Source organism: Mesocricetus auratus, unplaced genomic scaffold (assembly GCF_017639785.1).
Source record: "Mesocricetus auratus isolate SY011 unplaced genomic scaffold, BCM_Maur_2.0 Super-Scaffold_100009, whole genome shotgun sequence".
In the NCBI taxonomy this organism is placed as follows: Eukaryota; Metazoa; Chordata; class Mammalia; order Rodentia; family Cricetidae; genus Mesocricetus; species Mesocricetus auratus.
Window position 1 is genome coordinate 53,192,993 of NW_024429193.1, and position 144,179 is coordinate 53,337,171.

General features: G+C 40.6%; 1 protein-coding gene across 2 annotated transcripts; it reads right to left on the reverse strand.

The window, feature by feature from the left end:
• Positions 1 to 10,349: 10,349 nt before the first annotated feature.
• Trim33 (tripartite motif containing 33) lies at positions 10,350 to 86,295 on the reverse strand. Of its 2 annotated transcripts, XM_040752129.1 has the most exons (20): positions 85,699 to 86,295; positions 58,626 to 58,744; positions 58,107 to 58,251; positions 57,638 to 57,770; positions 46,533 to 46,649; positions 42,781 to 42,895; positions 39,968 to 40,114; positions 39,576 to 39,693; positions 35,739 to 36,013; positions 34,839 to 35,003; positions 31,698 to 31,895; positions 26,631 to 26,763; positions 24,746 to 24,809; positions 21,910 to 22,069; positions 20,453 to 20,802; positions 18,454 to 18,577; positions 16,833 to 16,907; positions 13,932 to 14,084; positions 12,245 to 12,295; positions 10,350 to 12,165 (listed from the first exon to the last, which is right to left on the reverse strand). In XM_040752129.1, exons 1-20 carry the CDS (start codon positions 86,228 to 86,230, stop codon positions 11,953 to 11,955), a joined length of 3,387 nt encoding a protein of 1,128 aa, XP_040608063.1. In that variant the 5' UTR covers positions 86,231 to 86,295; the 3' UTR covers positions 10,350 to 11,952. The 2 variants fall into 2 exon arrangements, with proteins under 2 accessions (XP_040608063.1, XP_040608064.1); XM_040752130.1 differs by lacking the exon at positions 12,245 to 12,295.
• Between the last annotated feature and the right edge of the window lie 57,884 nt (positions 86,296 to 144,179).

Here is a 144,179-nt window from a genome sequence, read left to right on the forward strand (position 1 = left end):
GTTGCACTTTCTGGGCACCTCTCTGTCTCTCTGCCCTCCTCATCCCCCCCCCCCGTGCCTTTTTTTGATACAGGGTTTCTGTGTTCTGTGTAGCTCAGGCTATCCTGGAACTTGCTCTGTAGATAAGGCTGGCCACACTCAGGAACCTCTTTTTTTTTTTTTTTTTTTTTTGTCCTTTACCCTTACATCTGAGTCTATATTAAAATTTCTTTATTAAACCACAACAATGCCAGGCATGATGGCACATACCTTTAATCCCAGCACTTGAGAGGCAGAGGCATTGGGATCTACATATCAAGTTTCAGGACAGTCAGGACTACACAGACAGATCTTGCCTCAAAATTAATTAATTAATTAATGACAGACCCCACCATGACAAAAGGCAAGGAGGAGTCTGAGGCATGGGCATCAAACTCCCCAAGGATGAAGGTCTATTTCAGGGCCATGGTTGCTCCAGTCTTCCTCCTGTTCTCTGAAACAGATACAAGGTAACCAGTAGCACAGTCATCCAATGTCAGTTGCTTACTAGGGTGCTTACCAGGGTATTACCATTGTAGTAGCCTCTTGTAACAGTCCCCCAATCTTATTAAAATTTTTATAGTATATCCATGAATGTTTTGCCTGGTGCCTACAGAATAGAGAAGAGGGTGCTGGATCCTCTGGAACTGGAGTTACAGATTGGAGCTGCCGTGTAGATGCTGGGAACTGAACCTGGGTCCTCTACAAGAGCAGCAAGCTTTCTTAACCACTGAACGGCATCTGCAGCCCCGCAGCTGGCTCTTACCCAGAACTTCTGTGGGTTCAGACTGTGAAACCATTTCCTTGAGCACATACTTTGTCAAGAAATCGTCCCCATTTTATAGGCAAGCACACTAAGACGAGGTGGTTGTTATATGCGCCTTTTGGTCAGTCTTAGAAGTCCTCTCCATACTAGGAGACAGATGTTCATTTCTCTATTAAATGAAGATCTAGCCTTAAAATAGGGAAATGAATGCCTAGATCCTCAAACCAAGCAAGATAGAATCATTGCTATACCACAAGGAATTATGAAAAGAGGATGCAACCCCCATGGCTGAAAGGAGCCAGCAATAAACTTTTATGGACTTGAAAGACATATTGGAGTGAGTTAATCTGGGCTGCACAATAGGAAGGCCACATTGGACTGGTTCAGTTCTTGGGGTAACTATTTCTTCCCACCTTGTTGGAATGCTTGGAGGAACAAAAGTCACAGTAGGACTGTGTGCACCCGCGTAAGGCCAGCGGCCGGCACAGCACATCAGAAGTCACACCCCATGCCAGATCAAGCTGTGGAGAGCCTGCAGCAGTAGTAGCCAGTGGCCACTAACCGAGGTCAGAAGAACTGGAGTGTGTAACTCCGTCTCAACCCCATAAAGACCTACACTCGTTTTGGAGTGTTATTGCAATCCCAGGATATGTTAAGTTTCCATGAGTGCTCAGAAAAGTGTATTCCTACCAAGTTAATAGTGATTCAGTGTGCCAAACGCAGGGTAGCACAATGGATGAAGGTACAGACTCAAAGCCAAACTAGCCAGATTCAAACCCACTAAGACTAAGACCTAGAGCAAATTAAGCCGGCAGATCTCATTTCTTTGTAACATGGCACTGGTAACAGAAACTCCCTTATGTTTATTTGGGAAGATGGAAACGCTCACGGTGTTTGCCTGCTGTGGTAGTGCATCCTTGTGAAGCCAGCATCTGGGAGACACCAGCATCTGGGAGATAGCCGCTTCAGTATTCAGAGTTGAAGGTTCTCCTCAGCTCTATATCGAGTTCCCAGCCAGCTAGAGCTACATATTAAGATCTTATTGAGAGGGAGGGAGGAGGATGGCTATGTTCTTCAAATAGTGCCTAGCACAAACCATTTAATAAAAGTTGGCTAATATCATCTAGAGGCTTATGAACTTAAATAAATGATAATGACAACATGTATGGCTGACTACTTGCTTCCTCGGTTCATAAAAGTGTGAGGGTGTGCAGCTTGGGTGCTGAAAAAGCTGAGGTTGTCCATAGGAAACTGTCTTAGTGCCTCTGTGAAGTCGAGACCCTAAGTCAGAATGAGTCCGTCGTTAACACTTTAAGCTGGCAGACTGTAAACTAGGCATTTCCTAGAAAAGTTATGTACGAGATATACTGGCATCATCTTTCTCAAGAAGTCTTCCCCCCCCCCAGGAGGGCTAACAGTGACCACATATAATGACTTCAATCATTCCTTTCTACTGTAATCATAATCATATTATAATCAATAAACACAGATATTTTCTCAAATATTTCTAAAAGACAAAGTATTGTGAAGAATTGTTATTAACCCTTGTGTTTGATGGACTTGAGCAGTGAAGCTGGGCTCAGGGGTACAGCTTGGTGGTAGAGCGGTCCTCTAGTGCATGCAAAGCCCCCATTCTACCCTAGCACTTAGGGAAAAGAGCATGCCAGGTGTGGTGGCGCACGCCTTTAATCCTGGCACTTTGGAAACAGAGGCAGGAGGATCTCTGTGAGTTCCTGACAAGGCTATATATAATGAGATTCTGTGTAAAACAAAACAAAAACAGCAAAGAGTAAAGTCAACTGGGCCTGCACATTGTGTGTTTATGTGCATATATATGTGTGCATGTTTGTATGTATATTTGCATGTTCATGCATATGTATTATGTGTATGGTTTACATTCATTGAGGTTTGTTTTATGGGGCAATACAGTCTCTTGAAGCATGTTTAGCCCTTGAAAAGTAAGTATATTCTATTGTTTCTGGAATTGACACCATCCTAAAGCTATCTGTTGGACTAGGTGATGTGCAGCTATTTTCTATCCAACTAACTGAGATCGTGCTGATTAATTTTTATGTCAACTTGATGCAATCTGTAGTGATCTGAGAGGAGGGAACTTCAATCGAGAAAATGCCTCTGTAAAATCAATAGGTGGAGGTGAGGAGGGGTTCAGACATAGCAAGTTGGAGGCCAGAGAGGTACCTGCTAGTCCATCTTCACTGTTTTAATAAGTTTTCTCTCGCCATTCTTTTTACATGACCCATCCGTTTGTGGGTCTGTGCTTATGTCCCACTTGGGGTTCATACAGGCTCCTGGAAATGTTACTGTTTTCCAGTAAATTTGGGGACTTATCACCCATTGTTTCTTTGAATATATTTTCATTTCCTTTCTTGATGTACTAGTGCCCTTAAAGTTGTCACCCAAGTTAAGAGTTTCTATTTAGTACTTTCTAGTGTGCCTCTCTGTCCATTTGATACAGCAGTGTCATTATATCTGTGCTAACCCCTTTTTGGTGGTTTTGTTTTGAGACAGGGTTAACTATGTTGCCCAAGCTGACTTACAACTCGTGCCCAACAGACATTTTCTTCCTCAGACTGTTTCTCCTTCACATGTGACCATGCTATTATACACAGCAAGTTATGAGTTTGTTGCTTTTTTGCATGCCTTGCAAGCAAGCAAGCTACAACTGAGGGGTATGCCCAGTAACCAGAGTACAGGGTGGGGGGGAGGCCCCCCTGCACGGGACACAAGGACACAACTGTTCTCAAAGGTTCTTGTTATTCACTAGCTTTCCATTTGGGTTAGTTAGTTGTTTTTTTAAGTCTACCTGACACATTTGTGGAACATTTTCTTGATTAGTGATTGATAACATGAGAAGGCCCAGCTACCTCTGGGCAGATGATCCATGAGCAAGCCCATGAGCTGTTAAAATATTTTTCAAACAGTGTCTTATGAACAAAGTAGCCAGGATGACCAACTTCTGATGCTCCTGTCTCTACTTCCTAGCCTAGGGTTACAGGTATATACCACCACACCATTTGTGTGCTACTAAGGATTGATCTCAGGCCACCACGGCAGGCATTAAAATATCTTAATCGTACCTAGCAGTAGACTCTAAATGCTATGTAACCATCTGCCAGGTAAGATGTGCCTACTAGGACAGCCTCCAAAACAATACAGAGAAACCATGTCTCGAAAAACCAAAAAAAAAAAAAAAAAAAAAAAAAAGTGCTTACTATGCAACAGTGGCATGACTGTTATGGGGACAACTGTCATCGTTAGCCCTGCCTGTATCAGTTTATAGATTGTCTTGATGCAGGAGGGCCCAGCCCAAGGTGGCTCTAGGCTATGTAAGAAAGCTAGCTAAGCATGCACCTGTGAATGAGCCGGCAGAGTTCCTCCACGGTCTCTGCTTCAAGATCCTGCTTGAACTCCTGCCAGACTCCCTTTAATGGCATGGGATCTGTTCCTTAGAAGGAAATGCATATCTGGTACTACAAAAATGGTCAAAGTCCCATGGCTGAAGAGGTTATGGGCCTTAGAGAGGAACCCATTACTACTACTGTTGTTTTGCTAAAAGGACATGCTGTCAAATCCTTGTAAATATTTATGCTTATACTGAAGCTTACTTAGTACTGCTCTCATTCTTAACCAGAGCAGCTTTCCTCACAATTAAATTAATGCTCACAGCTGGTCAAAGGTGATGAGATTTGACTGCCGAATGAATGCTCAGTCCTAAATGGGACGTCTTTAACAACTCCTCCAAAGTTTGGGGGACACTGAAAGATGGCAGAAAGAATGATAAGAGCCGGAAGATGACCTGTGAAATACTAGCTCCAGGATGTGCCACGGCTCACACTCATGAACTCAGTCATCTACCATAACCTGCACAAGAACTAGCTAGTTGACATTCTTGACTGGATGGGAGGACGCATGAGGATTTACCCATGTCTACTTGAGGAGCTAGGGGCAACTGATGGCCCCTGGGTGGGCAGGGTGGCGAGAGCAATCTCTCTTCAGGTAGACTATCCATGCTCTGGTGGTGGCCCCTGGGTGGGCAGGGTGGCGAGAGCAATCTCTCTTCAGGTAGACTATCCATGCTCTGGTGGTGGCCCCTGGGTGGGCAGGGTGGCGAGAGCAATGTCTCTTCAGGTAGACTATCCATGCTCTGGTGGTGGTCCCTGGGTGGGCAGGGTGGCGAGAGCAATCTCTCTTCAGGTAGACTATCCATGCTCTGGTGGTGGTCCCAAGCTGAAGCACACGCAGGAAGCACTAACTGGAATCAGTGTGGTGTTTAACAAGTTAAAATGAAGGAGGCAGGTGATGGAGTGGAGGAGAGTGGATGGTTGAGTTGAATATGATCCAGATAATCATGTATCATATTGCCAAGGAATATTCTCAAAAAACACAGATTTTCAAGGCTATGAGGGTGCTGAGCTACAATATTCACCTGGCTTCCACCAAGACTCACAAATGTGATCTACTACTTCTGCATCAAGTACCATAGTCAGTACACACAAGACCACTTAACTAAAATGAGCAAAAAGACATCATAGTTCCAGTACTTTTCTAACATGCTTCTCCAAAGGAAAAGATATTCTGTCATATCTTAGAAAATCGAACATTATTCCATATCATGTAACAGTCCGTACAAAAATCTTCTGAAATGTCCCTCAAATGTCTTTAGTGGCCATGCTGAAGTAATTAAAAAATCAATCCAAGCTGGATCCAGCATATAGGCTGATAGTCCCAGCTACTCTGGTGTCAAAGGTGAGAGAATTATTTGCCCCTAGGAGTTAAATTCTAGCTTAAGGACTCAAAACACACACACACACACCCCAAAACCAAAATAAACAAGCAAAAAAACCCACCCACCAAACCAAAACCAAAGAAAGATGGTTCAGAGGTTAAGAGCACTAGTTGTTCTTCCAGAGGTCCTGAGTTCAATTCCAAGCAACCACATGGTGGCTCACAACTGTCCGTAATGAGATCTGGTGCTCTCAGCTGGTGTGCAAGTAGAATACTGTATACGTAGTTTTTGATATATATATATATCAAAATTCTTATAGATGCTCCTACATTCCAGTTTCGTTTTACTATAGACAGAGATCAAATGCTACACCAATGGTGTGGTAGAACTTTGAGTGTATTTACAACTTATCTAAATATTTTAAAAATAAAGTTGGCTTTTTAAAAATCAGTCTTACCCAACATTTGAGGCATTTTACACCATAAGGGTTCCTTCCTTGGGATACTGTCAGAAATAAATGTCCCTAAGTATAACTGTCTTTTCAGATCACGAACAGTAACATCTTTACAAGTGAGAAACACATACACCCCACACAGTAGTGGTTTATCGCCATCTGAGACTATGTAATATGAAAAAGGGAAAACTAGACAAAAACTTCCATTACATTTTTATTGATATGTTCTTAGTCTCTAAGATTGTTAGCTGTACTCTCAAAGTCAACAGATAACTAAATTAATATTAATTTTTATCAATTTATAAGAGCTGAGGAAAGATTTAGAGTATGTCTAGTGTGGAAGGCTTTTTTCATCACTAAAAGAGAATTTTTTTCTCTCTCAAAAAAATGTTTTTGAGATAGGATCTCACTATGTGGGCCAGGCTGGTCCCAAACTAAAACTCTCCTTGGTATTGAAATTAACAAGAGAATAAAATCTCAAGGAGTTACTTGATTTCCCAAGTGTAAGCACCATGAGCTAAACATGCTCATTCTCTATCTTACCAATGAGCCCAGTGACTAGGAAAGGTCCACAAAAGCAAAATGGCAAAACTGGGGCAATGCATGACCAAAACCCATTTTAATCTACTACATAAAGTCCATCTACAGAGGGTAACAATGACAACTTCCAGTTTGGTCATTCATGTGCTTACGCTTTGTATCACCTGAAGAAAGGCCAGGGTGACAATTTTGAACAGCTCATGCAGAGTTCTCTATGGCTTCCTTACTGCTAAACCCAACTTATCCTACCTCTTGCCAAAACACCACCACTATCTCTCCCTTTCTTGAGAACTATTTATGCCCCGTGATTCACTCATAGGTCTTGTGCAACAACCCTGATTACAATACCATTATTCGAACAATCTAAAACCTTCACAGTTGAAGGTAGGGGTGGTAAGTATCTCTCTAGTGTCTAGCAGAGTATAAACTTTAATGAATTGCAATTAAGTCTCAAAAAGAAAGGAAATTCAATTTAAAACTTTTGCAACTTTCTAATTTAATAGAAATAACCAAAACAATGTGGTTTTTAAACAAGGCTTCGAACTAATCTAATACAACTTCTACAACACATTTCAGAGCATTGTAACAGGAATTATTTACAGGCAGCTAATGTATTAAATAACCATGAAAAGAAAAAGCTTGCTTTTATTACACGGCAGCAAAAAACACAGGAACAGAACAAATAGAAATTGTTACTTTGTTTAAAAAATTAAATATGATCATTTAGAGAATACCACAGAAACAGCACGCTTTAAGAATCATTCTGAAGGGTAGTTAACTATGTGCAAAAATAGTAGTAGTAATAACGAGGAGGAGACCAGTTGAAATACTGGAAGCAAGGAATTAGTAAGGCTGTGACTTTAACCCTTTAGTGTGTGCATTTGTCTACACAGAAAAATTAACAGGCTTTCCAGTTGCGCACACCTTGCGTTACAGGTTTACACCCAAGTTTCACTGCTCTAAAACACAGTAAAATGCCTACATTTCTCAGATCAGGAGCAGACATGCATTTCATTCTTAAGAATGAAATTTAGGCCACAACTGAATGGAGTATTGTGGCACTTAAAAATCATTTTGGTGCCTTCATAGGAATTTGTTGAATGAAACAGTTATCATTTTCAGTTTTTAAATAACATTTGCTAGAAAAGGGTTAACCTTGATTCTATACATTCTGTAGTTTAACAAATATACCCAAGTTACTTTTGAAGATAATTTAGCTTCTAGATACAATAAAAATATATAAAGGATCATGTAAAGAAATGGAAGTAACTAAGACGGGATAGATGCACTTCTGATCAAGTAAAACATGCATTTAGCCAAGTAAAGAAGTCGTTATACCTAAGAGTAAATGCTGACATTGGAAATGTCTATGTAAACTGTGGCATATAAACTTTTTTCTTTAAAAAAGTACCTTCAGTTTTTTTTTCTCAAACAGCTACTTTTAAAAAAATATGCAACTTTCCCCAATTTTTTTAAAATAAAATGCCACAATATATTGTCATTACTTCCAGCATACATTTAAATTTCTTAATTCTTTAAAAGATAGATTGGGTGATATGCATACAAACTTTCCTATAAAATCACCATCCAGGAGAGGATTATGACATGCTATTAGGCAACAGACTGAAAGCAGCATTATTGCTTTATCAAGGAAGCATTAACTGGAAGAAGTAAGTTAATCCAGGTAAGGTGTACAATCTAACTGCAATACACCTTGAAAATCTTAATCTCCTTCAGCAGATAATTAGTAAAGAGGCAAGAATGGTGTGTACACTTGAATATTGAGTATGAGACATGTGTGGAGGTGTGTATGCTTGCATGTTGTATGAAAGCATATGTGGAGATGTGTGTGAGGGCATGTGTGCTAGTGTGCATGTGTGAAGGTCAGAGGACAACTTCAGATGTCAGTCCTAGCCTTCCATCTTCAAGAGAGGGTCTCAGCACTGGATCCTTCAGGTTAGCTGGCCAATGGGCTTCCAGAGCTCTACCTCTATCTCCTTCCCATCTTGCTGTAGGAGCACTGGACTTCCAGATGCACACTACTGCACCCACCGTTACTTAGGTGCCTGGGATCCAAACCCAGATCATCATGCTTATGAAACAGTGCTTTTCACCCACGAACCATCTCCCCAGTCCAAAGAAGCTGTTTTAATTCAGGGAGTTAGCATAGGTAATTTTTATTTTCTTAAAGTTCTATTAACAAAGCTACTTACTGATCCGACCCAAGCTGGCTACAAGAAATGGAATTGTACTTCATGTGTTGTATGTGAATGAGGCTGGGTACCAGATGTAAAGACCAAGGGAGGAGGACTACAGCATCTACTCCCCATTTTGGGTAGAACAGGCTGTTTCGTAACACATGGTAAGCCACAATGCCAGGGCACAATCGGATGACCTCTAAATCTGGTGACTTACTAACACTACTCACTAAAACTTACATGGCAGGATACCTGCTGAGGTAATTGATAAATCTATAATTTGAACACTTTAAAGCATTATGTCTTTGGATTAACTAAAAAATCTCAAAACCTGTTATAAGAATGAGAACTGTCTTTTAATAACCTAAAATTCCCTCATAAGAAACAAAAAGGGAGGGGGAATCAAAAAACCCACAACCTGTTGATTTCAAAGGGGGCAATTTCAGCAGGGGATCTAGTGCTTCACCATAGCTCCATGGTAACAGTTTGATGTTTGCTTGTTAGGGTCACAATCTAACCAGATTATAGAGCCCTCACACATCAGTGGCATCTGAGAAAGCAGTTCATTCCCTCAGTCAAGCAGTGGAAGGGCTAAGATAGGTAAATTAAGGCCAACAGAACAGGGTGAGGACCACATATTCTTAGTTCTCTGATGCAAAAAAATAAAGTTTCCATTTGAAGGGATCATCATGTGGACTCTTCTCCATATCTGAGATAGAGGCTCTAAAAAGGGATGCAAACATTCAGGACTTAAGAGACATTCTGAATTTGTCTTCTGAACATACAAACAGGGAAATGCAAGATAACTTGAATAAAAATGTAAGTTTCTATACTTTTTTTTTTTTTTTACCATGCTCATGTTAAAGCTGAGCAGCCTGGAAACACAATGATCAGCATGCAAACAGGGTTTTATGAAAGCTCAAGTGAGTCTAACTTAAGAGTGGCTTGTCGATGGCAATTACATTAATTCCTCAGCAGTAGGGTATCTTTGCTAACAGAAATGGAGCCTATTTTATACACTGACCATAAAGAAGCTGCTAAACTGACAGTCTTAAACTAAAAGAAACAAAGGGAAAATAAAAATCCCAAGTAACATGAGAATGACTTTAGGAAACATATTCTCTCTTAGGAATTCAAAGATTGAGAAACTTAAAATCTGTGTTTGCCTCACTTGACAGAGCTTATTTATACCTTATTACTAAGAATTTGTAAAGGATTAATATGAGAAGTGAATATAAAACACCAGCCCAGAAGCTTCACAAAATGAAGTTAATCTCCTACTCCCCCACTTGCCAGAAATGTGCCCTTAGACATACAACTACTTACAAATTAGAATCATGGATATAAAAGAAAAGAGAAATAGGTACAAATAAAACATCTTAAAATAATTTTTCTTCCCCTCATAAAAAACAGAATGTGAAACTTCAATAAAATGATAAAAACAGTTTGGAGCATTTTTTCAGTAAATGCTTAATTTATAAGGAAAGAGAAGCTAGAAGGAAGCCAGAAGATGAAGCAGTGATATGATCAATACTGTTTTGAGTGTAGCTTAAATGAGAAGGCCTAAATAATACTCCTCTATACCCACATCCCTTGTTAAGAAAAAACCCAAAAGAATCTGTATAATAATTTCTTTAGAGCACTTTATTTGATTCAATGCACACTAAAAATATTCACTTCTTCGACAATTACGTCAAATTTTTCTGAGGAAGTCTACAGTCTGAACTGCTTAAACTGATTTTAAGAGGCAAATGATTTGCCACACATCTGCTGACACCTGAAACATTTCTGATGTTGAATTCTACTTTGGTCACTTTATAATTCTACTGTGTCCATACAGAAGTAGGACTACAACTTTTAATCCAACGGAGATGCGCACACAGTCTAGAGCACACTTGATTTGAGCATCACAACAAAGAGGAGAAAATAAACCAGATCAAGTTGGTCTTTCTGCTTCAGGTACTACTCCTGTCATCAGGTAGTAAATAAAGTTGGGTTTACTCCAATTAGCATTCAAGTGGGGATTGGCTCGTTTTCAGGATTTACTTACAGGTCTCTCTTCTAAGTCATTTAAAGCCCCCAGTCCATGCACATGTCCCACTTGGTGGACAGATGAGTAATCTAACCCCACCGGGTTTATTTCAATATTTTGATATTTCAATAATAAGCTGCTTCTGAAGATTTTTTTGAGAAGTCTGTTCTCTATTAAAATAAGATAGAACCTCAAAATATGAATGTGAACATTAGAAATAGACAGCATATATTACAAATCCATTCTTGATAGGAACATTAGTAAGAATACACATTAGCTTAAAAAACAGGCTCAGCAAATGTTGCCGATCTGCCAGAAGTCTGAGCTCACTATTTACAAATAAGACAAAGTGAAATACAGAAAATTGTACACATTTGGTAGCTGACAGATTTCTGTTTACCAATAATGGTCTACTGGAAACTGGTACAAAGAAAGACTGGGCGAGAGTCAGTTGTTACCTTTTCAATCTAATTTACAAATACAGAAAGTTCTGAAATAAATGTTCTGCCTTGAGGGAGTAACTAACTGTATGATCGGGTGATGTTTAGAAGGGTTTCCTGGAAATGACTTTCTATCAATCTGTGTGATCCACTACTCAAAGTTGTAATCACATTCATTTCAGTACACCATTGAAGCTGACTAGATGTTCAATGGTTATGTTCCTAGACCCTACATCTAAGTAGAAAATAAAACTAAACCAAGGCCCAATAGATCAAAATGAGACAAAATACAGTGGCATGATTCAATGCATTTTTCTGGCATTCAAGTGGAAACCGATCTACTCCATTTTCAACCAGAAAACAACTCATTGGTGTCTATGTAGGAGGAGGCTTAGAAGTTGTCTGAGTAACTGTGTGTTCTAGTAGAGACACATGATAGGATTGCCTGACTCAGTATCCTGCACCAATTAACACACATGATCATGTAGGTTTCTAACAGCCAGAAAACCATTTTCAAACTCTTTCACGTCTGAATTTGCTCTTACTTTAAAGTTGCAGAGCTCTCCCCGTTTCTTGACAACAATGTTTTCTGTGTCCATTATTTCAATCTAATACTGTATGAAAGCTACCAGCTTCTTTAAGGAGGTACCCACTGTACACAGGATATTCCAGTAACACTTAAATAAAAGAGCGTTTTGTTTTGTTTCCTTCTTCTGTTCTTTCTTCTTAAAAACAACTGATTTAAATCCACGTCACTTTATTTTATGTGCACCGGTCTCTCGTCTGACTTTAGGCGCTTTCTGCGAGGCTGTATAAAGTCTTCATCAGAGTCTTCTGTCACTTCGCCATCATCCTCTTCCTGCTCAAACTCTGGCAAAGGAGCGAAGGTCCTGTCTGAGTAGATCTCTGAGAGTTTATCTTCAAAGTACAATGCAACTGCTTTCCCTGCCTGAGCTACTTCTGAATCAGCCTGCAAGCAAAAGACAGGAATATTCACCTATTGATAATGCATATTCCTTCACCAAGTGTGCATGGTCTGAAAAGCTTACCTTCAAATTAATCTCTTGTGTGTCTGCATAAACTTGAACAACTTTCATCATCTAAAAAGGATACCAGAGTCAAAAAAAAAAAGGGAAATTATAATCCTTTCTAAAGTTAAGAAACTGTATAGGATTGGTGACGAAAGTCAGCCATACTAGGGAGAACAAATAGCTAAAACCAGACTAAGTGCTATCTAAAATTCTATAGAACATGGAACCACTTTCTTTATGAAACTGTTAATAAAGTTACTTTGAACCTCAATAACAGTCTCATTCCAGATTATTGAGGTAAATCTTAGGAAATGGTCTGAAGACATCAATCTACTTAAGAGAAAAATACTCGTAAAACAAATAAAAGAAATGCTATTTTAAAAACGGTCAAACTTTCCACAAGATAATCAGAATTCTATCTTTATGGCAATACATTAATCACAAATTAATTTTTTTCCGTTTTGTTTTTGAGACAGGATTTCCCTACACAGCCCTGGCTCTCCTGGAACTATTCACTATATAGACCAGGCTGGCCTAGAACTAGCAAAGATCTGCCTGCCTCTGTCTCCCCAAGTGCTAGAATTAAAGGTGTGTGCCATTGCCTGGTTTACAAATTAATATTTGTAATAATTTATTTAGTATGTATGTAGGTATGTATGTATATACGTACACATACAGTGTGCTGCCTGCATATATGCCTTAGACACCAGAAGAGGGCACCAGATCTCAGTATAGATGGTTCTGAGCCATCATGTGGGTGCTGTGAATTGAACTCAGGTCCTCTGGAAGAACAGCCAGTGTTCTAAAACACTGAGCCATCTCTCCAGGCCTGAACTAACTCATAATAAAACAAGCAAAATGTGTCTTTTTGGCAATAACAGTATACAATACCATATCCATTTGAAAGTAATTTTTTTTAAAGAAACCAAAAGAAAATCTGGATTTTTATAGTTTGTAAATTTGAAGTAAGATTTTACTGATTCTGTGGCAAATCCTAAGATTTTGGTTTGGGTATTAAAGCCTTGAGAGACAGCTATCAGGACTTGGGTTCTTATATAAGACATTTTCTTCTCTTATAACAGAAATCATCCACAATAACAAACTTGACTTTATTCCAAAGATAACAATAGTAATTCCCCTAACCAGAGATTATCTGTCAAATTTTTCTTTAAGGCTATTTCTTTAGCCTCCAAGAAATAGTTAAGTTAATGAAAGTCTCATTGTAGAAACTAATCCCTCACCCCTCACCATTACATATTGGGGCTACTATCCAATGGTTTAGTCTTATGTTTATGTGGCCAGAGACAGAACTAAACATGGGCACTGTTAGGTTTCCCATAAGTGCCCCAAATGTGGGCACACATAATCAAATTACTTCAGATTACTGTCTATATTCAACCACAATTCCTTTAGGAAAGGATATTCAAGAACACTCTTAGTGTCTTATTAACTAAGAATATATTCCAAATTATAAATAATAAACTTTCTTCTCTGTAGCTGAGAATAAAATCAAATTTCACTTTTATAGAATGAAGCTTTGCTTTTTATAAAATGAAAAAGAATAACAAAATAAACAATAACAACAATAAAAAAACCAAAATTAAGAAATTCTATCATCAGGAGAAAAAAATAAAAAAACAAAACCAAAGAACTAAGCAAAGGAACACTAACAAGCCAATACTCTATAGGTTGGAAGCTAACATACTTCATTAAACCTTTCACAGTTCTTGAAGATCAAACGGACATCAGCCACAAAATCATCTGGGATTTGGTAATGCTGGGAATGTTTTTTCTGAAGCTTCTTTTTCACCGTCGATAAATCCATTGGTTTCTTTATAATTTTATAGTAGTTTGGTATCTAAAAAATAAATCATGGCAGATCAGAATCCTCTAAATATCAAGGTAATTAAATTCTAAAGTATTTAACTTGAAAATAAGTAAAGCACATTAATTACATTTGAGGTATGTATTTCAAGTTTCCTATCCCAATCATGTCTTGAATCCCAAATCTCACTGCAAAATATGTGTTGGTTTCCATAGCTACTGGAAGTTCCCAAGGTCCTATCATTGATAAATATGAACAGAAAACAGCAACCAGCAGAAAGTTGCCTCGCTCAAAACTTAGATATATCCAGCTCATCTGGTACTTGATGACTCTTAAGAGCTCTTATAAAAAATGTTTAAAGAAGAAAGAAAAAACTTTTTAAAGCATATTAATGTTATGGTTAAAGCACAGTGTTGTACAAGACATCACCATCTCACAAAGAAATCTCAGTAACACTGGAAGAAAAGTTTGCATTTAGTGTTCTGACTTCACCTTTGGCCAAAAGTTTTTGACCCATAAGTGAACACGGTAAAGCTGCTTCAGAGTTTCGGGTACTGTTCTGAGACAGAGTCTAGTATACAGATCTCAGACTGGCCTCGAAGATCCTCCTGCCTCAGCCTCCCAAGTAGCTACCACATTGGAAGTGCTACCATACTGAGCTACAGGCTATCTGAATAGGGCATGAAAAGAAAACACTAGGAAGTTATTTTCTAGTGAAATCCCTGAACTTAAGAGGGTTTCTAGAATCAATGACTAGTACTTGTACAAGACACTTTCCGTCTGTTAAATCTTTTACATTTAAAATTAATTTCTTAGCTTACTTAACAAATAGGTCAGCTACCAATTAATAGTCCGTTAACATGTTGACATAAAACGACAAATAGCTAACAAGTACATATAGCACATTTACTATACTAATTAGGCAGTAGAAGCTCTAGTCATTTTTTTATTATAGCATTTTAAAGCCTTTATTCCAAGCCTCCAGTAGGATCAATAAAAAGCCACTAAAACACAAGGTTTCCTATGTGTCTATGTGCATTAAGAGGACTTTCAAATGGCAAAGTCGTTGTGAAAAATTCATCCATGCACTTTGTTTTTTCTATGAGCAGCACTGGAACAGGGCTGACACAGACTCATAAATAATTTGGTTTTTCTACTATAAAATTAGAAATAAAACGAAAGGCAGAAAAACACATTGTGCTGTTATAGCTAGTTGACATGAAATGTTGTAGTTCACACTTGTAATCATAGTTCTCTAGTATTACAGGCACGCTTTTGTAGAGAAAAAAACAGAGGTAGAGAGGAGGGGAAGGAACTAAAAGAACAAGCTTTTTGCTCCCAGTTCAATGTTCTCATTAAAACTATTTCCCTTACGTCAACATTAAAAGGAGAATGCAGAAATAAAACACAGCTTCTACCAGAGCAACATACACACACACACACACACACACACATTTTTTTTTTAAGACAGGATTTCTCTGTGGCTTTGGAGGCTGTCCTGGAACTAGCACTTGTAGACCAGGCTGGTCTCACAGAGACTCACCTGCCTCTGACACCAAAGGACCACCACCTCCCGGCTCAATTTTTTTATTTTTATTAAAAAAAAAAAGACAGGATACAGTGTCTTGTATAATCTTGTACTAGCAATTCCATGCCCAGCTAACTAACTGTAATTTCAACAAAATAAAATCTTATATTCATTTAGCTCTAAAAAGGCTTCTGCTTTTGGAATGAGGATATGGCTCAGTCATGGAACACTTGCCTCACACAAAGTCCAGATTCAATTTCCTAAACCAATGCACACATACATATTAATTAAACAATAGACTCTTAGCAATATTATATACTATACATATACACATTTTACACTGATTATTTTACATGATCTTCAAAATATTTCAATGAGATTAAGAACAGTAGTAGCGAACATCTTTAATTCCAGCAGAGGCCATTGGATCTCATACATATAAATTTTTTTTGATTGCAAAAACAGTATTTTAGGAGCTGGAGAGATGGCTCAGCAGTTAAGAACACTGGCTACTCTTCCAGAGAACCTGAGCTCCATTCCAAGCACCCACAACAGTTCATAACTGTTGCTAACTATAGACCTATGGAATCCAATGCCCTCTTCTGGCCTCCATAAGCACAAGGCATGCATATGATACACAAATATACATGCAGACAAAATATCCATATATATATATATATATATAAAATCTAACAAAATAATAATTAGTATTTTATTTTTAAAAGGGTGCTTATAGAGCATTTAATCCAAGCAGTGGGGAGGTAGAGAAGGGCAGATCTCTGTGAGTTCTAGGACAGCCAACTTCAATATAGCCCCCACCCCCCATATACCCCCAAAAAGGAAAAAGGTATTTAGAAGACCCAGCCCAGAGAATATAAAACTTCAATTAGAATAGTGTAAAAGTTCTATTGATCTGTCTTATTTACATGTAAATCATGTTTAATGATACATTGTACATTTCAAAATTCTTTAAAGGAATTTTGACATACCATTCTCATCAGAAAAAAGATAGTGATGGGCATGTTAGAGTGATTAAATTTTTCAATTTGTATGTAGATCAAAATATCATGTAACCTACAAATATAAAGAATTTATCAATTAAGTTCTAAAAGATGATGGGGAGGAAGTTAGCAGAAAATACTGAGTCACAAAGCAGTTAAGCAACTTACTGAAGGAGGTCCGTCTAAGTCTCAGTCCATACTCTTAAAGTATTACATTTCTTTACCAGGGTAATACTAAAGCATGTAACTCACCGAAACAGGAACAGGCTCCTGGAATTCAATACTTAATTCATGGCAATAGAGGTAAAGCAGGAGACGTTCACATTTCTGGCCCCCAAAAGAAAAAAGAGACAATGATTGTTTTTTCCTGGTAAGGTATTTTGGAGAATATAGCTACAAAGTATTATTACAACAGGTATCAAACAAAATATTTTGTTTTTCATTAAATTTTGAAACTATATTCTATTCTACTTTAATTAAATGTACCTTTATTCAAATAGAACTAAAGTAATTTACATATCAATAATTCTTATTTGCAGAAATATTAGTCATAAAAACTTAAAGTAAATGAGAAAGAAATTTTTACCATTAGTATCTAATATAATTCCCTAAGGCAGGCAAAACAAATATTCCTCTGTTTTTCAATGACTCCACTCAGATTCAAATGAACAAGAATCATCTCTCTTCAATTCAATTTTTTAAAAATCTAATCTTTTCATTCTTTATCCTTTTTGAGACATGGTTTTACTAATGTAGCTCTAGCTGGTTTAGAACATTTATGTAGACCAGACTTGAACTAAAATTTGTGACCACTCCCTTGCCCTCTGTTAACTGAGTATTGGGCTTACAATATATATTTTTATAAGATTAACTATCACACCAAAATTTATTTTCCATTAGTAGATTATATTACACTCTGTTTAACATTAGTTTAGACATCCTAAACACACTGCTTCTCTTCACAGAAGAATTTTTCAAGTATACATGTTAGATTAGAGCTAGACCTAATTGTAATGAGCACATCAGGCTGAGGTGAGATCAGCAAAAAATTGAGATAAATGAAAAGACTGAGCTTCATTTTTAACATGTGAAGCAATTAAAGAATTGTAAGGAAGTGATAAGTTTATTTACATTTTTAAGAGAAAAAGAACATTGTTTAAATATAGAAAAAAAGACTAGCAGGGCAAGAAGAAACAAGGAAATCATCACAAAATTGTCACAATAGTCCACATAACAAATTATGGATATGTTAGGGAGGTAATGGTAAGGAGCTACAGGAAAATGGCATATAATCACGTTTGACTTTTTATATCAAAGGATTCTGGTTCCAACAACAGAGGTGAACAGTGGTACCATACAGTGATAGGGAATACTGAGAAAGCAATTATTTGCCTGGTGTTTGCTATCATTTTGGAGGGAGAGGATCAGAAATCCGAATCTGGCCAGGTGGCACATGACTGTAATCTCAGCACTCAGAAAGGAGCACTGCTGCAAATTCAAGCCCAGCCAGGGCAGTATAGCAAGACTATTACACCTTGCTCTATTAAAACTAAAAATAGCTGGGCGGTGGTGGCGCACGCCTTTAATCCCAGCACTCAGAAGGCAGAGGCAGGCGGATCTCTGTGAGTTCGAGGCTAAGCTGGACCGACAGCCTCCAAAATAATACAGAGAAACCCTGTCTTGTAAAACAAAATAAAAAAAAAAAAAAAAAACAAACTAAAAATAAAGACACCAAATGACACAAAACTTACCAGGTAATATATACCCACAGGGGTGGGATGGTACAAAGCATGGGTGAGGGAGGGAACACAAGATGCATAGGCTGACAACCATAAAAGCTCTATAACATAAACAAGTCAGCTCTGATGCTTACCCTTTGGTCCACGGGGCTTAAGCCCTGTGCAGTTTTCCCCTTCTTACTGTGTTGCATATTATCACAATCGTATTCAACTTCTGGCTTCCCAATATCTCTGCAAAATGTGCATATCCAGTCTCCACTGCACAGCAAAAACAGGCAATTAGTCCACAAATCACAACAAAGCCTATCCTGGAGAAGATAAATCCTTAGATGTAGGTCTCTAGTTTGTTTTCTTTTGTTTCCAATATTTGGTGAAAAGGAGTTTCTGTACTTATTAAATATCTTCAGTTGTACAGTAAGTTCTCCAAAACTTTTCTCAATCGCACATCAAGTGATAACCTTCTAGAAATCGATAAAATGAAATCCCTACATTAAACACTAGTCTGTTCATGACACAAATCAATGACCACCTCCTGCATCAAAATACCTGACAACTGGGCTGGAGAGATCGCTCAGCCATTAAAGGCTAGGTCACAACCAAACTACCTGACAACTTCTCTCAAGTCCCCATATCAGCATCCCAAGGTTCTAATTCTGCGACAGGAAAACAACCTGTCAGTCATTTACTTTCTAGCAAGCACAGAGATCGAGTTGGCACCTGTAACTCAGGACAGAGAAACCGTAGGGCATCCTGGCTAGTAAGCATAGCTATTGGAGTAGTAAAGTAGACACCTGAGAAACAACACCCAAGGCCTATATAAGCACCTCCCCATACATCGTGCATACATACAAAGAAAATAGTAGGGACTGTGTTTTATAGTGTTCTGAAGCTTATTAAATACATATACTAACAACAAATCAAGTCTTTTTCACAGCCACTCAAAACACTGCATATACAAACACATACTTGTAAGCACAAGCAAATATACTCCCTTAACTTTTAAGTCACATAAAATACAGTTTTTTAAAATCAGGATTTCTATTAAATTATAATTTAGAGAATTATTTGTTCATATTTTTCTTTATTCCCTGTCTATACATAAATATACAGAGATAAACAGAGGCATATTAATATAGATAGATGAACAAATCCAAGTATCAAGAGGTTTTTTTGTTTTGTTTTCAAGACAGGGTTTCTCTGTAGCTTTGGAACCTGTCCTGGAACTCACTCTGTAGACCAGGCTGGCCTCAAAAATCAGAGATCCAGCCATCTCTGCCTCCCAAGTGCTGGGATTAAAGGCACATGCTACCACCACCCAGCAATTTTAGGAGTTTTATATAGAACCCATGTCAATAGTTTATATTCCTCCCCAAGTGTCTGTCTTTGAAAACAGGCAAAATCTTAGTCATGTGCGGTGGTACATGTCTCTAATGCCAGCACCAAGGAGGCAGAGAGAGGTAAATCCCTGTGAGTTCAAGGTCAGCCTGTTCTATATAGTGAGTTCCAAGACAACCAGGGGGTGCATTAAGAAATCCTCCCTCCCTCCCTCCCTCCTTCTCTCTCTCTCTCACACACACACACAAAGAGAGAAAACTGGCAAAGTCCTAATATACCAAGATACTGCCAAGAAAAGAGGGTCTGGCAAGTTGGTGGCAAGGAAGTAAGGACACCTGCCACCAAGCCTGACAATGAGTTCCGTTCTCCAGAACCCACATAGTGGAAAGATTGACTCCTGTTAAGTTGTTCTCTGATACAAGCAACACCTGGCAACACATGAACAAGCGGTGTACACAGACATACACATAAATATGCAATAAAAACCCTACTTTCTTATTAACCACTAGCAAATCATACCTGATAAGACTTAGGCAGGTAATACAATTAAAAAAACAACACAAGAATAACTAAAACAAATGTTGGTACTTTTTACACATCTATCTTTCTTTTTGTATTTCAGTGCTTGAGAATGAACCCAGGGGCCTTATGTATGCTAGGCACATGCTCCACCACTGGGCTACATATTCACAGCTCATTATCTGCTGCGTTTTGCAGTGAAAAAGCTCATAACAAATCTTCTGTTACACATTTAGATCTGAGGATAACAGGTCTAAAAAGCAATTACTTCACTGGTACCTTGGAAAGCTGAGAAGTGTTGGAACATGACAAGTAAGATGAAAGACCTTTGGACATTTTTCACAGCATAAGAGATCGCCTCCATTCTGGCAGACGGCACACCAGTCTTCATTTGGGTCATCATCTTTGCTATTACCATCTCCTCCGATCCTTGCCGACCTGTGCATGAGGTTTCGAACTGGAGACTTTCCATTAACTAGGTTACTGAGTCCTGACTGTTTGCAGCTTTCATTCATATCTGTAGGCTCGGTTTTCACATGGTTCTCCAGGCCTGCTAATGTATCCAGCTCACTCTCTAGATGAAGGTTAGTTGAAAGAGGTGGTGTCAAACTACTCTCAGGACTGCTCAACTACAAGAAAACAAAGCCAAGTTTTAAAAAAACTATTTAGTTCTTTCTTGTACACAGTGTGTATGCAGATACATACATTACTATATACATACATTAACTAAAATTATTCTATAAATCACATTAGTGAAATAAAAGAACACAAATAACCTAACCATTTGCATATACTAACTTGGTTTTTCAGAGTTTTGTCCCTCTAATATTTAATATTGGTTCACTCAGATAATCCAGAAATTTAAACCATGATACACAATGATTTGAGAAATGAACTAACAACCATACTTTTCTTACAAAGAGCTTCCTACAGTACACTATTTTTCCAATTAAAATCAGTTAGATAGCATTTGTGAAGTATTTTGTACTATCTTTTGGCACACATATATCATTCAACTAATGAAAGACTACAGCAATGTAAAACACATCATTCACCACACCACCTTTGCACTGGGCACTTTCTAAACTAAGAGTTTCAGACAAAGAGATGACATTGTCATAAACATTCAGCTAAAGTTGTAGGTCTTTAATCCACACACTGCACTGAATATAGTAATAATGTTGAAATTCCTATGTGCCAATAACATAGATTGAAAACTAAAAAGCCTGGGCAGAAGAATAACAAAGCATGAGATAAATGAAGATGGGTTTGGACACTCTTTTATTCAGTTTTATAATTGTATAAACATTTTCACCTAAGAAACTCTAGAATGGTTATTATAAGACAAAAAGGAAATTTTTCTATTACAAAGTCTTCGATCAACAATCTTCTTTCATATTAACTACCTTAGAGTTGAGCTCCTAGGTTAGAGAACATAGTTAAGGTTCTGTTGTGGCATTGAGATCCTATGTGTACACTGAGAACATTAATAGAACATAATTTAGCAGCATGGCAGTAGCATTAATTAAATTTAAATTTTAAGATAATATAAAGTATGTACTTAATGCAATCAAGTCTTTTCTGATTAATTATAGGTGACTCTTAAGAGCAGAATCAGAAAGAGATACTTAGTTTATGTCAGACATAAAAACTTAAAGACAAATAAATATGCCTACTATGATAGACGATCAGTGATGTGACCTCCTTATGTCCTGTCAAATACTGGGGGAGCTTACCATACAGGCACTCCTCCTGCCATCCTCTGTCTTCTCTTGTTTCACAGCTCCTGAAAAGCTGCATATCTCTTCTTCAGTCCCAGGCTCTTGCTTGACCTTCACTTGATCGGATTTGAAACTATGACCACTTTTCTCAGTAGTTCTTCCTGATGACCCACAGCTAATAAGAAAAAAAAGTCACGTTTCATTGTATAGAATGAAGTGAAAGTACTATTATTTAAGATAGTAAACAATTACCCCAAATAGGAATGTAACAGACAAAAGGCCAAACCTTAAAATTACATTTCACGATCCAAAATACTTAAGAGTAAACTACAGATTCTAGTAAACAACCGCATATCTATCTCCATGCCACAACAAGCTGAGTATCCTTATCTAAAACACTTGAGATTAGAGTTTTGAGATGTATTTAGCTATTTTGAAACATTTACATGTACAGGGTGGAGTGACTTGGGATAGAACTCAAGTATAATTATGAAATTCATTTCATACAATATTTTAAGTGCACCCAGAGAATTGATTGCAACCCATTGTAACGTGAGATTAGGTATGGAATTTTCCACTTGGGGCATCGTACTAGTGCTTATATTTTAGAGTATTCAAATTTCAGGTTAGGGATGTCCAACTTGCAGCAAAAAATGTCAGTGATTGTATCTCTTTATAGAAACAGTTTCAACACTACCATCTCAAATCTTTAAAGAATACAACATCAGCACAAGTGATAAGTCTCACAAAGATTGTAGTGGGACTAGAAGAAAAGAACAGTAAGTAGCAAATAACCTAGTCCAAATTAATTAGGAAAGTGGAGAGTACTTTCATGGCTAAAGGTTCTTTATAAAGCACAAAGAACAACAATAACAATTCACCACTGAGCAAAGTAATTAAGACTAGTATAGCTAGGGGCTGGAGAGATGGATCAGATAAAAGCACTGGCTGCTCTTTCAGTGGACTTGGCTTCAATTCCTAGCAGCCACAATTGTCTGTAACTCCAGTTCCAGGTAGTCCAACACCCTCACACAAACATATATGCAGGCAAAACATCAATGCATATAAAATCAATTAAAAAAAAGACTAGTCTAACTACTCAGAATGAAGTTTTCACTGTTCATTTTTCTTCTGAAAGCACTGGTTATTTAAATTACTCTCCCTTTATTTTTTATAATTTATTTGTATTTTATGCATGTCGGCATTTTATCTGCATGTATGTCTGTATAAGGGTGTCACATCCCCTGGAACAGGAATTACAGACAGTTGTTAGCTGCCATGTTGTCGCTGAGAATAAAACCCAGGTCCTCTGGAAGAACAGCCAGTGCTCTTAACTGCTAAACCATCTCTCCAGTCCCCTATTATTTAAAGTACGAAAAATAAGGCAATCAAGTACTTTAAATAGGGACAGCTTTCATAATATATATACACATGTGAAGTCCCAATTGTCTAATTCCTTAGTTAAAATGTCATATTGTATTAAATCATACAAAGTACAGAACAGTAAAAAGAATGTATTTACTATATTTAATCTTAGCAACTATTTCTTAGTCATATCCACTGAAAAGTCTGAAGGAGGGGGAAAACCCAATAATTTAAAAGTAATGAGTGTCCTTAATACCTAGAAGAACATTTAAAATGTGTTGGAATAAATAGAATCATAAAAGTATAACAGTCAAACTCCTAAGCACTACTGAGGGGAACTGGAAATAAATTAATCACAAAAGTCATACTCTGCTGCCCCTTAACTCAGTAATTGACAAAGTTTCTTTATAGAAGTATTCTAAAATAATAATTATCAAAATAACATTTTTGAACCAGTAAAGGCACTTGCCATGAAGCCTAACAACCTCAATTTGATCTCCAGGACCCATATGGTGGAAGAAGTCATTCCCATAAGCTGCCCTGACACCCCCTTCCACACACACACACACACCAGGCAAATATGAGGAGCTTGTTAGTCAGGAAGCTGGCCAAATCTGAGCTTTAGGTGCAGTGATCTTCAAAAAGTAAGGTAGAGGAGTGAACAAGATTATCTTACATAACCTCTGGCCTCCACACACATACACTACCCACATGGACACAAACCACACATACAAAAACAAAAATATGTATTCCAATGGAAGCACACAATACTACATTTGAAGTATTCTCCTATATAACCTGAATTCCATCAAATCTCTTATTTCTAAGGTTTATTTTTAAGTGTGTGTGTGTGTGTGTGTGTGTGTGTGTGTGTGTGTGTGTGTGTGTGTGTGTGCATGCCCTCACCCACAACTGACTTAGGTGCCCTCAAAAGCTAAAAGTGGTAGATAGACCTCACTAGAGCTGGAGTTACAGGCAATTTGTGAGTCACCTGACATGGATGCAAGAGACATATAGCTCTGAGTTACCTCTCCAGGAACCCCCTGCCAAACCTATTGCTCTAAATTGCCCAAATTAAATAACAATGAGAGAAATAAAAGTCTACAAGAGAAATCTCTACATTTGCAAACAACAAAAATGATGTTTATACAAATCCATCTGTTGATGACAGTACATAGGGCTCATTAAATGTGGTTCGAAGAAATTAATTTGTTTATAAAAGCACTTACGTAAATAAATTGGGAACTTAACTGGGTCTAAACAATACTGAGTAGCTACAAGTAAAATGACATAATTGCTGAGATTTGTTTCAAATAATCTAGACAAGGAAATAGAAGAGTACAAAGAAAAGAAGACTGGGTATAATTAATGTACTTAATGTTGAAACTGTGTATATGAAAGTTAGTTTACTTTCATTAACTATATTTGAAATTTTTCTTAATAAAAAAGTTGTAAGTAATATAATACCAGGAAAAAAAATACTCACCTGCCTCGACTGCCAGTGCTAGATGTACTAGGGGGTCTCACAGGTGTGTGAGAATTGGGTAAGCCTAAAAAACAGTAGTCAGACTGAGGATCAGAATGTTCAGACAAAGCAGCCTAACTCAGAGACTCTTGTAAATCACAAACAGCTGTGAAGTTGTACATGGCAAATGTGTTTAGCAAGCACGACCAGCTTCTTCCAGCTGAATCCAGAATCATTTTAGCATCTTGTATTACCCATTAGGATCAGCAGATTAAGAAAGTTGTCATTTCCTCACATCACAAGAGTCTAATAGTCCCTTATTCTTTTTAAAAAATTAAGACAGCATTTCATTATATAGTCCAGATTGGCCTTAAACCCTTGATTATCTACTGCTTCCATCTAAGTGGTGACACTATGATGGCCCCCCCAAAAAAACTTACTAAAACTCAATGAGATATTTAAAAAACTGTTAATAATGTAACTCATGTAAAAATTTATGCCTCGACCAGAAGGTGGTAGCACACACCTTTAATCCCAGCACTCAGGAGGTAGAGGTAGGCGAATCTCTCTGAGTTCGAGGCCAGCAAGGTTTACAAAGAGTTCCAGAAGAGCCAGAGCTTCACACAGAAAACTCATTTAAAAAATCCATCTTTACAACTGTACTATTTTTCCTCCAGAAATGAGATGCTCCTTTTTTAGTTTAAAAGAAAAGCAACACTAAGTTTAAGCTGGATGTGGAATCCTAGCACTCAAGAGCCTGGGGTTCACCAACCTCAGCTATATAGTAAGTATCAAGCCACCCTAAGCTACAATCCCATACCTTGTTTCAAAAATCCAACAGAAAAAAAAAGGGGGGTGATATATGTATAATGACTTGTTAATCTGTTTGGCATTACTTCAATCACGAATTTTTAATGTCTCAGCTAAAACCACATGACACTAGGAACAGTAAAACTGAGGTTTGAGGAGAGAGCCACACTTTATATACTTTTAATTGTTTAAGGCAAATTTAAGCTTTTTACTTTAAAATTACAACTTGAACATTCAGATGGTTTTCTTCAACTTTATTGAACAATTTTTCATTATTTTAAAACTGTTTTGAGTTGAAATGAAATAACTCAATTCATCATCCACACTATAAAACATAGGAGATATAAAAAGTTAATACACTCTAAACCCACCAAAGAATGAGAAACGTAGAGTTGGATGCTTTAGTGTTGCCAAAAGACAGGATATAGGTATGCTTTGTACCATTCTAGTCAGCTACAGACAATCAACCTTATTTAAACATACATGAATATGCCGTGGTTGTGGCAGCACAAGCCTTTAATCCCAGCACTTGGGAGGCTGAGGCAGGTGGATCTCAGAGTTAGAAGCCAGCCTAGTCAATGAGGGACCTCCAGGACACCCAGGGCTGCACAAAGAAACCCTGTCTCAAAAAACAAAAACAAACAAAACCACCATATATGCATGTATTTGAAAAACCATCTAGAAAAGCCAACAGACGTTAAGAAAAGCAAGTTATCCATCACAATCCAAGTGAGCTTCATTTAACCAGATGAATCACTTGAAAGGTGGAGCTATTGCTTTCAGTCCATTACTGCCTTTTACTCTGGACACTAGACTGCAAAGTAACTCTTCCTGAGTTTCCAGCTTGCTAAAATGCTCTGCAGATTTTGAATTTGCCATTACCCAGAAAAATAATCAGGAGAGCCAATTTCTTAAGATTCCTTATCTTCTTCCATCCTCCCTACCATATCACGTGTGTAATGTGTATACTTATGCGCTATCTCCACACATGCCTCCCTCTTGTAGCTGTTTTTACCTGATACAGATACCAGGAGACAGCCCTCACTCCTCCACCCTTGCCTGAAGGTGCTAGAGCAAAAATCCCTGTTTGTTTTACCTGAAGATCCAGGTGATAACGCAGAGGGTCCTGGGGAAGGATTCATGGTACTTGTAGGCTGTGGGGGTAGATGACTGCCTGAGATATATCTACTCAGTAGATTATCTAAACTACTTGAGCCAGCATCTTCCAACTAAAAAGAGATAAAAATAAAATTGCTTTGATTAAACTGAGTAACTTAATGTCACTGTTTATACTCACTTTACTATAACAGATTATGCAATATCAAGTTCTACCTAACTGTTGCTTCCTTAGGCTTTTCTGAGAGGAAAGACAGTATAAAGTTTATGTTACTGATGCTATAATTTATTCAACAGATACCCAGCTGCTAAGACAACCTTAATAATCCATTAAGCCCTATATAACAACAAAAATAGTCATGACATACTAACAGCTCACTTTCATTTTTCAAAATTGCTGGAGTGCCCTTGACCTCAGACTCCCTTCCTCTACTTTAGTGTTGCATCAGAATCATTCACACAAAGACTTTCATCTCTGACAGGTTCTTCTTACATCAGGTTCCAGCCTGACCAAGGTACATCACTGCATACAGAAGAAAGTAAAAGCAGGGAAACTGAACTCATTTCTACTTAGAGGTAGTAGGATAAAGGTCAGAGAATAAAGCGTTACAATTTTGGGGCAGTTCTCCAAAAAAGCATCAGTTTTCTGTTTTAAAATAGGCCATCTATTATGCAGAACTAGATGCTTCAGTGAGAAAAGTAAAAAGACACTATTGAAAGTACCTGAAAAGCCACATTATTGCTAAAAACCTGTCAAATTATTATTACTTGTTAATCTTCTTGCTTATTCTATTTATTCCCAACACTTCAATCTGTTCTCTAGACAAAGGTCAAATTATGTCTTATGCCAATCTATCTCTGGCTTAAGACAAAACTATGTACTTACGGCCTGTTCTCTTTTCTTCCTGAAAGTGAACTAATTTTCATAGGAATAAAACAGATGCCAGGTAGTGGTGGCTCCTAGCACTTGGGAGGCAGAGACAAGAGGATCTCTGTGAGGCCAGTCAGGTGTATAGAAGGAGTTCCAGGACAGTCAGGGCTAGACAGAGAAACTGTGTCTCAAAAAAAAAAAAAAAAAAAAGTGACAAACAAACAAACCAAAGCAGAACTGGAAACTAATAACGGAACAGGACATAATACAAATACAGGCAAGGGAGGATCCTCCTAAAAACAAAACAAACAAACAAAAAATCACAATTTCCCAAATCCCTTAATAAATCGCAAGCCAGGCTGAAATGAAGAGACAGAACAAAAAGTAATAGTTCTGTCTGTCTATTGGCTATTCGTTAAACACCATATGTAACCTATAACTATAGAATTCCTTGCTGCAACTCAAGTTAACTAGATATAATCACTAAAGGGAGCTCTTTTGTTGCCTATTTACTATAAAATTCATTATTATTATTTTAATATGCATGAGTGTTTTGCCTACATTTACATACAGCATGTTTGTGTCTGCAGAGGTCAGATGATGGCACTGTATCTCTGGAACTAGAGTTATAGGTGGTGGTGAACCACCATGTATGTACTGAAAATTGAACTTGAGTACTCTGTGAGAGCAGCTAGTACTCTGAGCCATCTATCAAGGCCCAGACAGAGTGATGCATACCACATAAAAACAAATTGGGAAAAATGACAACCCTTTCTACTCCTTTAATATTTTCTACGTACAATTTTTATCTCTAGATATATAGGTGACTCTAAAGTTGACGGAGTCAACAGGTAAGGAAGAAGTGGACATGAATACAATCATCATGAATACAGTTAAGTCATCTCATGGACTGGATGTTAGGCAAGCAGAGGTGGGAAGACTGTCTCTGAATTCAAAACCAGCCTGGCCCACATACTAAATTCCAATGCAGTCAAAGTGACACAGTGAGACCCAATCTCAAAATAAATAAATGAAAATAAAATAATTTAACACCCGTCTAACTGGAAACATAATTGCATGGGTATGATATAAGTTCTATAAATAATTTATGGTATAAAAGCAAAGGCAATATAAAAGAAAAATGCAGACCTCTCACAGAAATAAAATGAACATATTAAGAGATGAAAATCAAGCAGTGTAATGGTGCACAATATAACCTCGCACCCATTCCTGACCAGGAGGATCACAAATTTGAGGCCAGTCAAGGTTACTTGGTCTCAAAAACAACAATGGAAGGAGAAAAGAAGAAAAATGGAGGGGAGAGGTAATTAAATCACAGTGATGTCATCTTACCTACCAGACTGGCAAAAATGAAGACTGATCTTAAACCAGTATCGGGGAAAATCAGAACAGAAATGGATACTCTGATGTGTAAGCTGGTAGGTTAAGGATTAATGTGCCTGGGACTTGCCAACCATGCCTACCACCCTACCTCAGTTTAATCTCTAGCACCATCAAATGGACAAATGAACAAACAAAAGAACGAGCTGGTCCAAAGGTAGTGTATATTTGACTTGTCCTGAAACTACTCAACTCTTTTTCCAAGTGGTCATTGTATTTTATACTTCCACCAACAATGTGTGAGGAATCTAATTCCTCTACTTTCTCACCAACAGCATAGCTCCAGTCATTATTTCCTTAGTGACTGGTAATGGTTTTTCAAACAAACAGCTGTTATGTTTTTTAATTTAATGTGTTTTTTTTTTAAGATTTGTTTGCTACATATATGTATGGCACGACATACATGCCTGGAGCCCAACAAAATGAAGAATCATGTAGTTTAAAAGCAAGAAAGCTATAGGAAGTGACCATAAAGGGGAGGGAGTAATTTTCATTTTTTTCTGATTAACTTAGAAAAAAAACATCACCACCACCTATAATGGGTTACTTTTATAAAGTCTACAGAGGTCTTTTAAACTAAAAAAAAAAAAAAAAAAAAAATCAGAATGTTCTTCTCAGTCCTCTTTACCTATCATGAAGCCCTTCAAATACAAGGCCCTTATTGAACATAGGATGAAATTAAAACTCCTTTATGCATCTTACAAAGGTCCATGCACCCACTTTCTATCGTCTCTAGACTCCTTTCATGCCATTCCTGCCTTCTTTTCCTTTCCTCACTGGCCTTATTTCTGCTCTTCAAAAACTCCTCTTTCTACCTTATTGGGCTTTGAAATTGTGTGCCATTTACCTTATACAATTTATTGCCAACAATTTCTTTCTTAATTCTTACTCAGTCCACAGGTTTCAAAAAAAGTTTCACATCTTACTATATTTACCTTGTACTTTCCCCTTTAAGGAACAATTGGGGCTACTCAGGGAATCCCTGTCTCAAAAACCAGAAACTCTTAAGCTCACTTTACTATACTGCCTGCTGTATTACAACCAAGTGATCTGCCTGGAGTTGCTGCCTCAAACACCCTTTAAATCCACCTCAGGCACAACTGCGTGCACACACACATACACACTAACTTATTCTTTCAAAATATCTGTTTGTTTATTAGATGTGCACTGCTCAGCCTGCATGCCAGAAGAGGGCACCATATCTCATTATAGATGGTTGTAATATACCATAGATGATTGCCAGGAATTGAATTCAGGAACTCTGAGCCATCTTTCCACTCTATAATTCAATTTTAAGTACTTACTTCATCATTTTCTAATTATCTAATTGTCAAAATTATAACATCTTAGGGAAAGGGCTATATGTTAGTAATTCCTAACCAATTCCATTTCATCTATCTCTCCAGTATTTTATTATTTCTCAGTAGTACTTTAGCCATGCTAATAGTATTTTTATACCTAAAACAAAATCCTTATGCTGGCAACCAGATCACACGGTATATTCAGTTGTTTTCTGAACTGTGCAAAATAGGCAAATCTACGGCTTCTCTATATATTTAATATTAAGCTTGCTATTTGTAATATTCATTTACTATGAATATTAATGCTGGATTTTCTCGATATAAATTCTTAATTTAGCCTAAGATCAGTTCCATTACATAATATATGCGATTGTCACAGATCAAATCACTGTTTTGGAACACATGACTATACTGTGCTTTAAACTAGTCTTCTAAATTCCTGTTGGTTAATGATACCATTTACAGTACAAAGCCATTATTCATGCCTGTGATGTTGCTGATGCAAACAAACCTGCCACGTGACAAATTATGTATTTACTACACTTTTTTTTTCCAAATAACTTAAAAACCCGTACATAGCCAGGCATTGTTGGCTAATGCCTTCAATCCTAGCTCAGGAATCAGAAGAAGCAAATGATCTCAGTGACTTTGAGGAAAGCCAGGAATACATAGTAAGAACCTGTCTCCAAAAAAAAAAAAAAAAAATCAAAATGGTCCTACTATTTCAGTAACTTCACTGCTCCTTGATGTCATGGAAACCCCCAACTCTAAAAGTCATACAACAAGGAAATAACAGTATAATCCTCAAAGACTATTTATAAAGGCTGAAAGAAATGAGAAACCTCAGAGAGCACGATGTGATTCATCGTCCCCTTTTGATCACCACTTCCTCCCTTTTACTATGTCGTCAAAGTGCTTGATATCTAACCTTTCAACAGAAGCCCTTCTCTGCTCAACTGACTTGCATGAGTGATGAAATGGAATTGGTTAGGAATTACTAACACATAGCCTTTTCCCTAAGATGTTATAATTTTGACAATTAGATAATTAGAAAATGATAATAAAGTGAGTACTTAAAATTGAAATATAGAGTGGAGAGGTGACTCAGAGGTCCTGATGTAAAAGAAGAGTAACAAAAGATGAGACTCCATTTTGGTACTGGATTTCTTCTAGGTTCCAAATTCATATCCTAAGCATATTATTTGATTGAGGTTTTGCCCTTATAAAGTGGCTAAAAAGTATGAAGAATTAGCAATATAAACAAAGTTAGTATTGTTTAGATAGACTCTTAACACAGAGTATACTTTAAAACATGGAAGAAACAAGTTTCAGGCAGTAACATTAAAATTTATGTATGTACCCTCTAATCTTCAGGTTTAAGAAATTACTGGTCCTGAAATTAAATAAAATCTGAAATACCATCTTCTTCAGTAAGCACAAGATTTCAAATGATTCACTTAACATAAATACAAACCTGTATAGGCGGAATATCTGGCAATGATGGAAGGTTTTCTGGATTGGTGACTGAGGGAATTAGTTCTATTGCTGTAACAGATGGGCTGGTGGGACCTCGATTGGCATTTGCCATAGTTGCTGTGGTAGGACTTGTTGGGTTGATTGGGTTGTGTGCTGATACAACAGGAAAGGGTCCAGCATGCCCTGGGTTTGAGTGCTGTTTAAGAAAGGTATTATTATTATTATTATTATTATTATTATTATTATTATTATTATTATGTACTCTGCCATGATCTCTGAACCATACCTTAGAATAACTATAATTTTCATGTATCCTTTCCAAACTAAAAGTATCTGAGCTGGCAAAGAAGTGGGGCCTCTCAAAGAGAATAGTTTGAACTAGTCTTTTCATTTTTCATTCATTTATATAGTAAAACAGATTTGCAAATAAATATCAACCTGTCACCCTGTATGATCTTCAGAATAAGGATAGTTGAGATGATGTGGACAGCAAAGGTCTGCAAATAGCCTGCCATGAAGGCAGAGTTCTGAAGATACTCTTCACTGATCTTTTAGTCTTCTATCTAATGAAAAAGTACTACAAAATGTAACAATATGATAAAAAGAATGATGAATTTCAGAAAGAAACTATGACAATGATTCCTGGCTCTAATACTAGGAAGTCTTCATTGTATTATAAAGTCACATAATCTCAGTAATTGTGATATACAGATAAAGGATCCCTCAATGGTTTCATTAAGGATTATATTTTAAATTTTTTAACTTATTTTTATGTATTATGAGTGTTTTCCTAGCATGTATGTCCGTGCACCACATGCACTGTGAGATGAAAGCCAGAAACTGTCAGAAACTGAAGTTACAATGGGTATGACTCATTATGTGGGTGCTGGAATTGAATCTGGAAGGGCAGCCAGTGGTCTAACCACTGAACTCTCTCCAGCCCCTCTTACTCATTATGTGCATGGGTGTATGTGTATGTGTCAATGTGGAGGTCAGAATGTGGTTCTTTCCTCCACCCTGAAGTTTCTGAAGAACAAGTTCAGGTTATCAGGATTGGTGGCAAGTGACTTTATCTACTGAGTCATCTTACATCCCGCTTTCAGTTTTCAAGTCAATATTTACAATATGCTAGAATATTTCTGCCACAACTTACAAATGCATGAAAGTTTTCAATACAAAGTAAGTAAACATTTTTTGCCGGGCGTTGGTGGCGCACGCCTTTAATCCCAGCACTCGGGAGGCAGAGGCAGGCGGATCTCTGTGAGTTCGAGGCCAGCCTGGTCTACAAGAGCAAGTTCCAGGACATCCTCCAAAGCCACAGAGAAACCCTGTCTCGAAAAAAACAAACAAACAAAAAAACAACAACAACAACAAAAAAAGTAAGTAAACATTTTTCACAAATCTTTTTGGGTGTAATTTTGGTCAAAAAGCTGGGGAATCACTATTCTAAGTGTTTAACATATAGACTGAAAAAGTAAACTTAGTGGAAGTTTACCCTAGTCTTTCCTTGTGAAATTATCTGATTCTATTTAAGATGTATTAGTTTCTGTGTATGTGAGTATGCCTGACCAAATTTAAACGCACCACATGTATACAAGAGGGTACTGGATCCCTGGAACTTGAGGTTACCGTTAACTGTAAGCTGCCATGTCCTCTGCAAGAGGAGTAAGAAAGTGCTCATAGCCTGTGCCATCAACAGTTACCCCTCCCAAAATTCTAGCCCAGCGATTATGACTCAAATCTGTTATAGTAAGACCCCACTGCACTTTAACTTAACCAGTGATTCCTTTCTTTTACTTGTATTTTATATTCATGGTGTTTTATCTGTGTGAGGATGTCAGATTCCCTGGAACAGATGTTACATGCAGTTGTGGGTGCTGGGAATTGAACCCAGGTCCTCTAGAAGAACAGTCAGTGCTCTTAACTGATGAGCCATCTCTCCAGCCCCTAACCAGTGATTCTAAGAGCATTTACAGCATGATTGTTTAATTTTTGAGACAAGATCTCTATAGACAAATGTGGCTTCCCACTCATGCTACTTCCACTCTATCTTGAGTCCCATGATTACGTGTGTGCACTACTATACTCACCCCAAAGCATGTTCATGTTTTGAACATGTTTTAAACCACTTCATTTTATAATCATTACTCATGAATAGCTCATACTGCATTTATGTAATATATAATTTATTTAAAAATTATAAACTTGCCTCTAAATCACTGGTTTTGTATTTCATTTTCACTTTTACTTATTCGTCTGTCTGTCTGTCTGTCTGTCTGTCTGTCTGTCTGTCTATCTATCTATCTATCTATCTATCTATCTCCATGTGTGCTGCCTCCACGAGTTTCTGTGCAACATGTGTTGCCAGGTGTTGTTGGATCTACTGGAACTGGAGTTATAGATAGTTTTGAGCTGCCAGGTTGAGTCCTAAGAACCCAACATATGTCCTCTGTAAGCGTAGTGTCTCTAACCACTGTGCTTTTCTCCATCTCTATCTAAGACAATTAGTCTTTTGAGAAAAGGTCTAATGAAGCAAAAGCTGGCCTTGAATTCTCTATGAAGTCACGGGTAACTTAGAACTTCTGATCTTTCTACCTCTGTATCTCCAGCTTGGGATTACAGTCATAGATACCAATCTGGCATAATTTACTTTATTGTTATCGTAGAGATTTTTAGCAGTAACAGATCAAGTGCAGGGCTTCAAGCAATCTACAACTGAGCTAACCCACACTAATTTTCAAGATTAAGCATATCTATTCTCTATAGAAAAAAGTATATAAACACATACCTACATACAACTAATCCTACTACTTACAGATTTCTTTATGCCATCAGTATTAAAAAGCACAATAAAAATACCAGAAAATTAAAGCTTGATTTTCAGAATTATCATTTGCAACTAAAAGTAAATCAAAAGTTCCTTGTTTTGCACTCTAGATAATGAGTTTAGTTACACAAGATAGCATGTGATAAGCTTAAAGAAGACAAATTTTCATGTGTATGTATATTTTTCTGGGACAAACAGATATAAAACAAATTATCAGAAGTATCAAAGACCAACACCAATCACTAATTATGAAAAATAATGTCTTTTAGTTTTAAAAGTGTATGATTCTTACAAATGTAACTCTAGGCATACTTGTCTTTGAAGGTGTGGCTGCATCATGGAATACTGAGGGCCGCTGTGCCTGGGTATCCCTGGTATTCTGGCAGCATTCTGAGCCAGTCTCATCTGATGGGCTTGAAATGCTCCACAGTTCATGTTGCCTCTTTGCATTGTTTGCACACTGATCAATCTTGGAGGCTATAAAAAGCAGAAAATGCAATTCATATTTTCTTTTTTTGGTTTCTTTTCAAGGCAGAGTTTCTCTGTGTAGTTCTGGTTGCCCTAGATTCGCTCAGGAGACCAGGCTCAGAGATTCACCTGTCTCTACCTTCCAGGCACTGGGATTAAAGGTGTGCACCACCACACCTAGTACATATATATCTACAAATTTATTTTTCAATCATAAAATGTTAAAGTAAAGCAATTCAATTAGGCCAGAATAGTATAAATAGAACACGCAGTATATTCTTTTCCAACCTCAACATTTATAGGACCAGTAATTACTATAAAAAGTTGGTCACTCCAAAATTTATCTACCCTAAGGGAGGGAGGGAGGGAGGGAGGGAGGGAGGGAGGGAGGGAGGGAAAATTAATTCATCTCAATTATGAAAGTAACACTATTGCTTGTGAAGTAGTAAAGAACAAAGATAAGAATAATTTGAGCAAATACCTAAAGAATACAACAGATCATAGAAACAATCTGGTTCTTTGACTCACAATTTTGTATGTGTGTGGGAGGGAGTGTACAATATATAGGGGCAAAAATGTCGCCGCTTCCCATGTCCTTATGTAACACCTATAATCTTTAAAGTTTCCCATCTCTGAACTTTGAACTCCATCTAGTAACTGAATGTATAATTCAGATACACAAAATGAAGTGTAGTTCTATGATCTTTTTAATTTCTATCAATAACGGAGGGACACAATGCTTACCTGTTGTTGCAACATCTGTGGGGCTGTTTGTCTCGGATGCTGCTGTGTTGTTGTTGATGTTGTTGGTATAGGAGCTGGCGGTTGCTGCATTCTCATTTGTTGTAACTGCTGATGTTTTTGTGCATACACTTGTTGCTGCATGTGCTGGAGTCGAAGCTGTGCTAAGTTAATCTGTCCAGGGGTTTTACTAATGTGGTTTGTACCTGGAGGAACTTGCCCAACTACAACATTAGGAGTATAACCGGAAGATGGCTTACTCTCTATTACTAGATTACCTGAGGGTTTAAAAAAATAAGAATTTACAAATAATTAACTATATTGCCCACTTTAAAGATGAATCAATATCTTTTCCACCTCCTGACAATTACCACCTCAGAGCATCCAACAGCAAAGCACAGATAAGCGCTAGGTCTAAAGATGGTTAGTTAGAAACTAAATAGCTTCCAAAGCCCCTCGAACCCTCCCCAAAATAAGCTCATTATTGAATATACACTGTCTGTTCTTACACCTGTGTGGGTGTGACATATGTGTGTGCATGTGCATTCTTGTGTGTGGATGGTTGTGCACAAGCACAACAGTGCACATGTAGAGGTCAGAGGACAACCTTTGGACGTCAGTCCTCACCTTTCCAGCTAGTTTGAGGCACGGTGTCTTTTGCTGCTGCATAACCCAGGCTAGCTGGCTGGAGACTGAAAGAGACATTATTAGAGGAAGGATCCAGTCAGTCTGAATCAATTCTTCCATGACAAAGACTCCAGGATACTCATGGTGGTTGCTATACTGATTCTATATGCTTTCTTCTTCTTTTTTTATATGAGTGTTTTGATTGAATATGTCTGTACACCAGAAGAGGGTGTCAGATTCCTTGGAACTGGAGTTACAGACAGCGAGCTACCATGTGGGAGCCTGGAATCAAACCTGTGTCCTCTGAAAGGACAGTCAGTGCTCTTAACCACTGAGCAATCTCTCCATCTTCTGATCTGGTTTCCAAATGCCAATGTTAAAAGTAATATAAAACCCTGCTAAGCAAATAATTTTCTATGGAAATTCTGAATGCTTTAAGCCATTTATGCCCTTAAAGCAGTCATTTCTTTACCTTTTTAAACAGACATTGCTTTCTGAGACTAGAGGCTAAGTTCTAAAAAGGCATGATTTAAGGTAGATGTTGGCAGGCCACAAAAAAAAAATCTGCTACAGTCAATAATTTTTTAAACTTTTTGAAAATGTAGAACACACACTCACACACAAATTCGTGGCTAGTGAGTCAGATGATAGTGATTTTCTGATACTGCCTCGAAGGTCAAAAATGAGTGTTTTCTTGTTGTGGGAACTCATTCTGCCTATAGCCTTGGGGTAACAGCCCTTAAGGCGTAGGGCATGGTCTTGTCTGCTACTTGACAACTGATAAGCTAGAGATAGTATCTACTTGAAAACTATTTTAGCAATTATTAGTTTTAGAAAATTTATATTGGCATAGATTCTTAGTATACTGATTCATATGTAAAATTATTTTTGTCATACTATATGTATGTTTCTGCTTCTGCTTAAGATACTTTGTATACTGATACAAGTTAAGGATATTTTTTCTCATATTGCATTATACATTTCTATCTCTAAGATATTTTATCTATTACAATTGCTAGGTCATTGTCCTCATACTTTACATCTTTTTAAAGACTTTATTTTTATTATGTAAAATAATAGTCTTTAAGCTATACAGGTTATTAAGAACTACAGGTGACAGAGAAACCCTGTCTCGAAAAAAAAAAAAAAAAGAACTACAGGTGAACAGTACCCATGTTTGTAATACTTATGGTAATTAGGTTCTCTAGATGCAGAGAGATGTACTCTGCATAGATAGGTGATCTTCAAGCACTTCAAAGACCTACAGAATATGGCATTTAAATGTTTTAATAATTTAGAATTCACGAGTGCTCATGGCAGCATTGAGCTATTCCGGGGAGAATGGCAGGCACCAGAGATACTCCATACAGAGCTTGTTATCTTCTTGGTAAAACTGACCTGTCCGGCAAATAACTGTCCTTGCCTCAACTGCATGTTGTCCAATCTGGACAAGCGGGATACAAGGAAAAAGAGACTGGTGAGTCTTGCCAAGACAGAGTAGGATAGTATTTCAAATTTTCTACTTCTGAAATTGGTCTGTCAGATATACTAGGCCTACAGATTGCCCCAATGTTTCAGAGAAACTTTGGGTGACTGTCCAGGTAGTCAGCTGTTTCTGTCATTTCTTGCATGTAGTGCAAGGTGCTTGATTGCACATCCTGCTTACTCAGGTAATATTGTTTTCCTTCTAAGGTCTTTGATGGGATTGAAGACTAGACAGTCATAATACTATCTTTTCATATCTTAGCTGAGGTTATTAGGTACATGACTTAGATTCTTCAGGTTAGGACAGCTATTGGAATAGTCTATTATTTGCCAATTACCTATAGCCAGGACATTTAGTATGTTTCTTGCTTGATGTTGTTTTTCTTGGCTGTAGTTCCATTTTTGTTACTACAATTTCTTTTACCTGGACAATACTGATAATTGTTCTTATTGTATATAATTTTGTATTAGGTTTAGAATCTTATTTAGACAAAAGAGACAAGTGTTGTGAGAACTCATTCCGCCTATAGCCTTGGGATACCAGCCCTAGAGTGTTGTCTTGTCTGCTACAAGACAACTGATAAGCTGGAGGGGAAGACTCTTACTCTTATTTGGCATGGTCTGAGACCAAGTGGCCAAGAGGTGTCATGGTTGGTGCTTTTGACCCCTGGGCAGAAAGGCTGGACGAAGGCAGTGGGATCAGCAGTGACATCTGCTTTGCTCGGTATCTGTGAAGTTGTCTTTTCTTTTTCTTTAAGATTTATTTATTTATTTATTTATTTATTTATTACATATACATCAGATTGAATTGTAGATGGTTGTGAGCCACCATGTGGTTGCTGGGAATTGAACTAAAGAACCCTGGAAGAGCAGTCAGTGCTCTTAGTTGTCTTTTCATTGTACCCTTTAATAAACTGGTTATTCTAATTCTGTAGTTCTCATACCATCTTCTTTTCTTTCAGTTACCCAAAGAATGCCTCATTTCAAATAGTGCAGTTCAAATGATTACTCTGGAAGTGAAAAAAATTCAATGCATGGCAGATTTCATTTTGAGTCATTCTGCTCCATTTTATTTTATTTGAAGAGACAGGATCTTACTATGTCACCTACACTGACCTTAAAATCCTAGGCTCAAGTGATCCTCCTGCCTCAGTATCCTTAGTAGCTAAAATTGCAACATGTACCATTTGGTTGGCTTTTTAGTTCCCAAGTTTCTATGTTTGCTTTGCTTGTTTTTATTGCCTACCCACACTACTTTCACCCATGGTCTTTAGGCTAAAAATGTGGAGCAATAGAAGCCAACTTTATGTCTTTATCAAGGTAAAGATTTCCCTTTTGTCTGAACTCCTTGGGAAGTGACTATAGAACACTTTAGTCTTCTTCCTCCACTGCACCTCTTGTCATAAACTACTAACCATCTAAGAGTCATGCAGAGAACAATCATCTCTATATGAAACCATCACTGTTAATTTTGAAAATGAAAGGCTACAAATGGACCACACTCTACAATGTCTGAAGAGTGGACAGGATACTCAGCATACAAGAGGCCAGCCTTCAAGTCCAGCTCCAAAAGCAAAAATCAGCCTACAACTAAAGTTCCTTTTCCAACACAGCACATTTCTTATGTCATTCACATCTCAAAGTTTAAAAGTTTTATCTAGAATTTGCTTAGATGGCTTCTTTTCTCAACTTAATAATCTAAATCATATCCATGAAATGATTTCTCACCTAAATTCACTACATTTTTGGCCCAGAAGGTAGGATCACAATGGAAACGAATTGCTCCATTGGCAGCAGGAACAGGATCACATCGTGCTTTCAAAATATGACGTAACTGAAAAGTAATCTTCAAGGAAAAAAATTCACATTAGTCTTAAAATTAAATGTAGTTCAGGCTAGCCTTGAACTCACAATTCTCTTGCCTCAATTTCCCAAGTGCTGACTGGAATTACAGTTATATGCCACCAAGCTGAGCTACTCTGTATCTTTATATACAGATGGTTACAATAGTCAAAATGCATGTTTATACTTAAAACAGGTTCTTATAATTACAATACAAACATTCTACACTTGTAAATAATAGGTCTATTAGGTAAAAATAAAAATACTATGTTTCTCACCAGACGCTTGCTATACAGTAGTGCTGTGCTGCTGCCACTTGCAATGGCCCAGTTTGTAAAGTTCATAACATGCTTCACCTGCCGGGAAAGGCCTGTGATATCATTCTGCTGCTGCAGTAGCTTCATTTGTCTTTCTTTTGTGACATTCTGAAATAGAACAAGAACTTCACTGAAGCATTTAAAAGGTGACATATAGAAATACCTATATTTCCTTCAAAAAATAGTGGAAGGGAAGCTTATAATTATTTGGTGAGTCCATCAACAATCAGAAGTAACAAAAAGTGGGACTAACCATTCCTGTTCTAAGTGAATCCACTCATTCAGGACATCAGCAAAAGTTCATGGCTTTTCTTTCATCAAATAACTGTGTAAAGTGGTGTCTTCCTACTTTTAAGTTAATCCAACACAATGAGCTGCTTTTGAAGAATCATTTTTATATAATCTTAGCAATACTTTCTGGGTTAAAGAAAATACTGAGTTACTAATGCCACTTTCTAGTATAGTTTGAGGACAAGGTTAAAATTTCTCAAAACAAAGAGAAAATCAAAAATTCCATAGGTTTACAAGTACAATTAGTTAAACTTACATAACAAGGTTCACAAAGAGAAGCCAGTTTCAAGAAAATACTGCAAAGAAGAATAAACTGCTCAAAAGAAACCACTACCCAAGAAGTGGTGGGCAATGTCCTATATCTCACCAAAAATAATCTATCTACTTCTTTGTTAACCATTTTCTCTCTCCAAATTATACAACTTCCATTACTAAGGAATATTTTTCAAAAGGGAACAAGTTCATTTATATTATAAATAAATGGATGAAAGTATTCAACAGACAGAAAGTTGAGCTATAGCCTCACTAGGATATCATAAATTCTGCCAGGCTGTGGTGGCACACAACCTTTTTCAAGTACTCTATGGATTCTAGGTCTACACAGAGGAAAAAAAACTTCAATTCCTTAGCAAAGCTTAGGAAAACTCTCTTTTACAATTTATAAAAGTATTATACAAGAAATAGCAATTTTAAAACTTAACATGTTGCTGGGCAGTGATGGTGCACGCCTTTAATCTCAGCACTCGGGGAGCAGAGGGAGGTGGATCTCTGTGAGTTCCAGGACAGTTTCAAAAAAAATGCTAATAGCATATGGAATATTTATCAGAATTATTTTTATATACACATTAGTCTTGAGGTAGTTTTAAATTCAAAAGCTCTTGAAATGAATTTGCAATGACCACTTTCAGATATATGGGTAAAATGTATTTATGATAAATTAAAATGTATCAAAGATAGCCAGGCAGTGGTGGCATAAACTAATCCCAGCACCCAGGAGACAGAGGCAAACTCTGTGAGTTTGAGGCCAGCCTGTTCTACTGAGCAAGTGCCAGGACAGGCTCCAAAACTGCAGAGAAACCCTGTCTCGAAAAACCAAGAGGAAAAAAAAAAAAGTATCAAAAATAGCTACTATTAACTGCTTTGAATTCATATGGTTATTCTAAAGGAAAAAGCTATTAAGGTTAAAACTCACTGACTACAAGTATAGTAAGGAAGAGACTCCAAACTTTAATGACATGTTCAAGATTTTTAATATCAATATTGTTCAATGGGAAATGTATTTGAAAGACAAAAATTCAGATATTTTATTCACAAGACTTCTTTATATGCATATCTTTAACGGAGTCTATGGATCAATGAAATACAAACAACCCTCTAAAAATAATCTAATGTTTATCCTTTAACTCAACTTCTTTAAAATTCACATTTGGACAGGGAGTGATGGCACATGCCTTTAATCTCAGCACTTAGAAGGGGGATTTCTGTGAGTTCCAGGCCAGTCTGGTCACAGAGTGAGTTCCAGGACAGCCAGGAACACATAAAGAAACTCAGCCTAAATAATCACTTACTTAACTTGCATGCACACACGCACGCACACACGCAAACAATGGACATTTCAGATTTTCTGAGAACACATCAACTTTGGGCAGTAAAGATTTAGATTAATTAAAACTTAATTAAGTTGGGGCCAGACAGTAGTGGTACGTGTCTTTAACCCCAGCACTCAGGAAGCAGAGGCAGGCAGATCTGTGAGTTCCTGGCCAGTCTGATCTACAGAGCAAGTTCCAGGTCAGCCAAGGCTACACAGAGAAACCCATTCGGGGGGGGGGGACTTAATTTGGATTTCAAAACTGTACTAGATTCTCAGAAAATTTGTAACTACATATTAACCTCAAAATATGAAACACAGAGACCTAATAGTATAAAATTAGTAATTAAGTTCAAATGTGGAACACTTTTGGCAAATTACAAAAATACTAAGTGGCTCAAACATAAGCCCAACTGCATTTATATAAAGAAGCTAAATGAAAGTCTCTTACATAAAGGAAGAAAAGAAATTCAAAGGGCTTGCTTTGTCTTCATTTACATCATGCTTTAGTAATTTGTTCCTAAGACAGTGTCACTATTACCTAGCTAGTTACATGGCTTTAAAAAATAAAAAAAAAGATGTTTTATGCCAGGCACGCCAGTACATGCCATTAATACCAGCACTCGGAAACAGACATAGGCTATAGGTTCAAGACTATCACCGTGATTTCCAAGTGGACCAAAAAGGGGGAAAAAAATAAAAGTGCTATTAAAATTAACTACAAAGCAGCTAAACATAAAAAGTTCACTTTACCAGTAGTACCAATCCTGGATCTTCGGGAAAATGCTGCAAGGAAGAATATCCCCCAACCCATTTAAAAGAGCTTTCAATAAACATTGGGAACAGCTGAAGAGCAAGAGAAGCAGTTTTTGTTTTATTTTGGCTTTAACCATACCTCTAGCTGCTGTAAGAGAGATTTTCCTTTCTTATTAATTTCATTGATAAGGGTAAAAATGGCCACTTTAATTTCCTGCTCTACTCGTTTGTTCGTCTCGTTTACTTCTTTAATCCTGAATAAGAGAAATAAAATATATCATTAGGTTATCAACTTGACCTGTGTCTGAATCATCCAACTAAGGCATTTTTCCAAGCAATTAAAGTTAAATATTTGTCAACATGTACAACTTATGTTGCAGCATCCCTAACCACTTAGATCCAAACAAAGAATGAATTCAGTATTTAGTAATTTAAATTAAGCTCATAAAGGCCAGTTTATTCATCTGTAGACCACTATCAAATTATTATGTCATGAATGTGATACACAAATATCTAACAATACTGTCAATCAAATTTGCTACATATATTGTCTAATCCTTATTAAAAATTCCATGTAAGATGCTTTCTGCAAAAAAAATGCAAAAGAATAATACCACAATGAATAGTTACAACCCTTTGAAAGAACAGCAATTTAACTTATAAGCAGTTATTTTCAATTCAAACTTTATCACTTTAAATGTGGGTTTAATTAAGATTGTTCCATAGTTTCCTCTCAAATTTGCTTCACACTATAGGTAGAAAAAAAATTCATATTAAATCATTAGGGGTAGGGAGTACACCTGTTAGCAGTAACCCAGGACCTCTTTTATTGCTAAGAATGTGTTTTATCCCCAAAGATTAAGAAACAATCCATTTTTAAAAATAGCTACCACATATTTTATAAATGAATATATTCACCTATTACAATTGAATTTTAAAGTTCTGGTTACAACTATTAAGTGCTGGATTGCTTTCATATTTATAAAATGAAAGCAAACAATATCATTAATAAGTAAAATGTCAATACCCAACCATAATATCTAGTCTTTATGTATTCTGCTTTTGTATACTTTCATTAGCCAAATACATATACAATTTAAACACACTCTCAGAAACATAATGCAATTTTTCTCCTTTTCCTGCATATCACCGCTTGTTTATTTACCTGCAAATTTTGTTTAATTCTGTTCTTACTAAAGTAAATGGAAACAGTAAATAAAAAATAAAGTTCCTTCCAGGCAGTGAGTTCCTGCAAGTTCGAGGCCATCCTGGTCTACAACGTGAGTTCCAGGACAGTCAGGACTATTACACAGAGAAAGCCTGTCTTGAACTCCCCCAAGAGTGAGAGAGAGTGAGAGAGAGAGAGAGAGAGAGAGAGAGAGAGACAGAGAGAGACAGAGAGAGACAGAGAGAGACAGAGAGACAGACAGAGACAGAGAGAGACAGAGAGAGACAGAGACAGAGAGAGAGACAGAGAGAGACAGAGAGAGACAGAGAGAGAGAGAGGACTGTTACACAGAGAAAGCCTGTCTTGAACTCCCCCAAGAGTGAGTGAGTGTGTGTGTGTGTCCGTATACATACATACAAATCATTGGTAATATGACATACAGTCCTCCAACAGAAAACAACTAAACCAAAATACAGAAGTCATGAAGCAGACTGGAAGCAGAAACAGCCTCAGATAGACTTATTGTACTGATAAACAAGTCCACTAAAAACTAAGTTTTTAAAATAATGTGGGCTGGAGATGACTCTGTGATTAAAAAGCAAAAAGCACTTGCTACTCTTGCAGAGTTCATTTCCAGTAGCTACACCTGGAGGTTCATAACCACCTCTAACTCCAGTTCAAGAGATTCTAATCCCTTCTTCTGGCCTCTGTGGGCACAAATTCGTTCTTGTACAGATAAACAGGAGAACACACACAGAGATAGGTATTTTTAAAATATGTTGGCTTTTTTTGTTGTTGTTTTTGTTTTTTTATTGTTTTTCAAAGCAGGGTTTCTCTCTGTCTTTGGAGGCTGTCCTGAAACTAGCTCTTATAGACCAGGCTGGTCTCCAACTCACAGAGATCCACATGCCTCTGCGTCCCAAGTGCTGGGATCAAAAGTGTACCACCACCACCCCGCTTAAAGTATTTTTTTTATGTAATAAAATTTTTAAAATAGGGAGGGGAGTTGTGCAGAGAAGACTGATTAACAGAATTTTGCTGCAGAGTTAAAGACTGAAGTTCAGATCCCAGCACCCACACATCAGACTCATGGATACTGGGTACCAATCCTGGATCCTCTTTTGGTCTCACTGAAGATGAAAAGTTGCATCATACATGAACCATCACTTTTAGTTGTTCAAATATTTAATACTTGTACATCTTATATGTCATTTTACCATCACAAACTAATGATTTTAATATTCAAGGCAAAGCTTCAATATCACTGAGTCTATACAATTAGCTACAATCCTATTCATACTTTCAGGAATTTAAAGGTTTAAAGTGTTTCAGTTCTAAGCATGTCTTTCCAGTAACAAAAGTCCTAAGCTTACTAATTTATCCTGTTTAGAATGTATTACCACTTTCCCTTATAAATAGCCTATCTTGTTTATAAATATAACTAAGCTAGCCCTGTAGATCCAAAGCTGCAGGATCGCCATGACACAGGGCAACAACAGGCTATCAAAGAGGAGTCCCAGTGAAGGCCTCAAAACAGACCAATGACTTCTTTTTTTTCCATAGCTGAGGACCAAACCCAGGGCCTTGCACTTGCTAAGCAAGCTAAATCCCAACCCTGACCAACGACTCTTTACAGTGAACACTTGCAAGTAAAGACATACGGACAAAAGGGTTTACTGCATGCCTCACTGTGTCACGCTACAGCTTCCATGACAAGATTGATTTTTCCATTTTTTACTTCTCACTTATATTTTATTTAATTTGGGGGGATGTTGAAGGGACAGGGAAATGAAAGGGATTGACCCACTATGATGTGAAAGACACAAAGAAACAAAAAAAGATATAGAATAATTAGAAAATAATCAGGATGATGGTTATGGCAATGATATACTGGGTGCTTAGGATGCCAAAATCTGTATTGCAGATTCACCTTATAATGCTGCTAGTAAGATAAGTCATTGTGTGTGTGTGTGGGGGGTGTGACAGGGTTTCTCTGTAGCTTTGGACACTGTCCTTGAACTCACTTTGTAAATCAGTGTGGCCTTGAACTCAGAGATCCGCCTGCTTCTGCCCCCAAGTGCTGGGATTAAAGGCAGGTGTCACCAGTAGTTTTGAATGCTTGTTTCACAGGAAAATAAATTTGTTCACTACTGCGGATTTTGTGTAAGCTGTGTTGCGTTTGCATACATACGTGTAGGTGAGAGCAGCATGTAAAGGCTGAGAGGTGCTGGATGCCCTGCTCTACCACTGTCACCCTAATTTCCTGGAGAAGGTCTTCACTGAGCGTGGGGCTTGGCTAGTGGGCAGCAAGCCCCAGTCATGCTCCTGTTTCTAACTCTCACTGCTCTGTATTATGGTGGGTGTACAGCCTCGCTCAGCTTTCTTTGCGATGTTGGGTTATTAGCTAATCATGCTTACACATCAAAAATTTCTACCCTCTAAAGCCTTTGTCTACTGTCAATATTCTCTTTGTATCTTTCATACTAACTTGCTTTTCAAAGTTCAAAGCTTATATACATTGAAGTCTTATTAATTAATTATAAAAATTTAAAGATGTATCCTAAAATGTTTTAATGTTTTTGGTAAACTTTAATTAAGAAATGCATAACGCTCAACTTATTTTACTATTAAAAATGTTTAATGTAGTAGGAAAATAAATTAAATCTGGATAAACTCTTCCTTAACAATCCTTACAGCAAATTATTTTTATGCAACAGACTTACCTATTCTGCACTTGTGTAGCTGCAAAATGAACATAATTCTTCTTTTCAAGAAGCTTAGCCAACAGATTTTCAATTGCACCTTTCTGATTCTGAAAAGCTTCTTCCAAAAACTGATACCTTGAAACAAACAAAAACTATATTCAAATCAGAAAATTTATAATTTATAATTAACATTTGGGAAATAGCAGTTACATGAGTGTTGAAGTAATTCTATTTGCGGCTGGTCAGTCACTACAATAGCAACTTTTAATGGCAATCCAATACTATCTGTCTGAAAAAGCCACTATGAAAGAAAAAAACTTTCCTCAGCAAGTACTCTTACTTACATCAGAGTTTTAATTGAGGGTTCTATTTTTTAATCCAAATATCTGAATAAGGTACATACAATTTAAATCATAAAATACAAAACACTATACAAATACTATCAAAATCACTATAAGTTCCAAAATAGCTGCTATCAGTCTGTGTTTATCTACTCGGTGACTGAGTTCTGTTAGTCAAAGTCAGATGCTAGGCAAGTACTCTAAAATTGATCTATACCCACAGACCTAATTAAGCATTTTAAAATAGAACTGAATAAAAAAATTCAACTGTAGTCACAATACACATTCAACTTTGCATCTGCTTTTTACTATCTACTATGTTTTATGAGGCTTTTCAAAGAAATTCTATCAAATAAAGTCAATGTAATTTTACTCTAAAAATACCAACATTGATTGATATATATCCTTAAATTTTCTAATTTTAACACGAGAAATATAGATGTAATGTTCAAGTCCAAAACCCTTGGCTAAAAGGATACTACAATAGTTTTACTGCAATTTTACAAATTATTCATTAAATCAACAAATTGATTTTTATATGCTTCTGTCTCTGTTGTTCAGTGTACTTTCTGTGTAAAATTCACATAACTCACAGAAGAGTTATAAGCAGGCACAAATATGCACTGATACCACACTGGTAAGATATAATCTGTACTAAAAATCCAGTATCTAAAAATGGTTTCAAGACCTAGGGAAGCTTCACAGAGAAGTTCTGCACTTAGCAGAGAAATGCTTAGTACATTACTTACTGCATTTTCAACAGGGTCAAAGAATATACAATGTTAGAATATAAAAATGTAATTTAAAATAAACTAATTTAAAATCCAGGGCCAGGCATAGTATGTCATTTCTTTGTTTTGTTCTCTATGCAATAAGAAGCCCTTGAAGAATTCTAAACAGAATATGAAAATCCAGGCCACTCTAGAAAGATCATCCAACAGAAATAGAAAAATAAAAACAGCATAAAACCTAAAAGAAACAGCATTATGAGTAGTTCAAACAGAAGTGTGGGCAAGAGATCAGGGTACGTTTGCTGGCTTACTTGCCAAACCAGCTAAAAACTATTGATTTTTATGAGATCAGATGTTTTAGTGATATGAGAGGTCAATTAAGGCAATGTTAAGACTAAAACAACAAAATCAGATGAGCTCATTGGTATGTGCAATACTGGCATGAAAGTTACAGGGGTAACCAACTTCTTTGGAGGTCATATTTAAGGTCTGCTCCACAGAATGGAATTTGAGTCCCCTACTGTAAATCTGGCCAAAAGCTAAGCAAGTTGTCTAACTGCCTTCTAAATATGGTCAGATCCATAGATTAGGCCTATTCTCAGCCCTAACCAGAGAAGCTTTTTCTCTGCAATACCCAGCAAATTGGTCTAAGTACTGAAAATGAGTCTCTACTGAGTGGTCAGCCCTGAATGGGACACCTATATTAACACCACCATCCCACTACCCCACTCCTGCCTTAGCTGAGATAGAATCACCGAAGGGCTTAGGAATATAGGCAGACGACAGGAAGGAGAGCTGTGAACTGTTGTCTTCAGTATACACGCAACATGGTCAGTGGACCTATGAACTAAGAACTATCAAAGAATGAATACAAGATATTCTACTGGGGAGAGAAAGAGTGTTGAGTGCCTAACCAAAACAGAGCCAGACTTTTTTTCCCTACAATCTTAACACTTATGAGACTCATGAAGAACTCCCATCAACACTCTGGCAAGTTCTGAGGTCAGTCTGGACTACAAAGTGAGGTCCATACCAGCTTGAGATAAGGTGGGACCCTGTCTCCAAAAAAAAAAGAGAGAGAAAGAAAAATTACAGTTTTGTTTCTGAATACTAAAATCACAAATGGAAAGGCAAGAACTGAAATTAGTAAGAAAACTATGAACTTAGAGGTATTTGTCTTCAGTGAGAATCTGAGCTAAAACATTTAAATGCTATACAATTAACATAAAAGAACACTTGTTACCAAAAAGGGAAGCTTTTTAATAGGGGGATTAAAAAAGGAAGAATGGAGAACAATATAAGGGAAAATGAATCCTAGCCCCCCTTGAGAGGCAGAGGCAGGAGGCAAAGCTTGGCTTCAGGAGACCACTTCAAAAACAAATAAAACAAAGTATGGCTATCTGTATTACAGAAAACAACCGATAAGGTGCTAACTTAAACTTTTTAATGTGGTAAAATATACATAAATATACAGTAAATCTATATAATAAAATATACTGGCTTAAACAATTTTTAAGAGTTCAATGTTCATATGGCATGTTAATTCCAACAATTGACTACTATTTCTCAATAAAAAGAATAGGTTAAATAGAGCTGTGGGGGGGAGGGGAGGAGAGGGGAGAAGAGGAATGCCACTTAACATGGTGCAAAAAAATAGAATAGTACTTTTCTTGGATGAGGTAAGAGGAATTTTTTTGAGTAAAGGCCGGGCGTTGGTGGCGCATGCCTTTAATCCCAGCACTTGGGAGACAGAGGCAGGCAGATCTCTGTGAGTTCAAGGCCAGCCTGGTCTAAGGGAGTTCCAGGACAGGCTCCAAGACAATATAGAGAAACCCTGTCTCGAAAAACCAAAAAAAAAAAAAAAAAAAAAAAAGGATGTTATGAACCTTCCCATTCAGTTTATCAGAATCTAATGGACTGATTGAATCTATACTTTCCCCCTTGATAGCCACTGTACATGAAAAAAATTTGTCATAGATATTTCTATTAGACATCTTAAGCATACAGTGGAAGTAGCCTCAAAACTCAATTCACAGATAGCATGAAAAAACAAAGGATTAGAAATTACTCTATGTCTAGCCTTAAACTCTTAACATCCTAGAAGTTTCTCTTCTGTACTCCCCACTCCACCACAGGGTTTCTCTGTGTAATAGCTCTGGTTGTCCTGGAACTCACTCTGTAGACCAAGCTGACCTCGAACTCACAGAAATCCGCCTGCCTCTGCCTCCGGAGTGCTAGGATTAAAGGCCCAGGTATAATGAATTATTCTGTAAAGTTACAAAACTCGTAAAGTGAACAATAGAAAACAATACTCCAAAGCTACAAAGAAACCCTGTCTGGGGGGGAAAAAGTAGAAGTATTTAAATAGACATTAACTCTATAGAGTTACATATCATTCAAAAGTCATCAGAAAGACAAAAGAATAAAGAAATAAAGCTTAATGGGCCAAAAGTAAAGAAAAAGGATTTACAGATCCAACAAGAAAAAATAACAAGAGAACAAAACAAAAAAGAGAAAATTAAAAAAAAACAAACAGCAAGGCTAGAGATGTGTAGTTAAATGGTGGAGTACATATTTAGCATGTCTACGATCCTAACTTCAATAAGCAGGACCACAAAAGACAAACAGTATGCTTAGACATGTAACATAAGGAAGTATTTCAATTAAAGAGAATGGGAACAAGGAGACGACTCCACTGGTAAAGTACTTGCTATGTAAACCTGAGGCCCTGAGTTCAGGTGCCCAGCACCCACATACAAAGCCACCTAGGTGTGTGGTGCATGACTGTAACCCCCAGGGTACAAAGATTCTGGAGGCTTGCTGACCAGCTAGTCTAGCCAATCTGAAAGCCCAAATTTTAGCAAAGGAATTGTCTGAAAAAAGTAAAGCAAAGGCCCGGTGGCGGTGGCGTCGGTGGTGGCGGTGGCGGTAGCGGTGGCGGTGGCGGTGGTGGTGGTGGTGGTGGTGGTGGTGGTGGTGGCGGCGGCGGCGGCTGCACACCTTTAATCCCAGCACTCAGGAGGCAGAGTCAGGCAGATCTCTGTGAGTTCGAGGCCAGCTGGATCTACAGAATGAGTTCTAGGACAGGCCCCAAAGCTATAGAGAAACCGTGTCTGGGAAAACATACATGGATGGATGGACAGACGGACGGACGGACAGAAAATATTTTAAACTTTAGTGCAGCCTGAGTATACAGTGCTTATGAGCACCAAATAATTCGAGATCCTAGGCCTTCAAATTGACTTACCTCTTAATAGCTCATCTAGAACAAATTTCAGGCCTGCATTTTCTATTTGTGGTGTCTTACAGAGTTTTACTATCAAATATTTGCTGAATTGGGGAACTATACAGTGACTTCCAGGCCAGCATGAGCTATAGAGTCCTATCTTAGAAAAAGGAAAAACAGACAAACAAAAAACTAACAGAACAAAACACAACAGAAAACCTATAAAAACTAAGGGGGTCTGAGAGACCAACTGCTGTACTATAATTGTCAGACATGAAGGTATTCTACAGTTAGCCATTCAGTCAAGAACTAAAATCTTTAAGAGATTCTCTAAGCTTTTAGAGAATGTCAACAATAATTGGTTATAGATGATAACAAGATTTTAAAATCTGGAGATCAGGAGGGAAGAGAAAGAAAGAATGGCCTAAACAACAGCAAGGAACTGTCTCATACCTCCAGGTCCAATGACAGGTAAACATAAAAAGGTCAGTTAAGAGGAGCACAAGGGAAGCAGTGCCTAATTTTAAGGGGAAAAGACCTATAAATTGATAGAAGTTGAGATACAATCTACTGATGGCAAACCATAATTAATTAGTAAGCAAAGAAAAGGAGCTAGGCACATTATGAGTCTTATGGGAATTAATATATAATGGAGGATTCCTGGAAATGTAATACTATCTTGGGGTGTCAAGAATAAAGGATAATGTTAATCTCAGCAGACTGAAGGCTAAGGGTGATAGCGAAATTTTAAAAGGTAATAGTGAATAGAGTTAAAGTCTGGGGCTTTTCTTTGTAACCTATCAATGGAAAAGAAACTCTAGTTTTACACTAAGTCAAACCCATCTTCACCCTAGATAAGGGCTTAGAAGTAAACAGAATGTGACTTTTAAGTGAGTATTCATTTCAAAAGAAAAAGCCTCACTCTAGATTTGTACATTCCATTTTATAGCATGCTGACATTCACTAATAGCTTCCCATCAATATCATTATACATGAGATGTATTTATTTTTATTTTATGTGTAAGAGTGACAAAAGTGCACATATGCAGGTGTCTATAGAAGCCAGAAAGGAACAATAGATCCCCTGGAACTGAGGTTACTGACACCTAGCTGCAAGCTCTCATATGAATGCTAGGAACTGAACCCAGGTTCTCTGTAAGAGTAATGAGTATTCTTGTTTGTTTTGTTTTTGAGAGCCAGCAACTCTTCACTGTGTAGACCACCAGACCCCAAATTCATAGAAATCCACCTACCTCTGTCTCGGAGTGCTTGGATTAAAAGCATGTGCCACCACACCTAGCTAATACCAGTTATTCTTAACTGTCACACCATATCTCCAACATCAGTATCGTTTAGTTTTTTAAATGACTCAATATAAGCAGTTAAAATCTGTAATTTTCATTATCAGTCTAATAACTGCACCTCTACAGTTCAGAGTATTCCTCTTTTTTCTACTCTCTTGCTATACAAATTTGATTTGATTGAACACATCCTCTAGAGATGAACTGGTGCTGCAAAGCACTCTGAAGAGGTATTTCCAACATGTGACCTCACTGCCAATATAAACATATTACTACAACTGAATCTTTGTGATTATGATTCAATGCTGCATCTTTATGTTTGTTTATATCTCTCTTAACTCAAAAACCACCATGCAACGGTGCATAAGTTTTGATTAACTTTTGTAAATAGACTGAGGTGTATTTCATGGTAATAAATGAAAAGGGAAACCACTACATATATATATACATACATACACACATACATACATACATATTCTAATTCAGAAGTAATGTCAAGTCATCTTATTTTATTCTATACTTCACTACACACATTATCTAAAGAGTTGTTTCAGAACGTCACTAATCTGAAAAGATAAAAATAAAAAATATGTGTAAGTGGGTCCACATTATTTCAAACCTATATGATCACAGGCCACCTATATAAACACGAGTGGGTAAAAAAGTCAGGTAGTTCATAAAAGACATTGAACTATTTCACAGGGAAACCCAAAGCACCAGTACCCTAACAGCTATTAAAGTTAAGTCCTAACACACAGTAAAATTAGACTAAGAATTAGCAATGTGTAATAAAATTAAGATTATAAATAAATGACTTTAATAGACTCAATATGAAGCTATAGTTCCTTTACCTGGGCATTACTACAAAGATGAATATCATATCTAACTGGTGAACGCTCTACCTACTGAATATTATAAAACAGATAGCCAGATGGTAATACCTTACACCTTTAATCCCAGCACCCAGGAGATGATTAAGGCAGGCGTCTCAGAGTTTGAGACTCATCGTGATCTACACAGAGAAACCCTATCTTGAAAAAAATCAAGTAAATAAAGCAGAAGCATAGAAGTACATCTGAAAGACAATCTTGACATACTAAACAGAAACCACTATAACTACTCGAAATTCAGAGGTAATTATTAAGGCATAATATACTTAACAGATTACTAATCTTTTTTTTTTTTGGTAAAGGAAGCTAGCGGCAATAAATCTCTGCACAATAACCCCAGTATGGTCTATTTAAAAAGTGGATGGGTCAGAGAAACTAACAAACAGTAAGATTTGAAAGAAGTAATGCCACCACCTCAATTTATAGTCTTAGCCCAAACAGTCATGCTTAAGTGACTGATCTTCCTTATGGTTTCCCACTCCCACTATAGTTCCCCATCACAAATTTCTATCTAGAAAAAGAGTCAACTGTAATTTGCCTTCACATAAAAAAAGATCTAATTAATAGTTAATATATTCATTATGTACTAGGTAATTTCAAATCTTATGTCATGATTTGGCTAAGAGATGCAGGTCAAGTATAATAATATACTATATTAACATATAATATTATCAGAGACCAAGCTAAAAATGATTTAAAAGATGTGTTTAATATATGTGTTCAATAGTGGTTCACTGAAAAAATCCAGCAAAAGTTTCTAAAGGCCTGCCCAAATGGCTGGAAATCTTAGAAATAACCTAGAAGATTGGTATTTTACAAAAGAAAATTTATTTTTCTCACCTATTCTAAAAACTAACCAAAAAATCCCAGGATTTATTTGATACCTTTTGATTTTGAAAAATGTCTGTTTGACATATGGGACTATCATTAGCACCTATCATTAAAACTTCCAGCAAGCTAGGGAGTTTGCCATACAAACTCAACAACTTTATTTCAGTGCCCAGAACCCATGTAAAAGCTGGGGGGGGGGGGTGATGCCAGGAGGTGGTGGCGCACGCCTTTAATCCCAGCACTTGGGAGGCAGAGGCAGGAGGATCTCTGTAAGTTCGAGACCAGCCTGATCTACTAGAGTTCCAGGATAGGCTCCAAAACTATACAAGGAAACCCTGTCTTGAAATACAAAAACAAAACAAACCCCCCCAAAAAATTAAAAAAAAAAAAAAAAAAGCTGGGTTTGAGCCTGGCGGTGGTGGCAATTACATTTAATCTCAGCACTCAGGAGACACATCTGAGTCTACAAAACAAGGCTGCCTGGTCTACAAAGCAAATTCCAGGATGGCCAGGATATACAGAGAACCCATCTTGAAAAGCAAATAAATAGCCTTTAAAAAAATAAACAAAATAGAAGGCGGTTGTGGTGGCACTCTTCTACAATCCCAACACTCCTACCCTGAGATAGGCAGAGACAGAAATGACAACAGACCTCCAGGCCAACAGCACAGAAGATGCGGTGCAGCGGCAAAGCAAGAGGCCTTGTCTCCAACACCAGGTGGACAGAGAGCAGCCGTGAAACATCACCCTCTGACTGTTCACACACAAGCCCTCTCACACACAAGCAACAAAATTTTAAACTTAAAAATTACTCATTAAAAACTAATAGAAAATAGAGCTCCTTGCAATTGCCTACTACAGAGAGTATCATACCATCCATTACATATCACATATTATCCTGGAAAAGAATCCCAATTCAAAATTCAAAGTATTACTTCTCCTGAGTGCAAACTGCTTTTAAAATATTCTAAGCCAGTCCATTTGTAAATCAGAACCACATATACTGGGTCATTTAGAAAAATAACATAAAAACTAACATAACACACAGCCTCTAGCCCATCTTGTAGTACACATCACATTCCTGATGTCTGGGATATCCTCATAAAAAAACCAGGACAAGAAAAGAGGTATAAGGAATACACAAAAAATACTTGCCCAAGGTGGTACACATCTAGAATTGTAGCATTTCAAAAACTAACATAGAAGAATCTTAAGTTCAAAGCCAGCATGGGCTACATACTCTGTTCTAGGCCATCCCAGACGATATATATACAAGACCTGTCTCAAGAAACAAAATGAACAAACAACTTTACCCTTCTTCAAACACTCTTGAAGCTACATGCTAGAGATTAGGCTCACTGATAGTATTTTACTTTAGTATAAGAACTTAGAGCCAGGCGTTGGTGGCACACGCCTTTAATCCCAGCACTCGGGAGGCAGAGGCAGGTGGATCTCTATGAGTTTGAGACCAGCCTGGTCTACAGAGAGAGTTCCAGGACAGACTCCAAAACAATACGAAGAAACGCTGTCTCGAAAAGCCAAAAAAGAAAAAAAAATTAGGAGGAAGACATAAAAATTAAACCAAACTAAAAAAAAAAAGGGGGGCAATAATAGTTGAAACAACCCATACTTTAATGAAGCCTGAGGAAATCAAACTATGTCTGAAATACAAAAAAGTGAAGTCTCTCAATACTCTTGGGCCACACTTTAATATATGATACACACTTACATGTAATTTCTGAAAATACCTGGCAACACTTTTATACAGACTAGCTTATGGCAAAGGCTGTTAAGTGGCACCCAATAGTAAGCATTAGAATTTTGGAGCAGGAGCTGGGCAGTGGTGGAGCACGCCTTTGATCCCAGCACTTGGGAGGCTGAGGCAGGCGGATCTCTGTGAGTCTGAGACCAAACCTGGTCTACAAGAGCTAGTTCCAGGACAGTCTCCAAAGCCACAGAGAAACCCTGTCTCGGAAAAAGATTTAAAAAAAAAAAAAAAAAAGAATTTGGAGAAGGAAATTACTAGATAGTGAGAGACAACATAGAACATTTGAGGGGGATTCGGGGTGAGGGATGGGAGGGAGAACAGTGGTTAGAATGTAAAATGAAATGTAAAAGAATAAAGATTTAAAGATATCAAAAAAATATATAGATCTTTTGATAAAAAGTTAGCTGGTAATGGATATTAGTCAACACTGTGTGGCTGAGGGACATAAATTAATCCTGAAACCAGGAATAACTATCACATGCTCAAGTATTGAGAGAAACTCTAATGTGGAAAAAAGCATCCAGTAAGAGTTTCCTATAAAATGGAAGTATTTTTTACAGGAATGCGCAAGCAGTACTCATCATACCTGACTTCCACACTGAGCTTTGGCATTCCCCTCCCCCAAATAATTAAATATAATAAAAATTTAAATACTATGAAAGAAGTCTGAGAAATCAAAGCATCTGGCTGAGGCTGTGACAAAGATAATTTAATATCTGGGAAAATTAGAGGACAAGACAATACTGTGATGTGGCCCTAAACGTGAAACCTTCCAGAAGATCAGTCACTTCAGGTAACACACCAGCCACATTGCAGATGGAGGAATGAAACATTTCTGAATATAATGAACTATGGTTATTTGTAAAGATTTAGAAAATGCTCTGTAACACTGAGAGTTCTCTTTTAAAAAAACATTATTTCTGTATAATCAAATGTAAGCTGTCTTCTATATTATACACTATGTTCTATAGTATCTACGCTATATGGGAAGAAGTAAACAAGAGATTTAGAGTATAAACACTGGTATTCAAATCCTGGCTCTACTTCTTGTACAAATTACTTCAGCCTCCAGCCAGGCGGTGGTGGCGCACGCCTTTAATCCTAGCACTCGGGAGGCAGAGGCAGGTGGATCCCTGTGAGTTCGAGGCCTTGCTGGACCAACAGCCTCCAAAACAATACAGAAAAACCCTGTCTCGTAAAAAAACAAAAAACAAAAAAACAAAAAAACAAAAAAAAACACAAAAACAAAAACAAATTACTTCAGCCTCCTGAGAGCAGGTTCTTCCACCTTTCAAACAGTTATAGCATGAACAATATAGGTTAGTTGAGGTTTGGGGCAGAAACTCCTTTCTTGATAGTAAACGGATAAAACTTACTTTCTCTTTTTTAAAAAAAACCCTAGATAATTCTAGTTTGTAGATGTGCCTAATTTTTCTAATAAATAGATGCCATGATAAGTGAGAAAGCTTATAAAAATTTTGCTATATGCCTAACTAAAACTTCTATTACAGTTCTAAAACAGTTTAGATGAAACAGACAAGTGTGAGTATTGCTGATTCAATTAAATAAGGTTAATAAAAAGTTATATATTAAAACTATACTAAGTATAACAGTATTTACTTGTTTATAGCCCTAGTTTTCCTGCAAGTTATACATCTAACGTGAAACCAATGTATGTATGCTTAGATATTAAAACATGGTTATCAGTCATATATGTGAGAATATTTGTCAGTCACCTCCATACAACCTAAATATATTACATTTGGAAAAAGCTTATTTGAACCATAGGAACAAGGAAGTAACATTAACTCCAATCTTATAAACCCAAATGCACATTAATGATACACCTAACAAATATTCATAATGTAATTGATATGAACATGAAAGACATTATATTATCAAGTATAGATCACTTCAGGAAATAAAATCTGGGCTTAAATACTGCAAGACAAAATTATGGAACCAATATTTGTTTAAAAACAAACTATCAGTACTATTTCTAATATTTTTCAGTAAACAATTAAGACTTCTGTACCTATGTTCTTTGTGCTCCAATAGCTGGCAGTCTCTACATGTCAGCCTATCACATGTTTCACAAAACAGTTTCAGCTGTTCTTGTTTATGTACAGGACAAAATACAGGGCGCTGACCAGATGCTCCAACAGACTCTGTAACAAAATAAAACATTTTTAAACAGTAAAACTTTTGACTAACTTTCCCTATTTTTATTCAAACATCATAAATAAGTCGACCATTCTATTTTTTACCCAAGGGTTAAATCTGAACATTAAAACTACATGTATAAGGACAAGCAAGACAGCTCAGTGATAAAAGCATATGCTGAAACCTGATACCAAAATTCAATACCTGGGACTCAAATGCTATAGAAAATTAACTCCTCAAAGTTGTCCTCTGACTTCCACAAATAAAGACTGTGGCATGGATGTATATACGTATACACACACACACTTTTTTTTAAAAAACAGCAACTATATGTATCATACCTGAGACATCTTCTTTTTTCCTGATTAGATGATCTTTAGTGAATTTTACTCTTTGATGTGCTTCAATGCATGTCTTACATAGCCACTCTCCACATTCTACACAAAAACCAACTGCACTTGCATTGTCTTCACAACTAGTACAAACCTAAAAGAGAAATAAACACTGATCTACGTGACATTTGCCAAATGTATAGCCACAAAATAAAGTGAAAACTTTATAACTTGCTCTCTAAGACACTAATTCTTTATATAAAGAATAAAACCATCTTGTTATCCATTTATCTTCAACAAAATTCCCTTATAAATAAAACATTTAGATAGGAAAAACCTAATACTCAGAACATCAAAGTCTATGTAAAATCTTAATAACTTACTTTACCAAGTCTAAGGGTGTGGAAGAGTTATCATTTATTTCTAACTGGAAATATAGCCTAAGTGCCTAAATGACTTAACCAAATACTTTCTATAATTTACATTTTGGTAACAAGGAAAATATTCAGAAAAAATTGAGGAACATACCTGTTCTGACTTCTCATCAGAACTGCTAGGAGCTTCAGATGTGTCTTTTACAAAATAATTATCCACAAGATCTATCTGTCTGCATTCCTGACGACAAACTGGACACCGTATTACACCAACTAAAAAAAGAAATGGGGGTTAATACTGAATAATGTTGTATAAAATGGAAAGAAGGAAATTCTGAGCCAGGTGGCGGCAGCACATGCCTTTAATCCCTGCACTAGGGAAACAGGAGGATCTCTTGTGAGTTCAAGGCCAGACTGGTCTGCAAAGTGAGTTCCAGGACAGTCAGGACTATGTAGAAAGAACCTGTATCAAAAGGAGGTCAGGGGAGGAAGATGTCATCAAGGTACTTGAGATGTAAATTATTTCTGAATTTTTCAGAGGGACCCTCTTAAGAAGAGTGAGTCAGAGGCAGGCGTGTGCGTGTGTGTGTGCGCGTGCGTGCGTGCGTGCGTGCGTGTGTGTGTGTGTGTGTGTGTGTGTGTGTTTCGAGACAGGGTTTCTCTGTGGCTTTGGAGGCTATCCTGGAACTAGCTCTTGTAGACCAGGCTGGTCTCCAACTCAGAGAGATCTGCCTGCCTCTGCCTCCCGAGTGCTGGAATCAAAGGTGTGCACCACCACCTCCTGGCTGAGCAGCAAGCAATGTTAACCACTGAACCACCTCTCTAGCTCAGATGCATATTAGACAACAAAGCAGCTAAAGACAATCAGAAGACTGGAGTGAGTGATGTGCCAAGAAAGGTGGATACTAAAAGTAAAAACGATAATAATGGATTCTCCCCCCAACGTCTGTAGAATCAGTCCTGTCAACATTGCCTTTCAACCAGTGAAACTGATTTCTAGATTCCTGCCTCTAGAGCTTTAAACTTATAAGGCATATGTGTTCTAAATCAAATTCTTAGTGATTTTATTATAGCAAGAAATAAATAATCATTCTATAAATTTTAGTTTGGTGCTTAATATAATTTATGCAACTGTGGGAGAAAAAGCACCCATGCTTTTACCTATTAGTGTTTCGATGTCTATTAGGAAAGGATAAACTGTTGGTGTAATATGGAAGCTAAAGAATTAAAAACACAGAAGTCAATAAAACAAACTTCTGACATGTCAGCCATGGAATTGGAGATACATATACATCACAAATGATATGATCTGGGCTGGAGAGATGGCTCAGCAGTTATAAACACAGACTACACTTCCAGAGAACCTGCGTATAATTTCCAGCACCCATATCAAGGGAAACATGCAAATGCCTGTAACTCCAGTTCCAAGGGTAATAAAATACTTCTAGCTCCCAAAGCTCCTTCACTCATAAACACATATTCACACAGAGAAATACATATAAAAATAAAATCTTTTTTGAAAACAAAAGATCTTTAAAAATAAATGACACGATTTATGCTGGACACGATGGCAGATATTGGAAGTCCTAAAACTTGAGAGGCAGAAGGATCCAAAGTTCATAGCCAGACTGAACCACATAGCAAGACCCTATCACCAAACTGACAAACAAAATCAAAACAAATCCTTAAAGGCTCAAATTGGTGTATACTTATGATTTATAACACACAAATTCCAGGAAACACCATATGCAAAGACCAAGGTGTAACCGTCCCCAAGAACTATGTAGTGCACAAACCACATTATCTATACAATCATTCTGACAGAAAATGAAAATGTAAACAAATTTTCTCATTCTAGCTAGACATGGTGGGAAAGCACATGTAAACCCAGCTAATAAGGAAGCTGATGCAGGAGAATAACTTGAATCTGAGAGTTCAATAATAACCTGAGCAACCTAATTAAAAACTGACTCCACCCCATCTTTCTTACCTTACACACGTGTACACTTGCACAAATGCTAGTGTACACACACACTCACACAGCCACATTGTAAAGCAGTGGTTCTCAATCTTCCTAATGCTGTGACCCTTTAATAAGCTCCTCATGCTGTGGTGACTCCCAACCATAAAATTATTTTTGTTGCTACTTCATAACTGTTAATTTTGCCACTGTTATGAAATGGTCTTAGGTGGCCCCTGTGAAAGGGTCATATGACACCCCTCACCAAGGAGTCGAGACCTAAGGTTGAGAACAACTGTACTAAAAAATTATCAGAACTTCCCAAGAGACATACATAAGCTTTGAAAACAAGCCAACAAGATGGAGTTGCTTGTGTCAGCCTTTTCAAAAATAACTAAAAATCCAAGAGATTATGAAAATACATTTTTGTTTCCTTGAGACAGTTTATCTAGCACTAATTGTCTTTTAACCTTGGCCCATACTTAAATTCTATTTATTACTTGTTTCAGACATAGAATATTCTACCTCAAAATTTAGACATTAAAACAGCAAATGTGGAAATGGAACCAGGCCTGGCAGAAAATACTCTTGTTCTTTACTTTCTCTAAGTTTGTGTAATAATGGAGTTTGTGTTAACTGGGAAAATGTCATATAACTTTGTTTACTACCAGTAAAAATTGTTTGTTCGTTTATTTTATTTACTAAGAGTTCTTAAGACTTAAAAAGGTTAACATTTGAAAACTGAACAATGCTGTATGGGTTTAAACTTTCTTAAAGCATGTTCATTCCATACTATATGAATGTATATTTGTAAAAATCACATTAGATTTTTTAAAAGATATTCCCTTTTCAAATTGGTGCAGAGCTAAGACTATTTCCGGAATCAAGGAGTCAATCAAGGAAGAGAGAAAGGGAAGGAGAAAAGAACTGAAAAGAGAAAAAAAAAGTAAGTAAAACCTAGTTTTTTTGTTTGGTTGGTTTTTCAAGATAGTGTTTCTCTGTGTAGCCCTGGCTGTCCTGGAACTCTGTGGATCAGGCTGGCCTTGAACTCAAGAGATCCACCTGCCTCTGCCTCCCCTGTGCTGGGATTAAAAGCATGTGCTACCAGCACCTAATATAAAATCTTGTCTTAATAGATTAACTGAGAACCTTTAAAAAAAAAATCAAATGATACAAACTAGCCCAGTTGCTGGAAAGTCAAATAATCTGTACAGGCCAGCTCACCCAGTAACTACTTTCAGGAGTTAACAGTTAGATATCACACCAAAGGTGCAGCTCTGAAGACCACACTCCACATTTGAGAACAGCTATTCTAAACTATGGGCATGGATTTCAATAATCTCTATTGGTACCATTTATTTTTTCATAGCTTGATTCACAGAAACAAACAAAAATGCCTGTAAAAGCAGTGAAGACATAGGAAAAACTCTCCACTCCCAGTCTGTCTAATACAACCCTCACTTTCTCTCACTCAACAATTTTTTTTTTTTTGGTTTTTTTTTACGAGACAGGGTTTCTCTGTATTCTTTTGGAGGCTGTCGGTCCAGCCCGGCCTCAAACTCACAGTGATCCGCCTGCCTCCCGAGTGCTAGGATTAAAGGCGTGTGCCACCACCGCCCGGCTCACTCAACATTTCTTAAACTTACCCATTTAAAAAACCAGGGCTATAATGGAGATGAGTCAATAATGTCCCAGTAATATTTAAATTTTCACTAATACAAAGGTCTTTGCTTTTTTAGATTTATGTTATGTGTATGAGTGTTTTGTCTGTATGCATGTCTGTGCGTTACAGACAGTTGTGCATCATGTGTATGCGAGGAATGGAACCCAGGTCCTCTTACGAATAGCCAATACTCTTAACAGCTGAGCAATTTTCCCTCTTTTCCTTTTTTGAGACAGGTTCTCACTATGCAGCCTTAGCAGAACTAGAACTCACTTTGTAAACTCTTAAGAGATCCACCAGCCTGCCTCCTTTCTTGGATTGAAAGAATGTATCACCAAGTGACAACATTCTAAAGTTTTACTGTAAATATATATGATTGTTTCACTCAGTCTTTTTAACATAAGTAGCTTCAATGACTCCCCCATTTTTTAAAAGATTTATTTATTTATTTATTATGAATACAACATCCTGCCTCCATGTATGTTTGCATGCCAGAAAAGGGCACCATTATGAATGGTTGTAAGCCACCATGTGGTTACTGGGACTCTGGAAGAGCAGTCAGTGCTCTTAACCTCTGAGCTATCTCTCCATTTTAAAGATGGAAAAAAAAAAACCACACCGATATTCAGGGACAAAAAACTTGCTCAAGGACAAACAGAGTTATAAATGGGTCAGATGGCACACAGGATCTACAACACGTGCTCTTAAAAACTGTTAAGCCCTCGGGGGCAGGAAAACACAAATTAAAATTACCTAGAGATTCCAATTCACTCCAGTTAGAATGAACAATAGCTGGAAAGAATTCGAAGAAAGGAGAATGTTGGGGAATGTGTCCATGATAAATGGGTAATGAAAATGTGATTCATATACACAATGGAATTTTATTAAGTCACAAAGAAAAAGGAAACTATTAATTAGATTTGCAGGAAAGTGGAAAATATATTAACAGAGGTAGCCCAGGCTCAGAAAGACAAATACTGCAGGTTCTCTCTGAGATACATATCCTAGTTTCTAAATTTTATGGTATATTTAAACATAGCACATAAGTTTTAAATTAAATTGATGCAGGAAAAGTTAATTGTAAATGATTAATGAAAAAGTAGTTGTGTGTGTGTGTGTGTGTGTGTGTGTGTGTGTGTGTGTGTGTGTGTGTTTACATGGGAGTGTATGTAGAGGCCAGGTAACTAAAAAGCAGTCCACAGGAGACAGGTTTGGCAGAATCGTATAACATATATACAATACAGGTAGAAAAGAGAATAGTGGGCATGTAAATTTAAGCAAGGATGGGGGAGCGAAGGTGAGAAAGGGTTAGCCAAAACCATGGATGTATGAAAAGAGTCCCATGCACTTACATACACATATGCAACCAAAATACTCCTACACAAAAAAATAAATAAATCTAAGAAGTTATTGAGCATAGTGCACACTCCTTTAATCCTAGCAGTCAAGAGACAGAAGCAGAAGGATCTCTGTAAATTCAATTCGAAGTTAAAAGCTCTTGCTACTCTTGGAAAGGACAGAACTCTGCAGAGGACAAGAATTTGGTTCCTAAACTTCAGATCCAAAGATATAATGCCCTATTCTGGCTTCGACAAGGCAGGCACCTATGTACATGTACAAACACATAGAAACACATACACCTAAATAGATGCTTCTGAAAATTAAATTACATTAAGGGGTTGAGAAGATGGATCAGTGGTTAAGAATACTTGTTGCTCTTACAGAGGACCTGAATTTGGTTGCCAGCACATGTCAGGTGGCTCACTACCACATGTAACTAGTTCTGAGAAGTCCAATGCCTTTGGTTTCCTCAGGTACCTGCACACACTTACACATACCCACATACATATGCTCATAGTTTAAAAAGTAAAATAAATGTTTAAAGATAAATTAACTAGTTAAATTAAAAAGAACTGTGCTAGGGCCAGATGGCCCAGAGTTAAAAGCACTGGTTTGTCTCTGATAGGACCTGTGTTCAACTCACTCACAGGGCATTTTACAACCACCATAATTCTAGTTTCAGGTAATTTGATTCCCTGTTCTGGCCTTGCAAGCACATCATGCATGTGTTGCACAGACAAAACACCCACATACTTTAAATAATATTTTTTTATAAAGAAAAATGAAGCAGAATCAAATGAACTTAAATGACTGGCAAGAGCTAGAGAGAGAATTCAGTCAGTAAAATGCTTGCTTGAGAACTGATCCCAACGCACAGTCAAAAGGCCAGGCCTGGTGGTGACTTGGTGGGAAGGTAGAGAGGAAGGATCCCTGGGGTTTGCTGGCTAGCAGCTTGGCCTGCCTACCTGGTGAGTTTCAGGAAAAACCACCATTCTCTTAACATCTGTTTGCTGTTATCTCCAGCTTAAAAATTTCTGCAGAAAACAGCAGTGGTCTCTTGTTTCAGGATCTAGTTATTATCGTTATGTCTTCCCCCATCTCAACAGATAAATAGTTTTTTCTGGATCACACATGTTTGAGCACACACTTTTCTTTAAAAAAAAAAAAAAAAAAAAGGCCGGGCGTTGGTGGTGCACACCTTTAATCCCAGCACTTGGGAGGCAGAGGCAGGCGGATCTCTGTGAGTTCGAGGCCAGCCTGGTCTACAAAGTGAGTTCCAGGACAGCCTCCAAAGCCAGAGAAACCCTGTCTCGAAATACCAAAAAAAAAAAAAAGGCAAAGTATACAGCTCCTGAAGGAACCACATGATGTTCACATACACACAAAAACATAAATGACTTCATCATGATGATGCCGTATTTTTTAGATGTTTTTTGAGTTTTTAAGAGGCTAATTTTAATGGAAAACTACACAATTATTCAAAATGAGGGAAAGGTGTTTTAGTCAAATGTAACAAGTATGTTTTAAGTAAATATTGTTTAACTAGCTTCAACTGAACCACCAGGATGTAAGCAAGTCAAACCTAAAATGCAACTTTGGTTATTTAAGAAGCAAATGACTGAACTTGGGCTGGGCAAGGATGTAGCTCAGCAGTAGAAAGCTTAACTAGCATACATAAGGACTTAAGTTAGAGACCCAGGTTAGATACAGTACCCTTTAATATGTTAGGACTTACATGTCTAAGAGAAGAAAAGGAGTTCTGAGATACAGAAAGCAGCTCTCCAGCATTTTCATACTGAAGTATATAAACATATAACTTAAACTACTTTCTCGTTAGTCATTTATAATTAGCTTCTCATCACTACAGCAATTTACTTTTAAATAGCTACTATACTTACCAGTAGTTCTTTGCATTACCTTACAACCTTTTTCTTAAACCCTAGATTTTCCTTCTGATATCTTTGAGTAATCATTCACATCTTCCAATTATAAACAAGCTTCTTCAGAAAATATGTAAAGATTTTAAAAAACACAAGTATTTTCAGTTGAAGAAGTTGTTGACAAAACACATATGGTACCTATTGCTTAAGTCCAGGCAATGAGAGGATCTGTACATTTAATTGTACATTTAATTGTAGGAAGACTGAAATAATCCAGGGAAGGGCTGGGACTATTGTTCAGTGGTAAAGCATTCATTGCCTCTACACTTGTAAACCCTGTGTTTAACTGCCTGTCCTGCAAAATAACAGAAGATAACAGCAAACAGATTTTAACAATCGTATGGAGAGTTGGAGATGAGAAGTGTCGAAAACTATGACAACACAATTGGCAAAAAAGTAAAGAGATAGAATGGCCAAGAGAAGCCAAATTTAAAAACCATATTAATGCAGGTGAAACTGGATGAGGGCTGGAGAGATGACTCAATGGTTAAAGATCACTGGCTGCTCTTCCATCAAACAAAGAAGAATCTAATATTTGGTACCAATGTTTAAAATTCTTTTAACATATATCCTTATAAAAATCTACTTCTCTTTACTTCCTAGTACTCTTTTGGTCCCAATTCACTTAAACCAATGCTGGCTTTAGAGTTGGATCTGGTTCTCCTACTCTAAATCCAAACATGTTATTAAAATAATTCAGAATTTCTGTATTATATCAATTGATGTAACACAGAAGAAAACAAAAATCTAGGGACTGTCATTTGTGTATACTCTGTTCTTTCTCTGAAAGTCTAATTTCCCTCATAGTTGCCTTTCCCGGTATGCATACATATAAAAGTTGAAATTTCTTTGTTGACATTAACGTTTAAGTCCTCCACAGAGAACAAAGAATTTCCTAACAGCAATCTTAGAACACTCCGGAAAGAAAATAGGGCCCTACTTCATCACTTCCACCTGATCCGACTTGATGCATCTGAACTGAAAATTACCACCCTGAAACCAGTTTGGGACTACATGGCTCTAGACAACAAGACTAATTAGCTGATATGGTGCACCTTTTTAATACACTCTGGCCATAGCCTCAGACAAGAACTTCAATCAAGGTAAAAACTTCAATCAAGAACGTCAATCATCTCTCACCAGAGATTGGGTACAAATGTTACAGCTAGTCCACTTGACACTTTCATTACACTCATTTTCTTCCTACGGGATCCTATGAGGTTATCATAGTACCATTTCAGCAGGAAGTAATTCTGAGAATACTACGCCCCCTTCGTCTGCTATTGATGTTACAGGATAATTTACACCTGTTTAGAGTTAGTTTTCAATTGTTTAGGGTTGGGATTGGAAGGAGGTGTTCAGACTTGAGCATCTCTTTCAGGTAAGTTTAGGTTTAGATGGACTAGATATGCTTAGGATGGGATATAGGTAGATTATTATATCTTCTGGTGATTTATAATTTGTTTTATCATACTGTGTAAAGTCTTATTTCTATTCATGATGTTTGATGCGTAAATATCCTCATCATCTTTTATGTATATATGTGCTTTATATATGTTTAAGACATTTTGTATATTGGCATAATTTAGTTTTGTTTTAAGTCTAAATCTTTTCTTTAGACTAAAAGGGGAATTGTAGGGAGAGATCTTAGATATTTGTACCGCTGACCATGCCCAAACAGGCGTGGTCACAGGTCCGTTGAAGGGACGATATAAAGAGCTGAGGGAAAGGAGATGTGCTCTCTTGGGGTTTCGGTCAGGTCTGGGAAAGCAACAAGCGCTAACCTTGGGTTCAAGGCTTCTCATGTAAGTGACTTCTCCCTAAATAAATGCCATATGACATCCCTATTCTGTGTAGGCTAATCTACCTCAATACTCATCCCTAAAGTAATACCATATATCAACATATGTTTAGATTATGCTCATAAATATCGTACAAGCAAGCTCCTATAAGTCAGGTTTAGCGCTATGCATGAAAATATTTATTGAAATTAGTTATATATGTGCACACATGATCATATTAGACCCAATTCTGATATCAAGCATAATGAACTATATTTAGATATTACAGTAAATAATTACCGATATTCTTAGTTTCGTGTGGGGGGTTGTTTTTTTTCAAGACAGAGTTTCTCTGTATGTTTCTTAGCTGTTTGTGGAGCTCACTTTGTAGACCAGACTAGCCTCAAGATCTCCCTGCCTCAAGCCTTCCAAGTGCTGGAATTAAAGTTTCCATATTTCCTCAAAAATCTATGTAATTACCAATTAAAATTTTTAAATCTTATGTAACAAGAAAACAATGAATCAATATAGCAATACAATATTCAGCATCTTTTAAAATGAACTACAAGTTTTTTCAACATGGCAGAAGCATATATAAAAAACATACTTTTCAAACAGTGATACATATAATTAAGATAATTATTGCTTGTTAGCCATGTTTTTTAATGCAAGTTTAAAAAGTAAAATAAGGCCAACAAAACATTATTCCGAGTCAGGCACTGGTGGTTCACACCTTTAAAACCAGTGCTCAAGAGGCAAAGGCAGGCAGATCTCTGTGAATTCAAGGCCAGCCTGGTCTACAAAGCAAGTTCTAGGACAGCCAGGACTGTTATGCAGAGAAAATCTGTCTTGAAAAACCAAAAGCATCAGCCTCTAAAACAATACAGAGAAACCCTGTCTCGTAAAAAAAAAAAAAAAAAAAAAAAAAAAAGCATCATTCCAAACACTAGAATTCACAAGTTGGAGGGAGAAAACTGACTCCTACAAACTTATCCTGACCTCAAGAATGCCATGGTATGATGGGAAAGATGTTTCAGCAGTTAAGAGAACTGGCTGCTCTTCCAAAGGGCCCAGGCTCAATTCCCAGCACCTACATGATGGTCACGACTGTCTGAAGCTTCAGTTCCAAGAGATCCAATGCCCTCTTCGGGTCTCCATGGGCACTAGGCACACATGTGGTACAGAGACATACATACAAGTAAAACAGCCATATATATAAAATAATAAAATTTCTAAAGAATGCCATGATGTGAACATACTCAAATGCATATAAACATGCACTACACAAATGAACAAATACATTTTTTTAATGTTTAAGTAAAATAAAGTCTTAATTTTAGTATTTTGGGAGTGAGGCAGGAAGACTGCTGTCAGTTTAAGGCAAGCCTTGGTTATGGAGTAGGATTCTATCTCAGCCCCAAAGCAAAATCAATAGTAAAATATTTCAGCTACTAACCTGAGAATGACTTTTAAGTAGGAGGATTGTGTAGTGTTCAGTGGAAGAGGGTATAAGTATAATGGAGGAAATTCCATTGAAATATATTATATATGTAAGAAATTGTATAATGTTAATGTTTTTAAATGACTTGTATTTCTACAGAAACATATACTATATAGTCCTTCACATAGTTTACTGTGTGATTTTTTTTTTCACTGAAGTAGACAACCTGTACCTCATAACCAAAAATTTCAAGATAGCTCTTAAAATATTCAATTCCAAAGTATGGAAATTCTGAATCTAAAGATACATTCACAGGACACAGGGCTTTTGTCTGCAGGCATACAAAGATGTAATGTTGCATATGTAAACTTACATACAACTAGATTTTTTCCTCTTTACGCAGGAAAGAGGTATTAAACTATACAGACCCAAGGAACTGTGGAGCTGCAGTCATAGAGACTGCAGAGTCTATGGCCTCCAGGATCCAATGCATCTGCTTACTCACTGACTCCGTTAGGTCATCTGCATTCAGAACTGAGACTCACTTATGAGAAGATCAAGAGGGGGTTGGAGAAATGGCTCAGGGGTTAAGAGCACTGGCTACTCTTCCAAAGGACCCGGGTTCAATTCCCAGCACCCATATGGCAGCTCACAACTGTCTGTGACTCCTGTTCCAGGAGATCTAATACGCTCACACTCAGGCATACATGCAGACAAAGCACCAGTATATATGAAATACAAATAAATATTTAAAAAGGAGAGAGGACTATTCCAACCCCATTTGTATTAGCCAACCAAGAACAGTGAGGATCAGTTATTCTTGGGATACAACATTTAATTTGAAAATATAGTCAGTATAAGGTAACTGAAACAAAGGGCTCACCACTGCCCAGTAACTACAAAGTCATGCACCAACTTCATCCTGTAAAGGGAGTCACGCTCTTGAATAAACAAGTATCTCCATTTAAGAAGATTCGGTAATTTGAAGGAAACAAAGCTGAACAAGCTAGGAAATTCCTACTGAGGCACAGCTAATGGAAGAAACAAAAGAAACCTAAGTTGAAGAAAAAAAAAGATTCTATTATGTTCAAGTCGGGCGTTGGTAGCACACGCCTTTAGTCCTAGTACACAGGAGGCAGGCGTATCTCTGTGAGTTTGAGGCCAGCCTGGTCTACCAAGCGAGTTCCAGGACAACCTCCAAAACAATAGAGAAACCCTGTCTCAAAAAAACAAAATGAAGAAAGGAGGGAGGGAGGGAGCGAGGGAGGGAGGGAGCGAGGAGGGAGCGAGGGAGGGAGGGAGGGAGGGAGGGAGGGAGGGAGGGAAGGAAGGAAGGAAAAATGGAGGAGACAGAAGGAAAAGGAGCTGTTTTAAAATCGAAAAAGGAGGGGAAACTACAATTGTGGTGGCAGCGGCACAATTAAAAACTCTCAATGAAATTGAATTAAAAGGAAATAGCTCTGCTAGAATGAAATAAATGATTTCTACATTTTAAAACCTGGAAGTTACTAAAATAGAAAGGCAACAAAAGTGAATTATTCAAGGTCAAATTACAAAATATAACTATTGAAGATTCAAAAGTAAAGGCAACAAAAACAGAAAAAAGAAGCTATGTAATTAAGGAAACAAAGTAAACAAATCTTCAGGATGGGAAGAATATTTGCAAATTAGTCATCTGCATAGGATTTAATACTCAGAATATATGTAAAACAACAGCAAACACCAGTAATGCTTATAATCCAAACTAGTAATAGGAGAACAGATAAGATGAAGCTCAGAAACAGAGTGACAGCCTAGTGTGTAATCAGTCTCCACTACAATAAATGAAATGGAAAAGTGATCTGGATACTTCAAAACATACAGATGGTCAGCAACTATATAAAAACTGTTCAAGAATGGGCAAGATGGCTCAGAATGTAAAAATACTTGCTGCAAGCCCAAAGGCCTAAATTCAATCCCCATGACCCACATTTGTACACATGTGCAAGTATGCGCCTGCACAGGCACACTCACACACAGTGTCATGAAAAATTTACATCACTGATAACAAAGAAATGCAAACCAATAACGCTACAATGAGTTATGTTTTTACTCCAATTGGAATGTCTATTATCAAGAAAACAATAGAATATAAATGCTGTTGGGGAAGCAAAAGAGAAAGTCTTACGAATTGTTGGTGAAAATGTGGAATTAGCACAGCAATTATACAAAGCAGTATGGGGGATTCTGAAAAACTAAAATAACAATTCCTTCTAATTCAGATATCCCATTATTGGGTATATAGTCAAAGGGAACGAAATCAGCATGCTCTAGAGATACCTGAAAATTCTCCTTGTCTACTGTAGCAGTAGTAACCAACATATGAAATAAAGCAAGGTGTCCATCAATAGGTGAAGATCAATAGGTGAATACATTTTTTAAGCGTGATAAACACATATCATGCACACACAAGCACAGCAGCAAACATATAAAATTTATCCATATAAAATTAATTAAATTCTAGCTCAGCTGGAAAAGACACTTGTGCAAACCAAACCTAAATTTGACCCACTGAACCCACACTTACACTAAATGTAAGCATTTTTTAAAATACCAGTATATATAAAGAACTCAGAAAATTAAATACCCAAAATAAAATCACAATAAGCAAATGTATTAAACAGACAGCTCTCAAAAAGCAAAAATGGCCCATAATATACTTAAAATAAATTTTTCAGCATCCCTAACCATCAGAGAAATCCAAATCAAATTATATCAAAGGGCCAGAGCCGTGGTGGTGCACACCTTTATTCCCAGCACTCAGATCTCTGAGTTAGAAGCCAGCCTGTTCTACAGAGCAAGTTCCAGGACAGTCAGAGCTACATAAGAAATTAAAAAAGTAAATAAAATTATATAGAAGGGCTGGAGAGACAGTTCAATGACTGAAGTACTTGCCTGTAGTGTTGAGTACTGAAATTCAAATCCCCTGAACCCGTGTAAATGCCAGGCCATGAGGTAGACACTAAAGCAGTCTGTAATCCCAGCCTCTGAAGGAGAAACTGAGTGTAGCTCACTGGCCAAGCACTTGCTTTTTATGTGCAAAACCCTGGGTTCAATAAACATCACAGTAGCAGCACCATTTTATGTTCCCACCAACATTGTATAAGTGATGTAATTTCCCTTCATTCTAGTCAACACTTCCTGTTCATACACAGTCTTATGTTTCATGTGCTTTACCACTGAGCTGCATCTTCAGCCCACATATTTCTCTAAATATCAACGAGTTCTGAACATCTTTTCACGTGTTTATTAGCTATGACTTTCTGCATACTATATACAATGTATTACTTTAAAAATATTGTCTTATATTCTATAGGCTTTCTTTCCACTTCCTTTTTAAAATACAGTCATTTAGTTTGTGTGTGTATTTGTTAAAAGACAACTTATGGGTATAAATTCTGTTCTTCCACAATGCAGGTTCCAGGGAATCAAACGAGTCAACAAGCTTGGCAGCAAGAGCCCCCATCTGCTAAGGTACCTCAATAATATTCTACACGTTCTTATAATACCCTTTGTTTTCTTTCTTTCTTTCTTTCTTTCTTTCGTTCGTTCTTTTGTTCTTCAGGGTTTCTCTCTGTATAGCCCTGGTTATCCTGGAACTCACTTTGTGGACCAGGCTGGCCTTGAACTCAAAGAGATCCGCCTGACTCTGCCACCTGGTGCTGAGATTAAAGGTGTGCACCTCGCTGTCCAGTTTACCACTTCTGTCTTTTGCTGCTCACACTTTTAGTGTCATATATGAAAATCCACTATCAAACCCAAGATCACGAAGACTTACTACTATTTACTTCAAAGAGTTTTATGATTTTAGCATTTATACTTAGGCTGTTTGTCCATCTGAGTTCATTTCTGCATATGGTATGTGCTTGAAAATCCAGTTTTCCCAATATTATCTTCCTGAAGAGACTATCTTTTCCACCATTGAACTTGACACCCTAGTAGAAGATAACCTGGATACACTGATAGTCAAAACAAATTTAACACAAACTATGAGTCAGGAGTCAGAAACCTCACAAAGAAATGTTAAGAAAAGAACCTTTTCCTTGTATAGCTTTGTGTATATTTAATGTTTGAACAAAAAAAAACTTAATGAAAAGTTTTTAAAACTGAAAGTATGGGACAGCAAAGTAGCTAGTGCTACACCTGCCACGCAAGTCTCATGACCTGAGTTTTATTCCCAGAACCCATTTAAATAGGAAAGGTGAAGACCAACATCACTGGCCTCCATTCATGTGCTGTGACACACATGCATCACCTCCCTACATCATATACACACAATGAACAAAAATTATTTTTAAAGATCTATTTATTACATATACAGTGTTCTGTCTGCATATATCCTTGAGGGCCAGAAGAGGGCACCAGATCTCATTACAGATGTGAGTCATTATGTGGTTGCTAGGAATTGAACCCAGGACCTCTGGAAGACCAACTAGTGTTCTTAACCAATGAGCCATCTCTCCTGCCCACAAAAACTAATTTAAATCATAAAATGCAAGTATAAGGCAAGTCACAAACCAGGCTATACATCTGGAAAAAATATATATAGAAGCACTGAAAAAAGGACAGATAATTCACTAAGAAAAATGTGGGTGCCAGGGGTTAGTGGCACATGCCTTTAATCCCAGCACTGGGAGACAGAGGCAGGCAGATCTGTGAGTTCAAGGCCAGTCTGGTCTACAGAGCGAGTTCCAGGACAGCCTCCAAAACAATACAGAGAAACCCTGTCTCAAAATCAAAGTACCTAGTATCAAGAGATGATTCCGCAGACAAAGAAGCCTAATGACCTGAGTTCAATACCCAGAACCTATGTGTGAAAAGGAGAGAAGATTCCCACAAACTGCCTGCCATCTGACCACACACATATATATTACATTTTCAAATACTAATATTCTACACTAACTATCACATACCCAACACAAAGATTTAGTGTCATTCTGAAGACATCTATATCATAATTTAAAGGGTTATGTGAATTCTGGGACCTAAATAACACTTATGTGGCATTCCAATCACTTTCCAAATATAACTACAAGATTCGAATATTAATTTGAAAACACATTTGTATTTTTCTGTGAATAATGATGCTTGTTGTTAATAACATATTATAGTGTGAGGGAGAAGGCTCACTGGGTAAAGTGCTTATGACCAAGCTGGAGAACCTAAATTCAATTTCCAGCACCCACATAAAAAAGATGGCTACACACTGTGATGCCATCTGGGGTTTGGGTGACAGCCAGTCTAACTCAATCAGGTTCAATAAGAAACCCTTTCTCGCCGGGCGGTGGTGGCGCACGCCTTTAATCCCAGCACTCAGGAGGCAGAGGCAGGCGGATCGCTGTGAGTTCAAGGCTGGGCTGGACCGACAGCCAGCCTCGAAAACAATACAGAGAAACCCTGTTTCATAAAAATAAAAAATAAAAAAAAAAAAAACCAAGAAACCCTTTCTCAAAAATAAAGTCTAGAAATCAATTTAGGAAGAAGGCCTGATGTCAACCTCTGGCTTCTAGGCACCCTGCAGACACACACGCCGGGCGTCGGTGGCACACACCTTTAATCCCAGCACTCGGAAGGCAGAGGCAGGCGGATCTCTGTGAGTTTGAGGCCAGCCTGGTCTACAGAGTGAGTTCCAGGACAGCCTCCAAAGCCACAGAGAAACCCTGTCTCAAAAAACCAAAAAAAAAAAAAAAAAAAAAAAAAAAGAATAGACACACACATACAAATAATATTAGTATATTACAATACAGCTACTGAAAAATCCCTCTAAAGGGAAAATTTTACTTAAGTTCTTAAACTTCAAAGTTAGAAAATCAAACTGAGGGGCTGGAGATGGCTAAGTGAGTAAGAGCACTACTGGCTGCTGTTCCAGAGGAACTGGATTCAATCCCCACTCATACGGCAGCTCACAATCGTCTGCAACTTCAGTCCATGGGCTCCAACACCCACTTCTCAATTTCAGGTTGGATTTCTTCATTACTCCCTGTATCTTATAGGCTGGTCTCTCCAACATGGAAGAGCCATATGTAAGTATGATTTTATCAATCTATCAGTGGCCTTGTTTGTTAAAATGAGTGGACTTATAGTGAGAACTGACTTTTTTTCCCCAAGGGGGAATGAATGAATATGGAAAGATGGTTCACTGACATGGATGATAAGTCCTGACTTTGATTCTATGCTTTGCTTTTTTTTTTTTTTTTTTTTTTTTGAGACAGGGTTCTCTGTGCTTTGGAGGCTGTCCTGGAACCAGCTCTTGTAGACCAGGCTGGTCTCGAACTCACTAAGATCCTCCTGCCTCTGCCTCCTAAGTCCTGGGATCAAAGGTGTGCGCTACCAACGCCCGACTCTGACTTCAATTGTTAGCACTAGAAAAGTAACTTACTGTACCACTGAGATCTTAATAAATAACATGAATGGGCTGGAGAGACGGCTCAGAGGTTAAGAGCGCTGATTGCTCTTCCAGGGGTCCTGAGTTCAATTCCCAGCAACCACATGGTGGCTCACAACCATCTACAATTCAATCTGGTGCCCACTTCTGGCATGTAGAACAGTGTATATGTAATAAAATAAACTTTAAAAAAAATAAGTAACATGAAAATAACTTTACAGCTGGGCAGTGGTGGCACATGCCTTTGATCCCAGTATTTGGGAGGCAGAGGCAGGTGGATCTCTGTGCGTTTAAGGCCAGCCTGTTCTACAGTGTGAATGCCAGGAGAGGCTCCAAAGCTTCAGAGAAACCCTGTCTCAAAAAAGATTTTACATTGAGACTGCTCATTTTCTTGTTTTGTTTTCAGTGGGACTTGCAATATATAACCCAAGCTAGCTTCAAATTCAAAATTCCAATTGCTAGGATTATAGACAAGCAATATCTGGCTTGGATTTCATGTTATTTTACAAAGTGATCTAGACAAATTTAAGGGAAGTATTCAAATAATTCACTGATTGTCCACAGCTAATTTTTCCTGCCATTGTTAATTCAAACAATCTAAGCATACAATATTAAATGAGGAACAAGCAAGAGAAAATGTTGGGTATATGTAAGAACAGTCTAAGCTGCAAGTGAAAAGATAAGGACCAAATCAATCATATATAATATACATGAGAAAAGGGATCACTACAAGTCAACATATGGGCAGAAGGCAGCAAATTTTAGTCACAACTAACCTGTTTTTGAACATTTCAATGAGTATTTATTTAATTAACTGTTAAAAAATACCTTATACCATTTTTAAATAATTTGATCATTAATCACTTCCGCTAGTTCCCATGGGCTCAAGGTTTATTACGCACATATTGCCTATAAAATGCTTCACAATACACAAAAGCAATACTGAGTAGAAAACAGAAAACTTAATATCCTGAGACACTGAAGATGAAGTGCTTTTGTTACTTTTGATTCCTCAGACTTACAAGTACAAGCACAGTGAAATAATTCTAAGCACCCTACCTCATATTGAACTATTGTATGAGGCTTGTTTCTAAAAAAATATGTTGTTGTATAGTTTGAATATTAGCATTCTATTAATAAACCACAAATGGGTAACAAGCCAAAGTGCTCCAAAAATTTTATTCCAGCAGTCATTTGTAATGCTTCAAGTAAAAATCTGAGTGATATCTTTCAAATCCTGCGTAACACACTACAAACACACTTCTTGAAACCTGACTTAACTGTAACCTAATACTTCCCACCTAATCCAAATATGGATATGTGGTATCAGACAGTACAGTAAATGTTTTAGGCTTTAGGACAATATCAAGCCAGGCATTGGTGGCATATGCCTTTAATGCCAGCACTTGGGACGCAGGTGGATCTCTGCGAGTTCGAGGCCAGCCTGGTCTACCAAGCGAGTTCCAGAACAGGCTCCAAAGCAATATAGAGAAACCCTAACTCCAAAAAACAAAAACAAAAAAAAAAAAAAAAAAAATCAAGTATATGAAAGGAACTTATATAGCAAAAGAAAACTAATTCCCATAATCTTTATTGACAAAAATTTTAAAATAACTTAGTAGAATTATTTGTAATACTCTATAAATAAGAATGGATTACATGCCTTTAATCTTAGCACTCAAGAGACAGAGGCAGATGGATCTTGGAGTTCGGTCAGCCTGGTCTACAAAGTGAGTTCCAGGACAGCCTGGGCTACACAGAGAAACCCATATCAAAAAACCAAAACCAAACAATAAAGGAAGAGGAAAGAGAAACATTTTTTGAATAATTTGGAACATTTTGCTCAAGTGAGGAAGATTTAATATAACTCTCACAAGTAGAGGACTTTCCTTGCTTGGATTAAAAATAAGACACTCAAGAAATTTACCTTATTATTTTGAGCCTATGTATTTTGGTATGGTAGCCGGCCTCTAACGTAGACCTTAAGGTCCTTTTCAATTTTTTATTTTTAAGAAATTCAGCTGTGACTCAGGTCAGGTCATGTAAGGCACACAACTATTTTCCTTATACTTTGGATCTCTGGTTCTTGGGGGAAAGTTGTTGTGCTGTGAGAATACTTTTATAGTACGCTGAAAGGGGCCCATACAGAAAAGAAGTTGTCTGCCATGAGTGAGCAACTTTGGAGGTAGTACATCTTCTAGCCTAATCAATTTCAGATTAACTGTAGCCTAGTGATTCTGACTACAACCTCATTAGAAGCACTGAGCCAAAACTATCAAATTCTTGGGGTACTTGGGGGATTTGCTTTTTTTGAGACAAGGTCTCATATAGCTCATGCTGTCCTTGAATGTGCTATGTACTTGGGGGATGATGTTGAGCACTTATCTTGCCACTAACAAACAAAACACTGATGATTACAGGCATCACACCATCACAGCTGGCTCTATTCTTTTTTATTTGTTTCCTTTTCATTCCCTGCAACCCTATCTGATCACAATTCTGCCCTCCCCCACCTCACACACACACATCCTTGAGCACTCTATTCAAGCCTCATTTTCCTTCTTCACTAAATGGCCACTGCTTTATGCAGGTGACTTGTCGCCCACTTGGTTGGTGTGATATTGAACACCTGGGGTCCAGCTGGTGATGCTGTTTAGGAAGTCATTGTCAATTGTGTTCTCTTGGTCATAGAGATCATCAGCCTTGAGAAACTGTGGACACAAACCATAAAAAGTTAAGAGACAAGGAACAGAGTTAGGTCTATGTTAGAGGCTGGTTACCATACCAAAATAATCTTCAGAATAATCTTCAGTTTACATATTCAGCAAAAAAAATGTACAGAAACCACTGAGAATTGTTGCAAAAACAAAAGTAAGCAGTCTGAAGAAAAATAAAAAGCATACAATTCATAAAAGGGACATAAATCATACATATGCATTCAAAAAGAATTACTGGAGCATTTGTCTAACACACTAACACATAAAAGTCATAGGCTGGATCCCCAAATATGGGTTTGGGGGGTTATTCATTAGTACCATGTAGTGCATGCTTTTTCATCACTATGCCACAGACTAACCATTTTCTACAAAGGATGCATCTGTATTCATTCATTCTTGCAGTCTTTCTCACTGTCCCTTGGGCCTAATGACTAGGGACAGAAGGGCACTTTGTGGCTCACAGAAGAGACAGAGGTTAGTTTATCCATCACCCTGAGCCTAATCTCTGAACATAGCATGAGGAAAATACAGTGATGGACAAGTCATAACCATAAACAAAACAAGATCAGTAGGTCTATGGTGAACTATTTATGAAAAGGCTAACTCCAGTTAAGAAGCACTTACTTCATTTTTGCATTCTGTTAGGGACACACTGATGGATACATCTAACCTCAAGACTGTAAGTGAATATATTTATCATCTTCTATTCTTTATCACTGTTCCAATGACTGTAAACTATCATTTTATTACTGTCCTTTAGGAAAAAAAGGTCTTAACTTTGATCTCAGAACCTTTATATTCTAGTTCTTAAAAGACTCAAAGCACTTTTGCCTACATAATAGCTACTTATACATAGAATATAAAAATTTTTAAATGTTTATCAATTCATTAGGAAATGGGGAGATGGCTCAATGGATACGAAGTACTTGCTGAACAAGCACGAGGACTAGAGTTCAGATCCCCAGAATCCACATGTTAAAAACCAGGGCAGTTCAGTGCTGAGCATGGGAGTTCTTTACATCTTTAATCCAAACACTTGGGAGATAGGGGCTAGAGGGGCTTGGCGGACAGACGGAATTCAAGGCAGCCTGGTCTACATAGAAAGATCCAGCCAGGTGGCAGTGACACATGCTTTTAATCCCAGCCCTCAGGAGGCAGAGGCAGGAGGATCTCAGTGAGTTCGAGACCAGCCTGGTCTACAAGAGCTAGTTCCAGGACAGCCTCCAAAGCCACAGAGAAACCCTGTCTCGAAAAACCAAAAAAAAAAAAAAAAAAAAAAGTTCCACAAGGCTGAAACCAGGCTGGCCCTGTACTTGTACACTTAGGCAATCTTTTTTTCTTTGACGCACATAAAAACCTGACCTCATATAACTACATACTTAAGAAAAGGGAAGATTACATTTAGTAGTCTTTTCAAATAATTGTAGGAAAACTGACGGTCCTTTCACATAACAGAAAAACTTCAAAAGTACATTTAAGTGTCTATAGTAATGGGATCCCCAAACCTCACAGGTATACTTTTACTTCTTTCATATTCAAATGTATGTACTTCTAGCCTATTGTGCTTTGAATCTCTTTCCTATGCATATTACAGCATTACGCATTGATCAGTTGGATAATATTCACTCACTGGGTTATATAGTGCTTCCAAATGCTAACATTTTACTATCCAACATAAATACATGCTCACACACACTATACCAATCGCATCAGAAAAGGATTTAAATACTGAAAAACTGTCAGGCTCATAGCAACAGATACACTTTTTCCAAAATTCCAATTTTAAAAGCTCAATTTTTATCCTTGGCAAACATATACTGTAACTTGTTTTCCTAGAAGTGACAGGCTCAATTCATTCATTCTTGAGATAATGGCTGCCAAAAACCCATGCCTGAAAACATCATCTGTCAGTCACTTTCAATTAAAAATTATTTCCCATTTTTTGAAAAAAGCAGCTAACTCAACTCAGAACTCTTAACAAAGTGGCAGTATGGATGCAATGACTTAGGCTAGGGAGGGGTACGCACAGTAGTAAGGCATGAAACCGCCATCTTATATATGGGACCAGCAGGTTTACCCATTATTGTTCTTTTACCATCACTGCGTCAGCACACTAACTAAAGCAAATAATGTAGCAGTGTAGTTATTAAAACACACACACACACTTTAACCCACAAACCATGAAAGGGTCTCAAAGTTAACAATCCTCACATTCTGTGGGCCACCCCTTAAGAACTACTGTTTAGCCAGACAAAGTGGTACCCTGGCCTAAGATCCCAATTTCTCAAGAAACTGAACCTGGAAGAACAATTACTTGAGTCCAGAGCCCAGGAGTTCAAGGACAGTCTGAGCAAAGCAGCAAAACCCTATCTGGAAAAACAGGGTGAAAATTATAAGTTGGTAGAATTTTGCCTAACAAGCACCAAATCCTAAATTCAATCCTCAGTCCCACATAACCATAGTAGTAGCACACACCTATAATCTCAGTATTCAGGAAGTAGAGGCAGGAAGATCAGTCAGTTCAAAGTCATGCTCAACTATATACTGAGTTCAAGGCTCCGCAATACAGGACACTATCTAAAATTAAAATTAATAGTCAGGAGGTGGTGGTACACACCTTTAATCTCACTACTTGGGATGCAAAGACAGGCAGATTTCTGCGAGTTTGAGGCCAGCCTGGTCTACAGAGACAGTTCCAAGACAGCCTCCAAAGTTACAGAGAAACCGTCTCGAAAAACAAAAAAATTTTTTAATTAAAGTGGGTTTGAAGAGATGGCTCAGCTATTATGAATATGTGTATTCTTCTTCTGGAGGACCAAAGGACAATTCCTAACACTCACATCAAGTGGCTCACAACTTACTATAATTCCATCTCCATCACTGGCCTCACCAAGTTTCTCTGGTGGCACATGGCTTTAGTTCCAGCACTTGGGAGGCAGAGGTGAGTTCTAGGCCAGCCTGGTCTACACAAAGAAACCCTGTCCCAGAGGGAAAAAAATTATCTGAAACTTTATTCTGATGAATCAATAAAATTTGTATACCTACTGCTACATTATAGATTTAAGTGTACACACTACTGAAAGCTTTTCTGACACAACCTAACAAGGCACCAAACATTTTTTGAAACTACAAAAGTGTTTTTAAAAGCTCACTACTGAGATTCAACAAGTATGAACTAGTTTGATTTTTCAATATTCTAACAATAAATTAAACTTGTTCCTCAAAAAATCCCCGATAGCCTCCAAAACAATATAGAAACCCCGTCTCGTAAAAACCAAAAAAAAAAAATTTAAATCCAAAAGAGATGGCTCAGCTGTTAAGAGCACTTACTGCACGTACACAGGACCCAGGTTAAATTTCCAGCATCTACTTGGCAGCTCATAACTTCCTACAACTCCATTTCCAGGGGACACAATGCCCTCTTCTGACCTCCATGGGCACTACATGCACACAGTGTGCACATACACATCCAGATAAAACGCTCAAAAGATGAAAATTAAAATTTTAAAATCCAAGTTCTCCAAAGTATGACAGATGTTACCTGCACCAGAATCACAAGAGGAGCATGCTAAAGGTGTGTGTACACAGCTCAAGCTGATGGTACAAGCCTATGACCCTAGTCCTTGGGAGATCAGACATTAAAGATAGACCTCAGTTACACAGCAAGTCTGAGACCAGCCTGGGCTACATGAGATCCTTCTCAAAAACAACAATAAAAGTACAGACACAAGCTAGGTGTTGGTGGTACACACCTTTAATCCCAGCACTCAGGAGACAGGCGGATCTCTTTGAGTTCGAGGCCATCCTGGCCTACAGAGCTAGTTCCAGAACAGCCTCCAAAACCAGAGAAACCCTGTCTCCAAAAAACAAAACACAAAAAATACAGACACAAGAGGTGGAGGTATAATCAGTAGTAGAGAGCTTGCCTCGAATGATAAAGGTCCTGAATTCAAACCCCCCCTCCTTGAAAATAAAGAAGGCACAGTTAAACTAAGGAATGGAATGGAATAGAATGGAATGGAATGGAGATGACTTAGCTATTAAGATCATTGGATGCTCTTCAAGAGGACCTGGGTTCAATTCCAGCACAATTTTAGGGGATCTGATGCCCTCTTCTGGCCAAAGGCACCAGGCACACACATGCACAAATATACAAGCAGGCAAAACACCTCACAAATAATTATTTTAAAAGGTATAATTACAGCCGGGCGTTGGTGGCGCACGCCTTTAATCCCAGCACTCGGGAGGCAGAGGCAGGCGGATCTCTGTGAGTTTGAGGCCATCCTGGTCTACAAAGCGAGTTCCAGGAAAGCCTCCAAAACAATACAGATAAACCCTGCCTCGAAAAACCAAAAAAAAAAAAAGGTATAGTTACATGAAGTCAATCTCAAATCAAATAAATCTCTGGAAAAAAAACAAAATCAACATCTAATAAGCTCTACGGATGATTCATATCTTTAAAAGATATATGTGTGGCAATGTTACAAGCAACTGTAAGCCCCCCATGAGCTCCCATGGTGCTGGGAACCCAACTTTGGTCATCTACAAGAGTAATCGGTGCTCTTTCCAGGAGTTGGTGGCAGTAGCACAAACCTTTAACGCCAGTACTCAGGAGGCAGAGGCAGACGGATCTCTGTAGCTCCAAAGCAATATAGAGAAACCCTGTCTGGAAAAAAAAAAAATATCGGTGCTCTTAATCAGAGCCATCTCTCCAGTTTCTCAAACTGTGGGTTATGACCCCCATTACCAAACCTCTATCTCCAGAAATATTTACATTACAGATTCGTAACAGTATTTTATGAAGTGGCAACAAAAATAATTTTATGGGTCAGCACAACTTGAGGAACTGTATGTGTAAAGGGTTGAAGCGTCAGGAAGATGATTTTTTTGTTTTTTAGATTTTTTGAAACAAGGTTTCTCTGTGTAGCCCTAGCAGTCCAGGAACTCACTCTGCAGACTAGGCTGGCTCAGACTTACTCTGAGATCAGTCTGCCTCTGCCTTCCAAGTGCTGGGATTAAAGATGTGTGCCAGCACCACCTGGCTTTTAGATGATTCTTAGAGCCATCTTTTGAACACACATTCTGCAAATAGGAAATAGAGATGAACATGTAAAAAAATAGATTTAAACTGTGCTACGAAATGCAAAGGGCACATATAAAATTTACTATTGACAAAATATTTCCTAGACTGCCTAAAAATGGCTGATTCAATACTTGTTTTAGATACTCCTCAGAAAGCAAAATTACTTAGAAAACAAAACTACTTAGAAGTGACTGCGTTTATTCATTTACACTTATTTTAGTTCAAAACAAAAGGCAGGAGAATTGAGGGAATTTATAGATTATTCTCTGTCCACAAATTTTAGAGAGCCAACTTTGTAGCTTCAGTCCTCAACTAATCAGTCAGATACATTTGCATCTTTGGTTCTCTGTAAATGTCAACCCTAACACAGGCATTCACAAGAACACTGAATCTCATGTACCTTGTTATGCTCTTAAGGGCTATAAGCAGCTTTCCTCTTTACACCTATTATCACTTAGTATCTCCATCAACCAAAACTTAAATTTTAATTTACTTCTTATTGTTGTATTTGTAGACAGGGTTTCACTGTGAACTCACTATGTAAACCTTGAATGCAACAACCTCATGCCTCAGCCTAGGTGATGGGATTTTTGGTATATGCCACCACCACACCCAGCTCAGAATTTTATTGCTGGCCGAGCAATGGTGGTGCATGTCTTTTAATCCCAGCACTCAGGAAACAAAGGAAAGCCCCCTAAATTCAAGGTCATCGTGGTCTACAGAACAAGTGTTCCAGAGCTACACACAGAAACCCTGTCTCAAAGGAATAAAAAAAAAGATGAAGAAATAATTCAGCTCTCCAATTTCTTAGTAGGAAATATCCCTAGGGAAAAAACCAAATTCAGCATTTCTCACAAAGCCAATACCCACCCTAATACCAAATGTGCCCTTGTATAACATCTGGTATCAGTCTTTACTACCCATTCCAAAGAATTTCTTGCCTAGATCATTGTCAAGATTCTAACTGGTCTCCCTGCCTGCAGTCTTGCCTCTCCTTGTTCAAGTGCCCTAACGTTATCTTTCTGGATTTTCCTTTTGATAGAAAAACTTCAGAAGTTGGACTAGCTCAGCTGACCAAGTGCTTGCCTACCACACATGAAACCCCAGATTCCATCACCAACTGCTTCAGAATATTTGTTTAACTATGCAAAGATGTACTGCTTTTTTACCTTGCTTGTCTAAGGCACCTGACTGGGTCTAATAAAAAGCGGAAGAGCCAATAGTAAGTGAGGAGGTATAGGCAGGACTTCCTGGCAGGAAAGTAGGAGGAGGAATTGAGGGAAGGGGGGCAGAGAATCAGAGGAAGCAGACAAGTAGGACATAAAAACATGAAAGAAAGGTAAAAAGCCATGAGGCAAAACATAGATGACCAGAAACAGGTTAAACTAAGTTATACAGTGGGACAAGGCTAAACAAAAGGTTGAGCACTAGTAATTAATAAGTCCCTGTGTCTTTATTTGGAGCTAGTTGGCACCCCAAAGAAAATTCCAACTACAACCAGAACTATATAAATCTAGAAGTAGTGGTTCATGGCTATATTCCCGGATGTCAGGAGGTAGAAGCATTAAGATCAGAAGTTCAAGTTCATCCTAGACACTATATAGAGTTTGAGGCCAGCCTAGGATAAAAAAGATCCTTCAGGAATGTCCTCTATAGGATAAAACCCAATCAACCCTTTGTTATAATCCACAATTCAAGGCAGTTCCAAAATCAATTCAAAAAGCTTTGAAATTTTAAGCCTTTTTAAAGCCAGCTTGTCAAAAAAAATAACTCTCTTAATTGTAGGATGTATCTACTCAATTAATGTATTAATTTCGATATAGAAATATTGTTTCATAATGAGTGGGTTAACCTATACCCACAAGAGATTTTTCTAGGAAAAAGGAAAATTCCAATACTGCATCTCAAAGCCTTAACACATCTAAACTTAACAGTTTCAGACACTAGAAGAGTAGGTCCCTTAACAATTGAGCCCTTTAGTACAATCTAACTTCCACCAATCACCTTACATACATATCCTTTAGTTAAAGGGTTGTAGAAAGTACCCTGTGCCGGGAATATCAACCAACTCAGCAAGATGATCACTCATCAAGAAATATGTTCCAGGGCTTCCTTTACCGGGAAGCTTCTCAGACCTTCCCTCCATTATGCCCAACCATGGTACCCACCTCTACGGCTGCAGGTTACATAGATTTCCCCTATTAAGACTGAATGAAATCCTGGATATTTTATTCATTCCTAGCACAGTGTCCTGAATACTTGGGCCTATCAATGCATAACAAATGATATAACATAAGCCCAACTCCTAACACTCTCTTCCTTTCCAAGTTCGTTTCTTCATCCTCAAATCCAAGGATTTCTCCTAACCATGCATGCCCCTCACAACTATTATCACTTACCAAGCTCCTCATCCCAATGTCATCGAGGGGCCTTCTTTTAGCCCACGGCCTCCAATGTCTTGTATTATCATTTAATCGGTAGTTCTTTCTCCTAACCCAGAACAGGCCGATTCCCCTCTCCAAAGCAATCCATCCCAACCCCTGTCTGACCACTCACTCGTCCAACGCTTCCGGACCAGGCCCTTCTACCCAAAAACACTTCTCACGGCGGGTTTTGCAGACCCCTTCTCTGTCTCTGTTAGTTCACCCTCTGCAGAAGCGCCTCAAACCTCCCTCGCAGCATCCCCTCCCCCAGCCCCTCGCAGCCGGCAACCCTCCCTTCTGCCTCCCCGGATCTCCGGCGGTGCAGCTTCTCTGGTAACCGTCCCCGGGGCCGTGGCTTTCACCTCTGAAACCTCCCAGCACCGCACCGTCCGAGCAGCCTCACGATCCCCGCCCGTGTCTCCAGACCCCCACCAGGGTGCGGCCCGCTGCTCACCTTGCTGGACGTCGCCGTTGGTGCCCCCGGGGATGGGCACGCTGAGCTGGCGCTCGGGTTCCGGCAGACAGCGCAGGCAGAAGGAGTGCAGGCAGGGGAGCAGCTTGGGCTCCGCCTCACGCCGGCTCTGCAAGCTCTGCTGACACACCGCGCAGGTGTCCAGGAGCGAGGCTGGTGGCCCGAGAGGCGGCCCCGACGAAGGACCCGGGGCCGGAGCCGACACTGCAGCTGGGGCCGGCGTCGATGCCGCGCCCCCGGGAACCGTGGAGCCCACTGAAGCCGCGGGGACCGAGGCGGCCGGAGCCGAGCCTGAGGAGGCCGCGGTCACCCCCCCGTCGTCGGGCCCAGCCGCTGCACCGCCCTCCACGCCAGCCCTGCTGCCGCCTTCCTCCTCCTCCTCCTCCACCAGCACCGCCGCGAGAGGCGGCTCCGCCTCCTGCGCCGCGGGCCCCGCGGCCCCGGCGGTTACCGGCGCGCTGCCGCTGCCCCCGCCGCCGCTCTCTGCCTCACCGCCGCCTTTGTTTTCCGCCATGTTTTCCTCTTTGAACCCGCCGGACCGCCCCGCGTCGCCCGCCGCTCGCGCCGCCGCCGCCGCCCCCAGCCTCAGCCGCAGCCACAGCGAGAGCGGCCGCCGAGAGCGAGCGAGGTAGCGAGCAGTCGAACGCACGAGAGCGCGCGCGCACGCCGCGCCCCCGCCCTCGCGTCGGGAGGCGGGAGGGGCGGGCACGCGCACGCACGCACGCCGTCCTCGGAGGGAGGCGGGAACTCGGGTCGTGCGCGCACGCGGAACGGTCAGCGAAGCCACTCCGCGCCTCGGGGCGGTGTATTGCGACAGAGCTGGAGTTCTGGAGCTCGGAAGGAGCTTTTAAAGCCTTAAGTTGGTGGAGCTGGGTCCCTATGGCGTGGAATTGGCCGCTAACGCCGAAGGGGCGGTGAAGCGGGGAGAAGGGAGGGAAAGCGTGCAAGGATGGAAGGCCTGCCCGCGTTCGTCCCCGAGTGAGCGTCTCCGCGGCGACGCCGTCCCCAGCGACGGGCGCGCCTCCGCGGAACCCTCACCTGTCGCGCGCTGGGACGCGGCGGCCTTCCAGCTTGGAGGTGCGGACCACCTGGGTCTCTGCTAGGTGTTCTTGAACCGCGTTCTCTAGAGGATCGTCTCCAGAGAGCAGCTAAGCAGAACCCTCACTCCCCCACCCCCACACCCCCCAAAGGTCTCCAGAAATAGGCCTCCTCCGGTGAGAAAGAAGTCTCCTAATAGCTATTTTTAGCTTCTTAAGGTGATTCTCCAACGCTGCTACATACCTGGAAGCCAATCAAATGCTTTTTCTAAACAGAGATGCCAGGGCCACACCCCAGAACAGAATCAGGAAGTTGGAGAGCGTATGAATATGTTGAACAAGTCCCTATGACTGATGTGCCAGTTTAGGAGACCACGTTTCTAGCCAGTGTCTCCGGGTGAGGTAGCTGACTGTCCTCACCGACTCAGTCATAGAAGCTTTCTGAAAGGGTTTGGTTTTGTTTGAAATCGAACCTCTCTCTACTTCAAGCTGGGATCAGACCACTTTCCCAGTGCTGCCAGAGCAGCCACCTGTGATCACCTGCAGACAGAGTTCAAGGCCAGCTTAGGCTTCAAAGTGAGACCTGGTTTCCAAAAAGAAAGGGGGGAGGGGGAATGTATGTAAGTTCAGCAACTTTTAATGTTAGGCTCAGAAATCCATCCTGGACAGTAGATACTAATGCAGGAAATGTATTTGTCTGAATCTTTGTATTTACAGAAAAAAAGTCTTTAATCCCTTCAAAATCTCTGCTGACCTCTTATGTGTTAGATACACTGGGGTTTCTGCAAAGACTAGATAGAACAAAGAAGCTCTCTGCATTCAACAAGTTGACAGATTGAATGGATGAACATAGATAGAGTGTTAAGTGCTACGGAGTAAAAATAAGGAAAGTGTAAAGGATTAGTGATGATTAAGGGCCCTGTTGATAAGGTGAAGAAGCCTGGCTTGCACAAGAGTATTCCAGATAGAGGAACAGGTCGCAAATACAAAGGGCCTGAGGCAAATAGAGATTCCTGGTTTTAGTAGAGGAACAACCTGGAGTCAGTGTGACTAGAATGAATGGCTTAAACAAGGAACTGAGAAGAATAAGAATAGCCCCCCCCCCATAGGCTCTTTTATTTGAATGGTTGGTCATCAGGGAGCGGAACTGCTTGAAAGGATTAAGAGGCATGGCCTTCTTGGAAGAAGTACTTTGCTTAGACTTGCAAATAATACTTCCAGAGTTTTGTCACTGAGCTAGCTAGTATCAAGAGAGTGAGAACAGAGCTGGGCATTGATGGTGCACACCTTTAATCTCAGCAATCGTGAGGCAGAGGCAGGCAGATCTCTTGTGAGTTCGAGACCAGCCTGGTCTACAGAGCGAGTTCCAGGACAGTCTCCAAAACAATACAGAGAAACCCTGTCTCGAAAACCAAAAAAAAGAGAGAAAAAAAAAAAGACAATAATAGGGGGAGGAGAAATGGCCCAGTGGTTAAGAGCACTGGCTGCGCTTCCAGAGGACACGGGTTCAAGTCCCAGCACCCACATGGAGCTCACACCTGTCTATAACTCCAGTTCTAGGGGATCTGGCATCCTCACATCAATGCACATAAAATAAAGTTAAATAAAAGTATTTAAAAAATAAATTAAAAAAAAGAAAAATCCCGTCAGGCGTTGGTGGCGCACGCCTTTAATCCCAGCACTCGGGAGGCAGAGGCAGGCGGATCTCTGGGAGTTCAAGACCAGCCTGGACTACCAAGTGAGTTCCAGGACAGCCTCCAAAGCCACAGAGAAACCCTGTCTCAAAAAACCAAAAAAAAAAAAGAAAAAAGAAAAAAAGAAAAATCCCTTAAAAAAAAAAGATAATAATAAAACAGAGTGAGAACAGACGTAAATTCTGCATCTAATTATTATCTATCAGCCTTTCTGTATTTCCAAGATTATTGAGAAGCACATTGGTTATTCCAATAATAAATACAACAGCATTTAAGCAGAAACTTCCAATTTACAAAGTACTTTCAAATAATTCTTGCAATTAGTAAGATGTGTTCTAATTTAGACAATAAGTAGATTTCGTTATGTGAATATATTATAATTCATTGGTAACCTTTCTAAGCAATAAAGTGATTTCTAAATTTTGTTTTTGTCTTTGTTTTTCGAGACTGGGTTTCTCTGTAGCTTTGGAGCCTGTCCTGGCACTCACTCTATAGACAAGGCTGGCCTCAAAATCACAGAGATCCACCTGCCTTTGCCTCCTGAGTGCTGGGATTAAAGTTGTGAGCCACCCCACCTGGCTCTAAATTTCAATTAAAAAACAATACTGTGAAGCCAGTAGGTGGTGAGGGGGGGAGCAGAGGCAGAGGCAGGCGGATCTGTCTGAGTTGAAGGCCAGCCTGACCTGAGGGAGTTCCAGGACAAGGAGGGCTACTCAGAGAAACCCTGTCTCAAAAAAAGAAAGAAAAAAGGAAGGAAGGGAAAGGGAAAAACACAGAAACAAAATACTGTTATAAGCACTGTACATGCAAGCAAGCATTCATAAAAAAAGTTTTAATCATATAAAAATTTTAAAAGATAATCTTTATATGTCTCCAATTATTTCTTCTGATTATTCTTTTTTTTTTTTTTTTTTTTTTTGGTTTTTTCGAGACAGGGTTTCTCTGTGGCTTTGGAGGCTGTCCTGGAACTCGCTTGGTAGTCCAGGTTGGTTTCGAACTCACAGAGATCCTCCTGCCTCTGCCTTCCGAGTGCTGGGATTAAAGGCGTGCGCCACCAACGCCCGGCCTCTTCTGATTATTCTTAAAAATTAAATTACTAATTCAAATATGACCATTTTAAAGGTTTTTAACAATAAAATGCAAATCTCTTAGGCTATTAAATCAGGCTAGGCAAGAACTCTTTGAACAGAACAATAGCACAGGACTAGCTCCAAATTTCAACAGATGGTGACTACATGTAATTAAAAGTTTCTTCCGGGCGTTGGTGGCGCACGCCTTTAATCCCAGCACTCGGGAGGCAGAGGCAGGCGGATCTCTGTGAGTTCGAGACCAGCCTGGACTACCAAGTGAGTTCCAGGACAGCCTCCAAAGCCACAGAGAAACTCTGTCTCGAAAAAAAAAAAAACAAAAAAAAAAAAAAGGGGGGGCTAGTGAAATATTTTCCAAAAAAAATGCATGTTAATGGCTAATAACTATTTTTTAAAATGTTCAATTTCCATAGTCATCAGGGAAATAAAAATAAAAACTACTTTGAGATACCACTTCACCCCAGTCAAAATGGCTATCATCAATAAACCTAAACACAAATGTTGGAAAGGATGTGGAGAAAGAGGAACCCTTATTTAAAAAAAATAGTTTTGATGCATTTTTTCCTAAATATGAATGAAGTTAACTTTCAGTTATTTTCACATTTATCACTCCAAAGATCTCTATTTCCTCATATTCCACACTCTGGCCAGATTTCCCGTCATAACACTCTACCAAAACTGCTTTCACCAACACTATGGTTTATTTCTTTCTTTTCTTTCTTTCTTTCTTTCTTTCTTTTTTTTTTTTTTTTGCATTAAGTGTACATGTTTGACTCCTAACCATCATTGTCTTCTCAAAGGGATTTAACAGTTTTGCCCTCTCCCTCTTCCAGTATCACTTCCTTGGCTCTCAAGACACCTCCCTCTCCTGGTTTTCCTCCTGCTACTTGAACTTCTGTTTCCATGCTCCACACTGTCAGAGGCCCACTACCATATTTAGGCTTAGTGATTTGCTGAAAGAACCTACACAATTTCAAAAGTCTACTGTAGCTTATTAAAGATGACAGGTATAGGTGAAAATCATCAAAGGCAAAAGACTTGGAGAACAAAGTCCAGTAAACAGACTCAAAGTTTCTAGGTGTCCCCTCATGTTAGAGTTGTTAGTTACCCCAACAATGATATGTGCCAACATGTGTATTGTGTTGTCAATCAGGGAAGTTCACCCAAGCCATGCTGTCAGGGTCTTTACTGGGAGTCGGGCTATAGACATCAATCCCCATGTGACATCTCAGCTACTAACCTTGTCCTCCCAGAGGTCCACTTCTTCAAGCAGACAGAAACTCATACTAGAGTGTCCCAGGGACTCAGACATTATTTCTCAAGAAGCCTAAAGACAAGCTTTTCATTACATGTGCACAATTTGAACATTTAGTCCTACTAAGCTAACTTTTTTGTTTCTTGAGGCAGAAGCAGATGGGTCTCTGTGAGTTTGATGCCAGCCTGGTTTGCAAAGCAAGTTCTAGGACAGTCAAGGCTGTTACAGGGAAACCTGTCTTGAAAAACAAAAACAAAGAAACAAAAAAGTGCCGGGCATTGGTGGCGCATGCCTTTAATCCCAGCACTCAGGAGGCAGAGGCAGGCAGATCTCTGTGAGTTCGAGGCCAGCCTGGTCTACAGAACGAGTTCCAGAACAGCCTCCAAAGCCACAGAGAAACCCTGTCTCGAAAAACCAAAAAAAAAAAAGAATCCTGGGAGTAAAGGCACAAGCCACCACTGCCCTTCATAAACTAACTTTTCATGAGTAGAGCCATTAAATGTTGGAGTTTCTCAAATCCTGGAGAGATGGTTCATCACTTACACTTTTCCAGAGGACCATAAATCCACTCCCAGGTCTCAGTAGTCTTGAACTGAAGTTTCAGGGACAGAAGTTCCTCTTCTGGCCTCTGTAGGCACAGGCATGCACACAGTATACACATGTACATGCAAGCAAGCACTCATACAAAAAGTTTTAAACATATAAGAAAATTTTAAAAGATAATTTTTTTTCTATATTAGATATAGAATGGGCCATGTTTGTAACATACAATTTCCTACTCCTCCTATCCAATCTCCTTCCAAGAATGGCAGGCTAACATTCTTGTAATTCCAGCACTTAGAAAACTAATTTAGAAAAAAAAAACCCTATCTCAAAATTGAACAAAACAAAATGTATTATCCATTCTTTCCAGTTTTGCTTCCCAAATATTGTCCAAATCTCTCCTTTTGTCTCCATTTCCACAATCACCATCTTAAATCAACTTTCTACCCTCAAGATACTACAGACTTCTTTGTGTTGTCTCCTTTGAAATCCTTGTCCAAGCTACAATAATTCTTCAGAAAGAAAGTTGTCAGATATTAGTTGAAGATGTGTTACCTTTGTTTGTGCTATGGAAAATTCTTTTATGTTTAATTCTGGAAAGCTGTGTTAGTTTGCCTGTCTAAAACACCTGATTGGTCTAATAAAGAACAGAATGGGCAATAGCTAGGCAGGAGAAAGGATAGGCAGGGTTGGCAGGCAGAGAGAATAAATAGGAGGAGAAATCCGGGAAGAGGCATGGAGGATCGAGAAGAGGAGGAGGAGAGGAGAACTTGAGGAGCCGCTACTCAGCTGCACAACCAGCCATGGAGTAAGAAGTAAAGAAAGGTATATAGAATAGAGAAAGATTTTTTAAAAAGTCCAGAGATAAAAGATAGATGGGATAATTTAAGTTAGGAAAAGCTGGCTAGCTGGGCATTGGTGACGCCTTTAATCCCAGCATTCGGGAGGCAGAGGCAGGAGTTCGAGACCAGCCTGGTCTACAAAGAGAGGTCCAGGTAGCCTCCTAGCCTCCAAAGCTACACAGGGAAACCCAATCTCAAAAAGAAAGAAAGAAAGAAAGAAAGAAAGAAAGAAAGAAAGAAAGAAAGAAAGAAAGAAAAGCTGGCTGGAAATAAGCCAAACTAAGGCTGGGCATTTATAAGTAAGAAAAAAATTTCTGTGTATATTTATTTGGAAGCTGGGTGACAGGCCTCCCAAAGAGTAAAGAATAAAAGAGTAAAAAGCAACTACAGGAACTGATCTCTGCTTCCCCAACCACCATTTCATGTCTTCCCATTTCTCTGAACATGAAAAGGAAAACTCTTCCAAGGTCTTCTATCATCTGGCCCAGACTATCTCTAGCCACACCATGCCCAGTTCTCCTTTGGCTCCCTCTCTCTAGCTTTATTGACCTTCAGTAGCTTCTCTCTCTCTCTCTCTCTCTCTCTCTCTCTCTCTCTCTCTCTCTCTCTCTCTCTCTCTCTCTCTCTCACACACACACACACACACACTTTGCCTTAGGGACCTTGTACTTTTTCTTACTTAACTGGACTGACCATTCCCACCACCTACTCAAACTTGTGTCTTCTCTCTAGCAGTGTTTCCTCAGAGAGGCTCCTGTTTGATCAGCTTTCTCAATTGTCAGTAAACTCAATCAGTAAGATAAATCCTAATTTTAAAGAATAGGCTTCATTATGTAAATGTATTTCTTCTACCCAAGATAATGTAAGAGAGAGACAGAGACAGAAAGAGAAGAAAAGAAAGAAAAGAACAGAAAAAAATAGTATAGTAGATGGTTAAGAACAAAGACCTAGCTTGGCATGGTGAGAACCCTTGTATCCTGGCAATTGGTTGATGGAGGCATCAGGATCAGGAGTTCAAGACCATCCTCAACTACATAGCAAGTTTGAGGGTGTCCTGGGCTACATTAGACCCAGTCTTAAAAACAAACTACATATAGCTCATAGGCCAAATCAGGCTGCAGCCTATTTTTTGTGTGCTTCCAGGAAACACTTGAAATTTGAGTCCCACTTAAGCAAAATGTTGATAAGCCATCTGTTAAATGTCAAATCCTGGGACAAAGGCCTGAGGTGCCTATTTAACATATCAAAGCAGACCTGACCATGTTCTCCCAGAACCTACCAGTTAGAAGGTGTAGGTGAGAGCAGGGCAGTGGTGGTGCACGCCTTTAATCCCAGCACTCGAGAGGCAGAGGCAGGCAGATCTCTCTGAGTTCGAGGCCGGGCTGGACTGTCTCGTAAAAACCAAAAAAAGAAAGAAGGTATAGCTGAGGTACCCTGCCCTCTAGCCCACCCCCAACTCTCCAGCCCAGGGACTGAGCTGCCCCTCCCCCAGTGGCTCTTCCCTATATAATCCAGACATTTTGGTTACCTTCCCCTTTTTTACCCTTTTGCCCTCCTAGCTGCTGCACCTGGTTCTGCCCACCCCCCTTTTGGTTCAGGGGCATGTCCACTTTGGACTCTCCCAGATGTTCTTGCCTCTGGCTATGCTCTCCTTTTTATCTATAATAAACTTTATTCTCTACCATACCTATGAGCAGTCATGTCCTCCCTTTTTATTTTTTTCATTCACCACCATGACCTTTAAATAAAAACACAGAAAAGAGTAAAAAATAATGTATTTATTTTGTGTGTGCCTGCGCCACAGTGACTGTACAGAAGTCAAGGACAGCTTGCTGGAGTCAGTTCTCTCCTTCTGCCACTCCACCATACAGGCCCCAGGCATTGAACTCTGGTAGCCAGACTTTGCAGCAAGCTCCTTTACCAGCTAAGCCATTCCGTTGGCCCCTCCCTGTTTTCACTGATGTTATTAATTTGTGCATTCTCTAGCTTCTTTGATTAGATTGGCTTGGGTTCAGAAATAAACTTCACTTATCTGCTAGGTGTTCAATCCAATCAAGCACACACTCAAGATTAGCCATTATACCCTTATTATTTATTTACTATAGAATATTCTTTTTTTTTTTTTTTTTTTTTTTTTTTGGTCTTTACGAGACAGGGTTTCTCTGTATTGTTTCGGAGGCTATCGGTCCAGCCTGGCCTCGAACGCACAAAGATCTGCCTGCCTCTGCCTCCCAAGTGCTGTAGAATATTCTTTTGTTTTGTTTTGTTTTGTTTTTCCAGACAGGGTTTCCTTGTGTAGCTTTGGAAACTGTCCTGGAACTAGCTGTTATAGACCAGACTGGTCTCGAACTCACAGAGATCCACATGCCTCTGCGTCCTGAGTGCTGGGATTAAAGGTGTACACCACCACCGCCAGGCTCCAATAGTCTCTCTCTCTATTTATTTTTAATGTGTGTGAGTGTTTTGCCTGAATGGGCCCATGGAGGTCAGAAGAGGTCATTAGATCCCCTGGGACTGGATTTAAGGATGATTGTGAGCCACCATGTGGGTGCTGGGAACTGAAACTAGGTCCTCTGCAAAAGTAACAGGTGCTCTTTTTTTATTATTTTAAAAATGTATTTATATTTTTTCTTTTTCCTTTTTTTTTTTTTTTTTTTTTTTTGGTTTTTCAAGACAGGGTTTCTCTGTATTGTTTTGGAGGTTGTCCTGGAACTTGCTCTGTAGACCATGCTGGCCTCCAACTCACGGAGATCCTGCCTGCATCTGCCTCCTGAGTGCTGGGATTAAAGGGGTGCGCCACCAATGCCTGGCCCTGTATTTTTTATGTATGAGTGTTCTTCATGTACACCTGCATGCCAGAAGAAGGCATCAGATCCCATTATAGATGGTTGTGAGCCACCATGTGGTTACTCGGAATTGAACTCAAAACCTCTGGAAGAGCAGCCAGTGCTCTTAAACTCTGAGTCATCTCTCCAGACCCATCTTGATTTTGCCTTTTGACTAAAGTATCTTCTGTTTTGGCCCTTTGCCAAAGAGAAGCTTTGCCAGCACCTGACAGGTAATATGCTTATGTGAAAAATAGTCATTAGTCATGGTGTCTGAGAAATGGCACTGGCTGCCCTTCCAGAGGACCCAGGTTTGATTCCTAGCACCCACTTTATGGCTCATAAACATCTGTTCTGTACTCTTCTGTCCTCTGCTGACACCAGCCATGCATGTGGTACACAGGCAAACAGGCAAACACCTGTAGATACTTAAAAAAATAAGTTAGAAAGATACAATCATGAAGTTAGGAATAGTGACACACTTGTAATCCTAGCACTTAGAAAGCTAAGGCAGGTGAAGCCAAAGCTCAAAGTTAGCATGGTAACTTAGGGAGACCCTGTCTCAGAAGTAAAAATATAAAAAGGACTAGCAATGTAGCTCATTGGTAGAATGATTGCCTAACATGTTTAATGCACTATGTTCAATCCTTGATTGTGCAAAATAGATTAATTAACTAAAATAATAGCCAGGGCATTGGTGGCACATGCCTTTAATCCCAGCACTTGAGAGGCAGTCAGATCTCTGTGAGTTCAAGACCAGCCTGATCTACAGAGAGTTCTAGGACAGCCTCCAAAGCCACAGAGAAACCCTGTCTCGAGAAACAAAATAATTAATCAATTAATTAAAGTTTTAGAATACTTTGCGGTAAGAACTGCCTACATGTCATTGTCAGGCCATGAATGAAGAGAGTTAAATTATGAAATGTATGATCAAATAGCTGGCTTTAAACAACAAACATAAGTTTGGAACATTACCATCTTCCTGCTTCTCCAAATGCTATTGCTTTTTGGAAAGACATAGGTTTAGAGGTAAAAGGATAGAACATTGAAATTCAAAAAGAGAACTGGAATAGATAGTTTTGATAAATTTGGGATGGAAAAACACTCAGAACTTAACAAAGAACTGACAAAAGCTATAACTGTAGATTTGAGTACCTAAAATGTCAAGGCTGGCAGTTAGGAGCACTGACTGCTCTTGCAGAAAACTGGAGTTTGTTTCCTAGCACCCACACGATAGCTCAGCAAACATGCAACTACAGCCTGGTCCAGAGGATCTGATATTCCCTTCTGACCTCCAAAGGTGCCCATGCAGGCAAAGCATGCATCAATGCACACACACAGATTAATAGGTTTATTCTTCCCTTCTTAAAAACTTAGAGTTGCCATTGAGACAGTGCAGTGAGTAAAAGTGCTTGATGCTAAGCCTTGACAACCTGAGTTCTGAGTTCATTCCCAGCAATACACATAAGTGAAAGAAGAGAATTGACTCCCATAATGTTTCCTCTGTCTTTTTTGTTTTGTTTTTGTTTTCGAGGCAGGGTTTCTCTGTATTGTTTTGGAGGCTGTCCTGGAACTTGCTCGGTAGACAAGGCTGATCTCAAACTCAGAGATCTGCCTGCCTCTGCCTCCCTAGTGCTGGGATTAAAGGCATGTGCCACCAACACCTGGCATGTCCTCTGTCTTTACACACACACACACACACACACACACACACGCACACACACACAAACTAAATAAACAAATAAATGAATAAATGGGGAAAAAAAGAGAAAGACTAGGATGAGGTTCAGTGGTAAAACACAAAATATGCTTAGATATTTAACCTATGAAGGCTCTGGGTCCAATCCCCAGCACATAAATAAATAGATAGATAGATAAGTAAATATAAATGCAAGTTAAAAACAAAAAACCTAAGCCCATAGTGGGGGAAAAGTCAACATATACCAGTTCTGGGGATATGAGTTAGTCAATAGAGAACTTGTGTTCTGTTAGAACCTCTAACTTACTCTTGCTTGATTTAGAAAGCCCCATTCTTTCTCTCTCTCTCTCTCTCTCTCTCTCTCTCTCTCTCTCTCTCTCTCTCTCTCTCTCTCTCTCTCTCTCCAAACCCCACCCTCTAAGAGAATCTCCAAGAAAGAAAAGGCACCAAAAAGCCCAGTTCTGAGTTCTTGGCAACTATAGCAACTTTCTCCCCTGTTGCCTGTTGCCACCAGCAGCCCAAGTCCCCACTTAAGCATTCAACTTTTGACCATATTTTGACACAAACCCAACTTGTGGTGGACACGTTACCACCCCTCACCTACAACCTATATAATCACCATGTTCTACTTTGGGCATGCAGCTTCTCTAGCCTTGATCTCTGGGACTGGAGAACCCTTCTGGGAGGGAGTTGCTTTGCCCAAACAATCCCGTTCCACGTTTTTCAATTTGGCTTGATCTGGTTTACTGCATTAGTGGAGAAACCTATTATCAGGGGACAGAAAACCTACTAACTTACCTAACATGCACAAAACCCAAGGTTGGATGGATCTCAAGACCACGTAAAAATAGACATGGTGGTGCGTGTCTACAATCACAGGACCTAAAAGGGAGAAGTAGAAAGATCAAGAGTTCAAGGTCATCCTTCACTACATAGCAAATTTAAGGTTACTTAAGATAACCTCTTTCAAAAGGAAAAAAAGAAATCCTCTTTTTCTGGTTATGGTAGACATGCCTTTAATTCTAGCACTTGGGAGGCAGAGGCAGGCATCTGTTAGTTTGAAGCCATCCTGGTCTACATAGCAAACTTCAAACCAGCCAAGGCTAGGCAGTGAAACTATCTTGAAAACAAACAAAAAAATCTCTTTTTTTTATTTATTATGAATACAACATCCTGCCTCTATGTATGTCTGCAAGCCAGGGCACCAGATCTCATTATGTATGGTTGTAAGCCACCATGTGGTTGCTGGGAACTGAACTCAGGACCTCTGGAATAGCAGTCAGTACTCTTAACCTCTGAGCCATCTCTCTAGCCTCCACAAAAAAACTCTTAAAGAGGTTCCTTCTGGGCAGTGGTGGCGGCACACACCTTTAAATCCCAACACTTGGGAGGCAGAGGCAGGCCGATCTCTGTGATTTTGAGCCCAGCCTGGTCTACAAGAGCTAGTTCCAGAACAGCCTCCAACGCCACAAAGAAACCCTGTCTAGGGGGAAAAAAAAGACCTTCAAACAGCACTGTTCCTTCAAATAAAGAGCAGATGACATCCAGTTCATCAGAGAGACACCAAGATCCTAGTGACATCAGAGTAATACAAGCTGCCTGTCCTGGATGAAATCAAGTTCTGGTACCTGACCATGTCAACATGAGCAAGCCCATCAAAATAATTAGAAGGCGTTGACACTTAACTTGCCAACCAAGCCTTGTCCTCCTAGTGAATAGGCACAGTATGATAGGCCTGTTCACACTTTCTCCAAGGTGAGAAAGATGAAGGTGAATGTGAACATGACATATTCCCTCCAGGAGAAATTTGAAATGAAATAACCTAGCTAAGACTAAAATAATGTCTAAAGCTGTTTGTTTTTCTGAAAGCCGACTTTATGCTCTAAGTTTTAATTATTGTGCCTAAAAGATCCATGAAACAAAAATTCATCCAACCTGTAAGCCCTTTCCCAGGGACAGATACTTCCTGAAACGCCACCAGAGGCCATTGTTTGCTTTCACTCTCCTAAACAAGTTTGTTTGACCCAGCCAAGCCTGTTAATCACGTGTAGGTGGGAGGCATATAGGTAGGAAATACATCAGGACGTATGCTTGCACCTGATTGGAACTTATGGGAAATATGGTGTACTTTTATAAACCTTAGCAAAATGTGACTTGTTGCTGTTTTCTGGGAACCCAGAAGTGGACCTGGCTGGAGTCCATCATCCTGACCTGTATTTAATTAAAACTTGCTTCCAATTTGGCTCAAAATTATGCTAGTGGTCTTATTCTCTCCCAATGAGATTAAGATTTTTGACATTTATTTACTTGTGTGTGCCTGTACCTTGTCCCACCCCAAGGTCAGAGGACCACTTTTGGAGTTGACTCTTTCTCTGAAGCTAACCCCCTTTTGGCATGTAGCTGCTCACTGCTGTTGCAGCCTCCGTTGCACATGTGGCAACTTAGTTCTCTTGTTGTCTCTACCTCTCTTCCATGGCCCTCTTCCCTGTGGCTGCCAAGATTTAAAACTACTCTGTAGTTTGCTTGTTCCCCCCCCTCAAACTCTATAAAATTGTCCTCAAGCTTGAAACAGAAAAGAAAAAAAGACTCCTTTGATTATGAAGGTACACAATTTGAGAAGACAGCCATTGACTTGTGAGTAGGTTCTAACAGACCTTTTGAGATGTGTATTTCTATAAAGTATACAGTATACACACCACCTTCCTGAGTGACTAGGCCCTTAGAGGAGGAAGGGGGCCAGAGTCCCAAGTTGAGTTTTTCTTTTTTTTTTTTTTTTTTTTTTTTTTTTTGGTTTTTCGAGACAGGGTTTCTCTGTATTGTTTTGTAGGCTGTCCTGGAACTGGCTCTGTAGACCAGGCTGGCCTCGAACTCACAGAGATCCACCTGCCTCTGCCTCCCGAGTGCTGGGATTAAAGGCGTGTGCCACCAACGCCCGGCCGCCAAGTTGAGTTTTTCAAGAAAACGTTCAGGAGACTTTATCTGATGTGCAAAGGCCTAATGCTGAAGGAGACTGGAATGGACTTGGTGGATCTTTCAACTAAGGAAGCCTCCTAGGATTCCTGGGAAATCACGAGCAGAATGAAAGCCACAAGAAGGAGAGATGACTTCTAACAGAGCATGTGGGAGGCTTTGCCTACATTAATGGGCGTGAGTGCCGCTGGCCACATTTGTTATCTTATTGGCTACAATGTATAGAAAGAAATCTGAAAACCAAGATTCTGGAAAGCATTTAATATGAAACAAAGAACATAACTAACAAATTAGACAAAAATAAAAATAGATGATATATATATATGAAAAATGTTTAAAGTACAGTAGCCATCAAAAACTATACAATAAATTAATAAAAAATAAAAAAATAATAAAAAAAATAAAAGCTGGGCATGGCACATGCCTTTAACCCTAGCACTTGGGAGTTAGAGGCAGGCAGATCTCAGTAAGTTTGAGGCCAGCCCAGTCTAGAAAAAGAGATCCAGGACAACCAGTGCTGTTATAGAGAGAAACCCTGTCTCAAAACAAAATACAAATTAAAACGTGTTATCTTTTGTCATGTCATTGAGATGACCAAAGAAGGTAATATTATTGATTGTGAAAGATGTGGAATACATGTGTTTCCTGAATCTAGAAGTTAAGAGTAGAACAAATCAACATTATGTAATTTTTCACTATCTAAGAAAATAAACAGAAGTGGGATTTCTAAGGGGATAATTATCCACTCATTCAAACATTTTTTGAACAGTCATTGTTGTACTGTAAATAGTGTAGCTCATTTGTGCACACAATAGGCCACTGTGCCTTGTAGTAACCATCAATAAAAGAGACTGGTACAATGCATTCCAGATTTATGAGAGTCCTAAGATTTTCATTGTTCTAGTGTTTTCACTATTAGAAAATCATTTGCCACCTTCCAACACCCACACACCATTCCTAGTTATACCTAACTTACAGCAAGTGCAGTCAGCTGTTCTTAACAAAGTTGAAGAGTGATGAATGTTATAATTATATTTTGGGGGCTGAGGAAAGAGGACTTGAAGCTTCAGACCAGTCTGGACCAAACAGCGTAACACCCATCCATCCCACCCCTGCACACACGCATGTACACACGCGCGCGCGTGCGCGCAAGTTAAGATTTTTTTTATTGTGTCCTTGTGTGGGTATGTGTGCACATGAATTCAGGTGTCCACAAAGGCAGAACAAAGGTGTCCGGGTCCCTGGAGCTGGTATTTCAGGCAGCTATGAGCTACCTGACCTGCTTTACTAAGAACTAAACTCGGATTCTCTTTTTTTGTTGTTGTTGCTTTGTTTTTTTGTTTTTTGAGCCCTGCCTGTCTTGGAACTCTCTCTGTAGACCAGGCTGGCCTGGAATTCAGAGATCAGCCCACCTCTGTCTCCTGAGTGCTGGAATCAAAAATGTGCACCACCACAAAGCTAAACTTGGATTCGGATTCTCTGCAAAAGCTTTACATAATCTTAATTGATAACTATTTCTCCAGCTTCTAACCCCACCCCACTCACCACCCCTCCCCCCAAAAAGAAAAGATAAATGAGAAGGAAAAGAAAAAGGGATTGGGACTTCCCAGCATACAGAAAATTAGACTTTTTTTTACTAATTATAAGGAATGCCTGAGGCCAGCCAGTGATGGAGCATGCCTTTAATCCCAGCAAGAGGGATTACAAGAGGGAGTTCCAGGACAGCCTCCAAAACCACAGAGAAACCCTGTCTCGAAAAACAAAAACAAAACAAAAAGTAACCTTAATGAAGTTACTTAGGATGCACTGGAGTGCTTGCACACACACACACACACACACACACACACACACACACACACACACAGACATGAAGGTAGAAGGGACACTAGTTAGAAGGCAAGTTATAGAAGGAAGTGTTTAATTGTGGCTTATAGTTCCAGAATATAGGTGTCCAGCACTATTATGGTAGGAAGTATGGCAGCAGGCAGGCTGACATGACCACTAGAGCAGCAGCCAAGAGCTCATATCATGATTCACAAACAGTTAATGAGGGAGTGTACTAAGGATGGCTGGAGGCTTTAGAAACCCACTGAAGCCCACCTCCCGTGATACACCCCTCCAACAAGGCCACAGCTCCTGGTTCTTCCCTAAGGGCCACCAACTAGAACCAAGTATTCAAATGCCCAAGACATAGGAAGGACACCTCACTGAAATTACCAGAGAAGATCAGAGGAGTAGCAGGTTGGAGAGAGACAAGAAAGGGTAACATGCCCTGAGATTTTATAACTAACAAAATATAAAAGATAAAAAGAAGATAAGAAGGTAAAATGTGAGGTGTTTTGTGGTTTTTGTTTTGTTTTGTTTGTTCATTTGTTTTTGATACTAGATTTTACTCTGTAGCTGTCCTAGAACTTGCTCTGCAGACCAGACTGGCCTCAAACTCCCAGAGATCCACCTGCCTCTAACTCCTGAGTGCTGGGATTGGCTGGGATTGAAGGCATGTGCCACTATGCCAAATCACCAGGCACTATTTTTTTTTTCCGAGACAAGGTTTCTCTGTGGCTTTGGAGGCTGTCCTGGAACTCGCTCTTATAGACTAAGCTGGTCTTGAACTCACAGAGATCCGCCTGCCTCTGCCTCCCAAGTGCTGGGATTAAAGGTGTGCGCCACCAACGCCCGGCTTATTTGATGTTTTTATATTTTGTTGAAATTCTAATGAATTTAAGTTAGCATATAAAGAAACGTGTTTTGTTGTGACATTCATGTTCACATTAGTCATTATGCTTCGTTTGACTGCGGCCTCCCCCTTGCTACCCTCACCCATGTCTCCTGACCGCTTGGTCTGGTTGCTCCCGCAGGTAGTCTGCCCTTCTCTTTTGTGTCGCCTGCAACCCATTTGTGTTTCTCTTTTTGAGCATTCTCTACTGAGCTCATTAGTCCATTTGCTGACTGAATGATTTAGTCTTGGGTGTTTAATTTTCTCTGTCTGTCTCTCTCTGTGTGCGTGTGCGCGTGTGTGCATGTGTGTGTGTGTGTGTGTGTGTCTGTCTGTCTGTCTGTCTGTCTGTCTGTCTGTCTCTCTCTCTCTCTCTCTCTCTCTCTTGGAGTGGGGTGTTGTGGTTAGGAAGAAGACTTTTGGAAGTCTGTTCTCTCCTTCTACTATGTGGGTTCTAGGAGTCATGTGGGTTCTAGGAGTCAAATACAAGATTACAAGCTTGGCAGGAGGTTTCTCTGCCCATTGTGGTGATTTGAATTAGAATGAACAACACAAACTCAAGTATTTGAATGCTTAGTTACCAGAGAGTGAACCCCATGAAAGGATTAGACAGATTAGGAGCTGTGGCCTTATTGTAGGAAGTGCGTCTCCTGCGGGTGGGCTTTGAGGGTGTTGGTTGGTTGGTTGGTTTGTTTCGTTTTTTTGAGACAGGGTTTCTCTGCCTGTTTCCATTTCCTGACTGTCCTGGAACTTGCAACTTGCTCTGTAGACCAGGATGGACTTGAACTCACAGAGATTTGCCTGCCTCTGCCTCCCAAGTGCTGAGGTTAAAGTGTGTGCCACCACTGCCTGGCCAGCTCCCCTCCCCCCATCTCTCCCTCTTTCTTCCTCTCCCTCCCTCTCTCTCCCTCCCTCCTTCTCCCATCCCCCTCTCACAGCACCATACTGTCGCCATACTTCCTGCTATAATGGACTAAGCCTCTGACACTGTAAGTAAGCCCTCAGTTAAATGCTTTTAAGAGATGCTGTGGTCATAGTTTCTCTTCACAGCAATAGAACACTGAGCCACCTTTCAGGCTCTTTTGTTTGTTTGTTTGTTTGTTTGTTTGTTTTGTTTTTTGGTTTTTTGTTTTTTTGTTTTTTCGAGACAGGGTTTCTCTGTAGCTTTGGAGGCTGTCCTGGAACTCACTTTGTAGACCAGGATGGCCTCGAACTCACAGAGATCCGCCTGCCTCTGCCTCCCGAGTGCTGGGATTAAAGGCATGTGCCACCAACACCCGGCTCTTTTGTTTGTTTATAAATTGTTTTCCCCCTTATAGCCCTAGCTGGCAGGAAACTCTGACAGATCCACCTGCCTCAGTCTCCTGAATGCTGGAATTAAAGCCTGTTGTGTAAGTTTCCTCAGAGATCAGAACATTCTGTCCTTAATGGGAGCTCCTTAAGCAGGGAGGTAAACAACTAAAAAACCAGCTTCAGGAAGTCCCTGAAACTGAGCAGATTCACTAGGCCCCTCTCTGCCAGGGTAAAAAATAAAATGGAGTCCCTCTCAGACAAGCAGGAGCTGCCAAGAATGCAGTTGAGAGAAGAAAGGCTGTAAAAAGACTCAAACAAAAAGTTGCCTGAGAGAGATTTAGACCAACTGAGGCACCTGAAAAGGACACTCTTCAACCTGTTGAGCTGTCTGTAGACTGTGTAGTGTGCTCCAGGTTCCCACCTTTTGTGAGCTGTCACTCATGCCAGGATGTGCTTTGGTGAGGCAGCTGTCTTTGAGTCATTTCTGCTCCTGTAAGGAATCCCAATAAAACTCATTGGTCTACCAAGTTGAACTTTGGTGGTATCTGTGATTTGGTCTGTCTGGACTCTGTATGGGGGGAGGGGTGAGCAGAAGTTCTGTTGCATCTTCCCAGGAAAAGTTTTGTCACACAACAAAATCAGCTCCACAAGGCCCAGTATCTCTTTCTGGGATTAAAGGCATGCACCACCACTAGCCCAACATACATACTGCTCTTGCAGAGGGCCCAACTTCAGATTCAAACACAGATGGCTCACAAACATCTGTAGCCCTAGGGTCTGGGGATTTGATACCCTCTTCTGAACTCTGTGGGCACATATGGAAGACACATGAATAAAGCTAAAAAGTCAATACATGTTCACCCCTAATGTACTTGTGTAGGCTCTGTAGTTTTGCTTACTGTTGATTCTTAGGGTTATTGAACTGTGATCCAACATAATCAAGAAATTGTTGTTGATTCTTTTAAATTTGGTAAGAAGAACTCACTTGTGCTCTAGAATATGACCTATATTAGAGAACATTTATATATCTGTTAAGTCCATTTAATATATGGTATCATTTAGCTCTTTTTTAATGTTCTGCAGTTTATGCAATCTTAGTTTGGATGGCATCTGTAAAGGTGGGACTAGGGTACTGAAATCATCTGCTGTAACTACATCAGCACCCATTTTCTGCCCACTGATATTTGTTCTTTAAAATTGGGAGCCCCCAGGGCTACAGAGATGGCTCAGAGTTGGTCAACTGACAGATTGCTGCTCTTGCAGAAAATTGGAGTCCTGTTCACAGCAGTCACATTGGATAGTTACAACTGCTTATAAATCCAGCCCCAAGGGATCTGAATAGTTCGCTGTGCCTTTAGTGTTTATCTTGGCTCCTTCTTAGGTTTGGTCTCTTGGTCATATCCTAGAGGACATGAACACTGTGGTTATAACTGTGGTCATACTCATTGTTTTTCCTCACTGATTTTTTTTTCTTTTCTTTTCTTTTTGGTTTTTCGAAGCAAAGTTTCTTTGTATAGCCTTGGCTGTCCTGGAACTAGCTCTGTAGACCAGGCTGGCCTCAAACTCAGAAATTCACCTGCCTTTGCTTTCTGAGTGCTGGGATTAAAGGCATCTTCCCCCAAGTATTGATGTCTTCCATCTCTAATATTCTCTCCTTTGTACAGTCAACCCAATTGATGATGTATTTCACTGTTGCTTTTTAAATATTTGATTCATTAATTTAAAAAAATTTCTACATTTCTATTTTAGTTCACCTCCCCAAAAAAACTCTCGATTTTCTTGTTTTCTTCCATAGTGCTGACTTTCTCATATGAAGTACTTCTGTGGGAAAAAATACATATATATATTTATATATGTCGGGCATGGTGGAGTATGTCTTTAATCCTTGGAGGCAGAGGCAGGCTGATCTCTGTGATGTTAAGGCCAGCCTGGTCAAAATGCAATTACGAAGTAGTAACGAATATAATGTTATGTTTGGTGGTCACTACAAATGAGGAACAAAGGGTGAAAGCATCAGGAAGGTTGAGAGCCCTGGATTACAGGCTTGTACCCTGGGAAGGGCAGTTGGATGTTTTTACTGTTTCTTCTAAATGCCTTTGCCCTCACGGTTTACTTTCATTGCTCTCACAGTGAAGACTTTTCTTAAATGAGCATTATTGTATTTAAGAATACGGTCATCATTAGCCCATGTGTGAGCCTTCCTTCCTGGCCTGGCAATAAATCGCAAGCCTTGCCTGAAGAGAGGCCTGTGCTTTGCTCTTACTTCTTGAGAAGTAACCTCTCAGCTCTTGGAATGTCCTGTCTGATAATGGGGACTATGGGCGGTGCCTGATAATCTGTGCTAACAATGTGCTTTGGGGTGGACACTTTGAGCCAGGCAGTATCAGCTCAAGCTCAGGAGGACTTGGAGTGTCAGCCACACCGTCTGTGTCTATGTGATCAAGCCCCAGGGAAAATTTTGTACACAAAGGCTCAGGTGAATTCTCTTGCTGGAAGCGAGCCATGTGCAGGGTTAGAGGCTATTGTAGCTGAACAAAACTGAGTACCAACTCTCCCACTGTGCGAGGACAAGTGGATACTCCATAGTTAACACAGTTCTAGATGGCGTTGTGTGTGTCTCCTTTCTTGGTTACTTCCTGCAGCCTTTGTTTTGCAAAAAGTAGTATACATAACCTGAATATAATTGCTCTTAATGGGTGCTGTGAGTCCTAGCAGGTAGGGTGTCAGTTCTAAGATTCGATAATAGACAAATTGAGGCTTCATCTCTGGTGCTTTTCGTGTATTGCTTGCCCAAGAAGATAGCCACTGTCATGCCTTCAAGCAGCTTGTAGAGATGCCCACTTAGCCGAGAACCAGCAACCACATAAAAGAGCTTGGAAGCAGATCCTTCCCCATATTGAATTTTTATTTCACACATGACTGCAGCCCTGGAAAGAAAGTTTTACCTAAATTTCCTAAGGAAGTATGAGCCTCAGAGGCACACAGTTTAGCCATGCCCACAACAATGAAGATTTGTCGTTTCAAGCTCCTATATTTTTTTTTTGGTTTTTTTATTTAAATTAGAAACAATCTTGTTTTACATATCAATCCCAGTTCCCTCTCCCTCTCCTCCTCCCCTGTCCCCCACCAACCCCCTATCCCATCCCCTAGGGAGGGTGAGGCCTTCCATGGGGCATCTTCAAAGTCTGTCATATCATTTGGGGCAGGGCTTAGGCCCTCCCCTGTGTTTCTAGGCTGAGAGAGTCCCTCTATGTGAAATGAGCTCCCAAAGTCCATTTGCACACTAGATATAAATACTGATCTACTACAAGAGGCCCCATAGGTTGCCCAGGCCTCCTAACTGACACCCATGTTCAGGGGGTCTGGGTGAGTCCTATGCTGGTTTCCCAGCTATCAGTCTGGTGTCCATGAGCTCCCCCTTGTTGAGGTCAGCTGTTTCTGTGAGTTTCCCCAGCATGGTCTTGACCCCTTTACTCATCACTCCTCCCTCTCCACAACTGGATTCCAGGAGTTCGGCTCAATGTTTAACTGTGGGTGTCTGTTCTGCTTCCATCAGCTACTGGATGAAGGTTCTAGGATGGCATATAGGTAGTCATCAATCTCATTATAGGGGAAGGGCATTTAAGGCAGCCTCTCCACTATTGCTTAGATTGCTAGTTGGGGTCACCCTTGTATATCTCTGGGCCTTTCCCTAGTGCCAGATTTCTCTTTAAACCTATAATGGCTCCCTCTATTATGGTGTCTCTTTTCTCGCTCTCCTCTATTCTTCCCCTGACTTGATCTTCTTGCTCTCTCACGTCCTTCCCTCCCCTTCTCTCCTCTTCTCTTTCTCCTAACTCCTTCTCCCCTCCCCCCATGCTTCCAATTAGCTCTGGAGCTCTTGTCCCTTTCCCCTTCTCCGGGGACCATGTATGTCTCTTAGGATCCTCCTTGTTTTCTAGCTTCTCTGGTGGTGTGGATTGTAGGTTGGCAATCCTTTGCTCTATGTCTAATATCTATATATGAGTGCTTACATACCATGCTTGTCTTTTTGTGACTGGGTTATCTCATCCATTTGCCTGCGAATTTCAAGATTCCAATTTTTTTCCCATGGAGTAGTACTCACTGTGTAAATGTAGCACATTTTCTGTATCCATTCTTCAGTTGAGGGGCATCTAGGTTGTCAAGCCCATATGACATTTAAATTCTTTAGTTTTCTGGCCTCTGCATGTGAATGCCATGGTGAGCGAGTGGAGGCTAGAGAGCAGCTCTCTAAACTGGTACTCTCCTTTCACTACCTTAGGTCTCCAGGGTCCAACTCAGGTCAGCACCTTTACGCCCTGAGCCACTGCGCCAGCCCATCAAGTCCCTAAGTTGTTGATGGCATTTTTTTTTTTTTTTTTTTGCTTTTTTGGATTTTTTGGTTTTTCAAGACAGGGTTTCTCTGTGGTTTTGGATGCTGTCCTGGACCTAGCTCTTGTAGACCAGGCTGGTCTCAAACTCACAGAGATCCATCTGCCTCTGTATGGCAATTTTTTAATGTACTGGCTGGTATAAGGTAATCTGGTGTATGTCGTAGAATATTAATTTAAAATGTGTTATGTTCACTTGTGCTGTGGAATATTTAATGATGCAAGGATGTGTTGCATTCTTTTATGTGGCATTTGTTTAACTCGGTGAAACTATATTATTTTGCCTATCTAAGACACCTGATTGGTATAATAAAGATCTGAACAGCCAAACATCAAGACAAGAGAAAGGATAGTCGGGGCTGGTGAAGTTTCTGTACCCCATAAGCTTCTCCACCAATGCATAAATCCAAATCAGACCAAACCAACCCGAATTTAAAATTCAAATGGATACAACGCTCCCGGATGACTTTCCAGCCTCCCAGGGAGGAGAAAGAAAAACCACTTGTCTATCTTCTGGGGAGGGGGGCAGTTTTAATACCCTGTGGGAGTGGTCTTGAGCACCTCTGGGGGAGGGTCATCATTTAGCAGGCTTTCTGAGATGCAGCAGGGTTTGGAAAGAGAGATGGGGGAGGGAGTTTTCCACTAGAATATTCCAGACTCTTTGTGTATATGGATGCCAGGGACTGGGGTGAAGCTTTCACCAGAACAGCTGGCAGGCAGGAAGAATAAAAAGCAGGAGAAGAAGGAAGAGCAAGTGTAGGAGGGCTCCGGGGGCTGCCACCAAGCCACACATCGAGTACAGAGTAAGAAGTAAAGAAAGTAAAAGCCCAGAGGCAAAAGGTAGAAGGATAGTTTAAGAAAAGCTGGCTAGAAATAAGCCAAACTAAGGTCGGGCATTCATAAGAAAGACTAAGTCTCCATGTGGCAGGGCCCCACATGGGAGCTGGGTGGCAGGACCCCTAAAGGAGTAAAAACAACAGCAGGTATACCTACATATTAAGTGGTTAATGCTTTTTATTTGGGGGTTTTAAAAATGGCTGATCAATTTCCCCCACTGGGAACTGAGGTCCATACTTATGACCTCAGTAATCCTGAAGCTGAGGCAGAAGGATTGCCATGAGCTCCGGGCCAGTCTAGACTACAAAACAAGATGCTGTCTCAAAATGTATACCCACTATTTCACTTATTTCAGTAGCAGTCTCTCCGTGCATCATTTGAATATCACAGAATAACCCGGCACCTTCCTTCTGTCGTCCCTGTTCATCAGTTTCTTTCTGGTGCTTGTTCCTTTTTCAGAAATGTAGGTTCCACTTTCCTGCTTCCAATTTCCTGCTGTCTTTGATTTTTTTTTGTATGTGTTTTGTTGTTGTTTTTGTTTTTAAGTTGGGAAATTTGACAAGACACTTGTGCTGAGAAGTCCCCCGTCAAGTAAGTGGAGACAGGAAGGGGAACAGCTGACACTAACATGTTGTGTGTGCTAACAATCCAGTTGTTTTCAAACTCTCCTGCCTTCCCCTCCTGAGAGCTGGGATTACAGGTGTGGACTGCCATGCCTGGTATATGCAGAGCTGGGTACCAAACCCACAGCTTCATTCGTGCCTGGCAAGCATCTCCCAACTGAACTACAATCTCTGGCCCTGCTAGCCTTGTTTGGTAATTGTTTAAATTACATTTATGCATTTATTGTGTGGATGGGGAGAGAGAGAGAGAATGTGTGTGTGTGTGTGTGTGTGTGTGTGTGTGTGTGTGTGTGTGTGTGTGTGTGTGTGTGTGTGTGTGTGTGTGTGTGTGTGTGTGGTGTGTGTAGGTCTGAGAACAGCTCAGGGCCAGTTCTCTCCTTCTACTTTTCTATGGGTTCCAGGGGTCAAACTTAGGTAAGCATTTTACCCCTGATTCTATTCTGCTGGCCCTCGTTTACCTTTCTTTTTTGTAGAACTAAACAGTGTCCCAGAGAGCAAATATCTGAGTTCAAGGCCTAAAGCTAAAGAAAGAAATCTCCAGCCTTCATGGGTTTCTGCATTGACAAGCACATACGCTCCACACACATGTATATACTCTAAAATACATCTTTTTACAAAAGTCAATAAGAAAATAAAGATGACCCTCTAGAGAAATAAAAAAGAGAGGCGGGAGAGCAGACACAAATATCAAGTACCATTTAATGTAAATGAAAACCTGAAGATGTTACAGCAACTCTATGTGACAAAGGATGGTTGACCTAGTGTTCAGACGACAGAATAGCATCCTTCTAAGAAAGCAGCCAGGCCTGGCAGTGCATCTCTGTAACTCAGACGGTAGAGGCAGGAGGAGCAGGGGCTGAAGCCAGCCTGGGCTGCACAGCAAGATCCTTCCTGTAAAACGCCAATGGCCAGGCTACCGAGGCCTCTCCCGGCTGGATTTTGAGCCCAGGCTCAGTGTCTTGTCTACCTAAGGGCAAAAATCGTACAAGATTTTTATCTTAATTACATATCTGTGGATTTTTGTTAAGTGTTCTTGGTGGCTGACTGTAATGGAACTGTTTCACCCAAGGGATGTACAGAGATAGTCCTTTAGTCCTGGGCTGCAGGGCTGGCAGGAATGATGTTCTCCTGAAGGCGCTTTTGCATCTTAGAATCTAGACAACAGTATGGTGCAGGAGAAAGGGCTTTGCAGGCAAAAGGGCTTTGCAGGCTGGGCTCTTGCCTTCTTTCCCAGGCCCATAGCATTGGTTTGTTGGGTTTGCATCAGTCCTGAGTAGAGGCAGATGGGGAAACACAGCCAGATGGAGCCATAAAAAGGCCTCCTGCCTGAGGCCATAAAGAACCCGCATCCCCACCAGGGCCTCTCCCTGCAGCCCAGACTGGGGTTGCCAGAGCTCCTTGAGAGGAAGGACAGTCCCTGCTCTGGAGCAATCAAGACCCCAGGGCAACTTGGCTACCAAGATCCAGGCTCTGCCTGGAAAAGCTGCTTCTTTTTGGCTAACTCAGAAGCATGGTCTTTTTGTTCAGCTTCAATGTTAAGGATGAAGGAAAATGCCAAACTTACTATACCTTTAGGCTTTTCCCACTGCCCAGAGGGGCCATGAAGACCAGGGACAGAGATCTAAACTGCACAGTTGCCACCTGTCCCAGGGGCACCCAACCCTCCCGAAGTTAAACTTCCAGGACGAAGGGCTCTCCTACACACCTGCCCACAAGGCCAACCCCAGCCAGCATAGTCTTAGCCTCCTTCTTTCCCTGAGTTTCACTGGAGTTCTTCTTTCCAGCTGTGTCTCTGAGCCTTGAAATGATGTGTAGTAGGCACTGTGGGTATTCAACAACTGTGTGGACGTGCAGCTGCTATATATCTGCACATTAAAGATTAAAGATTTATACAACTACCTGAAAAGAGGAAGAGGTCTAAGGTTATAGATACACACACACACACACACACACACACACACACACACACACCACATGAATCTTGAAACATTTTTTTGTAGTTTTTTGTTTTTGTTGTTTTGAGACAGGATTTCTCTGTAACTTTAGAGGCTGTCCTGGACCTCACTCTGTAGGCCTTGAACTCACAGAGATCCACCCATCTTTGCCTCTGGAGTACTGGGATTAAAGGTGTGTACCACCAACTGGCTCTTGAAACACATTTTAAAGTAAAACAAAAGTCACACACCTATAATATTCTACAACATACCACAGCAAGAGCGATGGGAAATGATGGTGGTATGTTTTAATTTTAATAAGAAAAATTTGAACTAGGAAGGCAGGGCATTTGGGGTCAGGTAGAAGAGCAGTGCAGGAGAAACCGCCAGGAATCTGCAGGATGACCCAGCTGAGACTCCCAGCAATAATGGATATTTAGTCTGTACTGGCCTTCTCCTGTGATCAGATTGGTGACTACCCCACTTGTCATCAGAGAGCCTTCATCCAGTAACTCATGGAAACAGATGCAGAGACCCACAGCAAGCTCAGGGAGTCCTGTGGAGGAGGGGGAGGGAGGATTATAGGAGCAGAGAGGTCAAGGCCATCACAAGAAAACTGGCAGAAGCAACTAACAGGGTCTCATAGAGATGGAACCAACAACCAGGAGCCTGCATGGGACTGACCTAGACCCTCTGCATGTATGTGAGTTGTGTAGCTTGATCTACTTGTAGCACACCTAACAATGGGAGCAGGGGCTGTCTCTAATGCTTTGGCTGGCTCTTGGGAACCTATTCCTTATTCTGGATTGCTTTGCCCAGCCTTATACAAGAGGAGGTGCTTAGTCTTACAACAACTTGATATGCCATGCTTTGTTGGTACCCAGGGGAGGACTGCCCCCTTCTAAATACACACAGGAATCCTTTGTGGGGAGGGGCAGAGGGAAGGTGGGGAGAGGGAATGGGAGGAGAGGAGGGAGGGGAATGAGAAAGAAAAAAAGAAAGAAAGAAGGAAGGAAAGGAAGGAAGGAAGGAAGGGAAAGAAAAATAAAAATTTAAAAAGAAAATAGGCTAGGATATTTAGTTCAGTGGCAGAACACTTGTTTAGTGTATATTAGGCCCCAGTTTCTATTCCTGATCCTGTGAAAATCAATCAGACTTTCGATGTGAGGATACATGACAATAAATGCAATATTATATGTATGCCCCCCAAAAATAAAACTAACAGTGCCTAAGTAGATTACAAAACTATAAATTTTTAGTATATGTGCTGCCAAAGTGAGTACCAAAACCATAAATTTTTTAAAAAGCCTGTGGTTATCAGATTGATGGCCATAGTTAACTGTGTAGGGATAGATTATGGTTAGAACGAAACACTGACAAATTTACATTTCCTGCCTTGGATAATGTACTCTATAAGTATTGATTTTTATGTGATTTATATTTTATGTATTTTTCTGTATGCATGCTGTATTTAATAATTAAGAAGTTTATTTCTGTATGTTCACCTTCTCTCTATATATAAATTAGACAGATAGGTAATAAATGGAAGATAGATGACAGCAGACAAATAGATGATAGATAGATACATTGATAGATAACTAAATAGACAGATATTTGTGCTGCCTGGGATTGAACTCGGAGCCTTGAACCGTTAGGTAAGCATCCTACCACCGAGTCACCCATAGCCCTAGTGACACTTCCTGTTCTTTTCTCTTCTCTTGTGTTTTCTTGATGTGAACCTGAATTTCTTATAGCCTAGGCTGACTTCAAACTCATTATGTAGCTATAGCTGCTTTGACCTTCTGATCAGGTATACACCAATATGCACAACTCTTGTCCAAAAGATTCCAGAAGAACCTTGTCTCTACTAACTATATTTTTGAATTGTGGAAGCAACATGAAAGACAAAAATAACTGCTATTCAATAAATGCACATATTTACATGCACTATTTGATGAGTCGGTGAAAGTTGAACATTTATAGCTTTTCAGCATATGGTTGTTGTATAAAATAATGAGTTTCATTATGACATCTCAAAATAAATGTCTCATCGTATTGCCTATTTACCCTGTGCGCATGTGTGTGCTCATGTGCATGCCTCTGTGCGTGCAGGTCATAAGACAACTGGTGAGGTCACCACGTGAGTCAGTTGAATGAAACCTAGGTCTTCAGGCTGACAGCAGGTACATAACCTGCAAAGCCATCTCACTGGCCCAGTTCCGTTATGGTGTTTTCATACATGAATATAATGAGCTTTGAACATATGCACCCTATACCCTCTTTTACTACCTATTAGTCTCCCTTCTGCTTTGTTTGTTTTTCTAGATTCCCCGGGAGATGTGAACAAATGTCTACTCATCCCAGACAGGGAACTCACAATAGACCTAAGTGAGGATACCACCAAAGTCCATCTTGGTGAACCAATGAGTCTTTATAGGAGCACAGGTGAGGGATAGTTTACAGGAGCAAAAGTGACTCCCAGACAGGTGCACCAACAGAGTCCACCCCAACAAGGATGACAGCTTATGAAAGCTAGAAACCTGAAGCTCACAACACAGCCTGCTCATCAGGCTGGAGAGTGTTCTTTCTAGGTAGCTCAGTTGGTCTGAGCCTCTCCCAGCATGTTCTACTGGTCTGAGCTTCTTGTATTTATTTATTTTTAAAAATTTTTTAAAGTTTTTTTGAAGACAGGGTTTCTCTGTATTGTTTCAGAGCCTGTCCTGGAACTCGCTCAATAGACCAGGCTTGGTCTCGAGATCCACCTGCCTCTGCCTCCCGAGTGCTGGTATTAAAGGCATGCGCCACGACCGCCCGGCTAGAGAACCACTGCCTTAGGACATCCTATAAGCATCTTGCGTCTTAACCAACTCCAATGTGTGTATGTATATGTGCGGCGGTGCGGGTGGGGCAAGGAGATGGCTCAGTGGATGAAGATGTTTGCTGCTAACCAGAGTTCAATCTTTAGAGACCCACAAGATGGAAGGAAAGAATTGGTTCCTACAAGTTGTCCTCAGACTTCCGAATCCACTCTATTGCATAGTGTACACACACACATACAAATTTATTAAAGATACAATATACCACCAGGCAGTGGTGGTGCACACCTTGATACAATATGTCATGAAATAAAAATAATGTACTCCATGTACACCATTCTGTTTATTGAAAACAGAAGCCTGGGGTCTGGAGAGATGGCTCAGCGACTAAGAGCACTGGCTGCTCTTCCAGAGGACTCAGGTTCAATTCCTAGCACTCACATAGCAGTTCACAACTGTCTGTAACTCCAGTTTCAGGGGATCTGACACCCTCACACAGAGATACATGCAGGCAAAACACCAATGCACATAAAATAAATAAATTATTTTAAAAAGAAAAAAAGCCAGGAGGTGGTGGCACACAACTTTAATCTCAGCAGTTGGGAGGCAGAGGCAGGTGGATCTCTGTGAGTTCAAGGCCAGCCTGATCTACAAAGTGAGTTCCAGGATAGGCTCCAAAGCTACAGAGAAACCCTGTCTCAAGAGAGAAAGACATATACGAAGAAAGAGAAAAAAAATGACTGCCAGGTGGTGGTAGCTCATAACCTTAATCCCAGAACTCTGGAGGCAGAGGCAGGCAGATCTCTGAGATCTAGGATGGCCTGATTTACAGAGTGAATTCCAGGATAGCCAGGGCTACAGTGAGAAATCTTACTTAAAAAAAAATAGAGGGAGGGAAGAAGGAAGGAAGGAAAGAAGGAAAAGATTTTGACCTGACAAGATGATAAGCTGTCTATCTCTTATGTATTAAAGATGAACAGCCCACACAAGTGGTCTGTGAGATGAGTATAACGGGTACTCTTTCCCACCAGCTGTCTGGGTCCCACCACTGTCTGAGCCACCAAATAACATGCAAGACACCATATTAATTATGAAGCTGTTGGCCGTTTGCTATGGTTTCTTACTGGCTAGTTCTGACTTAATTATTAACCCATAACTACTAATCTGAGTATTTCCACCTGGTTTTCTCTTACCGGAGAAAGTGTCTGGATCTCTTACTCCTCTCACATCCTTCGTGGTGACTGACTGTGCCTGTTTCCCAGAATCCTCCACCTTTCCTATCCCACCTATCTTGCTTCCCAACTGGCCAATAGTGCTTTATTCATCAACCAATAAGACAAACATATATACAGAAGGACTTCCCCTACCAGATGAAGCCACTTCTCTGAATGAATACAAAAGGACTCCATTCCCACTCAGGGTGTGACTCTCTCTGGGAGTTCTCCCACTGTCTATCTGTGAACTGTTTATAAATTTTTATTAAAACATATATTTCTTGCATGAGGCCTGTCTGCTGAAGCCAATTATCTGCATACTGGCCCTAGGGGGCAACTCCTCTTCCAGCACCAAAAACATCACAGCCCCGGCAACTGGGCAGGCAGTGACCAGCTCAACAAGGTCATCAGTGAGATGAATGGGAAAAAACGCTGAAGATGTCGTTGCCCAGAGTGTTGACAAGCTAGCCAGTGTGCCTGCTGGCAGGGCGGTGGCTGTTTCTGCTGGCCCTGGCTCTGCTGCTCCTACAGCTGGGTCTGCCCCCCCTGAAGTCGAGGAGGAGTCTGAGGAGTCAGATGATGACGTGGGATTTGGCTTGTTTGATTAAATTCCTGCTCCCATGCAAATAGTCTTTTTGTATGCATATTGGAAAAAAGAAAACATATATCTCTTTAATTCCACTCCTTGGGCTCATCATTCCAGTTTCAACACTTACCAACATGAAAACCATGCAAAGCTGATGCCATAATGACTGTTTTCTATGATTGGCTGCTTTACAAATGAGTCCCATATCTTTGCTTTGTAAGCTGAGAATATAATTATACATTTCTACACGCTTTATAAATTAAATTTATGCAGATTTGAAAACATTGTATGTTTCAGTGGAAACTGTATAAATATGCAGAATTTTATTAGGGTAAATTTTTTTTTTTGGTTTTATGAGACAGGGTTTCTCTGTATTGTTTTGGAGGCTGTCGGTCCAGCCCGGCCTCGAACTCACAGTGATCCGCCTGCCTCTGTCTCCCAAGTGCTGGGATTAAAGGTGTGTGCCACCACTGCCCAGCTTTATTAGGGTAAATTTAAGAAGCTTGTATACACTTTAATTCCAAGTTGCTTAATTTTTATGTAAGAGAAAATATTGTGTATTTTATGGTTTGCTTCCATAGCATGATATAAATTCTCTTGGTAACAAGCATTAATAGTAAAATGTCCTAACAAACCCTGAAATGCTGGTATTACTTCTGTGATAGGAGAATAGTGATGGGAAACTAAAGGCTGAGCCTGTAACCACATTGGCAGTCCTCTAAGGAGACCCTCATGACCTTCGAGTACCTATCAGACTATTGAAACAATGGCACCCAAGAAATTGGAATTTCCATGGAAATTGCAAGCATGGGGAGGAAAAGGATGAAGCCTGGTGCTGGCCAGAGGGGGAGCTGCCTCCCAGGAATCAATTTCACACCTTTCTGACAGCCCTGATGGTGTGCAGGCCTATACTTTGCCCAGTCTACTTAATTATACATAGTTCTTCCCATTGTTTTAAAACAAACCTGATTCGGGACCCTAAAAATGGACTGGGTGTATAAATGGACTGGTGCCCAATGTGGGGCCCAAATTTCCAGACAGGACCTGAGAAAGCTAAAAAGAAACAAAAATTAAAAACTAACAATAACAATAACAAAAAAAGGATACGGCTCCTTTAAGAGGAGCTGCTGTGCAACAGAGTACTTCAGCAGCCAGTCAGGCTAAGTAGAAACAGCAAGCTAAGTAAAAACACCTGCCACAGTGCAGACACCAACTTCCTAGAGCTGGGGTGGTTAAATGAAGCTCTTGGTTAAATGCTTAAGGCTTGGCTGTCATGGATCTGAGGGAGCAGGTCCAACCACCAGAGCTGCACAGTGGAGGGCCTCGCTGCCACTCAGCAGTTTAAAGTTTAGCTCATGCAGTTAGAGAGCAATATGGATACACAGGGAATGCTGAGCAATATTTGTTTAACTGTGTAAAGATGTGTTGCTTATGTTGCAGAGTATTTATTTAACTATATAAAGATATGTTGTACTTGTTTAATTATGTAAAGATGTGTTGCTGTTTCATTTGCTTGCCTAAGGCACCTGCTTGGTCTAATAAAAAGCTGAATGGCCAATAGCGAGGGAGGAGGTATAGGTGGGACTTCTGTGGAGAGAGAGTAACTAGGAGGAGGAATTTAGGCCTCAAGAAGAAAAAAAGAGATGCCAAGGAGACACCAGGGACCAGCCAGCCAGACACAGAGGAAGCAGGAAAGTAGGACATACAGAATGAAAGAAATGTAAAAAGTCCTGAGGCAAAATGTAGATGAATAGGAACATGTTAAAAGAGCTAGTGGGACAAGTCTAAACTAAGGCCAGAATTCATAATTAATAATAAGTCTTCATGTCTTTATTTGGGTGCTGGTTGGTGGCCCAAAGTAAATTCAAACTATACTGGACCTCTTCTTTGTTTTTCTTCCCAATGAGACCACATTGAATTAACCTTTCTTTGATTTTCACTTTTACATGTCTCTTTAACTGTTCCATTGAGGACAGGAGACAAAGCCTAGCTCCTGAGGACAGTCAGAGCCCATATTCTGACTGTAACAGCTCTTGTAACGGTAACATCACAATCTATTTTAGCTAGTCAGTGACTAAACATTTGTTAAAGCCATTGCAACTCTAGGGGCAGAAACTGAGTACATAATCTTTAAATTAAAAAAAAAAACAAGTACATGTGTGGATGTTTTGCCTGAATATATGTCTGTTCATCACATGTGTGCTTGGTGCCTGTAAAGACCAGAAGAGGGGCTGGAGAGATGGCTCAGAGGTTAACAGCACTGACTGCTCTTCCAGAGGTCCTGAGCTCAATTTCCAGCAACCACATGGTGGCTCACAACCATCTACAATTCAATCTGGTGCCCTCTTCTGGCATGTAGACAGAACACTGTATATGTAATAAATAAATAAATATTTAAAAAAAAAGATCAGAAGAGTGTGTTAGGGTCAGGTCCCCTGAAACTGGAGTTATAAATGGTTGTGAGCAGTCATGTGGTTTTAGGAATTAAACCTGGATCCTCTGGCTAGTGCTCTTAACTGTGGAGCCATTTCTCCAGCCCCTTTTTCATGATGAAACAGGACTTCACCATGTAATTCTGGCCTGAAATCTATAGAGCAGGCTGGCCTCAAACTCACAGAGATTTACCTGCCTTTTGACTCCCAATTGCTGGGATTAAAGGAGTATTCCATTTTCCTTGGATGAATATAAGATCTTAAAAAGTACTGCAACACAGAGATGAACTAATAGAAGCATCACCTATCTATGTGCAAAAATGGTAGAGATTCCAAGTAAGGTAAATTACTGGACCTTAATGCAGTGATATTTTGTTCATGATTTAACAAGTAAAGCTTGCCTGAAGATCAGAGTGCAAACCTTGCCACACTAGCTAGCCATAGAGGATACACACTGTTGGCACACACCTTTAATCCCAGCACTCAGGAGACAGAGGCAGATGAATCTCTGTTAGTTCAAGGCCACCTTGGGCTACACCATAATTGCAGCACCTGCACCACAAGCAAGTCCAAGTTATCAGGAAAAGAAAGACAAGACATCCAGCTGTTTTTACTAAGAGAATGCATGTGCTGCCTTTATTGCCACGAGAGAGAGAGAGAATGTGTGTGTGTGTGTGTGTGTGTGTGTGTGTGTGTGAGAGAGAGAGAGAGAGAGAGAGTGAGAGTGTGTCTTTATTGCAAGTGCTAAGAGGTCTCCTGCTTGTAGGGAGGGAGGAGCCTTATATACAGGTTTATAGCACAATGGAAAAACCCCAGGTGGAAGAGAGCTTTTTTTTCCTCCTGCTGGATGTTGATGTCAGAGGGTCAAGGCCAGGGCAGGAATCCAGGACTAGAAAACAGGATGCACTTAGACTGGAAAACAGGCTGGACTTGTTGACTGACCAGTGACTCACAGAGACCCTGTGGGGGCTGGAGCCCAACACATAATGATCAGTCTAAAAGAGAAACAGAGCTCATATAAAAGTGACCTCAGCACTTGGAATGACATGCCTTTAATCCCAGCACTAAAGAGTTGGAGACAGAAGCCGGATATTGGTGGTACACACCTTTAATCCCAGCACTGGGGAGGCAGAGGCAGGCAGATCTCTGGTTCAAGTTCAGCCTACAGAGGGAGTTCCAGGACAGGGAGTTCCAGGACAGCCTCCAAAACAATACAGAGAAACTCTGTCTCAAAAAACAAAACAAAAAAGAAAAAAAAAAAGAGTTGGAGAGGGCTGGAGAGATGGCTCAGAGGTTAAGAGCACTCTTCCAGAGGTCCTGAGTTCAATTCCCAGCAACCACATGGTGGCTCACAACCATCTGTAATTAGAACGGGTGCCCTCTTCTGGTATGTGCACACATACATGGAGGCAGGATGTTGTATTCATAATAGATAAATAAATCTCAAAAAAAAGAGTTGGAGAGAGGAGTGATATGGCTGGGCAGAGAGAGGAGGGCAGAGAGGATATAAAGCAGGAAGAGAGGAGAAGATACAGTCTGGGGAGCAGTGCAGTGTGGGGTGCAGTCTGATGAGCAGTGCAGTGTGGGGAGCAGTGCAGTGTGGGGAGCAGTCTGCAGTGTGGGGAGCAGTCTGCAGTGTGGGGCGCAGTCAGTGTGGGGTGTAGTCTGATGAGCAGTGCAGTGTGGGGAGCAGTCAGTGTGGGGTGTAGTCTGATGAGCAGTGCAGTGTGGGGAGCAGTCAGTGTGGGGAGCAGTGCAGTGTGGGGTGTAGTCTGATGAGCAGTGCAGTGTGGGGCGCAGTCAGTGTGGGGCGCAGTCAGTGTGGGGTGCAGTGCAGTGTGGGGCGCAGTGCAGTGTGGGGAGCAGTGCAGTGTGGGCGCAGTCTGATGAGCAGTGCAGTTTGGGGAGCAGTCAGTGTGGGGTGTAGTCTGATGAGCAGTGCAGTGTGGGGAGCAGTCTGCAGCGTGGGGCGCAGTCAGTGTGGGGTGTAGTCTGATGAGCAGTGCAGTGTGGGGCGCAGTCAGTGTGGGGAGCAGTCAGTGTGGGGAGCAGTGCAGTAGTCAGTGTGGGGCACAGTCAGTGTGGGGAGCAGTCTGATGAGCAGTGCAGTGTGGGGTGCAGTCTGATGAGCAGTGCAGTGTGGGGCGCAGTGCAGTGTGGGGCGCAGTGCAGTGTGGGGCGCAGTGCAGTGTGGGGCGCAGTGCAGTGTGGGGCGCAGTGCAGTGTGGGGCGCAGTCAGTGTGGGGCACAGTGCAGTCTGGGGCGCAGTGCAGTCTGGGGCGCAGTCAGTGTGGGGTGCAGTCTGATGAGCAGTGCAGTGTGGGGAGCAGTGCAGTGTGGGGCGCAGTCAGTGTGGGGAGCAGTCAGTGTGGGGAGCAGTCAGTGTGGGGTGCAGTCTGATGAGCAGTGCAGTGTGGGGAGCAGTGCAGTAGTCAGTGTGGGGAGCAGTCAGTGTGGGGAGCAGTGCAGTAGTCAGTGTGGGGAGCAGTCAGTGTGGGGAGCAGTCAGTGTGGGGAGCAGTCAGTGTGGGGAGCAGTCAGTGTGGGGAGCAGTCAGTGTGGGGAGCAGTCAGTATGGGGAGCAGTCAGTGTGGGGAGCAGTCAGTGTGGGGAGCAGTCAGTGTGGGGAGCAGTCTGATGAGCAGTGCAGTGTGGGGTCCACTCTGGGGAGCAGTTAGTGTGGGGTCCACTCTGGGGAGCAGTCAGTGTGGGGTCCACTCTGGGGAGCAGTCAGTGTGGGGAGAAGTCAGTGTGGGGCCAACCCCAATATCTTACTCTGAGTTTTTTATATTAAGAACAATTAGAATTGGTGCTACCCCTTAAACCAAAGAGAATGACATTTTAAAATAGCTTTGAGTGTGCTGGCATGGTGGTACACGCCTTTAGTCCCAGCACTAGGGAGGCAGAGGCAGAGGTGGATCTGCTTGAGTTCGAGGCCAGCCTGGTCTACAAAACAAGTTCCAGGACAGTCAGGACTATGCAGAGAAACCATGTCTTGAAGAACAAAACAAACAAACAAAAAAGGTTTGGGTAAAAATTACCTAGTAAAAACTATTGTAAAGAACACATTAGGAAGTGGGCTTAATATCTATAATCTTATTTTGAGAAAAATAGATCAGGTTGTTCTCAAATTTCTATCCTTTTGCCTCAGTGTCCTGCCTTCTGGCATGACTGGTCATGTGTATTATTAAACATCTCCAGGGCTGGGCTGGGGATGTAGGTCAGATGCTAGTGCGCACGAACACGCCTTGGGGTCCATCCAGTACTGCATGTAAGCCCAGCGCTTGGGAGGCTGAAGCAGAGGACTGGGTTCAAAGTCATCCTCTGGTACCTAGAGAATTTGGACCTAGCCTAGGATAGAGACTGTCTCAAAATCACAAATGAAATCACCAATGCTTTAAATGCTTCCAGGTAGGAATGAGATGAAAACTGGAGTGCACCATAACATTAGCCATTTGGAAAAGAAAAAAAAATCATCAGGGCAGAAATGAGATTATCTGACTTTAAATACTGGAGACTGAGGCTGGGACCTTGCAAAGACTAAGCAAGTGTTCTGACAACACTTGACATCCCAGCCCTAATACTATTACTTTTGTTTTTAATTTTGGAGACAGAGTTTCTTTTGTTTTGTTAGGTAGCTAGCAGGCCTTAGCCGTTCTGGATACCATTAAGGATAGGCTCTTCCCTGTGGTCAGCTTTGAACCCCACCTCCTGTTTCACTGTCAGCAGTAGTATGATGACCAATCTTGGTTGTCAACTTGACCACATCTGGAATCAACTAAAACTCAAGCAGCTGGGCACATCTGTGAGGGATTTTTCTTGGTTGGATTATTTGAAGTGGAAGACTCATCTTATTTCTGGATCATTTGAGGTCAGAAGACCCACCCTAAATCTGAGCCACACCTTCTGGTGGCAGCCCACAAAAGAGTCCATGGCAGAAGGAAGCTTTGGTTTTTTGTCTGCTTGCCTTCCCTCTTGTCCATTAAGTCATCTATCCTGTTGCTGAAGATCTCTTCCCTGGGGTTAGAACCCACTTCAGAATTCCAATGGAGACTGAACACCAGCAGCTCTCTAGGACTTCCCTAGGACCCCAGCACCAGATTAGGACTGCCCAAGGGCTGAACACCTGCTGGATCCTCGCCCTTCCCACAGGAGATAGCCACGGTCAGACTACCTGGACCACAGCCTGCAAGTCACTTTACTAAATCCCCTTTAAACATATCTCCAATCACTTCAGTTCCTTTAGAGAGCCCTGACTAATAAAACAGAAAGGAAGGATCAACTTTACCTCTCCTTAAGACTTAAAATAGGGCCTGGCTAGGCATGGTGGCACATGCCTTTAATCCCAGACTCCAGAGGCACCAGCAAGTGGATTTCAGTGAGTTCAGGACTGCCAAGTCTATATAATGACACTCTAGCTCAAAAATAAGTAAGTAAGCCAGATGTGATGTACACCTTTAGTCCCAACACTTGGGAGGCAGAGGCAGGCAGATCAGGACAACCTAGATTACACAGTGAGACCCTGTCTCAAAAAGTAAATAAGTAAGTTGATTAATTAATTAAGTAAGTAATAAAATGGGACCTGGCTAGCTGGCTCAGCAGCTAAGAGCACTCAAGCTCTTGCAGGGCATCCAGCTTCTTCTTCTGGCCTCTGCTACCTCCTGGCACACCCATGTGAACAGGTGCATATGTAGCACATTTTAAAACATATATTTGAAATATGAAAGAATGAAGGTGTTTGGCCTTTGTTCATTAAGTGAAGGCTGCTTCCTCCCAGTCAGAAGAATAGAATCTAATTTCTACTTCTGGCTATTGTCTCCTTTCAGAGTTAATCCATTGGCCCTGTCAAGAACCTGGCCAAGAAGCCAGTACTTGGTAGTGTACACCTTTGATCCCAGCACTTGGGAGGCAGAGGCACGTGAGTCTCTATGAGTTCGAGGCCAGCCTGGTCTTCAGAGCTAGTGCCAGGACGGGCTCCAAAGCTACACAGCGGAACCCTGTCTCGAAAAACCAAAAAAAAAAAAAAAAGAACCTGGCCAGGAGACCACCCCTTCAGAAAACTGACTGACATGAAGACCTGCTAAGAAAATGGTAGCAATATTATCTTCTTAATGAAATAATATGCTTATCTCCCAGATAAGCCCCTCCCCTGATGCAGCTGCTTGCAGAACTTGACTGCTAAGTCTACCTGCTTTCCTGGGGGTTTTTGCTGATGTTTTGTTTTGTGGGGAGAGACATGTGCATAGCATGGTGCTATGTGGAAGCCAGAGGACAATTTGTGGAAGTTGGTTCTCTCCTACCATGTGGGTTCCAGGGACTGAACTCTGGTCATCAGGCTCAATGGCAAGTGCTTTTAGTGACTTTACCCTCTGAGCCATCTCATGACTCCAAAAGGGAACCCTAATTTCTCCAGTAAAGGTAATTTTCCTGGAATGGCATAAAGAAATATCTACTCACCCCAGAAAGAGAGAGCACACAGAGGCACAGAAAGCATTCCAATCAAGTCCAGACTAGTGAACCAATCAATTTACTGGGGTTACTTACAGGAGCGCAAGTGATTCACAGCCAGCTGCACTGCCAAGAAATTCTGTTCCCAGCCATCCTTCCACTTCCATATGCTATAGCACCCCCAAGATATATGCCATATGCCACAGGATTACATGCGCCAGGACGGCAGGAGGAGGGGGGGACTGGAAAATCAGGTGAGGGGCTTAACAAGCAACTGAGCCTCATTACCACAACCCTAGATGGAGCTATTGGCCATATTGTGTTGACTTGTTTCATTGCTAGGACTGTGGGCTTCTGTAGGTTGTTATAGCAGCTCCCTTCATGATGGAGACATCGTGTCACACCCAGAGGAAATAGATTCACTAGGGATTCATTAAGTTACCCAGGCTGGCCCTGACCCCCCCAGTCCAGCTCCCCAAATAGCTTGGGCTGTAGACACATATTGAAAAGCCTGCATCTACCTCTTATTCTAATAGGTTAAAGGTATTTGCCACCCCTCTGCACATTTAATATTGAAAAAATAAATTTACAGGCAAGTTTCAGTAGTGTAACAAATGCTTATATACTTTCTCAAACTTTTTTTTTAATTTCAAGAACCATTGCATTACAATTTGAAAAAACAGGGCAGGCAGCCGGGCGTTGGTGGTGCAAGCCTTTAATCCCAGCACTTGGGAGGCAGAAGCAGGCGGATCTTTGTGAGTTCAAGGCCAGTCTGATCTACAGAGCAAGTTCCAGGACAGCCTCCAAAACAATACAGAGAAACCCTATCTCGAAAAACCAAAAGAAAAAAGAAAAAGAAAAAAGAAAAAAAAAAAAAGAAAAGAAAAGAAAAAACAGCGCAGGCAAGATGGACACCCCAGCATGTGCTAGGAGCAGGGAGATGGAGGAAAAAGCTGCCTTTTAAGTTAGACATGGAGGTCAGAGAAATGATGTGAAAGACTGGGGATCCCAAGAAAGGATGCTTAGGTTATGGGCCATGTTGTAAGAAATCATTCAGCCAAATAGCCTTTGGGGTACTGGCCCATTAAGGCATGGTCTCAGATGCTACGGTGAATGAGTAAGTTTAGGGAAAAGAGACCAGTCAAAGAAACACACCTTAAAACCAGAGCCAAATCTGACCGTAACCCTGTACAAAAAACTAACCAATCCTTGAACAGGAGCTCTAGCCAATCAGAGCTTAGCACTAAAATCTGACCAATCCCCACCCTGAAAGCCCTATATAAACCCTGTGTCTGTTCATCTTGTGGCTGTTTGTGCAGCCACTCTCCTGGATTCTTCCTTCCAATAAACCCCTTGAATGAGCTTTGGGTAAAGACCTTCTTTTGCAGCAGAGCAGAGACGACCCTGGGCAGAGCAGAGTGAGCAGGGCTGGGGCTGTAACACTTTGGTCAGGGAAACGTTTCCCTGGCAGAGTGTGGGGACACCAGACCTTGAGCAGAGACCCACTTCCACTTCGGCCTGGGAGTAGGCAAGGGTAAGACAATGTTTACTAAAAACATGTTTACTAAAAACAATACAATCACCCGGGGCAATAAGTTCCTGGAAAGGGCCTGCCCACGGAAACAGCCCTGACCTCGACCTTGTCCAAAGACTAACCACCTCTTCTGACACGCCCAGATCAGTTTTTGGTGTCAGAGCAGAACCAGCCAGGGGAGAGGAGAGAGCAGAAGCTTCTCTGGAGGGAGCCTTTCTTAGGAAGTTTTCTTGAACCTTTTTGGGGCCTGCTTAAAGTTTTCTTTACATCGTTGAACAAGTGTCTGTGTTGACAATCCCCGACACCCTCCGCATGTTCTCAGACACAGGCTGCGCAGCTGACGCGACAATTGGAGGTCCCACCGAGATCGTGAAAGTGAGGTAAGTGGATGGGGTCATCCCTTTTGCCAGCCAGGGACAGATAGAGGAAAATAGGAAAAGAAACGATGGGAAATAGTCCCTGGAAGTTTAAATTACAGTATCACGTAAAAAAGTTACTTGAAGAACAGGGGACTACAACCATGGAAGGCTGTCTAAAATGGATTGAACGTGTGAGTCCATGGTTCATTATTGGGGGAGACTTAAGTGTCCCAGATTGGGAGGATGTTTGCCATGATTTTCAGAGAGCTGGGTGTTGGTGGCACACGACTTTAATCCCAACACTCCGGAGGCAGAGGTAGGTAGGATGGAGGCCATCCTGGTCTATAGAGCCAGTTCCAGGACAGCCTCCAAAAGGATAGAGAGAAACCCAGTCACAACAAAAAGAGAAAAATAAGAAAAAAAGAAAAAAGAAGGTAAAATAAGAAATAAAATAAAAAATCACCAGTCTTTCACCTGATCCACTGAGGTCAGGAAAGTAAAGGGGAACTGAGAGATCTAAAAGGCTGGCCAGTAAGGCTATGCAGATGTGTATGTTACCTCCCCCAACATTCAGTTATCCACCATACTTTACATTTTAAATTTTTTGACCATAGACCATAATAATTTGTCTGCTATGGAGAGACATTGGAACAAACCCTCCCAGTCCTTGGGATGGGTCAGATGGAAGGATTTGATTACAGGAAAATGGCAGCCACCCACTCCCCTACTAGCTAGGGTCCGAGGGGCTGTTTGTGTTTTCCCTCCAGGAAGTGAGAAGCCCATTTGGGTCCCCGAATGGTGCATCAGGCATGTCGACCCCAATACTACTGCGGATACTAGGAATGCTCACCATGCTAAAGATGATCCAACCATTGCTGAACACTCAGGTAAGGGAAATATGGGCGTTGGTGAGGATTCCCCCCCATGTTAATGCCAGTTAGTCATTCCAGCTCCCTGTTCATCAATTTTTATAACACCAATAATACATTGGAAGCGGCTGCTGCCAATGAGATTAAAAAGTCAGAAACTAGACATTCTGAGTTTCCCCTTCCTAAGCCTGATACCAGGGTCAGGAAGTAGGGGAATCCAAGAGATTCCCAGCAGCATACGCCTTTAATCCCAACACACCTTTATGCAAGTTCCAGGACAGCCTCCAAACAATACAGAGAAACCCTAACTCAAAAAAAAAAATTGGTAACAATAAAGAGGTACTGGTATTAAGTAAAAAAAAAAGAAAAAGAAAAAGAAAAAGACAAAGGTATATGGAATGAAAAATTTTGTTTACATTTAAGTTCTATTTTGTGAGTCATCTCTAAAAACTTTTGGCTAAAAGCCCTGGCCTCTCCACCTTGCATCTACAGAATTACAAGGAGTATGTACGGCTGTACCCCATGACTATAGCTCAAATGGAGGAATGATAAAGAACATACAGGACTTTTAACCCTTTTAGTTCAAGGATTGGCTGGAGTTGTCCTTTTACATAGATTTCAATTAAGGGAGCTTCATTACAACAGACTAATCATGACCTAGGGAAAAAGGATGACTGAAAGATGCATGTATGTTCTGAATGTATGGTGTGGCCACACCGGTATGTATGAAATGTGATTGTGAATGCGTGAGTGTGAACTGCTTATATGATTAAAAGGATACTTAAATCCCTTCAAAAATAGTTAAGAAGCTACCTAGATTGCTTTAAATATAGCCAAAAGGAACATCCAGCCAGTCTGTTAATGTTTTAACAAAAAAAAATTTAAGATACAAGTGAGGCCTTGTCAGCTAGTGAGAGCTCTGCAGGTTAGATTGGGAAAGACTGCTCACAGACTTAAAATAATTTTCAAAAGTTATTTGGACACAGTATAGTTTACAATCTTTGAGTGATTTTCAAAAGTTTTTGGGAAATATTTAATGGATATGTCCTTTTTAATGGACATCTACAAATAATCTAAGTAGTAATCCCAATTTACCTAGATAGTTAACCAAGGAGAGTAGACAAATCCTTCTACTGTTATGGTCCAGCTTCAACAGTTCAAAAAAAATTTTTTTAGAAAATAAAAAAGGGGGAATAATGTCCCCAGTCCCCACATGACTCATCAAATAATACACTCCTCATTTAAAAATTTTATAATGTGAATGCCAGTGAGCTTCAGACAGATTCTGGCATGATGGAACTTGAGCAACCATTGCTCAGGATGACTCATCAAATAATACACTCCTCATTTAAAAATTTTATAATGTGAATGCCAGTGAGCTTCAGACAGATTCTGGCATGATGGAACTTGAGCAACCATTACTCAGGTCAAATGGAGACATCCATGCACTAGACAGTGGAGAAGACCCTAATTTGGGGTCGAGGGCATGTTTGTGTTTTCTTGCAGGAAAAGAATAAAGCTTCGGCAGCTGTCAGACCATTTAGTGAGATGCATGGAGCAGAGAAAAACTGGACCTGAGACCATGGGAGCCTACCTAAGCCAGTTTGAGTGAGATCTCCTAAATCAATGTTCCTGACCCTTGATGTCATCGAATCTACAGCCCAAGAAAGAAAGAAAACAGCCGGTTCGAGATTTCCAGTTTCTCAACAGACCTGCTGCATCAACCTTCCGGACCGATGAGTTTTCATCGTGAAGCCAACAGAGAAAAAAAAGGACCCATTTAAAATATTTGGACATTGGTATGGACTATGATGAGTGACAAAAGCCTCTTTTCAGTAATTGAACAGGACATGGTCACTTGAAATACCAGACTTGGTGGTTCCTGTTTCTGGAATCGTGCCTAGGCCAATGTATTTTTCTGGAGAAATGCAACTTGTCCTAATGCAACAAAAAGGAGACTTTAACTCAAGTTGCATAATCAGCTGACGTTAAATCAACAAACTACATCACCACAGGAACAAATTGGTGCTCTGTGGATAGTGCAACAAGCCTATTGTTCATATTTTCATAATGCTACATGTGTAACATCAATGATTGTACCTAATGTATCTGTGCAAGTGCACTTTCTAAATGCTTTCCTGAGCAGATCTTGAAACGATTGGAAACTTTATCAAATTGTAAATGTAAATCACATGCAGGTTACCCTTGTAACAGACGAAGGCTGGTAGAATGTTATGGCCCAGATCTGGTGATGGGTACGGTGATGGAGAGGCGCTATGTCAATGGGGGTCCTGGAAATGGTGGCAGTGGCGGTAGGCATTCTGGCTTTATGCCGGGCTCAAACGTGCCTTGTTCCAGAGACAAGAGATCCGTAACCAAGTATTGCTTAGCTTAGCCCATGGCAATCCCGATAGCCATGAAGGTTGGTTACAGATGATTTAAGGTTGGCGTATCTCCGACGACGGGCAACCTGTGGGGAAGACCCCTCCCACCTAAAACAGGGGTTCAAGGTCCCCCAAAGACGGGAAAGGGAGGGTGACCCTACTTGACCTAAGCCAGGAGTGCCTCATTTGAAAATAAAAAGGGGTGAATTGTGGGAACACCAGACCTTGAGCAGAGACCCACTTCCCCTTCTGCCTGGGAGTAGGCAGCTGTAAGACAATGTTTAGTAAAAACATGTTTACTAAAAACGATACAATAAGTTCCTGGGAAAGGCCTTCCCACGGAAACTGCCCTGACCTCGACCTTGTCCAAAGACTAATCGCACCTTAAAAACCCATACACATCCACCTCTGGGTCAGAGCAGAACCAGCCAGGGGAGAGGAGAGAGCAGAAGCTTCTCTGGTGGGAGCTTTTCTTAGGAGGTTTTCTTGAACCTTTTTGGAGCCTGTTTAAAGTTTTCTTTATATCGTTGAACGAGTCTCTGTGTTGTCAATCCCCGACACCCTCCGCACGTTCTCGGACACAGGCCGCGAAGCAGACGTGACAGATGTGTTAAAAAGGGGTACGAAACCAGGGGTACCAGATAAAATCTCCAGGCCTTCGCCTGACAAAGGTCAGGAAAGTAATGGGACCCTGAGAGATCGCCCTCAGTTGAAGAGAGGAACCCAAGAGATTGCCAGTGGCATACGCCTTTAATCCCAAAACGCCTTTATGAGGGAACATCCTGGGTTGAAAGTTGGATTGAAAATGGGTGAATAGCCGGGCGTTGGCGGCACTCGCCTTTAATCCCAGTACTCAGGAGACACAGACATGCAGATCTCTTGAGTTCAAGGCCAGCCTGGTCTACAGGGCGAGTTCCAGGACAGCCTCCAAATAATACAGAGAAACCCTGTCTCAAAAAAAATGGGGTACTGGTATTAAGTAAAGAAAAAGAAAAAGACAAAGGTATATGGAATGGAAAATTTTGTTTGCATTTAAGTTCTATTTTGTGAGTCATCTCTAAAAACTTTTAGCCAAAAGCCTGGCCTCTCCAACTTGCTTCTCCAGAGTTACAAGGAGTAGGTATGGATGTACCCCATGACTGTAGCTCAAATGGAGGAATGATAAAGAACATACAGGACTTTTTGCCCTTTTTAGTTCAAGGATTGGCTGGAGTTGTTCTTTTATATAAATTTCAAATAAGGGAGTTTCATTTCAACAGACTAATCATGACCTAGGGAAAAAGGATGACTGAAAGATGCATGTATGTTCTGAATGTATGGTGTGGCCACACCGGTATGTATGAAATGTGATTGTGAATGCGTGAGTGTGAACTGCTTATATGATTAAAAGGATACTTAAATCCCTTCAAAAATAGTTTAAAAGCTACCTAGATTGCTTTAAATATAGCCAAAAGGAACATCCAGCCAGTCTGTTAATGTTTTAACAGAAAAATTTAAGATGCAAATGAGGCCTTGTCAGCTAGTGAGAGCTCTACAGGTTAGAATGGGAAAGACTGCTCACAGACTTCAAATAATTTTCAAAAGTTATTTGGACACAGTATAGTTTACAATCTTTGAGTGATTTTCAGAAGTTTTTGGGAAATATTTAATGGATATGTCCTTTTTAATGGGCATCTACAAATAACCTAAGTAGTAATCCCAATTTACCTAGATAGTTAACCAAGGAGGGTAGACAAATCCTTCTACTGTTATGGTCCAGCTTCAACAGTTCAAAAATTTTTTTATTTTAGGAAATAAAAAAGGGGGAATAATATCCCCAGTCCCCACATGACTCATCAAATAATACACTCCTCATTTAAAAATTTTATAATGTGAATGCCAGTGAGCAATGTGCTTCAGACAGATTCTGGCCATGATGAAACTTGAGCAACTATTGCTCAGGTCAAATAGAGACATCCATGCACTAGACAGTGGAGAAGACCCTAATTTGGGGCGAGGGCATGTTTGTGTTTTCTTGTAGGAAAAGAATAAAGCTTCGGCAGCTGTCAGACCATTTAGTGAGATGCATGGAGCAGAGAAAAACTCCCATGGACCTGAGACCATGGGAGCCTACCTAAGCCAGTTTGAGTGAGATCTCCTAAATCAGTGTTCCTGACCCTTGCTGTCATCGAATCTAGAGCCCAAGAAAGAAAGAAAACAGTCGCTGGGCGTTGGTGGCGCACGCCTTTAATCCCAGCACTTGGGAGGCAGAGGCAGGCAGATCTCTGTGTGTTCGAGGCCAGCCTGGTCTACAAAGTGAGTTCCAGGATAGCCTCCAAAGCTACAGAGATACCCTGTCTCGAAAAACCAAAAAAAAAAAAAAAAAAAAAAAGAAAGAAAGAAAGAAAACAGTCGGTTCGAGATTTCCAGTTTCTTAACAGACCTGCTGGATCAACCTCCCGGACCTGTGAGTTTTCATCCTGAAGCCAACAGAGAACTGGAAAGACTAACTGTCTGCCTTGACACACCTTGAAACAACAGAATTCATTTTGCCAGTTTTCCCTTTGGGGGAAGAAAGGACCCATTTAAAACATTTGGACATTGGTATGGACTGTGATGAGTGGCAAAAGCCTCTTTTCAGTATTTGAACAGGACATGGTCACTTGAAATATCAGACTTGATGGTTCCTGTTTCTGGAATCACGCCTAGGCCAGTGTATTTTCTGGAGAAATACAACTTGTCCTAATGAGACAAAAAGGAGACTTTGACTCAAGTCGCATAATCAGCTGACATTAAATCAACAAACTGCATCACCACAGGAACAAATTGGTGCTCTGTGGATAGTGCAACAAGCCTATTGTTCATATTTTTCATAATGCTACATGTGTAACATCAATGATTGTACCTAATGTATCTGTGCAAGCGCACTTTCTAAATGCTTTCCTGAGCAGATCTTGGAACGATTGTAAACTTTATCAAATTGTAGATGTAAATCACATGCGGGTTACCCTTGTAACAGATGAAGGCTGGTGATGGGTACGGTGATGGAGAGGCGCTATGTCAATGGGGGTCCTGGAAATGGTGGCAGTGGCGGTAGGCATTCTGGCTTTATGCCGAGCTCAAACGTGCCTTGTTCCAGAGGCAAGAGATCCGTAACCAAGTATTGCTTAGCTTAGCCCATGGCAATCCCGATAGCCATGAAGGTTGGTTACAGATAATTTAAGGTTGGGGTATCTCCGACGACGGGCAACCTGTGGGGAAGACCCCTCCCACCTAAAACAGGGGTTCAAGGTCCCCCAAGGACGGGAAAGGGAGGGTGACCCTACTTGACCTAAGCCAGGAGTGCCTCATTTGAAAATAAAAAGGGGTGAATTGTGGGAACACCAGACCTTGAGCAGAGACCCACTTCCCCTTCTGCCTGGGAGTAGGCAGCAGTAAGACAATGTTTACTAAAAACATGTTTACTAAAAACAATACAATGCCCGGGGGCAATAAGTTCCTGGGAAAGGCCTTCCCATGGAAACTGCCCTGACCTCGACCTTGTCCAAAGACTAACCGCCTCTTCTGACACGCCCAGATCAGTTTTTGGTGTCAGAGTGTGGGAACACCAGACCTTGAGCAGAGACCCACTTCCCCTTCTGCCTGGGAGTAGGCAGCTGTAAGACAATGTTTAACTAAAAACATGTTTACTAAAAACGATACAATAAGTTCCTGGGAAAGGCCTTCCCACGGAAACTGCCCTGACCTCGACCTTGTCCAAAGACTAACCGCTCCTTCAAAACCCACACACATCCACCTCTGGTGTCAGAGGAGAACCAGCCAGGGTAGAGGAGAGAGCAGAAGCTTCTCTGGTGGGAGCCTTTCTTAGGAAGTTTTCTTGAACCTTTTTGGGGCCTGCTTAAAGTTTTCTTTACATCGTTGAACAAGTCTCTGTGTTGTCAATCCCCGACACCCTCCACACGTTCTCGGACACAGGCTGCGCGGCTGACTCGACAGCAGAGCAGAGTTGTTACACTCAGCTCTCCACTCTGCTGCAACTGTGGCAACTTCACCCAGGAAACCTCCTCCTAGAGGAGTAAAACTGCTACACTGGGCAAACATCCCCAGCTTGAAGAACCCCCTCTTGCAGGAGCAGAGCGGATACACAAAGGAAGCCTTTCCCTGAGGTAGGGCTGAAAGCTGCCATGCTTACTGAGGCCTGTGGTAGTCCTTGGCTCCTGAGCTCCAGGATACCTTTCCATCTCAGCTGTGTAACACTCAGTATTCTATGACTCCTGAGTTCCAGAATACCTGTCTCATCCAATCCGTCCAAAATGGCCACAGTCAGGAGGACAGAAGTGTGTTCTCTCTCTTGGGTGGTGGTTTCAGATCTGATCACAGCTTCCAGTGCCCCAGGGCAGAAGACTGGGAAGGCTCTTTACTGCTTTACCGTTATTTATCCTTTTATTCAGGCTTTAGTGGACTTCCTTACTCACACCCACTTTTGGCATTCACCATTACCTGTTCCCCACTGCCGGCAGCCCTTGGCTAGCTGCTGCCGTGGCATCTGCCTCCAACCCCAAGGCTACTGCCTCAGCCCCTGTGAGCTCCCTTCCAGCTGCCCAGGCAGCTTCCTTGCATTCTGCAGCCAGAGCACCAGACCCAGTATTTGAAAAATAAATGAAGGGAAGGAAAAGTCACACTTTTCTGACTTAAGAAAAGTGGGCAGTAGCCAGGTGGTAGTGTCACATGCCTTTAATCCCAGCACTCAGGAGGCAGAGGCAGAAGCAGGCAAATCTCATTGAGTTTGACGCCAGGTCAGCCAAGACAGCCAGGGCTGTTACACAGAGAAATCCTGTCTCAAAAAAAAAAAAAAAAACCAAACCAACCCCTGGCGTTGGTGGCAGCACATGCCTCCCAGCACTTCCGGAGGCAGAGGCAGAATTTCTGTGAGTTTGAGACCAGCCTGGCCTACAGAGCAAGTTCCAGGACAGCCTCCAAAACAATACAGAGAAACCCTGTCTGGAAAACCCCAAAAAAAAATCAAATCAAACCAAACCTAAACAACAACAACAAAAAAGTAGGCAGGCTGCATGGAGGAGGATTTGTACATGGCTTCTTAGACAGCTGCCTGTTTACCCTTGAACCAGATTCTCAGCTAGTAACATGTTGACACATTTCCTTCCTCTCTGTCAACAGGTGACACTATGCTCAATTCCCTGAGAGAGACATGTGCCTCTCCCTTCAGCTACCAATCACCTTTTCCTTTGCAAAATGAGTTTAACAAGAACGCAGGCATCAGTAGCTGAAGTGACCTCCAAAGACAAAATACAAGAGGCTTCAGTTCTCCACTTATTGAAAGAATGGCTTTACTTAAAAAGAACAATGGGCTGGGGAGATGGCTCAGAGGTTAGAGCGCCTGCACTGCAAGCATGAGTGCTTCAGTTCAAATCTCCAGAATGCAAGTAAAAATCCAGGCATGGCTGTGCCCACCTGAAAAACCTCAACACACCTCCCCCCTTTTGAGACTCAGAAGGTCGCCTCAGTGGAAAATTGCCCAAGGTCCCCTACACAGGGAACAAGGTCGAATTTAAAAGAACATCTGGTCCAGAGTGCTGATGCAGGACACCAGCAGGCTCTTAAGATAAGTTTAATCTTGACCTTGTGGTTTCTCCAGGAAGGATGAGTTATGCCCAAGCTTCTTACAATACCCCTATTGCTTGCCCAGATCTGCACCTGCAGTGGCTCTGCTTCTTACCCCTGTTGCTTTGCTTGCCAAAATTATGTACATAAAAAGAAAACTGTCCTAAAGCCCGGCACGCTCAGCTAGCTAAGGCTGCTGGAGTGCCCGCAGACACCTGTGTGAACAATAAACTGTGGGAACACCAGACCTTGAGCAAAGACCCACTTCCCCTTCTGCCTGGGAGTAGGCAGCTGTAAGACAATGTTTAGTAAAAACATGTTTACTAAAAACGATACAATAAGTTCCTGGGAAAGGCCTTCCCATGGAAACTGCCCTGACCTCGACCTTGTCCAAAGACTAATCGCACCTTAAAAACCCACACACATCCACCTCTGGGTCAGAGCAGAACCAGCCAGGGTAGAGGAGAGAGCAGAAGCTTCTCTGGTGGGAGCTTTTCTTAGGAGGTTTTCTTGAACCTTTTTGGAGCCTGTTTAAAGTTTTCTTTACATCATTGAACAAGTCTCTGTGTTGTCAATCCCTGACACCCTCCGCACGTTCTCGGACACAGGCTGCGCAGCAGACGTGACAATTGGAGGTCCCACTGAGATCGTGAAAGCGAGGTAAGTGGACGGGGTTAAGAAACTATGGGGAATAGTTCCAGGAAGCTAGAATCATTACAGTATCAACTAAAAAAGTTACTTAAAGAACATGGGACTGCAGTCAAGTCTAAAACCCTAGAAGGCTTTCTAAAATCAATCGAACGAGCCAGTCCATGGTTCATTACTGGGGGAAGCTTAAATATTCCAGATTGGGAGGATTTTCGCCGTGATCTTCATAGACTTTTACGAAAAGAGGGATCTGAATCCTTGCCTCCTACGACATTCTCCTTATGGAGATTAGTGAGGGGAGCACTTTTGACAGATAAGGTTCGTCACCACCAGGTAGTTCAGGACACAAAAGAGCCTTTTTTAGAGTTACAAGAGACTGAGACTCATGCCTCCTTGAGTTCAGGGGAAGAGAGTGAGGAAGAGACCGTGACTGAAACTAGAGACTCCATTGTTAGTGAGGATGAAGGGGAGTCTCTTAGTAACAACAAAAAAATGGGTAGAGATCTCTGGGCACGACCCAAAAAAGAAGGACTCCGGTCAGAATCGGTTATATCCTTCTCTATCAGACCTAGAAAATGGAAGTAGCTCAGACTCAGACTCGTCACAGTCTGAAAAGGAACGGTTACTTGCTGAGATCGTGGCCCTTAAAAAAGAACTAAAAAAGATTCTAATTAAGGAAAGACAGGACAGGGAGAGAAACCCTTCCCCATACTCTGAAAAAAGGGACTCCTCCTATGAGATAACCCAGTCCTTCTCGGACCTGGAGGGAAGACCCAGAGGAGGGGTCCAATGCTGCCCGGTGGTGGCCCCAGTAATGGAAGTTCCAGATCCGAACAATTCTGGATAGGTCATTCGGCATCATAACCCTTTAAATTTTAAGGATATAAAACAACTTAAAGAGGCAACTTTAAATTATGGAGCACAGGCTCCCTTTACACTTTCCTTAATGGAATCATTTGCGTCTCTTAATTTGACACCTGGCGATTGGCAGCAGCTTTGCAGAGCAGCTCTGTCAAGGGGAGATTATTTGATTTGGAGAGGTGAGTTTCAGGAAAGATGCAGCCAGACAGCCCAAAGAAATGCACAGGCCGGACAGCCCCAGAGAAATGTGGAGATGCTTACCGGGAGTGGTCAATACGCCACCATTCAGCAACAAATACAATATGACATCGCAATCTATGCCCAAGTGGCAGCAGCGGCCCAAGGGGCTTGGAAAGCATTGCCTTCCAAGGGAGGAGGGGATCATCTGTCCAAAGTCCTTCAAGGACCTTCCGAACCTTTTCAAGACTTCGTAGACCGTCTCAGTCAGGTAGCAGAAAGAATATTTGGGGGCATTGGGCCTGCGATGCCAGTCATCAAGCAGATGGCATTTGAAAATGCAAATAAGTATTGTAAGGAAGCCCTTCGCCTCTATCGCAATAAAAGTCTAAATGACTATATCCGGATCTGTAGGGACATTGATGGGAACTTCATCCAGGGCCAAGTGTTAGCTGCTGCTATTCGGCCCCAAGTGGGGAAAGAAAGACCTACTCTGGGAAGGAGAAAAACATGTTTCAGCTGCGGCACGGAGGGACACTTCCATAGAGAGTGCCCTCAAAATAGTACTACGGGTCTCAAGAGACCTGGTTTATGCCCCCGTTGTCAAAGGGGATATCATTGGGCCAATAACTGCTACTCTAAAACTGACAGGGAAGGAAATTTCCTTTCTGCTAATAATAATCAGGGAAACGGGAGGAGGGCCCCGCCCCAGGGCCCCAAAACCAATGTGTACGGGGCAATGACCCCTGCTCTGGGCAGTGGCAGGACTCATTTTCTCCCCCAGAGCAACCCCTTCATATCTCAGACCTCCTTAGAGCCACCTCAGGGAGTGCAGGATTGGACCTCGCTCCCTCTGCCCGGGCAATCCTAACACCGGAAATGGGGATCCAGGCCCTCCCTACTGGGGTGCATGGGCCATTGCCCCCAGGCACGGTCGGACTACTCTTGGGACGGTCCAGTACTATTCTTCGAGGCATCCAGGTACACCCCAGTGTTATAGACCAGGATAGTGAGGGGAGATTAAAATAATGACATCAGTGAGCAGTGGGGTTGTTGCCATCCCTGCAGGAGAACGGATTGCTCAGTTACTCCTTCTCCCTACAGCTCCTTGTGAGGCTAGAAAAATTAAAGAGAAAAGGGGCAACCAAGGTTTTGGAAGTACCGGCCCGACAGCATTTTGGGTAGCCACTATGGAGAACCGCCCCCAGCTTACATTAAAGATAGAAGGCAAGTCCTTTAGGGGCGTCTTAGATTCTGGGGCAGATTTCTCTGTTCTCTCAGATAAATTCTGGCCCCCGCCTGGCCGAAAGAGGAAGGGACAGTGACCCTCCAGGGAATAGGACAGGCTGTGCCCCAAAAAGCCTCAGAATCTTAAAGTGGCAAGACTCTGAAGGCCACACAGGGCTTTTCCAGCCATATGTTTTGCCTGGCCTCCCTATTAACCTCTGGGGACGGGACCTCATGCAAGAAATGGGAGTGGTCCTCACCACTCAGGCACCCAAGTCCAAAAGCAGGGGCCCCCAGATGACGCAAGGGAGGGGCTGGAGCCCGGGGAGGGAACTAGGTAAACTAGAACAGGGAGAGGTTTGCCCTGTGGCATCCCTCCCTTTGGAGAACAGGGCCCCAGGGGATAGGAAGGGTTTTGGCCATTTTTGATGAGGGTCACTGTTGCGCCGCCAGCCCCCATACCCATCACATGGCTATCAGATGATCCGGTATGGGTGGAACAGTGGCCCTAACCAGCGGAGAAACTAAGGGCGGCTCACCAGCTAGTTCAAGAACAATTGGAGGCAGGTCATTTGGTTCCTTCCACGTCCCCTTGGAATACCCCTATATTTGTAATAAAAAATCTTCAGGGAAATGGAGGTTACTACAAGACTTGAGGGCCGTGAATGCGACCATGCAGCCTATGGAGGCTCTGCAGCCTGGCTTGCCCGTGCCTGTGGCCATTCCTAGAGACTGGCATTTGATTGTTATTGATTTGAAGGATTGCTTCTTTTCTATTCCCTTGCATTCTCAAGATAGTCCTCGGTTTGCATTTAGCCTTCCTGCGATTAACTTTAGGGAGCCTGCCCTTCGCTTCCAATGGGTGGTGCTCCCCAAGGGATGGCTAATAGTCCAACTATATGCCAGATTTATGTAGCTGCCTGTTTAGATCCCCTCAGACGTAAGTTCCCTGATCTTTACATTATCCACTACATGGATGATATTCTTTTGGCTGCGGACGAAGAAAGACAATGTTACATAGCCTTTGCAGAGCTACAGGAACTTCTGGAGGCCCGCGGATTTATTTTGGCTCCTGAAAAGATCCAAAAGAGACCCCCTTATACTTATTTGGGTCATCAAATTCAACAAACTGGCCTCCGGCCACAAAGACTCCAAATCGATTGTTCAAATTTAAAAACACTTCATGATTGGCAGAGATTCTTGGGAGAGGTGCAATGGTTTCACCCTTCTCTTTCTATTAAAACAGGGGCTCTTAAAGCACTTTATGATATTCTTCCTGGGGACCCTGCTCCAACTTCCCCTAGACAGATTACCCCAGAGGCCAGGGAAGCATTACAATTGTTGTTAAGAAATATAGAGCAAGCCCACCTTCAGCACATAGATTATGGGCAGCCCCTTGTTCTGGTTGTACTTTCATCTAGCTTTTCGCCCACTGCCGTGTTTTGGCAGACTGGTCCTATTTATTGGGTACATTTGTCAGCCTCCCTTAAGAAGGTAGTGACCCCTTACTATGATCTCATTTTACAATTGTTGTGGAAGGCACACAAGTTTAGCATTCAAACCTTTGGAAAGAGTCCTGATAAAATTATCCTTCCTTATGGTAAGGAGGAGGTGGAACATCTACAGATCTTCCATGATGGGTGGACCCTGTTTATTACATCTACAGGCGCACAGTTTGATAACCAATATCCCAACAGCCCCTTGATGTCTTTTTTTCAAACAACACCCTGTGATCTTTTCCAAGATTTTAAAGGAGAACCCTCTAGTTGGAGCTCGCTCAGTCTTTACAGACGGCTCCTCCAAGGGTTTCGCGGTGGTGGTTTCTTCTCAGGTGCAGAAGAGGGTACCCATAGGACAGATGTCAGCACAAGCCGCCGAGTTGTTTGCTTGCTTGATGGCTTTCCAAGTGTTTGAGGGAGAGCCCTTTAATTTATATACTGATAGTGTTTATGTTGCCAACATTGTTAGACCTTTAGAAACTTCTCCATATGTTCTTCCAACCTCCCAGGTTCGTTCCTTACTAGTTCAACTTCAACATCTTATTTGGCAGCGCATCCACCCTGCTTATGTGGGATTTATTCGTGCACATACTAACCTTCCAGGACCCCTTGCCCAGGGCAATCAAATTGCTGACTCCTTGACCCGCCCTAGGGTCTTATTTACTCAGGAGCAGCTTGCCCACCAGCTCCATGAGAGGTATCATCTAAATGCCCGCTCCATTAAATTTCACACTGGGTGCCCCTTATCCATAGCTACACAGATTACCTCTCAGTGCCCTGATTGTGCCCCTTATCATAATTCTCCCAATGAGGGGGTAAATCCCCGGGGCCTCAGGGCCAACCATCTCTGGCAAATGGATGTCACTCGCCTGCCACAGGCAGGGAAATTAAAATACATGCATGTCTCGGTGGATACGTATTCTAAACTGATTTTTGCCTCTCTCCACTCAGGAGAGAAGATTAAAGATGTTATTTCTCATTGCCTGCAGGCCTTTGCCTACATGGGTGTTCCAGATGCCCTAAAAACGGACAATGGCCCTGCCTATGCCAGCAATCGCTTTGCTGCCTTTTGCAGGGAACATCACATTGGCCATTCTTTTGGTATTCCTCACAACCCCACAGGACAGGCTATTGTGGAGCGCACCCATGCCACTCTCCAACAGTATTTTAAGAAAATAAAAAAGGGGGGAGTATGTTACCTCCCCCAATATTCAGTTATCCACCATACTTTACATTTTAAATTTTTTGACCATAGACCATAATAATTTGTCTGCTATGGAGAGACATTGGAACAAACCCTCCCAGTCCTTGGGATGGGTCAGATGGAAGGATTTGATTACAGGAAAATGGCAGCCACCCACTCCCCTACTAGCTAGGGTCCGAGGGGCTGTTTGTGTTTTCCCTCCAGGAAAAAAATTTTTTTTTTTGGTAACAGTAAAGAGGTACTGGTATTAAGTAAAGAAAAAGAAAGAAAGAAAACAGTCGGTTCGAGATTTCCAGTTTCTCAACACACCTGCTGCATTAACCTTCCGGACCCATGAGTTTTCGTCCCGAAGCCAACAGAGAACTGGAAAGACTAACTGTCTGCCCTTGACACACCTTGAAACAACAGAATTCATTTTGCCAGTTTTCCCTTTAGGGGAAAAAAGGACCCATTTAAAATATTTGGACATTGGTATGGACTATGAGTGGCAAAAGCCTCTTTTCAGTATTTGAACAGGACATGGTCACTTGAAATATCAGACTTGATGGTTCCTGTTTCTGGAATCACGACTAGGCCAGTGTATTTTTCTGGAGAAATGCAACGTGTCCTAATGCAACAACTATTGTTCATATTTTTCGTAATGCTACATGTGTAACATCAATGATTGTACCTAATGTATCTGTGCAAGTGCACTTTCTAAATGCTTTCCTGAGCAGATCTTGGAACGATTGTAAACTTTATCAAATTGTAGATGTAAATCATATGCGGGTTACCCTTGTAACAGAATGTAAATCACGTGCAGGTTACCCTTGTAACAGACGAAGGCTGGTAGAATGTTATGGCCCAGATCTGGTGATGGGTATGGTGATGGAGAGGTGCTATGTCAATGGGGGTCCTGGAAATGGTGGCAGTGGCGGTAGGCATTCTGCCTTTATGACGAGCTCAAACGTGCCTTGTTCCAGAGGCAAGAGATCTGTAACCAAGTATTGCTTAGCTTAGCCCATGGCAATCCCGATAGCCATGAAGGTTGGTTACAGATGATTTAAGGTTGGGGTGTCTCCGATGACGGGCAACCTGTGGGGAAGACCCCTCCCACCTAAAACAGGGGTTCAAGGTCCCCCAAAGACGGGAAAGGGAGGGTGACCCTACTTGACCTAAGCCAGGAGTGCCTCATTTGAAAATAAAAAGGGGTGAATTGTGGGAACACCAGACCTTGAGCAGAGACCCACTTCCCCTTCTGCCTGGGAGTAGGCAGCTGTAAGACAATGTTTAGTAAAAACATGTTTACTAAAAACGATACAATAAGTTCCTGGGAAAGGCCTTCCCATGGAAACCGCCCTGACCTCGACCTTGTCCAAAGACTAATCGCACCTTAAAAACCCACACACATCCACCTCTGGGTCAGAGCAGAACCAGCCAGGGTAGAGGAGAGAGCAGAAGCTTCTCTGGTGGGAGCTTTTCTTAGGAAGTTTTCTTGAACCTTTTTGGAGCCTGTTTAAAGTTTTCTTTACATCATTGAACAAGTCTCTGTGTTGTCAATCCCCGACACCCTCCGCACGTTCTCGGACACAGGCTGCGCAGCCAGCAGACGTGACAATAAACCTCTTGCAGTTTGCATCCAACTGTCTGGTTATTGAGCTAGGGACATCACGGGGTATTCAGCCTGATAACTTCAGGTCTTTCACACCTATAAACCCAGCATGCACTTCGGAGGGAGATGCAGATGTGGGTGGATCCTGAGATCTAGCCCTCCTACCAGTCTAACTAACTCTTTCAGTTAGAGACCCTGTCTCAAGGCAGTAAGGCAGAGGGTAATAGAGGAAGACACCAAGCTGGGCAGTGGTGGCACACACCTTTGATCCCAGCACTAAGCAGGCAGAGTCAGGTCTTGCACTAGGATTAAAGGCATGCACGACCACCACCCTTACTGAAGAATTCTTTTTAGAGATCTCCACTCAGATAAAAATAGGATACTTGATTTCACCAGATGAAATAATTTCAGGACCATCAGGTTTGAAGCAGAGCTGGAGTTTGCTTAGAAGACTTTTAAACAATGATTTAAGTATAGAGGTTATGAAAATGAGAAGTGATCAAGGAAAGGGTAAGACACCCAAGTAATAGCTTCCCCCGCCAATAAGTCTCTGCTGATGCAGTAAGTCAGATCAAGCTGAACTGAAAAAGACTAACAACAGGTATATGGAGCAAAGAAACTCCTGGGCGGGTTCTCCAGTCCCAGAGATGGAGGCCAGAGACGTCTCGCCCCAAACTAAAGCAGGGAGATTTTATAGGTTGTAGGTGAGGGGGTGATGATGTGTCCACCACAAGCTCACAAGCTGGGGTTATACCCAAGTATGATCAAAAGCTGAGCACTTAGGTGGCAGCCTGGGCAGTTGACAGCTTCAGGGGAAGAAGCTGCAATAGCCATGAAGAATTCCAAACAGGCTTTTGGTGTCTTTCTTTTGTTCAGTTACTCTCTGAGTGTGCAGGGTTTGGAGAGAGAGAGAGAGAGAGAGACAGAGACAGAGACAGAGACAGAGACAGAGTTAATGGGGCTTTTTATGGTGAGTGTCTTTACAAGAAACAATTTTGGCAGGTTCTGAAGTTAAATCTCAAAGTGACTCTAGGGAAGTTAAATGAGATCACAGGTGTCTCCTGAGGTAACGAGGATAGAATCACAGCTGTTAAGATAAAAACCCCTGTGTCATGACTGGGCTACACATGTTTGTGTCTTTCTGCAGTGTCAGGACTCATTGAATGACAGGAAGTTATTAAGGCATGAGGGTTTCAGTGGCAGCAATTTGCCAGATGATACTCCCACTTTCTCTTGGTAATCCCAGCAAGGTAAACACAGGCTCTTCTATTCCAGTGTCAGCTCTTGGGTCACACAACACACACTAAGTAGATCTGTATATGTAAATGTACAGGTCACAGAAGGATTAAAATGACGTTTCAAAAGTTGGCTGAAGGGAGGGCTAGACAGATGGCTCAATGGTTAAGAGCACCGGTTGTTCTTCAAAGGACCCAGTTCAAGTCCCCGTAACACATGGAGGCTTAGAACCGTCAGTGACCCCAGTTCCAAGGGACCTGATACCTTCTTCTGTCTGACCTTCACAGGCACCAGAAATAGATGTGCACAGACATACATGCATGCAGAGTATTCATAAAATAGAATAATCTAAAAATAATTTTAAATTGGCTGATAGAAATGCAAATAGAGTCTGTATTGATAAGATAATCCCAGCTGAGCCGTAAGGAAGAAATTGGAAAAGTAGAGGCAGCTGTTGGGCGTGACAGGTTTGATGAGAATTGAGCTGTAGTGATAAACGCAGTGGCATAGGTGGAAAGTCAAGAGTCCATCCAGACAGAGGAACAGGCAGACAAATAGATGGCGGGTCCAGATGGCTGAGCAGGCAATGGGAAGACAGCATTTGGGTAGACTACATCAACTGCAGGCACTAAGCTGAGCTGAAGCCCTGAGGACAGTCAAGAATTCTCTGCCTGTCATCCTGGATGCTCATACCAAACAGTCACATGACAGGTCAGTGGCGATGGGGGGATATCTCCATTGCAGTGCGGGGTATCCTCCACAACTTTCTGAAATTCAGGTGTGTCTGATAAGGTCTTGAGCCTGGTTTCTCTGATATGATTTTTTGTTTTATTTTGTTTTGTTGTTTTTCAAGACAGGGTTTCTCTGTGGCTTTGGAGGCTGTCCTGGACCTAGCTCTTGTAGACCAGGCTGGTCTTGAACTCACAGAGATCCACCTGTCTGCCTCTGCAGTGCTGGGATTAAAGGCGTGTGCCACCACTACCTGCTGAAACAGTATTTTATGTGTATGCAGGTATTTTGCCTGTGTGTGT

Excerpts from the sequence above, each read along its gene's own strand:
- Trim33 (XM_040752129.1), bottom strand. The coding sequence starts at position 86,230 with ATGGCGGAAAACAAAGGCGGCGGTGAGGCAGAGAGCGGCGGCGGGGGC. Across the intron at positions 22,070-24,745 it reads AGCACTGGCAGTCGAGGCAG|CTGTGGGTCATCAGGAAGAA; the intron begins GTGAGTATTTTT and ends TTTTCTTATTAG. Across the intron at positions 14,085-16,832 it reads AGGAGCCTGTTCCTGTTTCG|ATACCAAACTACTATAAAAT; the intron begins GTGAGTTACATG and ends TTTATTTTTTAG.